Source organism: Passer domesticus, chromosome 1 (assembly GCF_036417665.1).
Source record: "Passer domesticus isolate bPasDom1 chromosome 1, bPasDom1.hap1, whole genome shotgun sequence".
Classification (NCBI taxonomy): domain Eukaryota; kingdom Metazoa; phylum Chordata; class Aves; order Passeriformes; family Passeridae; genus Passer; species Passer domesticus.
Window position 1 is genome coordinate 44,617,114 of NC_087474.1, and position 111,377 is coordinate 44,728,490.

The 111,377-nt window shown below is 42.5% G+C and overlaps 3 protein-coding genes across 3 annotated transcripts; 2 read left to right on the forward strand and 1 right to left on the reverse strand.

The window, feature by feature from the left end:
- Positions 1–32,787: 32,787 nt before the first annotated feature.
- On the reverse strand, positions 32,788–44,802 carry KIAA1143 (KIAA1143 ortholog). The gene is made up of 3 exons (XM_064417410.1): positions 44,642–44,802; positions 43,103–43,262; positions 32,788–35,181 (listed from the first exon to the last, which is right to left on the reverse strand). Exons 1-3 carry the CDS (start codon positions 44,747–44,749, stop codon positions 34,970–34,972), a joined length of 480 nt encoding a protein of 159 aa, XP_064273480.1. The 5' UTR covers positions 44,750–44,802; the 3' UTR covers positions 32,788–34,969.
- A 69-nt stretch (positions 44,803–44,871) lies between these two features.
- KIF15 (kinesin family member 15) lies at positions 44,872–77,954 on the forward strand. The gene is made up of 35 exons (XM_064417374.1): positions 44,872–44,963; positions 46,613–46,655; positions 47,811–47,994; positions 49,110–49,186; positions 50,296–50,333; positions 50,466–50,563; positions 50,935–51,114; positions 51,815–52,024; positions 52,123–52,248; positions 53,587–53,709; positions 54,394–54,517; positions 56,181–56,272; positions 57,088–57,297; positions 58,349–58,526; positions 58,941–59,082; positions 61,364–61,505; positions 61,807–61,995; positions 62,865–62,972; positions 63,765–63,870; positions 64,373–64,538; positions 65,386–65,536; positions 66,538–66,623; positions 67,006–67,081; positions 67,343–67,429; positions 68,368–68,472; positions 69,319–69,441; positions 70,869–71,015; positions 71,982–72,080; positions 72,249–72,413; positions 72,872–72,978; positions 74,849–74,921; positions 75,524–75,561; positions 76,399–76,564; positions 76,906–77,037; positions 77,298–77,954. Exons 1-35 carry the CDS (start codon positions 44,945–44,947, stop codon positions 77,376–77,378), a joined length of 4,191 nt encoding a protein of 1,396 aa, XP_064273444.1. The 5' UTR covers positions 44,872–44,944; the 3' UTR covers positions 77,379–77,954.
- A 6,174-nt stretch (positions 77,955–84,128) lies between these two features.
- On the forward strand, positions 84,129–111,127 carry TGM4 (transglutaminase 4). The gene is made up of 15 exons (XM_064417382.1): positions 84,129–84,263; positions 97,398–97,562; positions 100,996–101,175; positions 101,302–101,405; positions 101,726–101,855; positions 102,504–102,622; positions 103,902–104,009; positions 104,557–104,731; positions 105,240–105,378; positions 105,637–105,740; positions 106,932–107,183; positions 107,850–108,197; positions 109,521–109,690; positions 110,169–110,305; positions 110,790–111,127. Coding segments are annotated over exons 1-15 (2,274 nt in total). The 5' UTR covers positions 84,129–84,262; the 3' UTR covers positions 110,932–111,127.
- The last annotated feature ends 250 nt before the right edge of the window (positions 111,128–111,377 follow it).

The following is a 111,377-nucleotide window of genomic DNA, read 5'->3' on the forward strand; positions in this document are numbered from 1 at the left end:
GCTGCTGTGCTGTTTCCATGGAGGTTGAGATCATCAGCTTTTGCGCTATTTTGATGCCCATGCACGTTTTCAGCGACTTGAAGGCACACCTGAGAAACTATAATGACCCTCTCTTCAGAAAATATTTTGTAGCGCGGCACCTGTCCTACACCCTGCAAGGCCCACTGCAATGCTGAGTGTCAAATCAGTCACTGTCACAGTCAAACCAGTGGCAAGGTGAAGGGAGTTTAGCTAACAACTTAGCCTTTGTTAATATGCAAGCGCATAATGAATTTAGGAATGAACTTCTAAATCTGTATCCTTCCCACCTACTCTCGTTATCAGGAGAGTACAAAAGGCTCAAGATGCTAAAAAGCTGCTGTGGGCTGTCCCTTCTTCCCAGGTTTGTTTATTGTGTGCTTTAGGGAATGGTCAGCCTGCTGTCATGGCCACTGGCACCCCTGTCCTGCTCCGTTCAGCCCCCTCCGGAGCTCACTTCCCCCTCAATTTTGTCAGCATAACTGCACATGAAAGGGCTCTCTAACCCAACTGCTGAAGTGATGATAGCTACAAAAATAAACACAGTACTGGAAGTGTTGAGGCTGACCCAGATTACTGTGACAGAACTGGGTTAGGGAGCACCTCCAACCTGCAGTTATGGTGGCAGATACAAAGCAGAGATGATGTTTAGCAGGAAAGGAAAAGGACAGCTGGAACAGAGGAGTGCCCTGAAACCGGGTTCATCTGAGGCCAGAAAAGCACATTGACCCCGGCTTTAAGCAGTGCCTGCTGTCAAGAGAGCATCTCATTTCTTAGCTCTGTGAACACTTTCCTATGGTTCAAGCATTCAAGGAGACTTTTCAGTGATAATGGCAGCGAAGCTAAAACAAGCAACAAAGAGGAAGAGGGACAGTGAGAAGCTGGTTAGAAGTGAAGGTTGTCCTTGCTTTATTATGTACTCAAAAGACTCTTCTGAATTATTTACAAGTAAGAGAAAAGCCCTCTTCTTCTTCCAAAACTTTAGAAGGAGATGAGTTGTTCTTTTCAAACCAACAGAAGCTCCAGGCTAGTGATGAACTCTGCCATCTCAGCAAACACCTGCGAACTGGAGTCCATCTCTCACTCCACATTAGCATTTTCTCCTTTCCTTGCACTTTTTATAAGACCCACTTGAGTCAATGAATGTTAGACCACTTCACATCTCTGGGTCTGACTCTGGTCACGTGTTAGAATAGATTATTACAAAGATATGAACAATTATTACAAAGGAAAATAAGCTTTCAGTTTCTTGGAAACCCTTTTCTGTGACAGGTTGTAAATCAAATGGTATCAGAAGTAAATGCTTTTTTTACAGAAAGGGACCAAAGGACAAAGCCTCTGCACTTTCTAATTTGGGATAAGGCTGGGTGGAAGAACAGTAAAACTGGCCCTAGAAAGTAACCAGTCACCTAGCAAGGGGAAACTATATGTCTTTGTGGAGAGAGGGCATGTGTCAAATCCATCCTACAGGTCAAGCTTGGGAGAGAAAGAAAAAAATATGGAAGACAAGACAGAAAGACTTGCTCTATTTTTCAAGAGCATCGGGAGCTTTCCTTGAAGGGTGCCTCCTATGAGAGGAGTGTCCTGCTCAGCCCAATTTGAGGGAAGTCACCACAGGCAGGAAATGTGGTCAGGAAAAAATCTTCATCAGCACTGGAACACAATCAAAACATTATATTAAGGGGAAGGTATTTGCATTTGGTAAACAGGTTGTATTAATGTAGCAAAACCCTGCAATGTTCTGGACATCACCCACTGATGACTTCTCTGCTGTTTCTCATGAATAATGAGTACATATGGTCATACAAAGCACTCATTTAATAGCAACTTCAGACCAGTTTGAGGGTGTTGGTTTTGTAGTCAGCCCTGGAAAGACTGGGATTTCAGTCATATCATAACAGGGTCACTACTCTGTGACTGGTTAAAAGCACCTCTCATTCTTGGCAGTACTCCCTCAGGTCTTGACTTTATGATTCAGGTCATGAGAGCAAGGTAATCAGAGATATTAATAGCCATCACGTCCAGCTGGAAGATGGAAAGCTGACTGCACACACCAACATCTCCCTTGAGTGAGTTTTGTCTCTACGCTTGCTGAAAGGACTGAAGTGCAAGGGAGAGAACGTCATTCTCATTCCCAGTAATATTTTATTGATTTACTCCATATAATGCAATTCAATAACTCATCCCCCAAACAGATGAAACTCCAGCTCCCTATAAATAGGTATTAATCTCATGTAAATTACTGACAAGTCTTAATTAAGCAATAAGATGGAACAGCCCATATAGTCTGATTAACAGTACACCCAGGACACGCACCAGGGCACAGGGAGGCACAGGGCAAAATAAAGGGCTTCCAGTCCACTTGTGGCATGAAATCAATCAGCAGAGCAGTAAACCCAAACACATCCTCAGGGTATTGTCATAGGCAAGGGCTTGACTGTTGCTCCAGCATTGACCATGAAACTTCCAGGAGTTTAAAAGAAAACATGGCAGAAACTGAGTCTCTCCGATTCTACCAAAGCAGCAGACTATGTGATTGCATTGCTGTTTGTATCTTTCTTACCCATCCAAATAAAATATGTCAGTAATAGCAGGAGAAGCATGGGAGAAGGTGCAAGAAACTCACCAAGCAGAGAGATGCCTTTGCAAGTCCCTGGAATAGGCCATGCTCCTCAGTGCAAGCCAGAAACAATTCTGCACATTTTAGGGGGCATCGTTCTGATTTTGTTTATGGCACTGTAAATTAGGAGGGACTCTATGGAGGTCAACAGAACTAAAAGACTGTGAAATTGATGTGAGGGAAAGAAAGCAGGGAAAAAAGCTCCTTATGTTTCTCTCCCTGCACACTAGTGTCAGAGTCTGCTTCCTAGTTTATCAAAGCATGCTATAGCCCTTTCTATCTCCCACTAGAGAAGTAGACTATTAGCATACAGCTGCACCTCTTAGGAGAGCAAAACCAGAAAGAACCAGAGTTTTGGTGGAGTGGGGGTTTTCTGTTGTTTTGTGGGGATTTTTTCAAAACAGGCAATACAAAATACACAGAAGAGGGAGGTGTGACAAAGCCGGTTCTCAGCTACAGTAATTCAGTTCATTTAGTCTGTGGAATTACACTGGCTTACTGTAGATGATCAATTCACCTCAGTCTGCCCCCACTCCTCTCTCTCTGGGTCCAGAGAGGTTGAAAGCAAGCACTGAAGAGAAAACAGCACACAAGGCCAAAGAAACTCAAGTGGCAGACAACTTTGTGGAATGAGAATGAATCAGTATTTAACAGTGCAAAGACTACGTGCCAGAAAGGGGAAAAGGAGACAAAGGACATTCCAATAAAATTGGGAAAAGTTTCCAGTAAAAAAGGCATTGCATCTGAACGGTTCTGAATTGAAGGGGAAAACACAGGTTTAAGGAAGCAAATGAGGGGGTCCCATACTACTCTACATGCTGAGATTATGGGTTCATAATAATGTGAGCCCATTGATCACAGGTTCCCATTCCCTGCTTGCTCAGGATCTTCCTAGTCTCCTGCATGCTGGGGCTCTGCATGCCTCCATTCCTACTGTTGTCCCTCTGCCCCCCTCCACCACCACAGGGGCTGCCTGGAATCTCCTTTTGGCTTTTATTTCTTTCTTGCTATGTCCCTTCACCACTGATTTTGTGGGTTGTGCTTTATTATGCAGGAGGAAGGAAAGAACCATTGGCCATTGATTATTTTCACTAAGGACTTCAGCCCCAAGGATAACTATCCTTGCTGATTAAAGTCTTTGCTTATGGCTGCAGCCACAAATCACTTTCTAGCTTAACAGCACTCTTCCTATGTGCTCTGTTCACCCTTCTAAGCCAACTGAAGAAGTCCAGAGCAGGCAGGAAACTTTGACATTGAAAATCAAATCTTTTACAGGACTGTTATGAATAAAGCATTTGTTGAGAACAATTTCTGAGAATCAAACATGGTTGGTTATTACTTGGGGCAGCTGAAGGAACAACCAGGTCAGCTGTTCCATCGTAGCCTGCCTCAGAGAGCAGTGAGCTCTGGCTGAGGTGAGGTGAGCAGGCAGAAGTCAGCAACCTCTTCAGACACCTCCACCAAATCCAACAGGCAGCAGAAGTGAATGTGTCTTGGACATGTCAGGATGCCCTACTAATTTTTCTCCTAACTTCAGCACTTTGGGGGTTTTCACCCAAACACCAGAATAATTAGACCTATTTTTTTTCTTTCTCTATTTACTCTGCACTTCAGCCACCCTCCCTGCACACATGCACAGACACCCAACACCCCCACTCTCTATTGAGCTGCTGGCAGCCCAGCTACATCCAGGATAGCAAAGCCCTCTAGGACAGATGCGAGTAAAAGCAGCTGAAAGTGCTTTGGACAGTCCACCTTTTAGTCTGGTTCACTAATATAAATGAACTCTGTCACGAAAAAAAGTGTTTGTTTTTATGCTTCATGTTGGTTTAACTAGAACTACCATAAAAATATAGCTGAAATTGTCACAGCAGAATCACATCCTGACTGACAATGAAATACCAGCCAATGTCTCCAGCATAAATCTGGCATAAAGTACCAAGGTTTAATTTCCAGGGCAAAGGGAAGCAGGCAGACCTAGTAGGCAAGAATTTGAAGGAAAAGAAAGTCACCTTAAAGAGAAAACAATTTTATTACATAGATATGTATTCATGTACATTAGCAGATAGTGCTGCATCCCATTAGCAGGCACTCTCAAAACAGTAAGAATTTTTCTGTTTAAGGCCTCTGGATAAAGCTGCCAATTGTTGAATGGAAAAAGCTCCAATGAAAATATTTCATTTTGGCAGAGACAAGGCCACCTACAAGGCTTTCATTTCCCTTTTTTCTCCTTGTTCTCCCTCTTCCAACCCCCTTGCAGCCATTATTTTACTAGCAGCAGCTGTGATTGTCTGAGATATGCAGAGAAGCATAAGACCATCCAGTGCCTCATGCCAATGTTGTTAGTTCAGGAATATTACGGGATTATTTTTTAAGATGTTCCTCCTCCTATATGCAAGGCTGGAATTGAAAAAAAAAGGAACTTAAGAGGATTTTCATGCAGTGTGTTTGTTATTCATTTTGTTGTTGCCAGAGCATGTGGGATTTGTGTGCATTTAAGATATCAATTTAACTGTGTTCCCTTCATTTCATTACTTGTGTTTGCCAGCTGATGGGATGCCAAGGTGAAATAACTGAATCAAAGAAGATTTAAAGTAAATACCATTTAGAATTTGGGGCAAACAGTGTAATACTAGTGAGGCGGCTAGGGAAGGAGGAGAGGAGAGGAGAGGAGAGGAGAGGAGAGGAGAGGAGAGGAGAGGAGAGGAGAGGAGAGGAGAGGAGAGGAGAGGAGAGGAGAGGAGAGGAGAGGAGAGGAGAGGAGAGGAGAGGAGAGGAGAGGAGAGGAGAGGAGAGGAGAGGAGAGGAGAGGAGAGGAGAGGAGAGGAGAGGAGAGGAGAGGAGAGGAGAGGAGAGGAGAGGAGAGGAGAGGAGAGGAGAGTATAATGTGCTGTTTTAATAGAGGATGCCTCTACAAAAGACTAATGCTGGGAGAAAACAGCTGTCCTGACAAAAATCATCACAAATGTTGCCAGAGACTTCTGTCGTCATCAGTCTCTCCTTTCAGAGGACTGCTGCACTCAGGTTTTATTTGGTTACATTTTTTACTGTGTTCTGAAAAGCATTCCAATCATTAGTTTTTGTTAGGAGGATTACTAAAATAAACTACTGCATTGTAGATTTTTTTTTTGTTGTTGTTCTATTTGCTTTGTCTCTTTACCAGATAGGCCCTATCAGTGCATGACCTTGAAATTTTGCCTTTCATCCTCCCAGATTTTTTTCTTTACAGGTACAAGGAATGTAAAGACTAAAAAGTAGGTGTTTGGTGTATAAGCACTAGCTGCTTACTCTGTGCCCTTCCCTCCTTGTTTTGAAGAGCCCTAGTAAGACCATTTGTTATTCACAAGGGGCAGTCATGTGACATTACCTTCATTTTTCTAGCCAGATAGATAAAACCTACTATCACACACCTATCTAAAACTTCATTATTTGAAGAGAGTGCTCAGTAGTAAAAGTTTTGGGGAAAGGAATGAGATACCATGTACCAGAAAATATTGAAATAATTTGGATCTTGAAGAGCTGACTTCTAACAGGAATTGTCAGTAAGTGCATTTTAGGCACTTCAAGGCAACAGCCAATTATTTTCACTCTTTTAAATAATAAAGCAATATTTTGTCTGGGAAACACAATATTGTGGAGAATTCAGAAAGTTATCTCTTTATAGCTCCCTCCTTCCTCCATCCAGATTTTGGAAATGAGAATATTAACAGTGGCAAATTGGAAAAGATACAGCCCGGTGAAGGGGAAAAGCCATTGCTACTCCTTGCAAAAATCTTTTCTGAACAGTTTCAAAACTCATGGACCTGCCAAGACAGCCTCAATTTTAAAGGGAAAGGAACTGCAGCTTCTGGGGTCAGATAAAGGTCCTGTAAAGTACGAAGAGCTGAGCAACCATGCAAAGGCCTAATTTCAAAATGGCTCACTTGGTGCTCTCCAAACCTTTCTGCCTTGTGAGTTAATGCTCCCAATACTGGGTTTAGCCTTGAAACAGCACCAGAGAGCTGAGAGCAGGGAGGAGATGGATGCAGATCTCCCAAGTGCTGAGTTGGTGTCTCAATCACAAGTACCCCTTTGGGCGGCACGTGCCACCTGACAGTGGCAGCTGTCACCGTGCCAGCGTGCCACCGGCTGTGCCCAGCCTGCAGCTGTGCCAGTGTACCTGCCCCTCTGCCAGCAAGGGACACCACAGCAGGGAAAACGGGAGCAGCTGGGGCTTTGGCACATGGTGGGAGTCAAAGGACATCACCAGGATCCCCGGAGTGTTTGTGTGTTGGTTGCTAGCAAATGTTTGAGTCCCGGCAGTGACACAGGCACAGCTGCTGTCACCCACACTGCTCAGGGTAATGTAGGCCATGACACAACCACACTCTGCTCTTCTCTCAGGCTTCTTGCCACCGCTCTGGAGTCACAGACCAGGGGCACTGGACAACATGTTAGGAGACCTGGCTGCACGTGGTTTCAGACAGGTCATTCATTCCACTTCTGTGCTTCTATTGTTCAAACTTTCACAGCTTTAATAATTATTCGTACATTATCACTGAATCTTTTTGTTCTCCTGTTTACAGTACAGCTTACAAGGATGCTGTGTATTGCTCTCAAGTAGTTTCACTTTTTTAACCTCTACTGTTTACAAAAAGCCACTTAAAAGGCTGAAAATAAAATTTCTTTATTGATTTCTTTTCTTTTTCCATTTGGTGAACATTGATTTCTTTTCCTTCTGTTTTTAATGGAGCTTGAAATTAACATGAATCTGTTTGTTCAGATCCCTGTTTGAATTAGTACAGTTTTAGTAATAAAGTTAGGTAGCTGTTACCTTGGAAACAGAGCTCTCTTTTAGCAAACACTTTAACTAATATTAGGCACTACACAAACAGAAGTAGTAAAATCAAATTCCTCAGTAACAGATTGCTGAATGTTGGTATCAGTATTTACCTTCAGCCCAGAACATGACACCTGCCTGATGGTGATTGTATAAAGAAAGCATTAACTCAGGGGCTTTGGCTGTTTCACAATCTTCCAAGTTTTTGCAAGTGCTTCTTTTCCCTTCCCATCGACTAGTGCCACGTTGTCAGTCAGCATTAAGGATTCCCTGCTTCTCACTATCCCTTAATTGCCAAGCTAATCTGAACTACTTGGCTTAGCTGTGTGATCCTGTAAAGGTGCAGGCACACTGTGTGTACCTCTGATTCCACAGCAGTATAATATCCAAAGCACTGGGCACAATTGTCACGGCAAGACGGCCACAGGGAGCTGATGATTAGTTGCAGGGATATACTATGCTACTGCAAATACACAGGTTTGAACAGTAGCCCACATACTCAGAAATGTATTAGGTCTTATCTTCTGAAGAAGTGCAGGAGGGAGCCTCAAGACAAAGATACTGAAATGTATGTGACAGTTCAGAGAGCAGTGGCACAAACATAGAGGCAGAATACTCCCACAGCCAGAACCCAAAAGCAGTTGTCCATATAGAACAACTTCACTGGAAAAAGCAAGAGATGGAGCAGGCTGAACCAGCTGTGTTAAGCTTTATAGCCTGAAAATTGCTATTTACACCAATTAGACAACATTCCATTTTCTCAATTTCTCTAGTTTCCAGTAACATCCAGTTGGTACACTAGGATAGGACTACCCCTCTTCCTTCTCTGTCCCAAAAGAAAAATTATTTAACAAAGACTAAAAATCCTCTGGAAGAGCAGAATTGTTTCAACACCTCCTTCAGAGCTATGATTCATGTACATGTGACTTTCTTTGACCATGAGGCTAAAGGTGTCTCAGCAATGCTTGCTCAGATTCCAATTAAAAATAAATAAAAATAAAATGCTGAAGGAGAGATGACATGCTGTTCTGCTGAGGTTTGTTGTTTTATGATCTTTTCTGGCTTCCAGGATCACCTTCAAAAAATCCAAAACTTGTAGCTTTGCAAAAACACCAACTGGCAGGTTGCTTATTTAGCTCCGTGTATCTCTTGTGGACAGGCAGCAGAACAATGAAGAGGAAAAGATAGTGCTTAGTGTAACCTCAGCATTAACACATGCAGCATAATAGATGAGTAGCCACCACTACTCAATAGAAGCACAGAAGAGCAGTTCATGGAGCAAAGTAGAAATGATGTGTGTGCAGGATATAATTACAGCGGTAATGTAATAATATTCCATGTTGGATTATTAGGGGTCTATTCTGCCCTTGACATGCCTACATAACTCTCATTAATGGTAATTGAGGTTATGCATGTGAATCAGCAACTGAGCAAATCACTAAATTAATTACATGAAAAGTACCTGTTTCATTTTTTTAAACCTGCTGATATGTTTGGTTGGTGCAAATATCTATAATCCAGAAATGAACTGCCATAGCACGGAGGAGAAGGGATGTGGAAAATACTACCCAGATTTTTAAACTCCATTAAATAAAATTAAGTTTTGAAAAATAGGCAAGGGATAGTGGGAATATTAATTCATAGATAGGCCTTCCTGTACTTTCTTCAGAAACCCTGGCACTCTGAATAAACTAGGAGAGACTCTTGCTTTTCTGTAGCACCCATGCAGAGAACTGGAGCTTTGGTTATCTGCAGCTCTAGTAAACAAAGGTGTTAAACACTGGCTCTGCAGGCAAAGGCAGCAGCTTTTGTGAGTGCAGCCATAAGAGCAATGACAGGCTTGGATAAGGCACACAGCTACTTTTTTTTTTTTTTTTTTTTTTCTGCTTGGCAGTCACAACCCCCACTTTCTGTCCAGGAACGCTTTGATCAAACAGATGTGATGACAAGGATCTGTGTGATGACAAAGTCTTTGCATATGGTGGGAGAAGTTTGGGCTTGAAATTCAAAGCGGGTGTTTCACTGAAGGGTCTCATTCTGCCAACATTTATCCCAGAGTTTGAAGGGTGGAGATTGTTATACAAGAAACTGAATCAACCTTCTCTCATTCTTTCTTTGTTTCATTTTTGGTTTAAGCACTAAGGGCTCTTGCTATTTCAGTATTTCTGAGCTGCAAAAACTGGGTGCAAAGAACAGAAAGGGCTTCCTGGAGAAAACGGGGTGATGGGGAGTAGTAAATACCCTCCATCATCTGCATCTCTAGTATTGCCCCCTTCTGATGCTGCAATGGGAGCAGAGCTGGGTTGTGAGTCTTTTCCGCAGCAGGAACCCCCTGGAATCCCCTTCTCAGCTGGGCAGGATCTAGAAGGGATTCCCCCACCCATTTAGCAACCTGAGAAGGCCCAGATGGTCATAAAACTCTGCCACCTGTTTGTGGTCCCCCACTGGGAGGAGGCACAACAGCCCCACACTCAGACTTCCTGAAATAGAGCAATATACCCACGATACAACCAGCAGAGCCCCCCTTGCTCTAGATTAGAAGGGATGCCTGAGCTTTTAAACCTCTATTTCACATGAAGTAAACAGCCTCTCTGGTTTCATCTGGATCTCTCTGAAAGAGCAACTTCTGGAGTGGCTTTAGTTACTGGGAGCTCTGCTGTCTCCACAGCTAGTTTGGGGCCCAGCTCCCTGTGTCTACAGGGTGGCCCTGGAGCATGTTGGACGTGCTTAGCCTTGTAAAGAGGTCTGCCTTCAAAGAGTTACACTTTATAGGATCAGTGCCTGCCAGACAGGCAAAGAACTTAAATTTCACCTCAAGACAGTGTGGACACAGCTGCTGAAGTAAAGTGAAGCTAACCCTGGTCAGCTGCACAGCAGATGGGGTTGCCAGTTTAAATATCAGTAGCATTACTTTCTGTAATTCTTAACAGATATTTATGCTCTTTATTTGCAATAATATGCACTTAAGAGTATCTTGTCATCACTGGGAGTATAAAGAGGGCCAATCAGAGGAATATGCAAGGTGAGTAGTCACCCAAGGAGAAGCAGTCACCTTGGCAGAGAAAGCAGAGTAGTAAAATTCCAGCTTTAAGTGAGATCTCAGTGAGATCTCACCTTGGTGGCTGTGGCATCATCCCTGGCCTGCAGTGGTTCAGTGGCAAAGGCACAGCTGCTCCCACACATCCAATTCCTTGTGAGCTGTGAGGAGCAGTGATGGCTCTGCTGTCTTAGTGTCTGGCTTACTACTGCCTTGCTCACTCACAGGTGAAGACAGACAGCCTGTACAGAAATCATGCTTCCCAGCAGCAGGGAAATAAAGGTGGAACAGAAAAAAAGTGTCTAGAGACAAGATCATGTTTCTTCCTCTTCTCTCCCTGCTCTTTGGTATGTATCTCAATGTTGTCTGGGTGAAATGCCATCAGCAGGACTGTAGCAGCCAACTGTGGGGCTGGGAAAGATGTGCTCAATGCCTCAAAATGCTCAAGAGACATGGTGCTTAAAGAAAGTGCTCTGCTGAAGCAATTGGAGGTTGTCATGGAAAAAGGACTGGTCTTTGCCACAGAAAGCTAAAAAGCTAGCACCTAAAAAACTAATGAGAGTACAGAGAACAGATGCTAAAATACCAAGAAAAGATTTTTGATGCTTAACTTCAGACATCCATGTTTAATAATACAGATGTACTTATTTGCTTGAGAAACAAAATGGCTTGTTCATCTCTTGCTTTCGTTCAGTTAAGTCTACAGATATCTCCAAAAAGCATTCAAGGTTATGGGATTGATATTTTAAGAAGGAACCGGGGACATAGGACATGAAGGACCTTGTAGACATAGGACTGGCTTTTCACCTACGTCTACATTCCTAAGTGTTTGGCTCAAAATCTCAGTGTCTGCTCACTTCTATTTAAAAATACAATTACAAAACAAAGAGAAAATAGCATCTGAAAATGCTCATTGGCAGGTTTCATCATGTTTTTCTAAGGACAGCTATCTTACTGTTCTCACTTCAGAAAGGACTGGACTGGCACTCAAGAGAAGATGTGAGTAGTCAGGCAGTCACCAAATGGCAGATTCATTTAAATGAGCTGTTCCATATAATGTGCAAGTTTCGTCACCTGATGTGTGCATGGATCCTATTCCCATAAGAGGTCAGATTCAGAGATATGAGAAAATTTTATCACCTCCAGAATGATTTTATATCTCCAGCATGACTTTATGTCTCCAGCACGACTTTATGCCTCCAGCACATACTGCCTTTTTAAGACAGTGCCTATGCATCCAGGCTCAGTAAGTATACATGGTCTAATGATTAAATATCCAGATATCAAACATCCAGTACTTGGAAATTTTACTCTGCAATTCCACAAATATTGATTAATTGACCTGAGATCTTCTGCACTTTATAGCATATTAGAAATCACACCTTGCTAGGGCCACTGCTTCTGCATTACCAATTGCACTTCAGCCTAAATATTCAACTCCAGTTTGTTCTGCTTAATAAAATTCTGGGCACATCTGTGCCGGGAGATAAGTGATAAATAATGTGTACCGATAACAGGTCAAGGCACTGCAAACAGAGCCAGCCAAATCAAAGAGAATTTGCAAGATTCAGATATTGATGATACTCAAGTTTCAACAGTAGCACACAGAATCCTGCTATGCTCCCTCACACCCATGAGGTTGTTACGGATGCTACTGCTGAAGACAATGGAGACTTTTCATTTAAATAAGTTTCCAACTGTGTGTATTATAATTGCAAGATACAGCCTATAACCAGTACCCTACATCAGAAAGGAGTCTCTTTTCCACTATGGCTTTTCTTCTTTGAATTTTAAATGTCTCACTAAGTCCTTTTTAGGTGTTTTTACTGGGTGGTCCACAGACAGTCCCCCATACTCTTTGCAGTTAATCTCCCACCCATCCCTAACCAACATGAGGGGCCTGACTTTGCCTTACCCACCAGTTAGGTCACTAATCCTGGGTCGTGCTGGTCAGTGGCCAGAGCAGTGTGCAAGCCCCGGTGTGTCTCATCCCCATCCCCATCCTCACCCTGGGGCTCACCAGCCTTGAGGCCCTGACACCCTGGGCTCCATCTCCTCGTGGCACCAACCCATGGTGGCACCGTGCATGGCAAGAGCCAGCAAAAGTGGAACAGTGGGAACTGTGAGTGTAGGAGGTGTCCCCACAGGGCAGCCCTCAACAAGCAGCCACTGCTGATGACTTGGGACAAGACCTGAGGGAATGGCCTGAAGTTGTCAGAAGAGGTTTAGACTGGATATTACAAAAAAAGGTTCTTCACTCAGAGGGTGGTTGGGGGCTGGAACAGGGAAGTGGTCACAGCACCCAACCAGACAGAGTTCAGGAAACGTTTGGACAATGCTCTTGGGCACATGGTGTGATTCTCTGGGTGTCCTGTGCAGGGCCAAGAGTCGGACCCGGTGGTCCTTCCAACTCAGAATGTTCTGTGCTGCTGTGATTTTGTGAACCGGAGAACACAGCTTTTTCACCAGAGGAAAGCATTGCTCTAACTTGTCCCTTTCAGCACTTTGCTCCTCACTCATCCCAAATCAAGCACAAACCCGAGCAGCAGGTGTCACCTTAGATATGATGTGGGAGGGAAGGATAAAAAGGGAAGACAGGGGGGAAATAGAGAAACCCAAGCAGGATAACCCTGCCAACCGCAGCCCTGCGCCGTGCGCTGGCAGTGCGGGCAGGGCAGTGCGGGCAGGGCAGGGCAGTGCGGGGCAGGGCAGGGCAGGGCAGGGCAGTGCGGGGCAGGGCAGGGCAGGGCAGTGCGGGGCAGGGCAGGGCAGTGCGGGCAGGGCAGGCCCGGGCAGTGCGGGGCAGGGCAGTGCGGGGCAGGGCAGGGCAGGGCAGTGCGGGGCAGTGCGGGGCAGGGCAGGGCAGGGCAGGGCAGTGCGGGGCAGGGCAGGGCAGTGCGGGGCAGGGCAGGGCAGGGCAGGGCAGGGCAGTGCGGGGCAGGGCAGTGCGGGGCAGGGCAGGGCAGTGCGGGGCAGGGCAGTGCGGGGCAGGGCAGGGCAGGGCAGGGCAGTGCGGGGCAGTGCGGACAGGGCAGGGCAGTGCGGGCAGGGCAGGGCAGGGCAGTGCGGGCAGGGCAGGGCAGGCCCGGGCGGTGCGGGCAGGGCAGGGCAGGGCAGGGCAGGGCAGGGCAGGGCAGGCCCGGGCGGTGCGGGCAGGGCAGGGCAGTGCGGGGCAGGGCAGGGCAGTGCGGGCAGGGCAGGGCAGGGCAGGCCCGGGCGGGCAGGGCAGGCCCGGGCGGGGCGGGCAGGGCAGGCCCGGGCGGGCAGGGCAGGGCAGGGCAGGCCCGGGCGGTGCGGCGGCCGCGGTACCGCGGGCGGGCAGCGCCGCCGAGCGCTCCCGGCGCCGCCTGAGCCCCGCGGGACCGGCCCGGCCCCGCTGCCGAGCCTGAGGCGCGGCCGCCACCTGCTGCCGGCCGGAGGCAGCGCCGGGAAGGAGCGGCCCGGCCCGGCCCGGCCCGGCTGCGCGGCCTCCCACCTCGCCCGGGGAGGCACAGCCTTGGAGAACTCTCGGGAAGGGTTTGTAAAAAATCCGGCTCTGATGCTCTGTTAGCCCCCGATTCATTTCAGGCGTAAATGAAGGCAGAATCCGGCTATAAGGCGAGAGCAAACCTCCTGGGTGTCTCTGGGCAAGGAAATCCTGAAAAACCCCAAATGGCACCAACTGTTGGTCACGAGCATCTGGAACTGCCCAGTGGAATAGGCCAGGAACAGGGCAAACTCCACCACTTTTTTGCTATTCTTTCCCCTTTCCTTTGCTTTTTATGTGCTAATAATGCTCGTTCTGCAGAACAGATCCCAGGCTGAAGCAAGTAACACCACATCACTGTAATGTCCCATCACATGCTCTCTCTTAAACGCTGCCATTTGATGTCTCTGCCATTCATTCCCAAGGAGACATCAAGGCTCTTCAAGAAGGGAGTTCTTTCGTCTGTGTTGGTGGTAATAAATCGATGACAGACAAATAATTATCACCATTGCAGTCAAAGAGTAGACAGAGGCTGTTTATGAGTGAGTGATGAGCTGGAGTATGGAAAGAGCCAATACCAGGACAGAAGCTTCTCTCTCAGTCCTCCTCTGGTAACAAGATGTAAATGCTATTGCCCCTCACTGCTTTGTTCACAGGATACAGACCTGTGGGGTTTAGAAGAAAGAAATAAGGCTGGAGAGGATGCTTACTTGGTTAGAAAATATTTATTCCTCTGTACCAGTATTGATTACCTTTAGGTGTGAATAGCAATGGCATTCTTATCCTCCAAATGTTCATTCTAGTCAATAACAAAATTAATTTGTATACCAACAAATCCACAGCTATCCAGGAGGCAAATGAGCTCAGTAGATAATAGACAGGAGAGTTTTGGCAAAAGGGAGAGGGTAGAAAGAAGACTGCTCATAAGAATTATTGATAAAAGAATTATATGTTTAGAGAATCCAATTTTCTATCTTGAAGCACTTTATACACTCAGTCCTCAGCAATAACTGCAACCATTTCAATAATCACTGTTTGCTGAAGAAAATTGATTTTAAAATCTCCCTGATTCATTTACAAATTACTATTATATTTTTGTACTAAAGTTGCACCCCATTCTGTGGCTCAGATTAGGGCTCCACTAGGGTAGGTGCCATGCAGACTTGTGATGCAAGACTAAGAAAATGGCTTTCTAATCCTCACAGATCAACAAGATTCATGGGTATGTATTTGTGCATGTGGTACTGAATGACTGCACTAAAGTCAACACCTGAGACAGAAGCATTTATTTATTAGAACCTACAAAGGCTCTTAAGCACTGAAAGGTGCCTTTAAAAAGTTTGCATCCACACATAAAAGTCTCTGACTCACTCAAACCCCAAATTCAGCTGGTGTTGCAGCCATTGTGGAATCTCGCTAGAGGTGCAAAGGAGCTGGGGAAATTGATAGAGTGCAACTCACAGGCATGAGGGGCCTGTCTGTGCCAACCCAAAGGTGAGGGAGAAGAGGGCGACACAGGAAGTTTGCAGAGGTACAACACCTTAGACCGCTGAGTTTGAGAAGCAGTCTCACATTGCAAATGGTCACTCACACTGGATCTGCTCAGGAGGTGCAGTGAACAGCCCCCTTCACTCCTTCCAAGGCAGATATGCTGGATGATGTGTTAGCCTCTGTGCTGGGGCTGATGGAGGTAAGAAGAATTAAAGAGCAAACAGCCCAAGAAGTAAATGAAAAAATACTCTGGGGCATGTGCAATTCAAATACATTGCCACCAGAAAGTGCCAGTATGGAAAAATAAGACATTAGGAAGCACTCTTTCACAGGAAACATCTGATAGGAGCAGGAAATGATCACAGTTGCTGTGTCTAAATAACAAGATTTACCTTCCTTTCAATTTCAGTATTATCTAGTGGACAAAATGAAATTGCATTTCAGAAAAGAGAAAAGGAGTGTGTTGAGCAATGCAAAGCACAAAGCAGAAGCGAGTGATGTGGGGAAATCTGCCCTCAGACAAAAGCCTTTGACAAGGCAGTGCACCTTAAGTTGAAACTCTGGGGGCACATGGGTTCTGGAGTAGTGACTTGGAGGCTCACTTTACCCCCTCCCCTGCCCCCCATATTCAACCACAGCATAAGCTGGGGAATACACACACAGAATGCACATCATGGACAAGAAACACAGCCATGTGAGCTGGATGCACCAGAGTATCTGTGGTTTTTGTCCATGACCTCCAAAACATGTGAAGAAGAAGTCTCGTGCAAAAGAGATGAACAAACACAGAAAAAGTTACTCTGGACTTTGATCCAAAGCCCAGGGCAATCGACGTAAATCCTCTAGGGCAAACCACATGGAGTACCCACAGCTACAGTGCATATGAATGTCTCTAACAAGGAAATGGCAAAGATACATAGAATAATGGGTGTCTTAAAGCATCCTGACAAGCATTTCACCATTATGAAAAACAACTGATAGCATCTTTTTCCCTGAAGGATGCAGTAAAACAATTTAATGGTCAAATATCCAGTTATAGCACTACCAGATTTCATGGTATAAGCTGAATTTTTTTCACGTGTCAGCTTCTGGAAGCATTATGTGAGTGTGCAAAAAGCCCAGCTTTATTCTGGTTTTGGTTTTATTTTTACTTCAGTTTTTATTCTCCATGTAGCTGTAGAGAAAAACTCAAAAGTCATGAATGCTGAAAGGCCAAATTCAAACTCAAATATATAGTATATACATACATATATATATATATATACACACACACACACATGTATACATACTACTTCATGGTTTGACAGTGAAGATTTTAAAATCCAAGGGCTTGGCAACACTGTGATCATCAGTGGCCAGGCATGGCCTTTGGGGATAAAAACACATATGGTTATTTAGCTGACACTAAGGTACTACCAGTCACAAACATGACAGCAACAAATTCTTGGCTTCTAGAAACTGGCATGGTTCCACAGAGTTTCAGAGATCAGCAGCTGGGTCATGAACTAAATCCAGAAATCAGGGAAAATAGAAAATCCTGGGAATGCAGACTTTTCAGCTTGCTTCACACCCCTCCATCTTTTGTTAAGCATTTTTTTCTTTTTTGGCATTTGCACAGAAAACATGTCAGTGTGTCTTTTACAGCACTCCAAGGAAGAAAATTCAAGCTGCTCTGCCTGATATTAAAAGATGTGGCATTTGGTAATATTTGGATGCAATCCAACTGCTAAACTGCTGAACTGCAGTTTGTAATGCAAGCACATCTTGAAGGGAAAGCAGCAAAAGAGATGAAAATGAAATTTATCAACAGGAATAAAAGAACATGTGAGCAGAAAGCAGCAGGAGGGATATCCAGTGCCTGAGGATGGAAAGAAGGATAGCAAGCACATTAGCAGTGGCATTAGTTTATTTAAACACAGCCACATAATGAAACTGAGCATCAGTGTCATGATCAATAGGAGCAGAGGAATGAGCTTTGGAGTGAGTGAGTGGAAACATAGCAAGTAGCCAAGTGTGTCATGGCATGTGGAATGACAGTGACCCACCTGGAACTTGTTAGATGCCAAATAGCACTGCCTGCTACTTACTCAAGTGACAAAAAGGAAGTTGCAATATATGGGATTAATACACTTTACAAGTAACAAATTCTCATGCCATTAAAAAGATCATAGTCTGGTCACAAAAAATTCATAGCAGTGTAACCCATAAGTATTTAGCTGTTGAACAAGTCCATCTGCATTACATATATTCAAGTGTTAGTAATTAAAGGTGGGATATCAACCTTTAGCTGATACCTTTTACCAGATACTGTCAGTTTAAATCTGGCTCTCGCCATCACTATAACATGTTTTTGCTTTTGAAAGGAATGGTGAGGTCCTAGGAATATGACATCAGCCTTTCTAATAAGAGAACCATCGAAAGTAGAGCTGGAAGGGACCTTGCAAGGTCATCTAGTCCAGCCCTCTGCCCTAAGGCAGGATCAATTATACCCAAATCATTCCTGACAGAAGTTTGTCTAACCTGTTCTTAAAAATGTCTGGCAATGAAGATCCCACAACCTCCCCAGGCAATCTGTTTCAATATTTCACTACTGTTACAGATGGAAAGCCTGTCCTAATGTCTTCCTTAAATCTCCTTTGCTACAATTTAAATCCTTTCATTCTTTTTGTATTCCCAGAGGACACAGAGAACAATTTGCAACTTCCCTCTTTGCAGCAAGCTTTATATGTCTGAACATTGGTATCACATTCCTATTCCTTTCCCTGCAACTCCTTTCTCTAGTAGTACTACCCACTTCTTTCAGTGTTACAGTTCAGGTTTTCTAGACTCCTGATCAATACCAATGCTTTCTGTTGGAATTTCCAATTGGACTGCATCTTTCTTTTTTGAAGTATAGTGCACAAAAGTAGACACATCACTCCAGCTAAGGTCTGAAGCAGAGAATAATTGGGTAAGATTATTTCTTATTTCTTCTCCATGACGCACTAATTTTTAGAGCTGAAATTGCATTAGCTTTCCTCACACCATGGACTGTGTTCAGTGTTTAATTCACAGCAGTCACAAATCCCCTCCTGCAGAATAATGACCCCTGAGTAAGAAGCTCCCATTATTTATGTATATTTTTGGCTATAGAAATTCAGTGGCAAGATCCTGGAGTGTCCCACACTTAGCTACTTTGAATTTAAACCCACTCACCTCAGACTACCTTTTTCAGGTTTATTAAGGAGCTCACCGAAAGCAATGCAGTAATATCAGTAAATAATTTATTCCAAGTTGCCCATCCAGTCTAGAGGAATTCAGCAGTGGTTCCTCCTCTTACTACCATGTTTAGTATATTCAGTGTGAAATAATCTGAAGCACAGTGATGTCAGTTTAGAGGAGTTGGAGCAGCTTAAAATACAGAAAATTATACATGAAAATTATACCTCAGAGGGGTCCCAATTAGATTAAAGGTTTCCAACCTCCCTGTATTCTGATGACCATAATGCCCAGGGAGAGGAAAGCTCTTTAAATCACACCCAATAATACTCAAAATTAGGACAAAATGGGAATTGCATCCTATCAGCTCTTTAGTTACTTGTCCAGAAGGGAAGTTCAGTCTCTATTCATATCTGTAATGTATGGAATTATATTTGTCCTATTATATAATCTTGAAATGTGCTATAAGAAACCATCTAGTTTCTCTTTCTGCTGTACAGGCAAATCCTACTCTTTAGCAGCTGGAGTAATTTGCAGATACAGTGTGAAGAAGATAGAACAAGGTTCTTCAGTGAATGGGGCATAAACAACAACCCAAAAATACACTGTCGTAAGAAAAGGCTTAACTCTACAAATGCTGGACTGGTTTGTCACTTGAAGTAGAATTACAGGCTATCCATCCACTGTTTATAAGCATATGCAGCATTTAAATGAAATTTCAAAATTGCTCTAAATGTAACCTTCCTCTAATTTTGATTTTTACCAAGTATTTTAAGCAATTTGGAATGATGAAAAATTTACATTGGAATACTAAGCAGCTCAAAGGAACAAGTCTTCTAACTCCCATCAAACTCAGATGCAAAATTCCCACAGGTGCCTTTGAAAATCCCTATTTTCAATGTTGTTATCCATTGGATAAACAGCTCAAACATCACTGGCTTTTTGCACAAAGTTCATCTGCCTGAAATAATTTATGAAAATCATAAAATTGATTTAAGCTCTTCTCAGTGCTCCATAAATTTTATGTAGCCCTTAAATAATAAAGCTGCTGCTGCTGCTGCAGCACTCATCAGAACAATGCTTAATCTCTTCTCTCAAGATAGCTGGTATGTCAGAGGAGAAAAGAAGGGACTCAGGCAGCTGAATTGTTTGTTTCAATTTAACAGGGCAGAATAAAACAGCCTAGATGCCAGGAGTCCAGTTCCAGTGAGACTGTGTGCATGAAGGTTTTATTGCAAAAATAAGTTGTTCTAACCTTCCCCTGCCTTTCCTTGGTTTTAAACCAGAAAATAGCTTTCATTGATTTCACAGGGACTCTTTTTGCACACATCATCAGGTTTGTGATACTTGAGATGTTCCCTGCCTAATTTATAATCAGTGTGTTCTTGTTCTGATATACGACAATAAAATTCCATGTCTGCCCAATTACACATTGGTGTAAAAAAGCTGTGCAAACTTCACTTCATCTTTATCAGATAGTCTCTCTCAGCCCAAGGCTGTGTGAGAACAGGTCAGGTTTTTTCTTTTACTAGGGTTTCATGTAGGGTTTTTTCTTCTACTAAAATGAGAGCTTTTAGGACTGTTCAATTTCTTTTTTTTTTAATCTCTTACCTTCTTCAGCAAAGATTGAAAGCATTTTTGGAACTATATAAAACACAAGGTCAAAATAAAGTCCTAGCATAGAGTAACTGTGATTGAATCTACTTATTTACTCTTAAATTTGGCCCAGTAATATATTAAAAATGTAGACTGCTTTAATAAGATTTTGGTATGTGCTAGCAGACTCAGATTAACAGTATGCTGCTTTTTCTGGTTAAGTCTCATGTGGAGTAGCCCAATCTTCCAAGGCAGAGTGGTCTGGACTTTATTAGACTCACTCTTTTTGGTGTTTCATCCTGGGGGTCCAGAGTCAGCAGCTGCTGTAGTCTTTTCCTTCACACTGACTTTCCAGCTCCCTCCACTCTCCTGGTAACATTCCCTCGTCTGTCATTCAGACAGTCGTCATCTTAAGGGATGCATTTCAGCCTTTCTATACTCACGCTTTTCTCCCACGTAACCCTGTGAGTTTCATCCTTCCTCGTAGGCTGTTTTTGCTCAGAGGTATACAAACCATCTGTGCCTCTAATACAATGTTCTTAAATAGCCTCCAGGCAGATCTCTATGGTTTTTAAGTACTTCTCTTTGCCCTTCAGCCTGCTGTTAACCATTTTCCTCATAGTTTTATAATCTGCCCTTTTAAAGTTCGTTGTTAGTATGCTGTCCCTAAGGGAACAACTCTTTCATGATATCAAAACTAAAAGTGTGCAGTGATCACCGTTATCCTACAGAGGCTTGACAACACCTTCCTCTAATAACTTCTGCCTCTTACAAGGTAGCTCCCACTTGCCCACGGCCTCAACTAATCAGGCATGGCACTGAGGACTGCCACCAGAGTCAAGGAAAGGAATCCTTTGCCATATGGATTGGAATGGCACCAAAGCCACTTCTGATAAGAGGGAAAGAACTGCTTTACCAGCTGTTGCTTTACCTTCAACAGAAAATACACTAACAGTGAGGTAAATAACGGTAAAATTCAATCTTGTGTCATTTTCCTAGCTGGTCCCATTCATTTTCCCCAGGAGGAAGTTACTTCCCAGAGGCTGCCTCTGAGATTTTATAGGTTCTCAATATCTTGAGCAAGTCTTCAGGAGGTTGCAGTCACATATAACCCTGTGGTGTGTCTCCCCTGGTTTTAATGGCTATCTTTGTGACTGCTGCCTGTGAAATGCTCTCAAGGAAGTGGGGCAGAAGGGAAGGTCTACAACATGAAAAATGTCTTTGCAGATTGGTACCTTGCTCTAGGAATGGGAATAAAGGGATGATACTGAAGAGGCAGCTGATACACAAGCCCTTCTGTTTGCTGAATGCACAAAAGATTGATTTATGGCACCTTGCCACTGGACAGACCTACAGGTTATTAACCAGCCTCAATGGACAACAGTCTCCGTCTCTCTGGGGGTGCCTCCCAGTGAACCCCGACAAACAACGGGGCCCGAAGCGAACGACAGCGGGGGGACACTCTCTGGTGCCCCGAGGGTACCGAGGGCAGCCAGGCCAGTCACCTTTGCAGCAGAAGAGACACTGGAGACATCAGTAGAGGATAAAAGGCCGACTCTCAGCAGGGAGCCAGTCCAAGGTTTATTCAGAGCTCCCGAGGGAGCCCCTCACCTCAGTGATGTGCCTTGCTCAGAGTAAAACAAAAGGAATCTCAAGGTTACATTTAAAGGGGGGGAGGAAACCAAAGGTAGATACATTTGTTGACCAATAAGGATCCTTCAGGGGTGAAACCTTAGGGATGGACATTTGGGATAGCATATAAAATAATACTTGGGAGGCTGACCCCTGGCCTCGGACTAATCACTCGATGACTTTGACCGAAATTCTAGATAGAGGGGATGGGATGCTGCATGACTGACAGAGAGCCAGGGCGGGGATTTGGGGGATGATCTCAACAGAGGAGAATGATTACACAGGTAGAGGAAGGGGGTACAAAAAGGGGTACACCATTTGGGAAAATAAAGAAACCAAAACTATTACAAAGTATTACAAAGTATAAAAGCACACTACAACATCTCCCTCTTTTAGTTTCAATAAAAAAAGGAAGAGGCACCTTAAGTCTAAAAATTCAAAATTCAGCTTGGGCTGATCTCAAGCATCAGCAAACCAAGGCTGCATTGCAAAGTTTTCTGCTTCTTCCTCAGGAGCAGAGGGAACAGTCACCCGATTGATCTCTAAAGGAGAAGCAGCTTTGAATATCAGTTTGGTTCTGATGCTCTTGATGATCCCAAAGCTGATTAAAACAACAACAAAAAAAAAGCAAAACTAAAAGTACAGACTTTAGTATGGATTTGACCCAGCCAGAGAGTCCCCATCCTTGGAAAAGTCCATCCATCCAGTCTGCTGTTTCCTGCTTGATGTCATGGACCATCTGTTGCATCTTTCCAATGGTTTTGTGGACATCCTCAGCCTTGGATGACAGGTTCAGGTAGCAGAGACCCTCAAACTCCTCACATCGATGATTATGTAGTAGGAGAAGAAAATCAATTGTAGCGCGATTTTGTAGAGTGGCCTGCCTTGTTGTTTCCTCATCTGACAGGAGGTCAGAAAGCACAGATGATGAAATGTTGGCCTGTTTAGCAACCCAGCATTCTAGCTGTGATAATTCACCTAGAGCCTTGGCTGCAGACACCCATGGCAAAAACACGGTGATCCCTTTTGGTCTGGACCAATGTACGATTTCAGAATCACAATTTGGGTCTAAATCTCTTAAGTCTCCATTTTTGTGGGCCGAATTGTGGGTGTTGGTTATGGTTTCACCAGTCCACAATTTGGGTCTTGTTGGGCGTAAACAGGCTCAGCTTGCCAAGGGTACATGGACCTCCGGTTAGACGAGAGGGGATACGTGCCCATGCTCTGTCACCACAAATGAGAAAAAACCCTTTAGGGAGGGCACAGGGCTTATTGTCGGGGGTGGATGGCATTTCTACCTGGGAAATTTTCTTACACCAGTTTTTTGCTGTGTAGTTTTCTTTAAACTGTTTGATTTCCTGATACAAATTTACCTGGTTCCTTGGCACAAACATAAACTGAACACAAGAGAATGCTTTTGCAGAACCGAGGAGCTCAAATTCTTGGGGTTCTTTTTCTGCCATTGTCAGTGTGTGAACTAATTTTGCCCAAGGGGCTAACGGATTATATACTGGAAAAGGGGGAGTTACTGGTGGGGCCTCATTAGATAAAGAGGGGGTTGTTATTGCTGGTGGTAACTCAGAGGATTTAGAGGGAATCCCCACAAGGCCAGTAGACATCAGATCAGACACGGAGGAGATGGACAGGCAAATGTGATCTTGGTTGAGGACTTTGGCAAGAGTGGTCCGTACATTTGCCTGAGGCTGAGAAAGAATCCACATTTGACTGGGATGGATGGCTGACAACAGGAGAAGCAGAAGGACAGGGCTCATTCTGATGATATGGGGGCTGAGTTCAAATCAAAGGGAAACACTGAAAAAACTAAAGACAAAAAATGTTAGGAATAAGATTCAGGTAATAGCAACTTAACTTTTAAAAAGTCAGAGAACGCTTCCTCCTCCAGCAGGCATTGGCTAGCTGTGCCGCGGGTTTGTTTTTTGACACTCTCTGAATGAATGGCCTTACCCATTTTGAGGGGATCCATCTCAAGCCTGAGGGAGTGGATATGCATGCATATCCCCTGCCTCAGGTCACAAGCTCATGGGACCCCTCCATTTTCCAAGTCTCAGGGTCTTTAATAGGAACGGGTGGCCGGGCTTTCAGGTTGTACTGACTGTTCTCTTTAAAGTGCCTCATGATAGGTGGATTAAGGTTCTCATAAGTGCAATTTAGAAAGTTCAGTGTGAACAGAGCTTTGGACAACCGGACTTGAGGGGTCTCCACCTTCATAGACTCCTGTTGTTGGTGAAGGACTTTTTTTAGGCTCTGGTGGGCCCTCTCCACCACAGCTTGGCCTGTTGGGGAATAGGGGATGCCTGTCTTATGTTCCATTCCCCATTGCTGCTGGAAGTTCCGAAATTCTTTGGACTTGTATGCTGGGCCATTGTCTGTTTTGATGACCTTAGGGATTCCCAACGTGGAGAAGGCTTGCATGAGATGTTTTTTCATGTCTGAGACCTTCTCCCCTGTGTGGGCGGAAGCGTACATGGCACTCTGAGAAAGTATCCATGGAGACATGGACATATTTAGATTTGTCAAATGATGAGATGTGGGTTACATCTGTCTGCCACACCTCGCAGCTCTGAAAACCCCTAGGGTTTGCCCCTGTACTTAGGGAGGGTAGTGAACGGTGTTGACAAGAAGGGCATGTGGAAACAATGGCCCGGGCTTGTTTGCACGTTAGGCGGAATTGCCGAACCAAGTTGTGTGCATTTTGATGGAAAAGCTGGTGACTGATCTTTGCTTGTTGGAATACGTCTGGGAGCGGGGCTATCTCAACAGGTGCCACAAGGACATCAGCTCTACGATTACTTTCTGTGATGAACCCCGGCAGGTCTGTGTGTGACCTTACATGTATCACATAAAAGGGCTGTTCCCGGTGGGAGATTATTTTTATCCATTTTGAAAATAACTCATACAAAGGAATATTGGAAACTTCTTGCAATACAGCATTGTCTGCCCTGGACACTACACCTGCCACGTAAGCTGAATCAGTAACTAAGTTGAAAGGTTCTGAAAACCTCTTGAAGGCTCTGAAGACAGCGGCCAACTCAGCAATTTGAGGTGATCCCTCCACCTTGGCAATATCTGCCTCCCACTGCTGCGTTTTCGGATCTTTCCACGTCACCACTGACTTGTGGGACGCTCCAGATGCACCAGTGAAAACTGTCAGTGCCTTCAGAGGCAACCTGCTCTGAATACTTTCCAGTGATAAAGTAAATTGAACGTCCAAATTGAAAATTTTGTGGGCCGGTCAATGGATCGAAATTTGGCTTGTGTAGCTGTCCAGTGCAAATTGCAGGGCTTCATTCTCTTGGAGAAATTGTTCTAACATTACTTTAGTTAATTGGCCTGATTTCAATTGTAAGGAGATGTGGATGGAAGTCAAAGTCACATCCTACCAATTCCCTGATCTGAATCCTTTCCTTCCTGATTAGTTCTGCCACTAGCTCCTGTGGCCTTGTTATCCTTTTGGACCTGTTGTGACTGAGAAAGACCCATTCTATGATTAAGAGTGGGTCCTTCTTGTCCTGGCCACTTTTCCCTGCCTGGGCAGTTTCCCACTGAAAGATCATCCCATGAAGGTGTGGCAGCTTACCCAAGATGATGAACTTGAAGGGCAGGCCCTGCTGGCACCTGTGGGCCTGCCTGGCAGACATTGTCTCCCGGACTTTCTCCAGTGCAGTTCTCGCCTAAGAGAACTAAGGTCATCTCCCCTTTTAACAAATTGAAAAGGGGGGCTAGGTCCTCAGTGGGAATGCCTAGCCAAGGTCTCACCCAATTTAAAGACCCACACAGTTGATGGAGATCTGCTAAGGTTTTGATGTTATTCTTGATGGCTAATTTTTGCGGCACAATAGTCCGCTTTCCAATTTCAAGACCCAGGTACTTCCAAGGTGGCATCTTTTGAATTTTTTCTTCCTGGAGCTCAAACCCAGCAGCAACCAATGCATTGATTGTCAGGTCAAGTGTTTGAGTAAGCATGTCATCAGTTGGGGCACACACCAGGATGTCATCCATGTAGTGCAGGATGATAGAATCTCCTGCAGCTAACACGGACCGGGGATAGCAATGAAGAGACATACCTCTGGCAAATCCCTGGCCTGACTTTGAGTCCTTGTGGGAGTACCGTCCAGTGGTATCTCTTCATCGGGGCTTCTCGGTTAATGGTGGGAACCAAGAAGGCAAAACGCGGGGCATCGTCAGGATGCAGGGGAATGTGGAAAAAACAACCTTTTATATCAATCACGGCTAAAGACCAATTCTGTGAGAGCATTGTGGGTGATGGTAACCCTGGCTGAATCTTCAATAATGTTATTAATTTGACGGAGGTCATGGAGAAGTCACCACTTGTCTTGGTTAGGTTTTTTAATGACAAAGACAGGTGAATTCCATGGAGACATGGTCTCTGCGATGTGACCTTTTTTCAGCTGCTCGTTTACAAGCTCTTCCAGCGCCTTCAATTTTTCTTTGTTGAGTGGCCACTGCTCTACCCATACTGGAGAATCATTTTTCCAAGTAAGCTTCTGGGTGGGGCGCTGTTCAGTGGCTGCTGCCCAGAAAACCTGAGGGGTTTCTGGGATGTCAGTTGTGGTTCCCCGCTGCAGTAATAAATCTCTTCCCCAAAGCAGCTCTGCGTAATCTAAAACAAATGGGCATACTGAAGCTACTTTCCTATTTGGCCCTTCAATTTGGATAACACTTTTTGATTGTCTTGCTAATTGGATGCCTACTACACCCTGTATGTGTCCAGCTACATTCTGCAGTTCCCAATGTGACGGCCACTCCCTGGAGGGAATGATCGTAACATCTGCCCCGGTATCTAGAAGTCCTTGCATGGATTTGTGCTCTCCACCCCAGTGCAGCCCACATGATAACTGAGGTTTTTCTCTTCCCAGTACTTGAGTCCAACAGACCTGGGAATGGAGTTTATTTTTGAGAGTGTTTGCTTGCTCCTGGTCCCATGGAGGCTCAGGCACTGGGATGGCTTGGGCTATTATTTGGCCTTTGGGCAGGTACATGGGTAGGTGAGTACAGTGGAGCCAAATGACAAACTGTTCTAGGTCTGATGATATGAGACCTGGAATAACGTTAATTTCCTGGGGTGTGTGTTTTGAATCCCCAACTATGACATACTTACTGTTACAATTTCGGCAAAGCTGTGTCCAAGTACCTGGCTGTTCAGGGTTAACTACTGTAAAATGCCAGTTACTGTTCTTGAGATGGAGAGGCTCTGTCAGTACCAACCTGAAAGGGTTACAGGAAGAATTGGTGGTTAGAATTGGCACAGGATTATCATAGTGAAATGAATGTTTTGTCATGTCCAATGAAGTGTCTGATTTAGCACAGGTAGTTCTCTCAAATTGGTTTTTTGTTTCCCCCCTGTGCTGGAATTGAACCTACCCCATTTTTGTCATAGCGCTGGGATAATGAGCGCTCTTGATTCAGTTTTTTGGAAGGTTCTCTTTTGGGGAATTCTGATTTTTATGATGACTATATTTAAAATCAAAAAACTCCTTTTTCAGAGGGCAGTTGGGCATCCAATGCCCTAATCTCCCACAAAGATGGCAGGGATGGTTAGAGTTGAAGATTTTTCCCTGTTTCATTGTGACGCGTTGAAGCTGGCTGGTGGGTGCTGGATCAGATGGTTGGGGGACATCTGCAGCTGCAATCCTCCTCGTTGGTTTCGGTTTCTCATCTTGATCAGCAGAGGTGTTGGTAACTTTCATGGCACAGACTTCTAACACCTTGTAGTGTTGGTGTTGGATCGAGGGGCAGGCTCAGGATGGCAGCATTACACTTTTCATTGGCATTTTGCTTTGTAATCTCAGTGAGGACTTCCAGCCTTGCTCCTTCATTCTGAACTTGCAAGTCCACAGCTTTTCTCAGCCTTTCCACAAAACTCATGAAAGACTCAAATGGAGATTGTGTTATTTTCAAATAATTATCAATTGGAGCATCAGGACGCAACCGGAAGAAAGCCTTCTCAGCTGCTTTAACACTTTCTTTGAGAGCTTTCCTGGGAATGCTTTTTGCCTGACTTGCTCCATCACCCCACTCTCTTTTTCTACATAAATGGTCTAATGATATCAACTTTCCAAAAACATCAGTGGCAGTCTCATCACCCCATAAAATTGGCAAATTGGCTGTCACTTCTTTTTTTCCATGCCGCCTCCCACAAGAGGTACTCCTTTTGAGTTAGCAGGCAGGAAAAAAGCTGCTTAATGTCAGCAGGGGTTAAATCGGAAGGAGAAAAGGTAGATTTGAGAAGTCCTCTGAAATATTCACTGTCTCTACCAAATTCTTTCTGAGCCTTGACTAGCTCTTTGGTGGATTGAAAAGAGAACGGGGTCCAGTGCGGTTGAATTCCCCCATTCAGGTCTGACATGTATGTGCCCGGAGCTGCAGAGATGACAGCTGTTGTCTCCCGGCTCCGGCTTCCCGGCCCTTCTCCCTTCCCCTCCCTGCCCTGGGAGCTGGAGGGCGGGCTGTGGGAAGGACGGCTGGGCGGGGAATGGGAAGGACAAAGGGAGGGGACAGCTGATGGGCCAGCCCCTGAGGGGGTGGCGGGGCGTGGTGCCGGAGAAGGGGAGAGGGCGCTGGGAGGGGAGGTTTCAGGGGAGGGGGTTTCTGACCGGAAAGGGTTAGAGGGGAGAAAGGGATTGTGGGGAGAAGAATGAGAAAAAACTGGAAATACCGTGTGGTTTCCACTATCAGAAACTTGTGGGGGAGTCTCCGGAGGTGAAATGGGAGGCTCAAAATGAACTGAAGGTCTTTGGGACGGGGCATTGCAACCCGGGGTAGTGCGGGGGAGGGTAGAATCCTGGGGAGTTTGGCCAGAACTCTCCAGGCTGGGGGCTGGGAACTTCTGAGATAAGCTGGAAAGTGCAGCATTCCTCAGAGTGCCCTGTTTGGGGGCTGAGGGGGAGGAAGGAGGGGTAGCAGAGGAAGAAAATAGCTTGGTGGGGGGTAAATCAGGTTTTTGGGAAGAAGAGACATTGAGATTGCTTCCTGATGGCTGTTCCTGCATTTCTGATTTCGATTTTACAACATTTCTGATTTGCATAGCTAGAAAAGCAAATTTTTGCAAAGATTTATCACCAGACTTCCCTGCTTTCAGTAACTCATTGCCAATTTTGTCCCAAAATGCTAAAACACGGATATTTTCAGCTGATACATGAGGGAAGTGAAGAAACAGCCATCTAACAAATTGTTTCACCTCTCTTTTTGAAAATCCGACTCCTTCACCCTTAAGTAAATCTAACAAATTACAATAAAGGCCTTTGTGGGACACAGAAAGCCTGACACCCATTGTGGCTGTGATGTAAAGTTTTGACTCTCATAAACTTTCACCGACCCAGGTAAAGGGTGGGGGGAGAAAAGAAACAAAGGCCTGCAACTGGCAGCCTGCCAAAAATAGAGAAAAAACTCCCTGTCCCCAGTGAGGTATAAAAAATACAAGAAAAAGGCAAACTTACCAATCCAGCTGTAGAGCAGGAAAGAGGGGGGTCCTGGGACAGTGACCTCCACCTGAAATCGATTCCTGGGGTGCCAGGAGCTGCCGATCTCGTCCCCAGGAGTTCCACTCACTAAAACTGAGTGTGCCCTCACTGAGGTAGCTTGCCAGCCAAGGAGCTTTGCTGAACAGTCTGAAAGAATGTCCAAGCCCCGTCCGTGGGATCTGGAGATGCTCTCAGAGCCACACGTTGGGCGCCAAGCTGTCTCCATCTCTCTGGGTGCCTCCCAGTGAACCCCAGCCAGCCCTGGGTCGGCAGACAATGGGGAAGCAGCCCCGAAGCGACCGACAGCGGGGGGACACTCTCTGGTGCCCCGAGGGTACCGAGGGCAGCCAGGCCAGTCACCTTTGCAGCAGAAGAGACACTGGAGACAGCAGTAGAGGATAAAAGGCCGACTCTCAGCAGGGGGCCAGTCCAAGGTTTATTCGGAGCTCCCGAGGGAGCCCCTCACCTCAGTGATGCACCTTGCTCAGAGTAAAACAAAAGGAATCTCAAGGTTACATTTAAAGGGGGGAGGAAACCGAGGGTAGATACATGTGTTGACCAATAAGGACCCTTCAGGGATGAAACCTTAGGGATGGACATTTGGGATAGCGTATAAAATAATACTTGGGGGGCTGACCCCTGGCCTCGGACTAATCACTCGATGACTTTCACCAAGAGTTCTAGATAGAGGGGATGGGATGCTGAGTGACTGACAGAGAGCCAGGGTGGGGATTTGGGGATGATCTCAACAGAGGAGAATGATTACACAGGTAGAGGAAGGGGGTACAAAAAGGGGTACACCATTTGGGAAAATAAGGGGATACAAAACCAAAACTATTACAAAGTATAAAAGCACGCTACAACAGACAACACTTGCTGAGGCTGCACATCATACCTCTTTTGCTCCACAAAAGGTAATGACTCATCTGCAGGCAAGCCTGATGTCCTTGAGAAGGCAGCTGGCTCTGCACAGCCAAGTGAAGCATTATTTAGTTAATACACTACAGCATAAGGGAGACAATCAGCTGAAACAATGACATTGCTGCTTCCTGCTTCATTTTAAATCTGCAGCTTCCTAACAGGATTATATACTGAAGCACTGTAAAAAAGGACATTAAGTCCTGTGATGAAACTTTAAAATGTGTAATTAAAACCACTAAATACAGGCTTCTTGTGCTCAGTCTCTGCAAAACACAGCCTTTGATCCTCCAAATGATATTTCTGGGAAAAGTGCTGGACAAAAAACTATCAGAATATAATTCTGACTCATCCCTTCCTCTTTAGGCCAATGAGGTGAACTTTTTCAGTACAACAAATTTGCTTTCATTTCAGAAATACAATCAAAGGTATGAACTCATGGGCCACCTGCCCACACGTGCTTTTTCTTGTTTATTCTATCTATCAAGAATGCAGCATTCTTGATGATTCACCTTGATTTCTATCATTTAGAGAAAAATCCTGGTTCTTCAAAAGAAATTCAGGTGACAGAGCATCTCACCTCTCCTACTACATCCAAGAACCTCTGCAGTGTAAAAAGCCTCCATTATAAGCATCTGCTACTGCAATGCTACTACAGTTCACCAGATTTGTTGCACCTCACTGCTCAGCTAATACCATCAATAAATGTTTTTGTCTTAATGAACTGGGAAATTTTATTAATAGAAACAGTACAAGATTCCCATATGAGGTAATAGGCCACATCTGACCAAGATTCCTGTAATGGGTAACAAGCCTCAGCTATTCTCACCTTGCTTCTCCAGCACTGCTCTCACATTTAACTCGGCAAACTCCATGAAACGATAAAGGCATATACATTCTCTACTACAAGAGGGGAAAGGGACAGGAAAAGGGGGCAAGCAAGAGCAAAAGAAAACCCAGGAAAATTGTCTTTTCCTGTCCTAGCCTCATGTTCCATGTACCTAGCTTTGGCTTCCTTTATATGGAAGTTGTGATTATTATTTTCCCATGGCCCATTAGAAGAGGTGATTGCTCAAGAGTTTCACATTTCTTTCCTAAATGAACAAGTAATTGTTCTCTTTAACCACAGGTTTCATGGGAGTTGATAGTGTGTGTGATTTTCCTGGTGTGTCATGGTAAAAACACTGAATTTTCACATGACTACCTGATTAAAATGCTTTCGTGCATCACTCACACCTCTTAATAAATCTATTCCATTAGTTATTGTTGGGTGAACTGGGAGTGAAATACAATGAATACAAAGGCCTCCTCCTGGTCAGAGCACTACAAATCAGTTGGAATAAAGGAAAGAAACTGGGTTTCCGTATCCACCTTTTTTTCCCCTGCTATGTTGCCTAAACAACAACATACCTTTTAATGTATTATTTCCAAGCAAACCCAATCCATTTATTTGCATTCCAGACATCTGTCATGAGGCTGTAGAGCAAGAAGTATGATTAACCAGAAGTACCACACTCAATAAATAAAAGTACTGCACTCAATACTTTAAGTAACCCTCCCTTTACTGGACTGCAGTCTCCCAAGTCTTTCACTAAAAATGGTAAATTTTTGTCCATTTTGTTTTAATGCAATTACTGTCCAGAACCAAACAATATCTCAAACTTATTTTGAACAGGCCAGATCAACTGCATATTTGTGAGGGATTCTCTAATTTTAAGGTAAAACCAAATGCTCTCTGGTCCTTGGCAAGTATTTATCTTGATAGCCATGTCTCCTAAATTGCCTCACAGCTCAAGTTATGAACTTCCAGGTTGTGCAAGAAAAATGTATGCAAATACATTTCTGTACTGACAAATAGAACCAGAAAAGTTTAAGCAAGCAGCCAATGGTTAATTCATTCTTTCAGATGAGTCTCAGCAAGTCAAAGTATTTACTCCATTTTTGACATATGCCCAAATATTCCTTTTGTATGCTGGAATGCTACAAGATTACTCATGGGCATGTATGTATGTATTGGTATATATTTTTAATGGATTCAAACAAGTTTTAAGTATACAAAATCGATGGAAATACTAATTCCTGGGAGCTTTTGGCTCTGTACTTTTTCTTTAATTTTTTTTTCTTTTATATGTAGAGAATACAGACAAATTATGTATTTACAAATGTAGCATGTCCTCATGGGAAAAATCAGGTGGTCACACAGCACCTCTCTCACAATTCCAATATGAAAGCAGTGCAACAAGAATTTAATATCCATTTATAGGTCTGGTTTCAATTTTCTGAAAGGATAACAATCTATTGATTTTCAAAATCAGGGTAACATGTACTCACACAAACAGTGCAAAACAGTGTGCAGACTTGCATCTGATGTTATGCTGCAGGAAGCTGGTGTGTAGGGAGACAGGCAGGTACAGGAAGTTCCAATATCAGGAGGCAAAAAAACCCCTAATTTCATGTACTGAAATTTTTATTAAAATATCTTTGGACCACTTAAAAGAAAATATAATTTATTGTTTACCAGATGAACAAACTAAAGCCAGCTGTTTTACACAGCAACTTGAAATTTGCTCCTTGATGAAGCTTTACAGGCCAAATAATTTCAAATGTCCTGTCACTCAGCAGAACTGGTTTCATATAGTTACAGAATACACCATACTTCCAAATATTTTCAGTCACATGTGACATTCTTAGCACATTGTTCTCCCAAATCCCACCAGCTCTCAGTGTCACTTCTGTCCTGTTACAGAAAGATGCTGAAATGGGACACCTTCTTTCTATGCCCCATCTGCCCAAGATTGTTACTCTCCAAGACCTGTTGGTCAGAAGTAGAACCAGAGGGTCTTGCTCCAGGTTCATGGAGGCAGAAGATGCCAGATCCCTTTAAAATGAGACAACACTCACATAGGCCTCTTTCATTGCCACTAGCTACTGAGAAGTTGAGGCAGAGCAAGGCAGAAGCTCCCCTTTGTTTTGGTCTCTGGGCCAAGGAGGACTTTCTCTACAGACCTTTTTTCCTTGCTTTTTCATTGCTGCCACCCTGGATGGCCAGCCATGGCACCACAATGAGAAAAATTGAACAGCCCCTGCTCCATCCAGTCACTCCAGCCCCCCAGCAGAGCTCAGCTGCTGTGGGAGGGTGTGGAGCCTGAGCTGCCCCAGGCATCTGCCTGTCATCTTCTGCTGAGGAGGAGCCCAAGTCCCTTCATGAGTTCCAGCCACTGACCAGTTCCAGCCACCACTGTTGATGGAGCTGCTGCAGCTGCCGGAAGAGAGACCCTCTCCGGTGATATGGAGCAAGCAGATCAGCAGCATTTGACAGGTTTTGGAATCCAGGTTTCTTTTTGTTTTGTCCTTGTTCTTTGTTGGTTGTTGTTTGCAGAAGAGGAACTTTCATAATCACAGAGTTTCAGATGCTGTGGTGGTTTTCTTCCCTTTGTTCTCTCTCCAACACATGGTCAGGAGAAGGGGCTTCTCCACCAGCTTGTCTTTGTCCCCTGAACCACATGGTCTTCTATGGAGACCAACATTTCTGGGGAGGGGTTTCTCTGCCATCTTGTCTTCTGTGCTCCCAAGCAGTCCATAGGATTCAGCATCTTTCTATCTAGTGATGATTACTGTTATCCTGTCTGTTGCTGTTTCATTTTTTAGTAAACTTTTATTTTTTCACTTATATGTTCTTGCTTTCATCTCTGCTAATCGGTGAAAGGGAAGCAGTTAAAACTAAAAGGGGCAGTAACTAATTCCAGAGTGTCTGCCCCAGAAACTGTCTTAAACCAAGATACACACGGCTATAGTGTTCCTTGGCTTAAATTCCCTGTTTACAACTTCCCCCCTACTTGAAGAATACTAAATTAATGCTTTTCCACAGCTTAAAGATGAAATAGTTTTTTAAACAAGCTGTCTGATTATAAATAATTATGAACACGTAAGTAGTTAACTGGAACAAATATACTTTTAAAAAAACCCCAAAACACCATCAAACCACTGAGCCCATCAGTGTCAAAACCAAAGTGCACAATCTCCAATGGTTTAGGCTTCTTTTGCATTAGTTGATACCATCAACTAGAATCAATATCTTTATACCTTGCTATTACAACCAATTCAAATGAATTTGATGTTTCTTAGATTGCATTCACTAAAGATAGGATCAAGACTACATGAATTTAGCAAGTGCAGCCTCATTTACTGCAATGCTCTGCAAGAGCTAATCTTGCAAATCACAAATGCAAAGGTTGTGCAAACTTTTGTTAAGATGTGAGACAGAAAGTCTCTGTTTCACAGTAATGAAGTGTCTCTCTTTTGAATGTCAATAATAACAGGTAAAAACCACAACTGTCAACTAAGGCTATTTAATATAGAGGAAATACATTTTAGTAATGGAGGGCATCTTAAAATTGACTGAAAATTTGAAAGCTAAATATGTACAGGTATCATTTGCTACTCATTCGTGAACTAAAATGGCTTTTACATACGCGGTTAAATTCTCTTTTAAAATTAAGACTTGACATACAGTTCCAACTAACTGCAGACTTAGCTCATGCTAATTTTATACATTATTTTTCTAGTTGGACTATAACAAAGTAAAAGACTCAGACACCATGCTTCAATTCCTATGAAAGCCCTCAATCCAGGTCTCTAGACAAGCAAGTAAAGCATAAAAAAACTACAAGCCCTAATCATCATTTTCCTCATCATCAAATGAGAGAAGACTGCTGTTTTTTACTTGCTTAGCTGTACTCTCAGAAGTAGTTGCTTCTCTCTTAGTTTTCTTTGCTTCTTTCATCTTCTTACTTGAACTTACATTGAAGTCCAAACACTTCTCTGATGAACGTTTGGCTGGTTTCCTGAATTTAATTTTTCCATCAGCAGGTTCTGGTTCATCATCTGTAATAAAGAGAGTAAAGTCAGAACTCATCTGCATAGGTTCACAAACACATACAGACCTTGAACTAAAATCAGTAAGGCCTCTGACAGAATACAACAATCATGAAAATGTACTTTTTCGCCATAAACTCTGTATCAATGAATGTCCTTCATCTACATACAACTGCTCCATGTCAGCCAGCCCTTGAAGACAATCCTCCTGAAGTTCCTATTGGAAATGGGGTTTCACTAATCAGAGCTCTAACTTAGAAGAGATTATGAGCAGTATAGCTTTGCCCTCATATTCCATTCACATCTACTTACCAAAATGGAGAGAACAATTTCATAGGATCCTCTTACTCTGCCTCAGTATTTGTAAAATTCATGACATCAAATGCACTTATTTCAGAATTATGGCATCTCTTTAAATAACAAAATGACACATATACAAGAAAAACCTTTTTTTCCCTAATATATTCTGTCCTGCTGAGATAGCTGAAAAGATCACGTGGTAATAAACATCCCCTTTATTATCGTAATGGATGAAAGTTTCAGGGTTTCTTTGTATCTGCAAAATCACCCAACTATTCCAACTGACTAATTTTGCTCTAGTGCATGCAGAGGAGCAGACAACACTCTTGAAAACAGGAGAAGTCCCTTCCATGATTATCAGGCAGAGTGGGATAGCTACTGCATAAGTAATAGCATCAGGCAGTATTTCTGGAAGATAAAGTGTAATGTAAAGTCGTGAATCAGACACAAAGGTTCACGCTGCAGTAGTTTGCAATTTTTATAATCTATATGTGACAGAATGTTAAGGAGCCACAGGTTCTGTGCAAGATACTTTTCCTAAATTACTTTTGTGAAATTCATTACTCAATGGAAATGTGTTTGACAAGATTATGTGCTATTTAATTAAAACCAATAAATAACTTTTCTCTTTAGCACAAATTCTTTCCTCGGTATATCAGCACTACGGCAGAAGACTTAACATTTCACTGTTATCTACACAGCACTGGCTGAAACTCTCTTTGGTGCATTCTCAAAACAATACAACTAATAAATCTGGTATCTTAAGGGTTGTGTGGTATAAATGAAGACATCAACTTCAGCGGGAAATTTCAGTAAGAATGCCTTAAGTTTCAGAGACCCTCTTAAAGAAGAAACCTAGCTTGAAAAACTACGCACCAATTCTGCCAATGGCTTCTACAGAATGCATATTTCCAAAAGGTGCACATGGTGATGAGCAGGAGCACAAGTCCTGAGGGACATGGGGTTGTCCAGCCTGGAGAAAAGGAGCTCTGGGGGGACCTCATCTCTCTCTGCAACTGCCTAAAAGGAGATTGGTAGTGAGGTAGGCATCAGTCTCTTCTCCCAAGAAACAAGCAACAGGACAAGAAATGGCCACATGGGGAAGTTTAGAGTGCATACCAAGAAAAATTTCTTCACTGTGAGAGTGGTCAGGCACTACAACAAGTTGTCCAGGCAAGTAGTGGAAACAGCATCCCTTGCAGTGTTCAAAGAACACGTGGCACTTGGGGACACAGTTTAGTGGCAACAAAGCAGTGCAAGCTTAATAACTGGGGCTCCATGGATCCTAGAGATGTTTTCCAAACCAAACATTTCCTTGATTCTATGATTCTACACTAGTTTATGAGAAAATGCTACTATGCAGAAAATAACTAACCAGAATTGGGGAAAAATACTTCTTTCTTGGCACATTAGAAAAGCATTACAGTTACAAGGAATTAGCAGCAATAATAAACTGTAGATATGAAAAGCATAGTTCTCAATGGATCCATTGTGAACTCTGCACAGAGAGCTTAAGTGTTTAGATGCTGTACATGTAATACAGAAGTTTAGGAAGTGTCTACAGTAAATTTTGGGAGGGAAATAGAACTCCTGAAAGCATATCACACCTAATGAATCAGAATATACTATGCATCCTTTTTATCAGAAACTGGGCCTCCTTTTTGGGGTAAGAAGTGTTATAGCAAATTATTCCCCTTACGAATTGCATAGCCACAATGTTTATTTGGATATAGAGATCTTTTAATTTAAACAAGATCTGAGGCACAATCTAAGCCAAATTCTGAAAAAAAAAATCTATCTATACGGAGAACTTCCTTTATGTACAGACACAACTGCCTATGTGCTGTATACAGTACCCATAGTGCTGTGGAAATGACACAACCAGCTGCTGGATAAGCACAAGGAGCAAAAAAATCAATTGGATACTCTTTAACAAACGGATTACTGCATTTTCTTACAGTGGTAAATTTTAAAAACCTAACCCCTAAAAATACAGTTCAAAGCATATCAATAGAAGAAAACAGATAAACAGCTACGTAGCTGTAATCCATGGGGAAAAAAAAAAAGGGCATAAATTTTAATTTTACTCACAATTGGCCTGCTACCCACATTGTGAACTGCACAAAACAATTTCATTTTGCGAACCAGATGGAGAAACTGATAAGTATCTTCGCAATATGAATTTAAACATGTAATAAGCTAAGGGCACAAACAGCAAAGCTCAAAAATTCCACCAAAATGGCAACTGGTTCAGCTCTGACCTCCAGGGCTACAATACTATTCACAGGTCATTCTGTATCAAAGGAAATTATTTTAGCTCTTGGCCTGGTTAAACACTGTCAAAATTTCATGATATGCTCAAGGACATTCCTTTCAGCAGGAAGCCCAGGCCAGCCTCAGAGTGTGTGTTGGCAGTGCTTGACAAAGAATGAAGCAGATAAGGAAACACAGTAGGCCTAGCCTACATGGGGAGAGAGCGAGGACAGACCAGGCTTCTTGAAAAAAATTTGATGAGGCAGTTCAAGGAATTTGTGTTGATGTGTTAAGATTGTCTTTTTCAGCTGGTAAAATGACTTCACTTTATCCTTTGTAATTTCACCAGGTTCTCATGTGTCAGCTATCTTTTTTGCTTGCATCAAAGACCTACAAAAAAATGACTTGTATTAAGCAATGCAAAAAAATTACTAAAGAAACAATCTCAGTGTTGGTAGTTTTTAAAACAGAGTCCTAATAAAAGACTCTGTTAGTATTATGAGAGTGGGATTTCTGGTAAGCACACTGAAACACACTAAGTAAAATACATAAAAGCACTACAGGAGAAATAATAAAATCCACTTCTCAAAAATGAGTCAAAAACTACACTAGCAGTTCAAATTCCCACTGTTCTTAGTCACTGCTGCTTTTTACCTGGATCACAAACCACTGGTTGACCAACAAGAGCACAGTCAGATGTTGAGCTGAAAGCTCACTTCACAAGTGACATTAATTTAAGAAACTACAAAATCAGAAATTTCTTCTTTTCTTTTAATTGCAAGGTATATATTGAAAGTAGAAATGAAAGCCTAAAAATTAAATACTGCTCTTCAGTTTAGAGGGTGTTTTTATTTAGTAGTCATTTGTGTAGTTAGCAGCACCACTTTTCAGCAGTTTCTGTCCACATATGTCAATGAGGCAACAACTGGAAATACAAGTGCCACTGAACTGTCAGGAGCAACAGGAGAACAGTGGAACCCATACACGTCAGTTCAAAGATAGGAGGTTAGGAAAAGAATTACAATAAGCTGGCAAATTTCCTAATGGTTTCTAAGGTTAGAAGTTCAGGTCAGCCATTTCAGATGCTCCTTCCAATGCTTTCTGGCCATCCACTCTCTATCCATGCCTTTGGAAGCATTTACTCCAGGAATTCAGCACACTGGTGGTTTGAAGATAACAAGGTCACTCTTGCTCCAATAGTCAGTTTTGTTTATGAAAACCTTACTTAAATACTGCAAAGTTAGCTTTGATTTAGGTTCCTGCTAATTCACATATATGTAAAATATTTCATATTTCACAGAGCAGCATTACCTCTGTGAGATGTATCTGATATATCAGCTGCTTAAATCACAACAGCCTGTGCTTATTCAGGAATGGGTCCAATAGCCAAGACAGCAAGGACTGTATTCTCCTTGCCTCTTTGCTCTACTGTCCTTCCCCAGAACCCAGCATATAGAATGAAACAAGAAAAACATTATAAGGCTTTGAACAGAAAAGGATACCTTTTGCCAAATTTGGTCATCTGCATATGTCAAAGTGTCCCAGAGGCCATATGAAGTAGAAAAGCAGTAGAAAAAAAATCAATTTTATAGACTGCAACGAATGCTGAGATAAACTATCTTGCAGTAATTCACATATTTTTTGGTGCAAATTTAATTTTTCATAAGACCATTTTTCCTTGTCTCTGAACCAACTGGGACAATTTTTAAAATGATTCATAAAACATTAAGATAAATCACTGTTGATAAACAAACTACTTCTTTTTAAAAAGCCTCTGAGTCTCTGCTCCATGGAGAAAAATATTTCAATATAGAAGGGTATTTTCTCATATAAGAAAGATTTGGTCCTAAATAAAAAAGATTCCTGTGACTCTACTTGCAAAAGCCAACAGAAAAGCTAGGATTTGCTCTGCCTTAGGTAGCGACTAAGTGCAGCTAGGACATTAATCAGCTGGTTTAACCAAATTAATGCAAAAATTAATGCAAAAACGTTACTCATCTGTAAAAGAAAATGCAAGTCATAGGAACATCTGGTGTCTAAAATTAAAAATAAACAAAACCAAAATGAACAAAAGCTGTAGCCATGCCAAAATGGTTATAGAAGAAAACAAAGGAGAAAGTATGTAAATGAGATATGGAAAATTCTGGGGTAATATCACAATCCTAAACCTGAAGACAAGGTCCTTTAAATGAAGACAATCACTACAACATAAGAGAAAAAATGGAAGAACCTCAAAACTGAGTACTTCCCCAGCTCTGAAAAACTGTACCCACAACAGATAGTTAGTAGCACATTTCTTAGGATCTATCAAAGTGCCTCAGCATTGATGCATGCTTGAAAGGAAGATTATCAGTTGGGAAATCTACTTTCCTATTACCTTTTTAGCTTCATGTAATTTCACTAATGATCTGATTTGGGACTATATAATAAGGTCGAGTAGCTATTAAATTAATTTGACTTTCAACTCTGGAGTTAAAATCAAAGCAACATGAAATGCAACCAAGTCATACAGCACCGAACTTTCTTTATAATTCCCATTTTCAGAATTAACAGCCAAAAAAATAAAATAAATTCTCACATTACTCAATACTCTCTTTATTAGACTGTAAGAAAACAGCTGTCTAAATACCTGCCTCAGACTAGAAATAAAAATTTCAATGTAGAGGTCAAACTGACAGTGCAAAAATGGCCCAAAGTGCAAAAAAGCCTTCAGCAAGTCATAGCATAGTCACACTCACCTCCTTTCCTTGGAAATTTCGCACTGGGTTCTCTCCATAGCAGAGGAACACACTAGCGCTTATCCTGTTTATTCCCATAAGCCACAAAAAGGAAAAGAGCACGAAGACCTCATATTAACTGCAAAGGCAGATGAAGGAACAGTAACACAATAATGCAGAACAGAGGGCAGCAGTCCCCAACACTCCTGGTACCTACTTCTGTGGATTTTTTCCTCCAAATGCAAGCTATTACTGAAGGACTGAAGGGGTAATAAGCAGAGGTGACAAAGTTCTACAGGGACTCAATAGTGCCATCCTCACTACATACAATTAGGTCTTGGGAATGTCTTTTTCCACCAAGTAAGTTCAGTCACTCTATTCAAATACACTTCCATTTCACACTGTGTATTCAGCTTGGTAGCTCTTTTGGACTTTTTTCACAGCATGGACTCCACCTCAATAGATTCTCATGGACAACTACTTCTTTTTGCCTGGCCTTACAAAATCATTTTTCCTCCTACTGTGATCACTCAAAGTTCAAGTTGCTTGTATGAAAAGGAAGCCAATGCTCAGAAAGAACCATGATATTTCTTTCCAATAAGTTGAAACGTCTCCCAATACTAGGAGGGTGAAAGAAATTTTGTGATGACTTTAGAAACTGTGACACCAAGCATCTATATGCATTACACTTCAATAACAAGACACCAGGAAGTAAGCCCAAAGCTGAGCATGTATCTTCAGAGGGGTTCAAGTCACATACCTGCTTAGACCTAACAAATACATATCCACCTGCAGAAAATAGGATGTGGTTTATTTAGTTTCAAGCTAACCTACGTTACTAAAAATTAAGATTTCTCATCAATCTGCTTTTCAAAAAATATAAGATTCTCAACATATTTTCTCCCACTTCTGTTACTGACTTCTCCACTTATACCATTTGAATTTCAACACATACATCTGCACAGAGACAGCATGAACCTGAATTTTCAAATCCCTATGGCAGACAAAGAGACAAGCTAAGGATGTCATATTGACAGCCATGTGCTAGGCCTCACAGTATGCTCTAAATTCAACTGGCAGCTTTTGTAAATAGCCAAAATGGCTAACCACAGAAGATGTCCAGTTTCTATGATTCACCTTTCTATTTTATACTTTGGGTTCCAGCTCCTATATTCTTAATTGTCAAGACATTCCACTAGAGACAACAGTAGCTACATTCAATTTGTCAGGTCTTCTGTCAGCAAAAGATAAAGCTCCATTTCATCACACCCTGTGTGATGATTGAAGCTTCTGGACACTCAAAGCACTTATGTCAATCATACCTGAATGATAAATACTGAGAGAAATTCTTAACATAAAACTGTATCCATCAGCTGTAGTTTCTCATCCTTATTGTAAAACTGCAGCAGCTCCTCCCACACCACTTCCATCTTTCCATTCTGTGTAATTCTTTGTGGCAGAGTGTCCTAGGGTGACTTTAGGATGTTTGTATTCCCAATCCTCTGCTCTGTTTATGCTGGGTATTATATTCAGTACCTTCAAAACTGGTTCTGAGACCGAAGGCAAGGAGAAGAACAACAAAAAGGAGTTTGTTATCAGAAACTGCATCCCTTTTCCACCTCCTGCCCTGGATTGTTTTGTCTATGCACAGATGGAGCAGAACACAGCCCTCCTTTGCTTTTTAGTTAAGTTTAGCTAGCTGAGGCAGGGAAGTTTTCCCTGAACTGTCTTTTCTTTCCCTTTTCTTGGAACCGTTCGAACCTGCTCTGGACTGGGACCTGGGGAGCACCAAGAGCTCGCACTCTGTGGCCAGCCAGGGCCTCCTCTGGGCAGCAGCCTTTCCCAGCGCCGGAGGGACTGATAACAGAGTGACCACCCCGGGAGAGACATTCTGAATTTGCCATCTCTTCAGAGCAACGAATGAGTTTTGTCATCTGGTATTGTTCATTTTTTGTGCTGGGGAGTGCTTTGTTTGTTTAAATAGGGTTTTTTTCCCACTTCCCTCCAAGGAAATTTTTCCCGAACGTGGTTGCAGAGAGCGGCCACGTGAGTTCGCTTTCGGGGTGGGGGGCCCTTTTAGAGGTTTTCTCCCAAGTTTGCCTTAAACCAGAACACAGAGAAACATTTTTTTTCTGGATCTTGCTGGTTTTTGGCACTATTGTATCAGATAAGCGAACATGTTCCCAAGCCACATGTCTGCAATTCCTTCCACCAAAGCACAGACCTGAATCCCTCTGCCCTGACACTCTCTTTCATGAACTCATACAATTACCTTTTAAACATCCACTCCACTGTCAAATTCAGCTGAATTAGTCAATGAGTTAAAAAATGATCACAGGTGATGTCAAAAGACTGTACACTGGAATAATACAACAAAAAAATTTGTTTACGAAAATAGAAAAAAAATTAAAGGTGCATTTAGAGGGAGGATGGTGCAAAATCAAGAAGCACAGAACTACATAATTATAAAAAGCTAGACAGCCTGAATATGCTCTTAACAACTTGAGATTAGGAACCAGAAATGCAAATTATTTAGGTGAAAAATTCAGAACTAATCAAAGGTAGTATTAACCAGTAGAAAGCTGAGCACATATCAGACCTGCTTTTGTGGATTATTGCTTTGACTACACAAAGCAAGAAATTAGTAGCTTGAAATTCACCTGATTCTTTTGATTTTAAAGCCTCTTTGATTTGCTGCTTAATTTTCATTGCTTCTTCCGCAGTCAGGTCCCCTTTCTTCAGTGTCACCACTTGCGGCTGCTCATCTTCCTTGTCACTGCCGTTGTCACTGTCGTCATCGGCGAGTGGAAGCTGCTCTCTCTGGACAAGACAGAAATAAAAGCCATTCTGATCATCACTCCAGTTGTGGGCCAGTACTCCTTGGTTTCACTTTTGCAGAAGGGTTATTGAGGAGAGTTGGCACAGCTGCCAGTGCCAGGCCTTCCCAGCACATTATCCAAAGGACACTCCAATTGTGTCACTGAGACATGGCTTCCCATTGAAAACATTAGCATGGGAGTATGGGATTCTTCAATTAGAGACCAGAAGGAACTTGGAAAGCATGAAATTAATTCCTTTTCTTCACCATCTTGACTGTGCAGCACTATCTGCTATGCAACATTAAGAAAAGCTTTAAATGCAAGGGTCCAAACTTGAACCTTCTATGCTGTACTCAAAGCAGCACAAAGGGAAATGTGGGTCCATGGTGGCTGGGTTATTAAACCTGGCTAAACAAATCACTGTAAGCAGCACTGACACAAGATCATACTCCTGTTTCTGCTCTCTCAAACTTGTGCACTGGGACAGAAGAATCAATTTGGGTAATTTTTTATTTTTTTAAAAAAAGCCTTCTGGTATGGAAACCTCAGTGCAACAACCTGAAGTTTGGCAATATCAGAGGATCTGAAAACTTTATATTGTAAGGAAAAGTATAGACAGTATTAGTGTAATCTACTGAATATGCATGTATATATATATATATAATGGTAAGTTCATTTCTTAAGGTATCCTGTAAAAACCTATTTAGAGGGAAACACGTGCAAGATCACATTGGAAGCAGAAAAAAACTGTGCCTTAGAAAAGGCTGCCTTTTAACTCCCTGCTTTTCCAGCCATCACAACACAGTTCATGACACAGACCTACAGCAAGATGCTTGAGGTTGGGAGGGACCTTAAAGGTCATCCAGTTCCAGTTCCCTCGCCGTGGACATGGGCACCTCCCACTAGGCCAGGCTGCTCAGAGTCCCATCCAACCTGGCTCTGAACAATTCCAGACACGGGGCATCCCCTTAGGCAACCTGTCCCACCACCCTCACGCTTTCCACAAATCGAACCTAAATTCCTTCTCCATCATTCCGAACTCATGCTAACTCCTTTACAATAATCTGGTTTATCGTGCTTTTAGAACATTTTTTTCCACACCGCCCCCATCGCCCTGTGTTTTTAAAAGCCCGGCTCAAGCTCGGACATCACCCGGAGGCACGCAGGGGCTGAAGGGGCACCGCAAGGCCGCCACAGCAGCCTCGCAGTTGTGCTGATCCAACACAAAGCCAAACCAAGTCACACACACGACCTCAGTCAGGGTAACTACGGCTCCCCTCGCACTACAAACGCTGCTTCCCCACCGCCCACTGCGCCAGAAGGCAGCGGGCGGGGATGGGCGGGCGGCCATCGAGGCTCGCCCGCGGGCCAGGGCGTTACCTTGGTGTCCACCGTGGGGCCCTCCCGATACCCGACCCGCCGCTTGAAGCGGCTGAGGAAGGCGGGCTCGGCCGGCCGCACGTAGGACACCTGGTTCCTCTTGCTCATGGCCGCCGCCGCCGCCGCCGCGCGCTTCCGGGCGGGCGGCGCCGCGCGCGCTCCGTTCCGGAGCTCCCAGCCAATGGCGGCGCGCGCGCTGGCCGCGGGCAGGGGCGGGGCCGCACCGCTGAGCGCCAAATTCGAAGGGGCCGCCATTTTGGAGCGGCGGGCGGGCGGGCGGGAGTCGCCGGGCCTGGAGTGACCATGGCTCCCGGCGAGAGAGGTGAGTGGGAACGGCCGGGAAGGGGCCTGGGGATGTGCCCTCGGTGCGGGGAGCAGGGGAGGGAGCGGGGCACTGAGGGACGGCGCTGCCCGGCAGAGCCGCGCTGTCCCGCGCCCTGCAGAGGCATCTCCCGCGTGGGAGAGCCCGCGGGGCCGGGTGCGGAGGGGCTCGGTGTCCCGGGCGGACAGATGCTCCGGGGGGTGCCGTCCTGCCGTGCCCGCGGCAGGGCGCTGCCCCAGTGGTGTCGGCGTACCCGGGAGTCGGCCCTTTCCCAGAGTTACAGAGTAAGCTGAGTCCGAAGGGATTCGGGATCGTCGAGTCCAGCTCCTGGCCCTGCAGAGCACCGTCCCCAACAATCACACCATGTGCCCGAGAGCATTGCCCAGACGCTTCTTGAGCTCTGTCAGGCTCGGTGCTGTGACCACTTCCCTGGGGAGCCTGTTCCAGTGCCCAGCCGCCCTCTGAGTGAAGAGCCTTTTTCTGGTATCCAACCCAAACCTCCCCTGACACAATTTCAGGCTATTCCTAGGGCTGTGCAAGTACCTATCAGTCTGATTTCAGTTTTAACTGCACCCCTTTCCTTGATAACTTGTGCAACTGAAGAATAAATTGCATAATTAGAAGCTAAAATATTTCTCGGATGTTGAGTAAACGAAAACAGCAGGTAAAAAACTCGTGCAGCAGCAGGATATTTAGGTAGTATGAATGTCAAAGAGAAGGTAGGCATCTTTGCACATCATTGTTCATTCTGCTGTTAAAGGTGATCCTCTTACCTGTGTGCTTATAAAGATTTTTATAAACGCTTTATTATTGGAAAATCTTGAGTCATTGTCTTTCATTGTTTTGTTTCTTTTCTAAATACAATTTTGTTTGTTTTGTGTTGAGGACTCCCCATGTGTGGAGACATGAGTCTTGACTCCACATTTCTCAGAAGGCTGGTTTACTATATTATGATATATATTATATTAAAATACTACATAAAAACTATACTAAAAGTACAGAGAGAAAAGAATTATCAGAAGCTTTGAAAGAACAAGAATAAAATGCATAACAAAATTCCTCACTCTCAGAATCAGTGAGGTTGGAAAAGACCTCTGAGATCATGGAGTCCAACCTATGACTGACCAACACCTTGTCAACCAGGCCATGGCACTGAGCACCGTTCCAGACACCTCCAGGCATGGTGACTCCAGTACCTCCCTGGGCAGCCCAAAGTCTAATCAGCCTTTCAGTGAACACATTTCTCCTGATGTCCAACCTGAACCTCCTCTGGCACAGCTTGAGGCTGTGTCCTTTGTCCTGTCAACTGGGAGAAGAGTCTGACCCCAACCTCCTTGTTGTAGAGTGTAGATGAAGGTCTCCCAGAGCCTCCTTCTTGCCAGACTAAACAAATGGCACATTAATAAGTGTGCACACCTTCACATTAAAGGACTGGAGCTTTCTCTTCCTCTGCAACAAACTGAAATCTTTCTGCTAAAGGAAGATAATTGCCAAATATTTTAATGCAGTTTTGTTCATGCACAAAACACGTATTTATAAGGCTCTCCATTTATTTCCCTCTGTACTGCTTACAGTATTTTTTATTTAAGTCAGGAGTTTTGAGCGGTAATTTTATTTTCATTTTTGTGTGCCTCTCTTTTCTTTTATAGGAGATCTGCGTGACTCTTCAATATCTTTGCTGAACTCATCTAGGTAAAATAATATTGGCCAGTTCCCATATATTATTAATCACATTGCACAGAAACAAAACCTAGCATAACTTTGTGAGAGAAAGTTTTTTTCGTTCCATCTTTACCTGCCTAAGATTGCTGCCTTTCTCCCCTAATATCCTTAGAGGCTTAAAAAAAAAAAAAGTATTCATAATGAAACTGTTACGCCAACATGTTGAGTTCCTCTTGAAATGCGGCCATGCAATAAATTTTCATTTTTCCACTAATTCTGCAGCTGGACTCTAGAGTTTATATGAAGAAATATCCCACTGGGAACTTCAGTCTTGTGAGGAAGCCCTAAAGTAAAAACCAAAAAGCCCTCCTCCAAGTGTAAACCGTGCCACAACTCAGAATAATGAAAGCACATTTGGCAAATTAATGTGGTGTGTCTTAGGGAAAATGTTATACTGGATTTTTCTCAGTTGCTGCTTATGTTCTCAGCCCTTTCCTCTGCCACGACCCAGCTGCACATTTCATTCATGAGGACCCTTCCCCACTTTTAAAACTGTTCTCTCTTGTTACCAAAAGTAAATATAGCAGTTGCAACACCCTCCTGCTAAATCTTTTGGAACGAATGAAGTAAAGTAAATCCAAGTTTGCTAACACTTCATGTAAGAATTGAATTCTTTAATATTTTATGGGTGTATTGGTATTTATGGCAGAACTCTTCAGAGCCTTAACGTAAGTCATGCACAGTTACTTATTAAAGCTGATAAATGTGATGAAATTGGTTAGGGATGTTTTAGATGCAGGCACTTGCTATGCTTTATTTGATTCTTTGATCACGAATTGATTCTTTTTTCCCCTTCTTGTGAGCACCAGAGAAAAATGCTAACGACTTTTTTGCTGGACCATAGCATTATCTGATCCATTGGTCCATTAAAGCTTCCAGGAGTAAGAAGGGCATCCTGTGTTCACTGTGCAATGTGTTCTTCTAGAGCTAAAGCTAGGTGCTAGCAAATGTTCTTTGTTTTTCAAATCTGCCACTTTGTTACCTCTATTGAATTAATCTACAAGTAGTGTGATTTTCAGAGACACCTTTGTAAGAACTTCATATGCTTCATCTGATTGTTGCAATTTAATTTTATCAGGCAGCTGATCTATTTGGAAGCAATCTAATGCATAAACATTTATTTAGTGTTGAAGGTGATGCTATCAAGGTTTTCGTGCGGGTGCGTCCCCCTTCAGACAGCACTGCATTAACAGAGGGAGATCATGGCCTGTGTTTATCTGTGCTTTCATCCAACACCATCCGCCTGCACTCAAAGCCTGAGCCCAAGATCTTCACTTTTGATTGCGTTGCAAATATGGAAACAACGCAGGTAATCATTTCCAGAATCTCGTAACTACTGCTATTTTCACCCAAGTTTTGGCAACTACTGTGCTAAGCATTTCTGAAGATGTAGTGCATTAGGTCTAATTTTTTGCAGTGGTCAGATTGGAAATACATTGTTATAGTACAGAATGCTGCATTAGATTTTGCTCTCTAACAGTTTTGATGTGATTGTGGTTTTTTTAGCTGTTAATTTCTGTAATTGGAGTTTGAATTAAAATTGAACGTTTTGTTTGTAAACATTATGGTAACACCATGGAGAGAAAATAAATTGCCTATTGAGACAAATGTATAAAAATAACTGTCAGTCAGTAGCTGATATTAAGATGTGATTTCACAGAATCACAGAATATGCTGAGTTAGAAGGGACTCATCAAGTTCAACTCCTGGCCCTACACATTTGTATTTAAGGAACTTCAGAGTTTATATTCTATTTACTCTATTTCCTTCTTCTACTTTTGCCTTTTAAATGCTCACCTGGGACAAGTAATAGTGGAAAGAAAGTCCTTCCATTTACTTTCTGTAATATGGTGATTGACATTCTGAATGTAATTTTAATTCTGCTAGGACTCCCAATTCCATTTAAATTCTGTTAAAAAAACAAACAAAACAAAACCTCCCAAAAACCTCACCTGCTCTAGGCTGTTATTTGTAGCTAGGTTCTTGCAGATCTAAGAGAAAAATGTGAAGATAGGTGAGACTAAGTTGTGCAGCTCTGTTGAGTGTGCCATTGTGCAGTGGCAAATGTTGAAAGCTAGATTTTATAACTGTCATAGGCACCTGGCCTACTGATGGTATAAACAACGTAACAATCAAAACCACTGGATCAAAATTGTTATTATGTATTTGGAAGCTGTTACTATGATGCTGAATTTTATTATGTCTCTTTGAATTTATCAAGGAATACAATTTTTTCAGAGAATGATTTATGTCATAAAGACTTCAGATGTATCATTTTGCTGTGAGAATTCCAGGGATCATGGTACATGTCTAACCTTAAGAAATGCGTCTATGATATGCTATAAAGTTATGGCATAGGAAACACTGATACAACAGATACTTAAACAGGTAGTGCCAAGTGCTTTCTCTTTCCCTTATCCCCAGGAGTCTGTGTTCTCAAGTGTGGCTAAAAACATTGTTGAATCGTGTATGAATGGCTACAATGGAACCATCTTTGCATAGTAAGTGATTTCGTAGCAATTACAGTCATTTCATAGCAATGGAGACATTTAACCCCATCATAAGCAGCTGGGTTTTCAAGTGCCAGAGCCTGCCTGATTTTACAGTAAACTTTGAAAGTGCTTCCTTACTGCAGCACAGCATAAGCAATGTTCTTGCAGTATTGGATGGTACTCCTTGCCCCTCTTTTGGAGGAATCTGTATGTAGGTGTTACACTTTTAACACTTAAGGCTAGTAATGCTGATGTAAACTCATTTCAATCTTACTGTTCTTTGCTTAAAAAGTGGGAGCTTCATTGCACTGTTAAAGAGAAAGCTAGTGGTTTTCAAGTAAAATGGAATGAAAATTGTTTTAACTTGATATTTGGTCAGCTCAACTCTTCAGTGACTCTTGGCTGCCTGTGGGAAAACTCATGAATGATAATTTTAACTGTTAGAATATTTTTAAGGTAGAAATATATCCATGACTGATATAGAAATATATCCAGTAGTATGAATATAGTTATATTAACTTTTTGAAAACTGAGGAAGCACTTTGGTTAGAAAATGCTGACTTCATCAAAACTTTACTGGGGTGTTTTTTAGTGTAGCACAGCTTTTGCAAAACTATCAAGTCCACTTTGTTACAAGATACAAATGCGGAAAAATGAAATTGCCCTGAAGTTTCTTTAGCATGATTAATAACTACATTAGAAAAAAAAAAAAAAAACCTCTAAAAGAAAAAAAATACTTCAAAGTCAGATATATCCTTATATCTAAATATATCCTGAGTGACATAAAACTCTAAAGTTTGACCCAAAAATTAGTTTTATGTATATATTTGAAAACCTTCATTTTAATGCTGACTACCCTTTCCAAGAGAAATGAGGAAGGAAATGGTGGGTGGTAGGGGAGACAAAATGGGATTTATCTAATGGGATTTTTTTGGTAAAATTTGCTGGTTTGTTTTTACACCTTTTTAGCTGACTGATTTCTCAGCTTGCTTCTCTATCCTTATCTTCAGTTTAGAAAATTGTTGCTTGTTTTAAGCTTTGACTTCTCCTTAAAAGATGAAGATGAATGAAAATTCAGAATAAAGTTTAATCTCACTTTTTTTTTCTTTTTTTTTTAGTGGCCAGACTGGGTCAGGAAAAACCTTTACTATGATGGGTAAGTGCATGAGAGATTAATCGTTCAGTAGTTTCTTAATGGTTTTTTTTGTCTTGAAATGTATTCCTCATATCAACCGCTACTCTTGAATACTACTAATTAATTATTTTTTAATTTAAAAAATTTCTTTAGGACCATCTGATTCTGGTAATTTCACTCACAGCCTGAGAGGTGTAATTCCACGGAGCTTTGAATACTTATTTTTTCTAATTGAGCGGGAAAAGGAAAAGGTACATTTACTTTATAATTACTATTGCAGTAATGTCCACAGTAAACATTAGCCGGGGTTGGTAAACTGTGTGTGCAGCCATTAAGTTACCAAGATTATTGCCTCAAATGTATTAATGAGAAATGCTTGCATCTAGTCCTCTACCAAATTATAGTACAGTTTCTTCAGACACAAGTGTGCCTGTATTTTGAGTCTAGAAATGCATCTTGGTTTCCAGATGTTGGTTGTCACCTGGGCATCAGGAATGTATAGTGTGCAGAATATATATGCAATCTAATAGCTTTAGATACATGTGAAAAGAGACTTGCTGCCGTATAATGACAGACTGAATAAAACCAATCTGTTTATAGTGTAAATTACTGTGCTTTTCAGGCTGGCAGTGGAAAGAGTTTTCTCTGCAAATGCTCATTTATTGAAATCTACAATGAGCAGATATTTGACTTGCTAGATTCTGCTTCAGCTGGACTCTTTCTCAGAGAACACATCAAGAAGGGAGTCTTTGTTTGTGGTGCTGTTGAACAGGTGGTGTCATCTGCTGCTGAAGCATACCAGGTATTTTTTGGCACTTTTTAATGCTGGACTATTCATCTTAAATATTATGTGGGAAATATTCCTCTTGGATTAAAGCACATTTTTTTACTTATTTTTTGTCTGTAATGCTTTCTCCCCCTGCTATCTCCCTACTTCAAAACACAGTGTAAAAAAAGCTGGTTTAAGTCAATGCTTCCTGACTATCACATATCTGTAAGAAATCAAAAAAGTTTTAGAGTTTGGAATATCTGAATGGCAATTACAGTAATCTTTCCCCAATGCTTGCCCTACATATCTCTGAAATAGCCACAGAAAACTATACTTCCTGCTAAGTAGGCTCCATGTGTTCCAGAATTTCCAGGTTTATTTCTCCATGAATGGTAACACATACAGATAGTACTTGTGTGACTTCAATTTTTTTTTAAATTATTATTGTGTCTACTGTTAACATACCCCAGTATGGGGTATGTTATGCTTTCAAACAGCAGTGGCACTTTTGGAGAGAAGAAGTGAATATTATAACAAGTTCTCCTACTAAGCTTGACTGTAGCTGCATCTTTTTTGTTTTTAAAATACTTATCTTGGAAAACAGTAAAAAAAGTCCTTGTCCTTGCGATTTTTAGGAGCTGTTGCATGGAATTGTGCCTACGGCTGTTTCTGTCACCTGTATGTGAAGTACAGTCTGACACAGTTGAAATTGTGATGTCTTTTTCATGCTTAGGTATTAACTATGGGCTGGAGAAACCGTCGAGTAGCATCGACCTCCATGAACAGAGAATCCTCCAGATCCCACGCAGTTTTCACTATCACAGTGGAATCCATGGAGAAAAACAACGAGGTTGTTAACATTCGGACTTCTCTGCTCAACCTGGTTGACTTGGCAGGATCTGAGAGACAGAAAGACACCCATACAGAAGGACTGAGGTTAAAGGTTAGTTCTGCAGTATCTGTGGCATCTTTCTCCTTTCAGATGCAGCTCCCTGTTGCTTCCACCAAATCCATTCACTCTTGTTCCCTCCTCTTTTTTAGGAAGCAGGCAACATCAATCGATCACTAAGCTGCCTGGCCCAAGTAATCACAGCACTTGTTGATGTGGGCAATGGCAAACAGAGACACATTTGTTACCGGGATTCCAAGCTCACTTTTCTGCTACGGGTAATATATATCCTCTGGATTTTATCTGCTACCTGGGGTGTAGAAAAATACATCTCATTGGGCTTTTTAACTATTAAAAGCTGAACTAGTGCATTAAAGTTGTTTCAATACTGGGCAAGTGGAAAAAAGATTGAAAAGTATCTTTTTAGCCTAAACAGATTTCTGATCAATCTATTGCTGTTAACTGAAGACAAATCTATTTATTCTCATAAGCTAGTACTACATACATATTTGGAAGTTTTAATTTTAAAAAAACCCACTTTTTCGTCCTTATAATTTGGGAAATAATGTGTATCAAAGTGTAATATTTAGAGATGTGCTGAAACATTTGCTGTGATTTCCAGAATTAGCTTATGTGTACTTAGGGTTGGTCTGGTGTTAAAGATCGGTTAGATTTAGTCTCCTACCTGAGAGCTTATAGGTTCTCATGTGCTTTCAAAATGAGCACAAAACAAAGACCTAAGCAGTCAAAGATTTGTTGGATGTCAGCACTCACCAAAATTCTGTGAAGGGCACGTGATGGCTGTAGTATATTTTTGTATTATAATATAGTATTTGTATACATACAGTATTTGTATTACAAGACAGTATTGTGATCACAGCAAAATTTCTCAGTGTTCCATCCCAGTTCTGTGTAGATTGATGAAACTGAGGAATTATGTTCTTCTAATGCAACCCAAAATACAAAAAAAAAAGGTTTTTTGTGCTGTTACTTTAAGTGGTTATTCTTTTTGAGGTGCAGTAGCAAAGAAGCCCAGAAATATGAGCTTCACTACTACAGAGCAAGAATGCCATCAAGGCTTGTGGACTGTTCTGTAGTAGCAGACTTTTAGTCTTTAGATATAAATGCTGCCTTCTCTTGAGATTTGAGAGCTACTTGTTTAACAGCCCAGAAATGCTGTGCATGCAAAAGGGAGATGATCCTTTTATATCCTTGGTCAAGAATCTGTTGGTTTGTGATTTTGTTTGATAGTTGCAAGCAGAAGGAAGATGGGCTGGAACAATGAATTGATGATGTTGAAAGTAGTGTTACCATTAATCTGCTAATTACCAAAATGATTTTGCAGCTGTTTAGAATTTTTTCCTCTCCCTGTTGTTCGTGTGAATAAAGTATCTCTATTTGGGGCTTCAAAACCGAGACCACATTAAGTCTTTACTTAAGGTCACATCCTTTATACCCACATTTGAAATAAAATTGAGAAACTTATCTTCTATGTGGATATTTGTTAAACAAAATTATTTCTGCAATTTGTTCAAAATGATACACAGTATCTTTTAGGTGATGGCTTCCTATTGTCACCAAAAACATGCAAATAAAACTTCCATGTTTTTAAATAGGATTCTCTTGGTGGTAATGCAAAAACGTGTATAATTGCAAATGTTCACCCAGGATCCAAGTGTTTTGGTGAAACGCTGTCCACCCTTAATTTTGCTCAGAGAGCAAAGTTGATTAAAAACAAGGTAAGAAAGTTACTTAATGTCTTTATTGTAGCAACAGACACTTGTCATTTAACAACATATCTGCAAGCAAGGTAGCTTCCAGTGCTTTCATTAATTTAACTTAATTTGGCTTATTTGAAAACGTTAATTTGCTTTGTCGGGTTTTTTAAGACAAACTGTTTTTGAAAAGGGCTTGTTTGCCCTTGGTTAGGAATAAAGGACAACAGCTGGAGCCTAAGTAGTGGCTGCTAACAGTACATATTCATTGCTTGCTCCCAGAGCACTTCATTAGAAAAGTAAATCTATACTTAAAATGCAAATTGACCAAAAAAATGTTCTGATTCAATGTTGTTTCTGTTCACTTGTTCTATATTAATTCTAGTCCCAAAATGTAATTTTTCATGAGTGGGTATTTAAATGCATGCTGGCATTTAGCTGAAACAGTCTCTGATGTATACTGCTGTGTTGGTGAAAAAGGTCCAGACAAAATTTTGCAAAAACATTACATTTTCTAACATCTAATTCCATCTGAAATGCAACTTGCTGATTTCTCAGTGAATGGAACTTTGCTTTTTTGAGGAATTCTTCCTTTTCTATGATGGAAGGAGTTCTCAGTAATTTTACTGATTTGCATTCTTTGAGTTTTCTCTTATCATGTAATATTTATATTTATACCTTTTCCTAATTTTCTCCTATTTATAAAAGGCTGTAGTAAATGAAGATACACAAGGAAATGTGAGCCAGCTGCAAGCTGAGATCAAGAAGTTGAAAGAGGAGCTTGCTAAACTTACTTCAGTGTCATCTGCATGCAGTATTTCTGGATCACAAGGTAAGAGTTGGAGGTGAGGGAGAACTTGCTACTTCTGTAACCCAGGAGGTTGGGGACCTTCATTAAGTTTGGGAACAATTAATATTTTTGTAGGGACTGACATACAGGGGTCACATTTTGCTTATGGATCCGATTTCCTTTACTTATGTTTGCTACCTTGCAGAAATTATTAATGTGGCTTTATTTTCTTCCTCATAAGTTTGGATACTGGTCTATGACTTTATTATATGATACCTAGATATTTTTCCACTTCTTAAGATATATTCTGCCTAATCCTTTAAGTAAGCAAAAGTTTGCATGCGATTCGTTGTACATGTCAGAGGGAAGGCAAAATGTTGCTTTCTTTTAAGCTCAGGGCAGGATTTTCTTCCCATTTTTCTCATTTTTTGCCCCTTCCAGAAGAACCTAAGAGGGATGCTTATTTTCAACTGACATTTGATTTCAGTATAAGGTGGAAAGAGAGTTTTTAGGTAATCTTCCATAAGTTTCCCACTAGGCCATTTTATCTGCAATACAAATCTCAGCAGAGCTTCCCAGTATGTGTTTCTCACTGAAATGTGCTGCTTGATGATGTTTGATTGCAAAGTCTTAAACTTTGTCTTGTAACTCTTACTGGTTTTGTGAGTCAACTCTTTCTTGAACTTGCCAAGAAATAGTAGAAGGAGAAGTTATGACAGAAGTTAAGAAGCCTTGTCTAATATAAAGCATCTGGGCTTGAGTTTTCCTAAGGAAAAAGTATTTCTGCGTTAGGATATGTGTTCAACCAGTAAAACCAAATCAGAGATGAGGTAGGACACTGAATCATGGTTCATAAATATATGACTGTTGATAGAGGGCTCAATGTTTAGACCCTTGATAGAGTTCTGAGGGAAAACAAGTGATGATAGTTAAACACTCAGAAGGAGTTTTGAGAAGAACATAATATATCACAGCTGCATTTGTTCTGTGCAGTTAAATTATGTTTGCAATACTCAATCACAGAAATACAAAATCTGCTTTCTGTGTGCTTCAGAAACATGATGGCATTTTAAAATATATTAAATCATAATAATGTAGTTATCATGCACCTAGATACTATGGTGATTAGTGCTCCATAAATAAGTAGACTTGTATTAGAATATTCAAACATGCTATTTTGAATTAATTTCTAAGTGGATTATTAAACCCTCTTAATCCCTTGTGTGGACACTTTCCTTCCAGATTAAGCCACTAATTGTCCACATAATTCAGGCTTAGTTTCCTAAACTTCCTTCTCATAAACCAGTCAGTCCACTTTTAATATGTACAAAATGTACTAATAATGGCTCAGTGTTATCAAATTAATTTCAGAGGGATTTTGCATTTTACAATTATGCTTAGCTGAACAGACTGATTCTTTTACTTTAATAAAAGTCCAAAGTCCATTGCAAGGCTGTTTAATGCTTGAACAACTTTGTTAATTATACAGTTATGTAAATTAGCTCTGTTCTTTATCAGCACTTGCAGGTGACTCGGAATGATTTTCTAAAACAGTGTGCTCTGGGTATGGCACATGATCTTTGTGGAAGAATTACACTGTTTAAAGAATTTATTAAAATTTACACAATTGTCATGTTATAAATGTAGAAAAACCTAAGTGGTATTTTAATAAATACAGCATTTGTTTCTTTGACTTCCCCTACAGATGCTGTTGAAAAAGGGAAGAATAACATAAATTACATGAACCACTTTCTTGAAGCAATGTTGTTCTGGGAGAAATCAGAAGGTGAAAAGAAGGTAAGAAAACACTGATATTTTTAAGTGCATTCAGTGTACTTTCTGGTGAGAGACCAGTGAGCATAGTGAAGCTGACTCTCTTAATGATTTTTCTTGATTTTGAATAAAAATACTCTGTCCAAAGAAAACAAGGTTTGGTAACAAGGGAAATTAGTCAAATGATATTTAAGTTAACATCTATAGTGCTTAAGGACAATGGTAGTGGACTTGGCAGTGGTGGATTAATGGCTGGATCTGATGATCTTAAAAGTCTTTTCCAGCTGAAATAATTCTATATTTCTAGTCTGTTGTTCAAATTCTGACAAGCCACAGGATAGCTTTGATAGTATATTTAATTTTAAGGGGTGGGAGCTTTTATTGGGGTTTTAAATTTTTTTAAAAATTCAACAGAATAAGCTTCTGTTTTGCTGAATTTTGAGTGTTTTAATCAATGGTGTGTTTTTTGAAGCAAACGTCCTAGTCTTTCTCATTTTATTGTTCTTTGGTCATGGTATAGTACTGAAACAGCCAAAATGGATTTTTTTCCTAAAGAAAATTAACTGAAACAGGCACTCTAGTGATCTGCATCTGAGGTGCTTAGCAGAATACTTACTTTACTAGATCATATTGGAGTTTCTAAGTACAATTTTTGCAATATGTTGTGTAATTTTAGTTCTTGATGTGAGCTGTTGCTTTATACAAATCTGCTAAAAATGGTAGTCTGTGTATTCACAAAATTACTGTTAACTGAGATTTTGCATGATTTATCTGCCTGTGCATGTGTATGTAAGATATGCACCTTAAAAATTCACTAATCTATCTATGTACTTTCTAAGAATTTATTAGAAAAAGTGGCTCAGCTGGAAGAGCTGTGTGCCAAGAAGGAAAAATTTGTTCAGTCCAATAAAATGATAGTTAAATTCCGGGAACACCATATTGTTCGCTTGGAGAGGTTACATAAAGAAGCTGGTGGAATGTTATTGCCAAAAGAGCAAGATGATCTCCTCAGTGACTTGAGGGAGGAGGTGCAGATACTCAGAGAACAGGTAAAGTCTTTGTTTTTTCTTTTCTGGAACAGTTTTTTTTGGTGAGATAGCTCACATGTTGTAGTCCTGTGATGGGCGAGTAGGGGATTTTTAGGAAGGTCAAGCAGAAAAGCAGAGGATGGGTGGTGAGTTCCCTTATTAGAAGCATCTCAATCACATGGGGCTTCCCTATAGAAGAGACAATGGCTGGGTTTAGAGTTTGAGTTTCCCTAAGAGGAGAGTTTAGTGAGTGATGTTGTGGTGGGAACTTGCCACAGACCACCTGATCTGGGTTAGGCTGAGGATCAAGTTTCTTTTCAGCAACTCAAGGAAGTCTCCAAATCACATATCCTCATTCATATGGCAGAATTCAGCTCTATGGCATCAGTTGAAAGGGAAAGACAGCGGGATGGCAATAATGCCACGGGTTTCAAAAGATAATACACATGTCAGGTAGACATATAAAGGGGGATGTGGTCCTGGAGCTGTTTGAAGAACATCTTTGGGTTAATCAGGTGTCTGGTAGGTGTGGTATCATTTGTGAGGCAGTTTTGAAGAACAAGGAAACCCAAGAGAGAAGGCAAATTCTTGAAAAACAATTTCCTTCAAGCACAAGGAGAGAAAAGGAGTGAATGATAGAGTAGCATAAATCTGTAGCTCATAATTGAGCTTCAAAGGAAAGGGAGGAGGAAAAGACACAAAGTTCAGGGCAGTCCTTTGTTGACTACAGAAACATTCCTATGGCTTGCATGGAAGATGCCATTACTATGGCGTTGAGAAAGCCAAAGTTTGAAGTGAAAATGGAAAAGTATTGAGAGCAGCATAAAAGCATCCTGCTGCTTTAGTACCAGAGTAAACACATAAGATGTAAACTCACTGTCTTGAGAGTAGATTCCAAGGCAGTAAGAAAATTAACCAAAGAAAAACTAAGTACTTTTAACCACTGTGGGGAAGTCCTCTTTTCCTTTTCTGTAACAGCTTAATCCTTATTAAAGGTAGTAGAGTAACAGCTAGATAGCTATAGCCTTGTCTGGAAAATAAAAACTATTGAATAAAATATTGATTACCACAGATGGAACAACATCCACGAATTGCAAAGTACGCCATGGAGAACCATAATCTCAGAGAGGAAAATAAAAAACTTCGTTCTTTACAATCAGTTAAAAAGGCCCAAGAAATTGATGCTCAGACCATTGCAGAGCTAGAAAAAGTTTTTTTGCAAGCTTCAGCCACAGAGAAAAGTACTAAAGGTAAAAATAGGCTAATGTTTTCCAGATAAATGTGCTTATTGTGTTTCTGCTGTGTGCAGCATTGTTCAAAATGTCTTTCTTGATGTATTTTTGCCTTCCTCAAAGTGGTATCTGAAGACTGATAAAACAATTTCACTCTATTGTATTCATGTTGGCCTTCCAGCAATAGGGAATTTTGATTTGCATCTTGTGAAGCTCATATATAATCTCATTTTGTGCTCCTTTGTTACCATGAAGACTGCAGTAATACTAATTATTACTAGTTTTCATGTGGACTGTTGCCAGTACCTATTTTTGTCAATCTCAATTGCTGCTGTGCCGTTTAAAAGCTGACAAACACTTTCATTCTAGTAAAACTTTAGGTATTTGAGCTGCTGTGTGATTTCAGAGGGTCGGTCTCTGTTTGCTCTTTAGGTCACCGCTTACACTCCACCACCATGTCAGTGGAAGGCAACTCGCTGGCATCTGTCGAAAGGCTGAAAGCTCATCTGCTGCAGACCCAAGCTGAACTGGCAGCTTCAAAGCAAGAATATGAAGAATTTAAAGACCTAACCAAGTGAGACAAAATAGTATTGAAACATCTGTAATTAAATGGTTTTCAGTCATTATTCACATTGATTTTTGAAATACTCAGATCCTGGTTATACCGACTAGGCTTGTTCTTGGCATGTAAGAAAGGGCCAGCTTAAGAATAATGGCATGCACACAGAGGGTATGTTCCTGTTGAACTTGCTAATTCCCAGACTAGGGAACAGCCATCATTAAATCTGAAGGTATGTCTGCACTGCTGCAGGTTTCTTTGTCTTTTCCAAAGCCATTCTTGATATCAAGGTGCAGAAAAATGCTTCACACCATGCAGGAGATGGACATACCCTTTAATTCTGGTAGGCGCCTGCTTAACAGCACTGGGAGTGTTTGGCTTAGTTTCCATGCAGAGCAGATGTTTTCAGTAATTGAAATATTACAGGTGGAGGCACTGGCAGGAAGATGGGATACGGGAGATTGAGAGGGTATTTGGGGGTTTGGTTTTGTGTGACAGTTTTTAATATAATCACTTAAAGTCTGCAAGTTTGAGTCAACATAAATGTAGAATCCAAGCTCCCGAGAAAACTCTGGCTGACCTGTTGGTTAATTTATCTGAATTTCAAAGATTTTTAAGAAGGCAATAAAACTGTTGAGACCTTTTATGGGAACAAAGGTTTAATTCAAATCAGAGCCAAGACATGGTGTCAATAGTACATTTGTATCCATTATATCCATAAACATGAGGTAAGGCTCTATTTTGCCTTTATTAATGTAGTAAAGAATTTACTGTCATTGTTCTCCTAGAGGGCAGCACAAGATAATGGGAATGGTCTCACTAATCTCACTAAGTGTTGATATGCATGTGAATAATACATTACTTCACTTGATTAACCTCATTTCTGAAAAACTCAGATTTGTAACTGCAAATAGAAGAAAAATAACATTTCCACCAAATGAATGTAATGAAAACCTGGAAGGCAAAAGGGACCTGATTTTTTAAAAATTTATTTTAGTTGTACCTAACAATGTTGCTTTCTGTTGATTTCAGTGAAATTAAATTGCAATTCTAAAAGCATCAGGAACAATTTTGCCTCCCCACTCCTATTTTTACAAAGTAGCTTTTAATATCCTTTTTGCTCTTTTAGGCAATTGTAGAAATCTGTCATTTTTATTGTTAGATTTTGTGTAGCAAATCCTATGAACTTTATAAATAATAGTATTGTGATCTACTGAGGTTATCAATTCAGCAGTCCATCTATTGTTCCATATCATTAATTGCAGTAGTCTATATTTTTATCTATTGTTTATTTTTCTGCCCATTAAATAGATTTCTATTTTATGTATTCCATGTTTTATGACTGTCTTGCTTTCTTGTTAGTATGTATGCACTTTATTATCAATTACCAGCATTTTCTTGGTGGAGTGCAGTCAAACGGAAATGTTTTTTTAGCCTCTGGAGTCACTAATTTTCACTAAATTTAAACTTGTTTCCACTTTCAGAGTAACTGAAACTTTACATACAGGTAAATATATGCTGTAACTGAATAAAAGTAGAATAAAATATCAATTTCACAGAAACAATATATGCTAATTTTTGTCCAATTGCAGCCAGAACTTCTACTCTGTTCCCTAAGTTTTGCTGCAGATGCCAAGAGCATGAGGGAAAATGATTGCACTAAACTGCCAAGAGATTAAATAGTATGTTTCCATTTGTGTATAAACTTTGACCCTACCATTATGACAGTAATGGCAACTATCACAGTTACAGCATGTAGCTCTGCAAAATACCTGGGAAAATTATTCCTAAATTTCTGCTCAATTGTTGGATTTCAGCTAAAGTACTCTTAGAGGGCAAAATAATCTTAACAGAGCAGCACTTTGAAAAAAAAGTCTTTAAAGGATTTTCTTTAATCCTGGCAAGCTCCAGTTTAGACTTCTCATATAACTGGATAACATTTTTAAAGCTTAAAACCATATTGGTATGGGTGATATCACTTTCTCATAAAAGGAACTGCAGAGCTCTCAGCTTATTTCTTACTATGTAATGGATTTTTTTTCTGACATGTTTAGTTATCCATCTGCTTGCTTTATTATGCAGGCACAAATAAGCTGCTTAGCTTTTTAATTTTTTATACATTATTTTTAACTTTTTAATACAGCAATAGTGGCTTTCTTCTCAAAATAACGCGTTTTAATGTTTGGGTAAAAGTTCAGCTGCAGTTTGCTCATTGGCAGTACTGCAGTGTATCCTTACTGATAAGAAGGCATACTCATGGAGTAGTTTTGACAGTAGCAAAATACTTCCTAAACAGGAAAACACACATGGAACTGGAATCAGAGCTCCAGTCTCTTCAGAAAGCAAACCAACATCTTGAAAACATTCTGGAGGCCACCAAAGCACACAAGCGCCAAGAGGTCTCTCAGCTACATAAGCTACATAGAGAAAGCCTTAAGGTATGAGAATAAGTTTATTTAAGGCTGCACAATACTCCCAAGTTGTGCAAGAGTACAGACTGTCATTTGTGTGATCCCTTAGCCTAACTAGTTTTCTGGAATGTTCTCCATATAAACCAAATAGGCTACTTTTTGTTCTGGAGTATTAACTGAATGGCTGCTACTGTTATCAGATGCTAAATCTGAAGAAGTAATAGTAGTTTAATTATTCTGCTTTTAGAATTCAAAAATACAATACCAGACAAAGTTTTAATTTAATTTTACAGTTAAAATAAAGACTGCTTTGTAATCTTTGTAATAGAGCATAACCACTCCAACTAGAGCTTACCAGCTAAGGTCTCGCCTTGTGCCGCGAATAAGCCCAGATTATAATTTTGAAGATTTTCATCATTCTGAAGAGATGATGGAGGACATTCTGAAAGAGCCAGTTCCCGCAGAGATGAGTGAACAAGCATGTGAAGCTATTGCTGAGGAGCTCAAAGTAGCACAGGTGAATGTTCTGAATAAAAAGTGAAGTATATGTGCAACTTTATAATAAAGCAGACTTTGCCATGAAGTGAATGCACCAAGTGCATTTTGATTTGCATGGGAAACTGAAGCCCCTCATTAATACTAAACAGTTTTCTATACATCATCCTTGAAAAAGGATTTACAACAAAAATACTGAAAGTGATTTGAGGGTTGAATATCATAAGTAGTTTGTTGCAGGATGTTCATACTTTTTTTCTATTTACACCTGATAACTTGTCTCTGAGGACTCCTTTATAAGTTAACAGCTACAGTTGGAACGATACACAAGCTTAATATATAACACTGCATTATTTGAAGAAACCTGCCAAATAATGCTTGTCCACCATTATACATTGTCTTGTATCTTTTCTAGTGGGCAGGAAAGGTCTTTTGTCACATAGAAGAGCACTACAAATTTATCTGAACTACTCTAGAAGCTGGAGCTAACTTAAGTGTGTGTAAAACCATGGCACAACAGCAAAAGCCCCTCTTTGATGGTTACCATAGTGCAGAGATCCTATAAGGAGTTTAACTAGTGTATGTTTTTAATAACTTATTTTTGAAGCCTTATTTTTCCAAGATAAGCATGTGTCTGAAAGATAAGTGTTTATTTGATTCAGTCCTTGTATTCACTGATGGATCTTGTGTTTTGGCAGTTAAGTTAAAAATAGGGTATATCAACTACTTAAGATACTAGTTGATTTTTGAGTGTTCTGTGTTCTGTTGGTTCAGGTCATAAAAATAGAAACTTGTTGACTTTCTATATTTAATAAGCACAGACTGCCATATGGCATGTGAAAAAAAGGTGCAAGATGGGTGCTCTAATTTTGAATGTCTGTTGTGTCACAGGAGCAACTGAGCACTATGCAGACAAGGCTCGATGACGAGGAAAGCAAGAGTATGAAACTCCAGCAGCATATTAATAAGCTGGAGCATCACTCTGCACAAATACAGGAGGTGAGAGAACAGTGTAATACAGGACTCATGTAACTATCATACAGTCATGCTGCTGTGTTGTCTGGTGAGGTCTTGCAACATTACTTGCATATTGACATAGCATCATAACTTAGGGCTGTGCAGGAAGACAAGGATTTAAAGTCATGGAATAGTTTGGTTTGGTTTAAAGGTCATCTAACCCAACACCTCTGGATTTGGAGTGAGCAGAGAAGATTCATATAATATCAGATTATAGATAAGATTCATATAACACTGCAGTTTTGAGTTTGATTTTGTTGCTTTAAATCTTGTGAATCCAAGCCTGCTTGAGCTTAAATATAAGCAAATAAACACTGTTGTCATTGGGTTTAGCCAACTTCATGATTTCTGGAAAACAGCAATAGTAACAAGGAAATTTTAAACTTTGGAATGCTGAAAATACTCATCTCAGTTGGAACCACCTATGAAATATTTGCAAGTTTTGCTTAATTGCTAGGGTTGTTTTATCATAGAAAAGGAAATAAGGCCTGTATTCTTTCTGGATCAGTCTCACTTCTGATATCTATCATATCAGCTCCTAAGCTGTGGGTTCCTTTTAAATGAACTTTCTAGATAAGGTAATGTCTTCAGTTATATAAATTATTTTTTCCTTGGACTTTCAGGGATTTCGGAGTCACTAAATATTGAATTTAAAGAAGGTGTTTATAATCTGTTGATTAAACGCTTTAATACATCATTATATTATTGTTACAGTGTGTGGCCTACCCACTCCTATACTTCCTTCTATTTTAAAAATTTACTTTTCTTTCCAAGCTTCTTTCCTCTGAAAGGAATGACTGGAGTAAAGAGCGCCAGGAGCTCCTTGAACAGATAAAATCACTTGAAAAGCAGCTTCAGGAAAGTCAAAACAATGCTAATCGTAAGTCTTTGTAATACTAAAATTTCATAAAAAGTTTTAGGGTGTTTACTGTTTTAAATCAACAATAGCATGCGCTGAGAAACTTTTTGGGATGTTAGACATACTGGTTTGATTTTCTTTTTTTTTTATAAAGAAAACAATCTAATACTTGCATATCATCTTTGCACAGTATACAATAGTCAAAATGGTTCCATCTTTGAATGTGAAGGAGGTACAAGATACAGTATTTAAAATTAAAATATTAAATAAAAACAAAGGATTAAACCCCTATTGTCTATGAAAATTACAGTGATATTGTCTGGAATGCTTTTGATTCACCTTTAAAGTTGGTGTTTTGTTGACCTTTTCCATTCCTGAAGCCTTTTTGTGTGTGACTTTCGAGATTAATTCCACTGAAAATATGCAGAGCTTTGTGATCCCAGCAGGTTCTGTAGCATTCCATGTCCTGTACCTAGCACAGTTTTCCAAATAACACGTAAATTATTTTGGGTTTTTTTGACAGTATTAACAAGTGAAGTCCATGACTTGCGCATTGTCCTGCAGTCTGCTGACAAGGAGCTGTCTGATGTAAAATCGGAATATAATGCCTTTAGGGAAAAGCAAGAGAAAGAAATAAGTCAGCTTTCTGGTAGACATATGGATGTACAGTTCCAGCTGGACAGTGTCAGGTATGTTGGCAGTTTCTACAGTGCCTTGTCATCCCTTCTGGATGTATCCAGTGATTGAGTCATGCTTTCCTTTGTGCGAATTTACACTTCACATGTTTTCTTTAAAGTTGTTGTTTTGTGTTTGTCCTTTGCTTGTTTGCTTTTTTGTGGGGAGGGTATTTGGTTGTTTGGGTTGTTTGATTGGAGTTTTTTTGCTCTGTTTTTTTCATGCCTATTTCAGGCAACATGGTGGAATTATTAGAAAGAAAACAAAATGTGCCTGCCTTAACTCTGCTTTCCTATATAATTTTCTGATTAAATAGGATATATCTATAAAGTTGCTGCTCTCCAAAAGTTAAGTGGAAGTTTGTCAGTCTGGTCATGTGAAGCAGCTGACATAATGGTGCTGCTCTAAAAATTACAAGCAGAAAGAAATCATAAGAAATAACTGAACTTTCAGTATCAAAGCCAGAAAAGCTCATTGCCTTGTCCACAATAATTGTCATTATCATAAGGAGATCGTTATCAGTATGGTTTTTAATTACTAATGTGATTTAGTTATGTTGGATTTTGTTGCTGTTTTGTTTAGTTTGTTTTGCTGTGCTTTGGTTTTAGGTTTTGGGCTTGATTTTTGTTCCTGGAAAACTTCACTACATTTTGCATTATAGCAGGTCATGTCTTAGCTGAATGTCAATTTTTGAGTGAGGCATTGTAAGACTAGGAACCTGGAAGTGAAATTAAATGCTGTGGTTGTATTGGTGCATTCTTTGTCAGCAGAAATACTGTTTGGAGAATACAGTTGATTGGAGTATTTTTATAAGGACACAAACCCTTACTAGATTATTTGGTCTGGGTTTTTTTTATGTAGGCTAGAACATGAAAAGATTCTTGAAGAAAAGGCAAGCCTGCAGGATGACTACGACAATTTGCAGGAGGTAGCCAAGTTTGAGACGGACCAGCTGAAGCAACAACTTGAGGACCAGAAGCAAGAAGCAGAAGCAATGAAAACTGAGCTAAGTGTAAGACAGTCAAGGATTCTAAAGGACTGGATTATATAGAACCCAGATTGCCTAATTTCTATTATTTGCCTATTTCTATTACTGATAACATTTCACAGTAGTAATAGGTTTCTTAGCGATTTCATTTGGAAGATGTACCCAAATTCTTTTTCCAAACTTAGTGCAAGATTTTTGCAACCACAGGCTATCAGAGTAGCATCATGAATAGTAAGTTTTTAGGCTGAAGAAATTGCTCTGGAAATGCTGAGAGAGATGGGTTAATTACTAAACGAATAAGAAGCTTCTTTGGAAAAGAATCTTGACATTGAAATGCTGAGATGATCTTTTATCTTGGGACTAGCCAAGACTAGCCTAATTATTCTATCTTTACAAAGCAGTTTCTTAAAAATTTTCATAGTGGATGTGATCTTGTTAAAATGATCTATGGCTTGTGGTGGATCACTGTCCTGCAATTTAGTTGATGCTGTCCTTGAAAGCCTGTCAGACTGCAGTGACTGCGAAAGAGCAGCAAGGTTGCTCAAGGGATTTTGCAAATAATTTTGCCTGTGTTTCTGCAGGGTATGTGGTGCCTGCTTGGCAGGTTTGATATAAATTTTCCTTGTTAGTGTTTAAGAGAATGCTGACAGAGTGAATATTATTGGTTTAAATTCTGTATATTTCAGTATTTTGAACAAATACAGAATTTAAAAATACCCCCAAATTAATCTACAATTAAAAATTCTAATTTTTCCCTTCACTGCCTTGGATATTGAGGAGCATCATAGTTAAATGAAACTATAATGGCAGGTGAAAAGATCTGATTACTTAATATAAATAAGAGTTTAGTTTTTAACATCTTCAGGACAAACTAAAGATCTTCCAGTTTCCAATTAAGGTTTTCTGGGGTGGTTGAGTTTTTTCAATCATCTGAAGGATTTGTTTAGATTTTTATTTTGTTTTAGATTGCTATAAGAAGTTACAATATAAGGTCTCTAAAGCAAACATATATTTTGATATTCTAGAACCTTTTGCAGCTTCTGAAAACCGAAAAAGAACATAATGAAAAACTAACATTACAATTACAAGAAGACAAAGAAAACAATTCAAAGTAAGTTTTAATTAGCAGTGGGGTTTATTTTCATCTGACCTCATTGGTACTATATGTTGTATTCAGATGGGAGTCCCATTTGTAGAGGTGTTTTTCTCCAGGTGGGTTTTTTATTTCATCCAAATCAGAACAGCAATTCATTTTTATTTAAAGTAATTTCATTGTATAGTTTTTCATGTGAAAGATAAAATTCTAGCAGTGATAGCAGTGTAAGGCTAGTAACTAAAGTATTAGTCTTTTGTATAGCACTGAAAAGGAGATAACTGAAGAACTTAAAAAAATTAAGTGCAAATAAAATAAACTCATATCACTTCGTTCTTGTTAAAGTTCTCTTACATTTCTAGTGAGAAATGTAATCAAAACATGTTTTTATTTTTATCAGGGAGCTCTTGAAAGTACCTGAAAAAGGACAGGTGGAGAAACCATTTTCAGAATTGGTGACACAGTGTGAGCAGCAGGTACAACAGCAGATTTAAATTTGTGAATTGTGTGTTCATGGCTTTTCTTGGGCATTAATAACAATTTTATTGGTGTACTGACTGTTAGGTTGATTACCAGCAAAATAAATGTTGAGTGCTCAGGCTACATGTTCTTTTGTTAAGCTACTGGTTAATTTTTTAGCTAAGGTTAACAACTTACCTTCTTTTTCACGACTTGGTTCTTTAGAAAATACACCAAAGGTAGTGAAGACATTCCTTCACAAATATTATTTCCTTTAGGAAGCAAAACTGAGGACATTGGAACAGGAGCTGGCTGCTGCTGAAGAGACTATTGCTTCTTTGAAGAAGACAAATGATACAGATAAGGTTTGGGCTTATTTCTGTTACTGATACACAGTCCTGTGGGTAACTGTTCAGTAGTAGAGTGAAAGACCAGAGCGTTCCTTACCGCTGCTTAGTAATTTTGTGCTTTTAGGCAATCGTGGCTATATAGACAGGTAAAATAAATCCTGCTTTTTCCTAGCACAGAGTTTGTAGGGAGATAGGAAATTGGTATGCATTCAGAGAAAAGACAAGTTGACTGAAGGCTAAGCAAAAAAAAAAAAAGGTAAAACTGTCTACTGGACAAAACATTCAATGCCTAAACAATGCATAATTCCCCAGATGATTAATAAAGCCTTCCAGTCAGGGCTTTGTTGTAATGGGCAGATGGAAAGGGTAAGAAAGGTGTTGTAAGAATGTGACTGTGTGTCACATTGTCTTTATTAGTAAAATCAAAGCACTTCTTTATGTAAAGACTGTTGTAGTATGAAAGCTGATTCCCCTAGTGCAAGCATATGTGCTGTCTATAAAACAGGCATAAGAAATCACAGTGTGTTTACTGCCTGGCATGAGTAAGTGTTGCTTTTTCCATCATAAACCCAAAAACCTGACATGCATAGGGTCAGAATCACCTGGTATTGTCAGTGCAGTGGTGTTTCTTTAATATACCTTTTTCCATTAGAAACAAATGTACCCTTAAATTATAGTAGTTCTGTTCTCCTATTAGTAACCCATTACAGCCTAAGACTAAATCAGCAGGCCAGTCCTATCTTCTGAGGAACAATGCAGGTTATTTAGTTCTTTAAATGCTTAGAACAAAAGCCAGTGATTTAGCAACAAATTTTCCGGGTTTTTTTATATGTGCAGTTTGAGGACTCATTTTCACCTGATTGATTAAAGTTTGGGATGGACAAATTATATACCAAAAAAGTCCAGTTATACATTATATGGATTTTACCAAGATTTTTTTTTTTATGTTGCAGGAAGTTGTAACAGACTTGATGAGACAGATCCAGGAGCTGAGGTCTTCAATTAATCATAAAACTGAGTCTATAGATGGGCTGACAAGAGAGCTCGAGGATATAAATGTATGTTCTGTCATTTTGAAGGACATGGTATCGTTCTTTAGATATGGGATGCAATGCCATGTCTTACCACGGGTTTCAAACAGTATAACTTGCTACAGTATTTTAGAAGGAAACTTCTTTGTTTTGACATGTTGAAATCTTCTGAACATTTTATGCCTAAGGCTGTCTCAAAAAGTGAATCCTCTCCATGTGGTGGGTAAAAAGCTGTGTCTCTAAAGGGACCTATTCACATCCTGTAAACTCCACTCAGCTGACAGTCACATTTAGATTTTCTCAGAAATTGGCAATTTAAGACCTCAGCAATTGAAGCTGAATTGTAAATTCATTTTTGATGGAGTGAATTTTTATGTTGCTAGTATTACTATGTTCTGCATCTGAAAACAAGTATGAAGAACTAAAACTGTTTGAATAACTATGAATAAATATGATGCCTCTGCTTTATTAAAATAGGTCTGGTTTGAAAACTGCTAAGAGCAATCAGCAGAATGCTTTATATAATATATTATGTGTGAACTATGACTGCCAAAGGTTGTATAGAAGAAAAATGTTGATACAGATTTCTAAATATGGCTATCTTTTTAATAATGGTTTTAGAGGGTAATGTGTATTGTGGCAGCTAATTCATTTTAATAATCTTTTTATATCATTCTGACAACTAATCTCTATAAACAGTTTGTATTAATTTAGCAAGTAAAATATATCATTCTGGTTTTAGTCATTGATACTAATTTCTAAATGCAGTTGTCATCATAAGATTTGTGATGTACATTTATTTGTCTTCTATTTGCCAACTTTACCTGACAACATGTTTCTCTAAAATATTTCAAATTTGAATGCTTTTTGTAGTACAAGTATAATATTGTTCTGGCTGCAAAAGAAGAAAGCACGGGAATCATAGAGGATCAGGAAAAGAAGATTGAAGAACTGAAGGAAGCCTTGGAAGGAAGAGAAATCAGTGATAACATTGAGGTAAAAACATTAATGTTGGTGTATTATGATTATTTGTTCAACCAGACCAATTGGATGTAGTTTTGCTTAAAATGCTCATGTAAAACTTAACCTCATTTTAGTTCAAACTAAAGCAAGTTAAGCTGTTCGTAAAAGAATTTTTCATGAGATACCTGACAAATTCTGTTAAATTACCATGTTACTTGACATAAATATTTTATAAGCTACTTCATAAAAGCCTATGCTAAGAGCCTGGTTTAATTTTGTTAAGGCCACTAAGGAATCATCAGCTGAATTTAATGGCAGCTTTAGATGATGCAGCTGAGAATTAAAATAGTTAGAAGAATATATTATGTTCCACAGTGTGTCTTCCCCCACTGCACTATATTCAGTAATGTCTTTTCTTGGCTCATAATTTTAACTAAAAGCTCCACCTGCTGGAAACAGATCTAGGGCACACATTTAATTCAAATGTGGTTTTGCTTTTTAACATTGTATCTTTCTTTAGCTCTGTATTTTCTATTACTGCTGTCACCGTTATTTCATTGAACATGTCAAACAGTCACAAATACTAGCATCTCCTTACATGTACCTTCTACAAGATCATCTGATTAGATTTACTAGTCCAATCAGATAGTACCAATAAAGTCTTCCAGGGACATGTGTGTTTCTCAAATGACACTAAACATAAGGGAAATCTGTTTTAAAATAAACAGACTATGTTCATTAATAGTCATATCTAAAAGTGACATTCTGAAACCCAAAGCTGAGTTGTCTAGCAAATGGATCACTTTGGGGCTTTTGGCTTTTTTTAACTTAGTGCCACTTCCTGTTTCAGTGTTATCCTTGGGTATATCTGGCTCCCAATAAAATGATAGTGTTTCTCCTTTACTTTATACTTCAGTTACTAATTTCTTCATGCTTTCTTAACTGGACAAGAAGAACTAATCTGCATTTAAAATACTGGTGAAGTTTCTCCTTATGTGTTAACATATCTTATTTAGGTAGGATGCCCCATCAGATAGGGTGGGAGTATAGATCCTAAAATAAATCCAAAGGTATCTGTGGAATATCAGTGCACTAAAAAAAGCTGTAATCACTTCAGTGTGATTAAAATCTATACATTCTTTTCTGGTTTCTTTTAAAGTACATATTATATTTTAAAATAGTGATTAATTCCAAAGACCTTTCATTAGAATCTTAATTGTCACCATGCTGGGGAAAAGTTCTCATTTTTATTCTGTAACCAAGACCAAGGATATGCAAATATACAAAAATAAATTTACAGATGAATGCTTGCTACAATTCATGATGAAAAAGTAGAAGGAAAAGGGAGATCTCGCAGCTCTAAGCAATCTCGGCACCAATGACAAAACATCTTGAAACATCTGACTTGGAGCAATAATTTTAATATTTCTTTTTTTTACACATCCAACGACTTAAAACAGAGGGACCTTCTGTGTGAAGAATTGCGTCACACTGCTGAACAGCTGACCAGTCTGACAGAGGCCTCTAAGAAACACCATGCATTGCTCCAGTGTGCACAGGAGGACATAGCAAAGAAAGAAGCTGTAATCCAGGAACTCAGGGAACAGGTAAAACCAAGAAATATTCACAGTTAGCTCATTGAGAGGGAGCTGTGGTCAATTGTAGCTTCTGAAAAAGGTTTCACTTGTCATTTTAGAACATCTGGTACATAGTCCTCTTGGTGAAGAGAAATGCTCCTTCTTGTAAAAGGAAAGTAGTAGCTCAAAAACTTCTGAACAAAGATTAGGTAACTTAAAATGTTTTGGAACAGTTTTCTAGAGATCACAAAAATGTGTACTTTGATAGCAGAGTAAAATTATCAGTACCTGTAAGAGCAGAGCAACCTCAGGTTAGCAGCAGTGTAACCTAGGGGATTACCTTTTCCTCTGCTTAACACTTATCCACAAATGGTATCATTATGCAATACAGATAACTGTTGAGCTCTGTAAATTATGCAGTGGTTTGGAGCTGCTGCAGACTAAATAGCTATGTTAAACCTTTGTTCTAATTTTAGCTCTAGTTGTCACAACTATCACAGTGCTAAGTAATATATTTGTGTTGGCAAAGACTCTAATAAGTTATTTTTTGGAAGAGGAGTTCTTTTGTCAGGTTACCATATTCTCTTGGGGAAACTGATCAAATCTATATCACTAAAATCTTTGTATCAAGTCATGTTTTGACCAGTAATGTTTGTCAACCAAGATCATAATAGCTTTTTTCTGTGTTAGCACACCCTTTGAAAGGTAAATTGTGTTATCAAGGCAAGAAAATCAAATACTAACAAAAACAAAAATCAGATGAACTACAAAGTAGTTAGATGGATAGATGCTTTTTAAAAATGCTTGTTGCATACAACTATTGAAAGTTTAACAGTGATTGACTAAATACAGAAGAGTTATGTAAGTGAAGTCTTTGTTAATCTAAAATAACTTGTGGTGTACCTAAGATTCCTCAAAACATAGATCTGAGTGCTATTTTGTTTCCTATTTTATGTGTGTTATGAGCTACTTTAATTCTTCCTGTGTTTCTAATAGTTAGACAAAATGACAGAGGAACTGGAGAACAGGAAAAGTGAATATGAACTGAAAATGAAGCAAATAGATTGCTTTGTGGACTCATCTTCATTTCCTCAGGTATGGCATTTGAGAGAAACATCTTCACATAGTTTGTAATATCAATTATTGTCTGCCAGAAATTTATTAATTTATGTCTCCAATGAAATATTAAAATATGTAATTAATACATAGGTAAAACAGTCCTTTACTAATAATTTATCTGGTTTGGTTTTTTTCACTTGCCAGTATCCTAAAACTCCTCCTAATTTTGATGTGAATTTGGCCAAGCTTTTGGAAACTCATGAGCAAGAAATAGCTGATCGAAGGGCCTCTGCAATAAATCTGGAGCACCTTGTGCATGAACTGAATGAAGAACGAAGAGCAAAAAATGATGAAATTCTAAGGCTGAAGGTACTATGGGTACTCTGCTGGCAGCTTGTAAGGTCAAAATGAGACAGACTGCAGAGTTCAGGTTTTTTAGTGGGCTCTTCTTAGTAGTATGTCCTTAAAGCAGGAAGGCAGTTTTTGGTTTTCTCTCTGCCAAGGCTGGGAACAAGTGGTGACAATGCAATGTCTATAAATCTCATTTTCCCAAGGACTGTGCTGTTTTGTGTTCATGAATGTCAAATGGTAACATCATTTTTGCTGCTGAAACAGTTCTCAATATTTTCTGCTGAAACTATTCTCAATAAAGTTTCTAATGCAACTGTAGATGGAAGGGTGATGCAGATATTTGCCAGAGAACCATGGCTGTTTTCTGAGAAATATTTTTTGTCTTCTATTTTACTCAAAAACATGTTCAACTAGAAATGAAAACAGGAATTGCAATTTGGTCTTCAAATAAAATGTTTTGAATTTCACTTGCTTAGGAACAATTACATGAGTTGGAGAACTTGCGTCTGGAAATGCAGATATTGGTGGAGAACAACAGGAGTTTACAGAGCCTTGTAGAAGCTCAAAGACCAAGCAAGAACAGGTAAAGTAAAATAAAACACAAAAAAATCTCTTAACTTGAAATAATTAAGATAAAATTTACAGGTTTTGTTTGAAGTACAGTCTTACATTGTTTGCCTGTTTAGAGATTGACTCAAGCTTTTCTATGAAGATTATTTACTGGCTTGTAAACTTTATAACCCTGAAATCACCAGTTCTTAAATGCAACAAAGTTTTATAACAGGAATGGAAACAATGTAAAATCATTATCTGCATAGTAATTCCTGGGTATTATATATCACTGTGTCACTTGTGTAGTTATGGATCCAATAGGTAAGGAATGTCCAAATAAATGCAACAGAAGTTTCAATATAGATATAAATGGAATTTTAAAGCCTCCAGTGTACAATTAGCCTTTGGTCTATTAAAACCACAACTCCTGTCAACTAAAAGGAGCAGGGAATTCTTAGCGCTTATCCAAATTATATTCCGAAGTCCCGAGTCAGGAATCCAACAAGTGAGGAACATAAAAGTAATGCTTTTATTGTGGAAAAATTTGGTCTAGAAAACCTACATGAACTGTGAAAAGCAAAGCCACAGAATCCATTGTTTCATGGCAATGTAACCATGGTTGCATGACTGATTTCGGTTTCAATTCACAACACAATTTCAAATGTCTACTTTTGCAAACTTAAGCAGAAAGCCTTAGAAACTCCATCATTGTTCAGTAACCTACCTGATCTATTCACAAGATTAAGTTACTGAAAACGGTGGTTTTATTGTAATATGATGCAATTATAAAACTCTTAACCAATTAACTTTTTCCCATATGGCACACTACAAGTGAGTTATTTTAGTTGTATGTATTTTCTTATTTCTGTCCAATGTCATGTTGATTAAAAATGACCAAAATAAAAATTAGTGAAGTCTTTTGAATACAAGAAGCTTTTACCTTAACTTGGCAAGACCACTAAGCAGTGGTCTTGTAGCTAGTCTTTGTGCAGTCTCCATTCACATGAACACTGTGGAATAATAAAATATGCACTTCCATCTCAAAGGTGCTGATGTACTTTAACCCCAGCCAGCAGCCAAGCCCCACACAGCCACTCACTCCCCCAGCAGTGGGATCAGGGAGAGAATCAGAAGAGCAAAACCCAGAAAACTCCTGGGTTGAGATCAAGGCAGTTTAATAGCGAAAGCAAAAGCTGTCCATGCAAAGCAAATCGAGGGATTCACTCGCTGTTTCCCATGGGCAGGCAGGTGTTCAGCCAGCTCCAGGAGAGCAGGGCCCCATCACACACAACGGTGACTTGGGAAGACAAACACCATCACTCCAAACATCCCCTCTTCCTCCTTTTCCCCCCACTTCATTGTGCACTGAGCATGATGTCACATGGTCTGCAATGTCCCTTTGGTTGGTTTGGGTCTCCTGTCCTGGCTGTGTCTCCTCCCAGCCTCCCACGCAACCCCAGCTTCCCAGCCAGTGTGGCAGTATGGAAGGCAGGAAAAGCCTTGGCTGTGTGCAAGCCCTGCTCAGCAATAAGAAACAGATCTCTACATTATCAACCCTGTGTTCAGCACAAATCCAAAACACAGCCTCGTAATGGTCGCTGTGAAGATGATGAATTCTACCCCAGCCAAAACCAGCACAGCTGTCTAACAAGCATAAGTTGCATATCTATTACATTTGTAATTGTTTCCATTAAAACATTAGTTTCTTTATACTCTGATGAAAGAAAATGTGTTTAGAAGTTTAAACCCTTCCAGAGTTTTTTAATGATGTTCAGTATTTTGAGTATGAACATGTGTGAAAACAACTGCACATACTTACTGGTTTAATCTGGATAACATGTTTTTACAACTGGTTTCCTCCATTTGTGAGAAACTTTTTTTCTCATTCTTGAATTTGATAGTGATCAGAAGCATCCTGATGTTCAGTACCTTAAAGAGAAAGAGGAAGAGATTGCTGAAGAGCGACTTGCCAAGGTATGTTATCCTTCTCATGTCAGTTGCCGTTGACCTGCTGTGAAGTATTAATGTTGGTTTTTCTGTTGGTTTGCTTTGATTTTTTTTTTTGTCTTCAAAACAAACACCAATTTCTAGTGAATTCTAACAGGCACAGCCTGAGACTTGGCTCTTAGGATTTCTATATTGGCCTGACACCAGTGAACTGCGTGTCAGGTTGCACAATTAGGAAAAACAGATCCAGATTGCTAAATCTGACTCATCCCCAGGGTTGGAAAGTGAAGATTGTGTCACTTGCTAATGTCAGAGCTCTGTTAAAGGGAAGTTAATGTCACAGCAGAGGTTTCCATGGATGTCCCAGACAGAAGAAACCCATTAGAGCTGTGCTGTATGTGTGTGGGCAGAGAGACACTGCTGTGGGTCAGCTGTGCTGGCATGAAATGGGAAATAAGTGCCTACAGCAAAGAGATGAACTTAAAGCCAATATTAGAGATGTGAACTACTAGGTAGCAGGATGATCTGGAATGAGATATGTAGAATCAATTAAGTGACATATTTTTAAACATAAATATATGTGTATATTAAACGTTAAGGCTGCATCTAATGTTTTTGAACTTTTCCAGAATAAAGCAGTGGAAGAAATGCTGAAAATCAAAGCAGAGTAAGTCTAACTATTGTTCCTTGAACTGGAAACTAGTATTAAACTAATTAATAACAGAAAAAAAGATACATTTAAGCAATAGAAGTCCAAGACCTGAAATGACAAAAGGCATAATTTGGATGTATTTACACTTCTGCAAGATACCTTGAGTTCTTACTCTTTCTCATCAGTAGGTGGTAGTAGCACCTATTACTACATAGCATTATATCGGGTCAATACTTTAATGGGTAGAACCAGAAAAACTTAATTGGAAGGGATGTTTTTAATTGTTTAAAGTTATTTATATGCAGTGAATTGTAATCTCATTCCTTTTCAAATTGAATTGAAATACTGTTCATTTCTTTATTGATATTGCAAAGATTTTATAATTTTAAACATCATGTAATTATGTGGTTTTTATATTTGTTTCAATTTCTGTGGTTCAGCTTGAAAAATGAATTTTTTTTCAAAAAAGCCACAGACAAACAAGCATTTTATAAAGGGAACCTGTAGAGCACTGGGTTTAGCATTCCTTAGGTGAATTAATTCAAAGTGTTCTTGTAGATGAAGCTTCTGTTTTCAATCATGAGTGGAGTTGTATATCCTGGATTGCAAACACCACGGTTCCCAAAGAGAAGAGCAGCTCCAAAACACTGCCTAGTTGATAGTCTCAAATACAAGAACTGTGAAGCAGAATGAAATTTTTCCTTTCTTTAGCACTAAATTCTAAGGGAAATACAATATCTCAAAATAATGCTTTTAAAGGAGCCTCCCTCCATGTCCAAGACTGACTGAGGAATTCAGTTGTATGACGTTTTTGTTGGTTTTTAATGTTTTATGATTCTTTTATATTGGCAGATTAGAAGAGACCAAAAATATCCTCAGAATCCAAGAGAAAAGCTGTCGTGAAATGACTCTGGAGATGGAACGAACAAGGACTTTGGAGCTCAAAGCATTTAATGAGAAAGAAGAAATTAGATCAAAACTGGAGGAAGCATATGAAGAAAGAGACAGGACTGAAAAGGTTACATATACATAATTTTTGTCATCTTCACAGAAGAATCTTATTTAGCAGAAGTGGTTTGTTGTGCAGTTTGGCTTTATTTGTGATGTTCTGTGCACTAGTGAAAGTCTGGATACAGAAATGACTTAGTGGTACAGACCAAATGGTGCTCTTTTTTTGCCTTTTAGAGGGATCTAACATAGTGTCTAAGGAAACATAAGACAAACCTATTTGCAGAGTGAAGCAACTCTTGCATCATACTTTACAACAAACTTGAATGTTAGTATGTTAGCTCTAAGAAGGTATTGCTTCTGAAAAGAGAGGCTACTGCTAAGAGGTACACAATGTATTTATTATTACAGGAAATAAAATTGCTGAGGAAGCAAGTTCACTCGCTTGCTGAGGAGAATGGGAAATTACTTGGTCATCAAAACCTAAACCAGAAGATTCAGTATCTTGTGAAACTGAAGAAAGATTATGCTAAACTTACAGAGGTAAGTTTCAGAGTAGATTACAGATGGAGTAATGGCCTGACACAGCAAAGAACTAAGTAAGCTTTGAGCATGAAGACTCAAATTTCTGCTCTTCTGTTGGAGAGGAACAGAGATACCTTTGATCTCCATTTTACTTCTTCAAGTATATAGTGCATAAAACACTTGAACAACTGCAGATACTGCTTTTGTAAAAATACAAAAAAAAAGAAAATGATTTTTTTTTTTCCTTAATATATTCATGTTTTTTCTCTGTTTTACAGGAGACTGAAAAACTACGAGTTGAAAACACTTTTTTGAAAGAATCAAAAAAATGTGACGTTTGTAGACATAACCAGCGGTAGTGACAAATAAAACTGCAGAGCCATATTTTTACAGTGTACAGAATAAGCAAAAGTCAGTTGTCAACTTTGACTTTTGCTGTGGTTCTGGAATAATCAAGTATTCTAGTCTATAGATTTTTTGCTGGTAATAACTCTTAAGTGAAGATTGTTATTCCAGCTCTGTGGGCAGCTTTCAATGAAATTTTAACACCTTTTTGTAATTTTTTTAAAACCTGATTTTGTATAGATGCTGGGTAGATGCTTCCTTGAAACTTTTGTACCTTGAGAAGGAAAAGCTTTCTTCCTGGGAACACCTGGATTTTTGTCTCCTTTTGTACTTTTATTCAGGATCCTGCCACTTCTGAAATGCTACATTTTCCATCAGAGCCAAAATTAAAAAAGCACAATTTCTTTGTGTTTGTTTCTTTAGTTAAGCATAGAATGATTTTCCTGGGTTGCTTAAAAATAATTTTCATATTAAACTTTGGTCAATAAAGTATAAATGTGAATTTAGTAACAGGCTTGTAAATAGTACTATAAATACATTTTTTGTTTCTGTTTTTTCTTTATTTGAAAATAAAATGCTTTTCAAACATTTTTTTCTGTTAGTATAGACTTAAAGCTCTGTATTAGCACTGTAGGAAATTCTGAGGTTTTTGCAACCATTTTGTTGTCAAAGAAGTGAAAAATGTTAGCAAAGAAGATGTGAAAATATGCAGAACATTTTATAGGAGTACAGCATAAGTTCATTTAATCACACTTGAAGATTTATTGTAAATAACTGAAATGCTTATTAGTGGAACACAAAATGTTGATTTCTACAGCAATATCCAAGTAGAGGTTTTTTATTGCCTCTACTCCTATTGCTCTGTTTTCTGGCTAATTTATGCAATACTAGTTTTGACCACAACCACTGGGGCAAAAGGGAATAAAGAGGAAAGATGTGTCTGGTAAATGGTAGAATATATCTAATGATTTACTACATTATTTGGCTATGGGAAAGAAGAATTTCCACCACCTTACCTATTTTAAGCTGCAGATTTGTTTCCACTTGAAATGTGATGTGGAGAAATAAAAAGCTGACATTAAAGGTGTGAAAAGCTTGTTTTTAAAAGTTAAATCATAATAAAATGGTTATAACAATAGTAATATAATTAGAGTAATAAAATTTGAACAATTGAGATTACGACAATATGAGACAATAAAAACAAAGAGATATGGATGTCCGGGTACCTTTTTTCTGGGCAACACAAGCCAGAAAAAAGGACCCTTAAAAATAATCACCTTGTTGCATATTCATACACCTCATACATCATGCATAAATTCCATTCAAACACAGGACTTTGTCTGGTCATGGTCAGCTTCTTCCTCTGAATCCTAATGCCATCTGAGCAAGGCGGGAAGAAGTTAGTGTTCTGCTGATAAGGGAGCAATAAATCCTCTTTCTCTGAAAGATTTAGGTGTCCCGTGGCTGCTATCTGGTGCGAGTCCTTTCTTTTAAAAAAAATATCATACATAGCATACTTTAACATTACATAGCATATTTTAACATTGTTATAGCCTAAAACTATATTTAACACACTATTTAAGGAAATTAATACAGCATAACTTTCTAACATAACGCATTCAATATTCATTTTAATATTTGCAAAAAGCCAATGATAAAATATGCATTTTTCACAAAGGGAAGATGTGTTGGGGTGTGCATAGAGGTCAGGACTGGCACGGCTGAGGAGCAGACAGGCCAAGAGGCATTCATCAAGGATCCTTTTATTTGTGACAGCCATGTTCTAGTTTACGAGTATTTCTTTCCTGTCTGTTTGTGGACGATCTTCACGTTGGCACAGGTTTCTGCCCTTTTTCTGTGCTGTACATGGCCGTTGTCCCACAGCCCCGTGCTTCCCCGTTCGTGTCGATGAAGCCTTTGCCCAGCAGCGCGCTCTGCCCACGCGTCCTTCCCTGGCTGCCCGCCCGGGGCCCGCCCGCGCGGGGCGGCGCTGGCGCTGCGCGGGCCGGGCCGAGCCGAGCCGGGCCGGGCCGGGCCATGCGGGCGGGGGCCGGGGCGGCGGCGGCGGCGGCCGCGGGGGGCCTGGGGGCGGTGGCGGCCGCCGCGGCGAAGCTGGCGCTGGGCTCGGGCGGCGAGGCGGCCGGCGGCCCGGTAAGGAGGCAGCAGGCGGTGCTGGGCGCCGGGGCTTGCGGCGGTGGAGGGGAAGGAGCGCGCTGCTTCTTCCTCCGGCGCTCCCAGGAGCTGCCCTGGATTTGCAGGGAAGGGGGGCGGTCTCGGCGGGCGGAGCCGTGACTCAGCCCAGGGGAGCCCGGCCTTGCGGGGCTGGCTGAGGCGCGGTGCCGACGTAAACAGCGCGGGGAGCGCGGCGGGGCTGCCGCGTGTGGGGAGAGCGGGCGTGGGGCGGGAATGCCCCGAACCGAGCCCAGCTCTGGGAGCTCGTTTCCACGCCTTCCACGTCAGTGTTATTTTAAGCAGGATGTTAGTATGACTGAGCATCAAACGCTTGTTCTCAGCCCACTGTTTTGCTGATAGCAGCGCCCTTCTCCCTTTTATTCTATCTCTGCTCGGCCCTGAGCAGAGCAGAGAGGTGCAGCCCTTGATTTCCTCTCTGCTTCTCTTTGGGTGTTCGTTGGTGATGATCTTTATCTCGGTCGTGTTTCACAAACCTCCGTGTGCTTGGGGTTACACGGCGCTGCTGGCCCTTCACCTCAGTGTCCTTACCTCCAGGAGTGACCTCTGGCACAGGGGGAGATGGACACCGGGCTGGGTGTGAGTGGGGACAGGAGGAAGGCAGCATCCTAAAAGCACTAATTGTATCCCAAAAGCACTAAATGTATCCCAAAAGCACTTTGGGGAGATTAATTTAGGCATAGGTTGTTACTCACATGGCAAATGTAAAAAAGGGAGCCCATAAGGGAAACTAGATCTGAAACAAATCCAACCTTGCACAAGGGGGGAAAAAAAAAGAGTAATTGACCTGTGTGATTATTAGAGAGAGTTTAAAAGGCAAAAACTCAGTACCTGCCAAGCCTGTTGATCCCTTCTGAGATCTCAGAAATGAGAAATTAAAAAATCCTGATACTCTTCACTCTGCCCAAAAAACCCCAAATTATGCTCTGTACTCAGAGAATGGCAGAGCGTGGAATTACTGGAAATGCTGACAGCATCTTTTCTGAGTATTTTTCTGTGTTGAAATTTATAAAAATATTGCCCATTTGTTTGGGGGCGGGTGTGGGGGAAGGTTGGTACTTCTTTTTTTTTTTTTAATGTGCTATGACAAAGTATCATGTCATTGATGTGAATGTGTGAATGTTGCCAGAAGGTCAAGAGAGATTATCCCTCCCCTCTGCTCAGCCCCAGTGAGGCCCCACCTGGAGTTTTGGGTTGAGTTCTGAGCTCTCCACTGTGCAAAAAGAGATGGAGCTACTGGAGAGTCCAGCAAAGGCTCATAAAGATGATGAAGGGGTCAGAGCATCTTTTTTGTGAGGAGAGGCTGAAAGAGCTGGGACTGTTCCTCCTGGAGACGAGAAGGTTCAGGAGGATCTTTTCAATGTGTAGAATTGAATACCTGCAGGGAGGGTGCACAAAGGATGGAGCCAGGCTCATTCCAGTGGCGAATTCCAGTCCTTGTTATCCCAGTAACAAGACCAGAGGCAAAGGACACTTTTTTTGTACTGAAATGGGCAGTTCCCTCTGAACATCCAGAAACTGTGAGGGTGACCAGGCACTGGCCCAGGTTGCCCAGGGGTGTGGTAGAGCCTCCGTCCTTGGACATACTCATACACTGTCCGGACATGGACCTGAGCAATGTGCTGGAGTGATGAGGTTGGACCAGATGAACCCCGGAGATCCCTTTCAACCTCTGCCATGCTGTGTTTCTGTGACTGTTTCTTTTTTATGGGCAGATGGGTTTATTTTGGTTTTTAGGTCCACTCCAGGTGACAGTTATTAATTAAATTAATCAGCTTAACTGTAAAACTAGCCAAGTTTTATGTAAATGCCGTAATCTTCCAAGTAATTAAATTGCATGGGACTGTAGATACATAAGTATTTCAGTGCACTCATGTGGCAAAGGCATTTCTGCAGAGCAGCCACGAGGTGACAGAAATTCCAGGGTTTTTGTGTTGGGGGAAGAGCTATAGAAATAAGTGGAACAGCCGCCATCACTTGTGCAGTGCGGAGCACGGCAGCAAAAAGTGTATTGACACTTCTAAGAGCTGATGGTGCAGGGTAGCAGGATACTCATGGCACCACAGGGATGAATTTCCTGGCCACAAGGATGTGTTGTGGTGGCCCAGCCTGAGAGCAGACTGACCAGGAAGGGTCATTGCACTTGAACAAAAGTTATTCTTTGCTTTCTCCGCTCCCCTGCCAATCTTCATCTAAAATTACTTCTGCCACTTCAGGAGTGATTCTGGATTATCTGAAATGTACACTGAAATTAATCTTTGCTTAGAAAAGCAATCAGAACAGTAATCCTTGACTCATTGGGGTGGCTCAGCTGAGCCCTTAGCAGGGGAGGAATTTATCTCCCTCCTTCCTTGTGGGGAACACATGGGGATGTTCCTATCTCTCTGTCTGCGTACCATTGCGATGACCACTCTGCTGGCCTGGGCACAGAGAAACTTGACCTTTCTCTGATAAGCTTTCCTTCTAGGCATGTGCCACCTGCAGCTGGTTTCCCTGGCCCTGCATTAGGAGATCAGAAGAAGCCATGGGTTCTGGGTCACTTTTGAAGGCGGCATAGTTGCTGTGATGGTAGGAGCCAGCTTTGCTTCACCACCAATAGTCTCAGACTAGCTCAAGTCTGGCAAGATCTCTGGAGGTCTCTAGTCCAGCCTTTGTTACACATGATGTTCTCCAGTTAAGTTTTAAATACTTAGAAGGTCAGAGAACCCATGACCTCGGTTCCAATGCTTGATCACCTTTGCTTTCCCTCGTAATGGATGTCATTTGTTCCATACTTCACTTGTTGCCTCTTGTCATATCCTAATGGACCTTGGAGAAGAGCCTGGGCTCCATCCCTCTACCCCCTTGGGCTAATGGATGAAGGCAGTAAGAAGATTTCTTAAGGTTTTTTTTTACCTCAGCAGCATGGTGTCTTTCTGGTTCAGAAATACACTGGAGTTAGATGAAACACAGACAATTGTTTTGCCCTCTCATCCCTGCTCCCAAGTCTGCTTACTCACTAGAGGTGTGTGGATGTACATAGCTCCCTGAGGAAAGTAAAACTGCCAGGTCATACAGACAGAGAGTGAAACTGAGAGGCAAACCCCATCCTGTGGTGAGCCCTAACACAGCAGAAGTTTTCTTCCTCAGAGGAGCACTAGTAGCTGGACTGGTTGTCCCTCTTACCCATCCACACAGGGTTTGCCAGGGTGTCAGTGGGAAAACAAAGTGATTCACTGATGGGAATCATTCTGAATCTTTACTGTTGCCCTGATCAATTGCAAAAGTTGGTGACCTTTGCCACAAGTGGGGCAAAATAAGGCCACACACCTGCACCATCCCTCACTGGGGTGGGATTAGCCTCGGAGAGCTAGTGCCAGCCATCAAGCATGGATTTGCTTTGTGTTGTTTTCCTTTTAACTTTGTACTTGCCATATCACTCCCTTCAGAAAACTGTGGGCTTCCCCACTGCTTCCAATTAGTAAGTTCTTCTTCTGAGTGGGAGCCATTGGTGGATGCCATTGATTTGGGCAGCTGGCAGGAGGACACTGCAGCCATTCCCACAGGGCAGGTGCCACCTCTGAGCTGTACTTGTTGGTGGCATTTCTGCATTTCTGTCTGCCTCAAGATGGATCCCCCCAGGGGCTGAAAGTTGGCAGGCTACGAAGCTGTGATTGCTACGGGCATAGACTTGTCACTGTGAGAGTTGTGATCTGCCTCCCTGTGATCTCCCTTGGTGTCTTCACATCAACTACATGGTACCCAGGGGCTGGGGAGATGGTCTCAGCTGTCTAAACTAGGAAGGGGTGGGGGGCACTGTGAATGGTGCTGGATTTTCAGGTGCAACTGTGCCCTTTTTTCAGACTGAGGCAGTTACACATCTGGTCAGGTTGTCTAAGGAGGGAGATCTTTCTTGAGACCCTTGAATTCAGAATTGGTTTTATTGCTACTAAATACTAGAGCAGAGACCCCGTCAGTAAACTTCCCTACTCCAGTGAGTGTGCAAAACAAGGCACGAAGCCACTCAGCTCACTCTTTCCTCCCAGAGATCCTGCTCTACCCTCCCTGCAGTAGTAGGGCAGGCCAGGTCCTGGGAGCTGGTAAGGACCAGTGCTTTGGGACCACCCAGCTCTTAGCTCACATTCACAGTTGGGTTCTGGAGCACACACAGTGCCAGCGTGTACATCTCTGGTGTTTGTCAGACTGAATTTGACCCTTTTCCATACATCAAGTGATAAGTGAAAAGCATTTATCAGTGTTGTGTGTGGCATAACTTGGTGAACTGGAGAGCTTTCTGCAGGTTGGCTTCTGGCATGGCAGCTGCTGCACATTATCCCAGCACTTCTCAGGTTGTAATGTGAGGCTGGGCTTGCAGCAGGAATGGCAGGCTCACAGTCTGTCCAGAGCTGTTTCCTTGTTTCCATTTCCTTCTGTGATTTAATATATTCATCTTCATGAAATACTAGCTGCAATTCAGTTTTAAAAGCCCACACCATTAGGTTTGGCTCCAAAGTGTGCATGAATTATTGAAGTTGAATAAGTGGGGGATGAAAATATACAGAGTTTTCCATTTTGTCCTGCAGCTGCCAGTGTTGCTTCGCCTCAGCTGTGTTGGCCTGGTGTTTGTGTGCAATGCAGTGATGTGGATAGTCTTCACAAAAGCCTTACGACTCTCCTCCTCCTCAGCTGCTGCCTCTGTGACAACAACAGCCTCCAACTTCATCTCTTCAGTGAGTAGACCCCTTCCCCAGACACTGAAGCCTGAGGAGCCCAGCAAGGTGGGAATGCTCATGCTGGTTGTAACCCATCTTCCAGTGCAACCAGCATCGCTGGCCACAAAGGGAGTTACAGGCAGATGGGAAATGATTGTGTCAGGTCTCTGCTGCTCTGAGCTGCTCTGTTCATGGCACAGGTGGTGAAACTTTCCTTGGTAGTGCAGGAGGAAGGGTGGTGCTGTGTGCCTTGCAGCAGCAACACAGTTTACTGAATTTTTCTGATTGCCAGTGGAGCTGGAGCTGGGAGCTTTGCTTCATTTTGCTTTTCCTTTGAGCACCTCACTTGTGACAAGCCAGTCACCCTAGCTGGGTCTGAGGATGCATCACCTCTAGTGACAGCAAGAGAGTCTTCAACCCACAGGTTTTTTCCACTTGCTTTTTGCTCTTGACAGCAGTCCACCTTGTTTCTGTGCTCCAGCTGGCAGACAGCTCATGGTGGTGTCTAATAATCGACAATAATAATAAATGCCCAGTCAGTGGGAAATTTGGCTCCTGAGAAGTGCTGGGAAGGCAGCAAAGCACATGTGCATCTGTCAAATCCTGCTTAAGGACCACAGTATGGTTGTGCTTCCAGGCTGCTGGTGGAGTTGGTCATCTTCAGCATCATGTCCAGCAGCCATTCCTGTTGGTCATCCCAGTAGGAGTTTCCTCAACCAGGTGTTTTCCAGGGCTGTCTCTCCTGGAAGTCCTCACAGCTCTGGCAGCGCAGGAGGCCTTGGGGCAGCTCAGCCCAGCTAAGCTTTGTGTCTCTCTTTTCCTTCAGGCTATCCTGGGAAGGTTTCTCTTCGGGGAGACGTGGACACCTCTGTGGTGGGTCGGCCTTGCCATGACAGTCTGCGGGCTCACGCTGCTGCACACGGCTGCACCCCAGCTGGTGCCGGTCCCAGCGGAGAAGAAGGAATGATAGCTGCTGGAGGGGTCACGGTGCCATGCTGCCCCTCTCCAGCCTGTCTCATGACAGCATCCCCAGTCCCCACCAGCCTCTGAACACATTGGCCACCGAGCTAACCCCTGCTCACCGCTCATCTGCTGACTTGCAAAATCACACTGGTCACATCTTCCCTGGTGGTGGTATGGTGGCATGGTGGCAGTGACAGCTCGGAGGGAGCTGGTCAGCTCTGAGTCAGTATTGTGAAAATCAGGGCCAGAGGCTTATCAGCCACTCCTCCTCTTCACACCCTGTGGCTGTGAAGCTTTCCCAGTTTGGGGAATGCTGAAAGTAAACATGGTGGTTGTGGAAGGTGCTTGTGCATCAGTATTTTTCCATGAGAGGACCTATCCCAAAATAGAAGAGCAATCAGAATTAGATGCTCAAGGCAGCTGTTATTTCTGCTTTGCTGTTCCTGACTTTCTGTCTCTTGAAATGGTTCTATGCCCACTGCTACCCGTAAGGCTGTGGAGACTTTCATTAATTCCTTCAGCTTCCTGTGTCAGTCACATATACCTTTGAACTTGCCATTTGTATCTGATGTCTAGAATTTTCACTTACCCATTCCTGACATGTTAGTCACTGTAAGGTTGCTGCTCTTCCTTTAAACCCATACCCAGAATAGGGTTTTGGTCACCATTCCTGCTTTGTGTAGGTCAAACTAATTCTGGGACAGTTCGACAGGCAGCCTGCTTTCACTTGGAGGGTCCATGTTCCGTACATCCCTCATCCCCACTCGAGTTGACAATTGCTTTAATGTTTGGTAAAAGGGAGTTTCTCAAGCCATGTTTTTTCTACACCTCTGGATGATGCTTATTCCCATTGATGTGATGTGATCAACCAGATCTCTGGTATCTGCTAAATTTTGCATCAGTGATTACTCCATGTTCAGGTGTCAGTTTGGTGAATGTGTCACGAATCATCATTTGTAAGGTATCGGTTTAATTCCCGTGCCCACTTCTTTTTTTTCCTCCTTGGAAATTCTTCAGTTGGAATCCTAATTAAGAAACATAATGATGCCTATAAATGTATGCATCATGGTGGTGATACTGCTTGCTTGCTCTGGGCTTGCCAGGTTGCTTCTGTCATCTTGTAATGACAGAAGGTGAGTCACAGTTGTGGCATGTGCAGAAAACCAAAGGACACATTTCTGTGAGCATCTGTATCAGAACCTGCCAGGTCTGTCATGACTGCCAGATCTGTACTGTGTCAAGTGTAAAGTAGACTTGTGGATGGGAATGCCACTGGAGCTGGGTTTGTGCCTTCTTTGAAGCAGAAGAGTCACTGTCTCCCAGAAGAGGCCAAGAGCTGTTTGCTGTGTTCCCTGCCATTCCAGCTCACCACATCCTGCAGCCATGTCCCAAGAGGGGCAAAGCCTTTGCCTCTCCCCTCAGTGTGTTCTCAAGTCTTCCTGTCGAAGAGGGGAGCTGCGTATGTGGTGGGGGAGGGGGCAGAGTGCTCTGAGTGCCTTCCCTCCCAGCCACCGTGGGTCTTTGCACCTGGGGAGCTCTCTGGGTGGCAGCAGTGGCAGGGTGGGACACATCCAGTTGCCTGGGAAGCTGGGACTTGACACAGGGACCTAGTATCCCTTATAGGTCTGCAGACATGACAGCCAGGAGCCATGCATTTCTAAGTACATCAGGTCTCCTTAGATCTTCACAGATAATGGAAAATTAATGAAGCCTGATTTATTTGCCCTTGTTATTAACCCTCAGCCAGCTGTAAGCCATGGCTGCCTTCATGCAAACAGCAGTAGAAGGACCAGGAAGTCTGGTTAGTTTGGCTGTTGTCCCATTTCCTAATAAACCATTTGGAAAGCTTTTTAATCTGGACTATCTCAAAACTGACATTTCTTTATTACGGCCATTGCTGGAGGTCAAGGTTTAGGAGGTGTTTCTTTGGAAGTGGAACGTGTGCAGAAGGTGTGAGCAGCACTTTACTTGGTGGTGCTCACTTTAAGGCGGATGAGTATAAACCAGGGCTGTAAATTCTCTCATAAATACTTGAAGGTGGGAACGGATGTAAGTTTTTCACCAATTCCCATGGTAAGAAAAGATTGCGAGGCAGGGTTCATTTTATGGCAGAATCCCACCCCTCTTGTGTACACAAGAGTTTGGCCATTTCTGCCAGTGGGGCCAGGGCTGCAAGAAAAACTGTAATCACTGTGTGGCAAAGCAGTGTACTTCTGGCAAACCGTTCATATGGGATCATCCAAAATGTGGCTGAAAGTAATAAAAAAAACCAAACCAAAAAAAAACCCAAAAAAAAAAAACAAAAAAAAAAACCCCACAAAACAAAAACAAAAACAAAAAAAAAAACAGAGGGGGATTTCCAAATTAAAACTGTGTCCAAAGCTCAATGGCTGATTTTTTTTTTATTTTTAGATATTTTAGACCACACACACACAATAAAGCAATGTGAGAATAACAAATGAACTGTGTTTGACAAGTCAGTGATTCAGATGTGGTGGACCTTGTAAGGTGGCTGAAGATCATGGCCAACTCCAAGATGCTGGTTTACCAGAGTGGAAGGTGGGTTACCTTTATGTGGGAACTACAGCAGTGTGTATGCATGAAGTTTTTGCTCAGTCGAGGTGAGGTATTATTAGAGAAGAGTCTTGGGCACATGTTTCCAGTCAAATTCTAGCAAAATCTCACAGGAACACAGTGCTGTGTCTGCAGCACTGGTGGATAGGGGCAAAACCATGGATGTTCTCTGCCTGGGCTTGCTCAAAGCATTAGACACTGTCCTGCACAACATCCTTGTCTCTAGATTGGAGACATGGATTTGATCCCAGGCACACCTACAAGCTGGGCAGAGACATGACTGACAGCAGACTTGTGGCGAAGGACTACTGGGTGGTGGCTGACCAGAAACTCAACATGAGCCAGCAGTGTGGGCTCACAGCCCAGAAAGCCAAACAAATCCTGGGCTGCATCTGAAGCAGTGTGGCCAGCAGGTGGAGGGAGGTGATTCTGTCCCTCTGCTGTGGTGCTGCATCCAGCTCTGGTGCCCCTGATGTAGGAGAAACAGCTGGGGCAAGTCCAGGAGGTCACAAAATTGATAAGGAGACTGCAACATCTGCCTCAGGAAGACAGGCTGATAAAATTGGGGCTGTTCAGCCTGGAGAAGAGAAGGTTGTGTGGAGACCTCCTAGCAGCCTTCCAGTATCTGCTGAGGACCTACAGGGAAGCCAGAGAGGGACTCTTCATAGGAAACTGCAGTGATGGGACAAGGAGTAATGGGGACAAACTGTAAGAAGGAAAATTAAGGTTAGATAAAAGGAAAGAAATCCTACTGGAAGAGGTTGCTCAAAGAAGCTGTGGATGCCCCATCCCTGGCACTATTCAAGGCTGGGTTGGATGGAGCTCTGAGCAGCCTGGTCTAGTGGAAGGTGTCCCTGGTCCTGGCAGGGTGTTTGGAGCTAGATGATCTTTAAGGTCCCTTTCAACACAAACTGCTCTCTGATTCTCTCACCTCCCAAGTGCTCGTTGTAATGAGTCTTTCCTGCACCTAACTCTCATTCTCAAACACAACATTTTGTTTTTCAGCATCTTGTTCATCGTCAAGCATGGCCATACAATGTCATAGTTTTAAAGAGTAGAAGAAGCAGGTGCATGGTTAACAGGAAGGCTCACAGTGACACTCAGGAAGATTCAAATAAGAATATTTGAATTAATGGTGGGAAGCAGAAACAGAAAACCAGAAAAATGTTGTATAAACAACATCCAGGAGTATTGTATTCTAAGGTAAACAATGTCTCATATACCTTTACAAGGAACAAAGCCAAATGAAATTACAGTTTCAGTTGAACCATAAACCATAATTTGACTGATTAGATAAGGAAATATACATAAAAACTTCTAAATGTCCCTGTTGTCATTGACAAGGAGTCACTGAAAGTTTGTACAGCATCTCAGTCACAGGATATATTGAAATCACTTGAAGGATGGTATGTTTGCCGAGGTAATAATTATTTGAAGTAGATGTGATAAGTTTGGTAGATTGTTCTGCCAAGTTTGGTATATTCAAAATTTCCAAGAAATTTCACTCAGTGTCCTCTGCTGACCCTTCAGAGACCTTAAATTATCATATTGCAAGAGTGTCCCACATGCACACATAATTACACGATCTTGCAAGCAGTGGGGTGTTTTTGAAGAAGGAAGTCCTGTGACACAACTTGCCAGAAGAGTGGCTCTGACCTTGTCTGGCACAGAAAAAAACATGAAATTCTGAATAAATGGGTACTAATCCTGACATGTTCAGGGTGCTCTTCTGCAGAAGAGCAGCAGCAAATCTTCATTTTGGGGATCTGAGAGGTTCAAGGGGAAGTTGCAAAATATGGGCACTTGTCTACAGCAAGTGGTGTGTGCCTGCAGCTCACTTGGTCTGGTGAGAAAAGTCTGGGGTGAGCTCAGGTCAGTGGTAAAAGCCTTTCCAGGAGAACCAGGGCTTTGCCCCTAAAAATCAAGTGTGTGGAGTGTTGTACCACATGACTTTTTAATGGAAAGGATTGAAGAGGACAATATTCCTGAGAATGTTGTCCTTCCTGAGGACAGAACAAAGTACTTTAGACTGTAAAATAACACCTTCTTGCTTTAGGCAGATGGTTGCTGGGCTGTGTGTTTCAGTGTCCTTTCTAAGGCAACTCTCTTTCCAGGTATTTAACACCAAAAAAAAAAAAAAAAGGTCAGCAACTTGCTTGTAAAATCTGAGATGGGGTCCTGGGCCATGGGCAGGGAGGAGGGGGAAGACCTCTGGGTTGGACAGGGGCAGCCAGTCCCAGTGGGGCTCTCAGAGTCCTAACACAGTCAATGGTTCTGCCTGGAGTGTTTTTTCCAGTGCTGGACCCCCAAATTCAATAGGGGTGTAGGAAACTGGTCTGGCTCAAGGATTGCAAGATGGCATGGGCCTAGGAGGAGATGTGGGGTGGTTGAAGACAAGGAAGGCTCAGACTGACCTAGTTAGCCTTGGAAAGAAGTTCCAGAGGCAGCATAGAAATGGCCAGTACTAAACAAGGTAAAAGACACAGGTTGCCTCTTAGGACTTTCAAGCTGGCCATCAGGGGAAAAATGTCACTAGGAGGTTAGTTGCCTATACTATATACCAAGCAGCTGAGTCTCTGCCCATAGAGGTTTTCAAGACTCAGCTAGACAGAACTTCAAGTGACTCAATCTAGTGTTGGTGACCATCCTGTCTGGGCAGACAGATGGACTTCCTGTGACCCAGGGGCCAATTTCTTTATCACCACCATCTGTAATTGGAAACTGGTTTGACCTTCTGCCTCCATGTTTAGTAGTTCCCATTACATCCTGCTGTGCCTCAGAAAGGAGGTTCCCCCTTGAGGCACCATGCAGATCTAGGCTGCCGGAGGCTTGGACTCTGACCACAGAAATAATGGACACTTGCATGTGCATTCATAGCCCAAAAACAAATTTTCCAAAGGAGAAGGACTCCACGATAGCAAAGTGCTTTGTGAATCTGAGCTTTTGCTGGCTGAGGGGATAGCCAGGTGGGTGCAATGTCAGCGGTGGCTCCCAGGGCTGGGCAGGGCTGACCCAGCATGGGCTGCCCGGAGGGATGACTGGGAAGCCTGGACCTTGTGTTACTCCATCCCGTGGCTGCGTGCAGCACCACAGTGACCCATGGCCAGCAGCAGCACTTGGCATACACAGGAGACTGCCCTGGGAGCAGCAACCAGCCAGCCATGCAATTCACTCTCCAACCAAATTTTTCGGTTTCTGACTGTTTAATAACATTATTCATTGTTTCAATTTTCCCTTGAGGTTTAAGGAAGGGTGTCTGTGAGTGGCTGCACTAATTGCCAAAATTTCCTAAGGAGCTTCCTTCATGCCTTTGAAGTCCTGAGGGATTGCTGGGTTAAAGCCTGGGGAAGTCCTGGGTGGGGCCTCCCACTCCCATTTTGCTGGGGGGAGATGATGCACAACCTGCCTAGCCCCTGCACAGGTTTTGCAGAACACAGAGGCTCCACTGCACCCTGAGGGCATAAATCCATGACAATGGAAATAAGCGAGAGGGAAGGGCTGCAAGGAGTGGTAGTAGGTGGGGTGCTGTAGATGGTGCCACCACTTTTTGTACATTTTGAACCTGTTGCTCAGTCTCATTTTTCCCAGAGATCACTGTGAGCCCCTGTGAGCCTGTGAGAGTCCAAGCTGCCTGTGGGAGTCGGGGCTGGGGCTCGGCCGCATGAGCAACTCCAGGCCTCCCCTTGGCACAAGCAGAGCATCTCTGGTTTTGCAGTGAGAGGTGAGAGTTGGACAGCTCTGCTTGGCACTGGGACCTGCAGCACGCAATGTCTGAACAGCAGCCAGGGCTCTGACCCTAATTGCTTTCAGTAAATTAAGGCAACACTTAGGGAGAAATGAGCAGTGCCCCAGGGAAAGATGAGGCATTACAAATATATTTTCCAATGCCAGTTGACTGTTTCGTCATCCAGATCGGAGGTAAGTTAAGTGACTTTTTCCCTTCAGGACACTCCAGTGTTAGGCAATCACAAGCATGATTCTGCTAGGAACCAGTATTGCATGAAAATGCTTCCTAGAAAACCCGGGTAGTCATGGAGTGGAGCATCGCGAGCTGCTGTGAAGGACAATAGCGTGGATGCTGTGACAAAGGGTGGGTGGGAATACTGTGGCTTGGTTGCTTTTCCGGGCAAATAGCCACAGATCCCTTGGCTCAGTCAGTCCCGCCATATCCGGAGATGGTCACTTGATGCATGCATTCAGGGACAGGACAAAACCTTTGCACCTGCTGTGGTTTTGGTCTGCTCTGGTGCAGCACATGAGCCAGATCCCCAGCACTGTGCGGGACCATCTCCTCCTTGCAAACCTTGCTCTAGGAAGTTTCTCCCTTCCCACCACGTGACAGTTTCAGTTGCAATGCTGGCTGGCGGGAATGCAGCATGGCTCAGTGTGATCTGCAGTCTGTAGACCATGTACCTCTTGATGTATACAGACACACACCCACACAGACAGGTGGGAGAAGCTGCTACACCTCCCCTGCAGAATGAAATGTTACTCGAAGACACTGGCATGCAAGTTTCTGTTTTCTCACTTAGACATTTGCAACCAAACATATATCCTGTAGGTGGGAAGGCATTCTTTCAGTATTTTCCTTGTTCGCTGGAGCTGTTTTTAATACATGGATAAACTGTTTTATCCCTGATTCAATATTTGCGCTGTTGATTTCCTTGCCCTTACCATTTATTTTTTGCAGCCCTCTTTTGCTTTACTTTTCCTCGTACCTTTTCATATTGTTTGCTTTAGGTGTAGGCTGTGGGTATGTGTTCACACTGCAATCAGTCAGTGTGGTCATACATGGAAGCAAATTCATGGGTCAGTGGCAGTAGGGTGGATACAGCCCTGGAATAACTACACCCACCCACTTGTTGGACCCTTTCCAAACACACACTGTAGGTTATGGGATGGCATGGTGGGGGGGTCCTTCTCCCCGTTTCAGGTCTCTGGATGCAATGAAGGTGTGAGGAGGGAATTAACAGGCTAGGGCTATTCAGACTGCAAAAGAGACCATGGTGCTTTGTAATAGGGGCTGAGAAGACCCTAAGTTGCACGGAGAAAGTAAGCTGGAATAATGGAGAAAGTGCGCTGTTAATTGTCTCCTCTGCCACGAGGACGGGGGCCACAAGGGCAACCAGCAAGCGTCAAAGCCAAAGGAGCTTCCTCTTCTTGCAGTGTGTCATTTGGATGAGGAACTCCTGCCTGCAGTAAGCAGCAGAGGCTAGCTGGCTCATCAGGTTCAAAAAGTGGGGAAATATTTTTAAAAGAGCTCCTGCCTGGAAAAGGTGACACGATGGAGATCTTTCTTTGTAATTTATTGCACAAAATTCTATAGTATTTTGCCAAGAAGCAGAAGTACATCATGTTGAGTTGTTTTAGACTAATATGGAATATCTTGGCACTGGAACATGCGTATTTCAGTGTGTTTCCAGTACAGCAACAGTTGTACTAGAACTGAGGGTCAAGAAGTCATAGTACTGAAATTCCAGGTTCAGCCTTCACACGTTGTTGCTCCATATATCTAGACTGATATTGCAATTTTGCCTTTTGCACCTTAGCTAGGAAAGGGATCTTAAAACATATTTTAACATCATAGAATTTTGGCTTGCTCTTAAAGCAGCTCTCTCTTTTGTCAGTGGCCTGAAACCTCAGTTTTTGGGCCCACAGAACGTCTCTTTCAGGGCAGGGAGAGTGTTTTGCCTGAGTAGCTGTAAGTCTATGTTTGATACCTGTGGAGGAATGGTCGCTGTTTGATCTTTGTCTTTACCTTCTTCAGGAGCAGAGCCCTTGGGTGGTGCTGGGTTGGGCACAGGGTGATATCAGTTTTCATTCCTTCTGCAGGTAAATGCCCAAAGCCAATCACCTATATCCCTAACTTAGGTCCAAAAATCCTCGTTCAGTGTTCAGTTGGAAGGAAGGAATAGGGTTTCCATGGCTCTTGTAGGTCCCTTACAACTCAGGATAGTCTATGATTTCACGATGCTGTGAAACAGTGGAATTTCCATAATAATTATACTGGCATCAATCACTTCTCTGGTATTTGCCTGTGAGAAACTCATTACCAGGTACCTGGGGCCAGATGACTTGGAATCAGTTAAGATCTGGGCTTGGCCATCTTTCATCAACCCCTGACGTCCGAATGCCTACCACAAGCTGGCTCATGTCGGATTAGAAGTGAATCTGCCTGCTGGATACATGGGATGCCCTGTGGGCACAGACCACTCTCATGGTCCATGGTCAAAGTACCTGAGTGAGAAGTGATCAAATCAATGCTCCTTTCAGAGCAACAGCAGCACTGGCATGCCAGGATCACTGTGTGGCTGTGGTGTGTCTCAATACTAGGACATTCCTAAAGACTGAGGTACATCTTAATGAAATTGTGAGAGCAGCTCACCTCATATCCAGCTCAAATTAGATGGACCAGATCCTCAGCTGTTCTTCTGTGCTTTTTTTGTCTTTGACGCCCCCAAGATTTTTTACTTACTTATCACTCCCTAGGCTGTGATTCAGGCAGGACTCAACACCTACTGGGTGGTGCACGTGGGAGCAGTCCTGCTGTGGTCAGTGGAAGACATCTCCTGACCGTGGTGGCCCTCAGGAGCCAGACAGGGGCTGTGTCCATGTGTACCATGCCGGATGCACTGCTCACCCTCTGACACCTCACAGCAACCCCGTGGGAAGGCTGAGAGGATGAGTTCACCCTTCCAGAGCGCCGAAAAGTAAACCTTTTGATCTGTTATTTATTTTGAGTGTTACTCTGACTAGACATAGAAAAAAAACCCGACAAAACAAAATCAACTCAAAGCCTCAGGTGTTTATAAAAAAATGTAGCTCAGTAAACTGTTGTTATAAACGGCAGCTTCTCATGGGGTTGCAAATGAATGAAAATGTTAAGCTAAGGATTTGTCTTTCCTATTTGGCATCAATACCTGTGGTCATGCTCTGGAAGTTTGACTTGTTTTGTCATTTTTGATACACAAAATAAACAAAACCTGAGACAAAGGCCAAGCTTGCAAATAGGGGAGCAGCCACTGGGGAATTTTATTTTATTTGTTTGTATTTTATTACCTTCTTGTGCCAGCTAATAAGGTGACCTTGCAACAGACAGATGTAGATAAGGCTGACCGCCTCTGTTGTCCTATTTTGCAAGCTGGGAAGTTAGTTGCTGAAATTATTTGGAATAGGGAGATTGCCTATGGGAAAAAAAATCTCCTGCCACTGTTAATTAAAAGACTATAGTTTTATGAGACAGATTGAAGTGATTAACTGTTATAACTGTTTGGGGATAAAAAGATTAAATTTAAATGGGCTGGTATTTTTCATTGCTGCACCAAGAAGAAAAAAGCCATGGAGCTGAACCATAGCCAGCCACTCTGATCAGCAAAGACAGGAGGTTTACCTGTAAAAAGATAGAGATCACCTGCTGACAACGTGAAAAAACTTGAAACCACATCTTTTAAAAACATTCCTGTAGTTTAAGCTGAAATTCCTCTTCTCAGACCTTGCCAACAACTCTTGGAGAGTATTGGAGTTCATGGCCTTTCCTGGCAGGGCAGGCTTGTATGAGCCAGGGGCGGGAGGTTGTGTTGGGAGCGTGGTACCATGCGCCAAGTTTAGTTTTGTTGAATTGAGATACTACCAGTGTGTAGAGAAAGATAATGGGAACAGGCTAGACCAGCAGCTGCACAAAGCAAAAAGAGAACTGAAACCATGCCCCAGTGGCCAAACCTGCCCCCAAAAAAAGGTCAGCCACCTTCCAAGATCGAGGAAGTTCAAAGGCTGCAGGGCAGAGCCCACACCGGTGTAATTTTTACAATCTTTCCTTGAACTCTGAGGTTTAAAGTGAGTGTCAGGACAAGCACACTGTTGAAATTAAAATTTTGCAAAACTCCACAGGACTGGAAGTATGACTGTGCCTGGTAAATACATGCCTTGCTTCCCTTGCTCACCCTCCAGCACACATCTAGAACATTTTTTTCAGAAACAAAGTGTTACCAACATAAATCTGTTCCTGTTTGCAAAAATCTGTAATTTTGCTGTAGGACTATTGTGTCAACACAATTTAAGATGCCTCAAATCAAGCATAGAATGATGTATAAAACAGGTTGAGACTGGATTGGAGGCTACTGTCAGTGACTTCAGCTGATGTGGATTACTCTTGCTGCAGTTAAGTGGAAACCAGTAAGATACATCATAAATGGTCAGATTACATGCATTACTGCTTATGTTGTCGTACTGACATTCCGTGTATACTTCACTTCATCCCATACTGCTTCTAAACAAAAATGTCTTTCACCCTCTAGAAGGAAGGAAATGCAGAATAAAAGCGACACGTAAAGGTAAATCAGGGCTGTGGTGTTTTTGTCAATAGTGAAATACGTAGTTGCCAGCGCATTGTCTGGTGCTGAATGCTGCTGAGTGATGCTCCATCTGCTAAGAACATTGGTGGTTCAGATGTTCTTGTTCATCTTCAGATGTCCAGCAAGATTATGGATGTGTGCTGAACCCTCAGTGCCCTGTGGTGCCCTAGTCATGCTCTCAAGTGAGGACACCCAACATACACCTGCCAGCAAGCAGTGACATGCTCGGAGGGTGGGATCTGCTAACTCAGCTCCACGTTTGCACCAAGGGAAACAGCCCTCCTAAAAGGAAATGCCTGCTTACCTAAACCAGTGGAGACAAGTCAGTGCCTTTGAAGGCTTCCACAGGGAGATCCTCTTTAGGAAGAACCTACATTTAGATGGGGCAGCCTTGCAAACAGAGTTCTACACTGCTGAACCCAGGGCTGCTCCTGTTGAGGGAGGCATCGGGAGGCTGAGGCTGCTCCCACAGCTGAGCCACCTCTAAGTTTCTGGGTGCCTGGGGAAATTCGTATCTCTTTCTGGACACTGTGCTCATGTCACTGGTGGCCTGTCTACCACCAGCTCTCCTCTCTGTGGCTCATCTCTCCATCTTTGGTCGCCCTGAGGACCAGGGTGGCAGTGGAGCATGTGGGGTTCAACCATGTCCTTGGCAGAGACCTTTGGCAGAGCTGCCAGAAAAGAGCAGCCAGCAAACAGCTCCTGTTCCACCACATTTCTTTCTTCTCCTGGACATAGCATGATTCTCCTCTTTTCCACTCAGTGCTCCCACTGGGCTATCTCCCTTGAAGTCCACCTCATCCTGTGGGGAGGGAGCCAGTGCTAGGATCCTTCAGCTTTTCAACCCACATGTGTAAATGCCAGATTTTAGCCCATGGCTCCAAGTATTTCTGTCCCAAATGTGATGACAGAAACCTCATTAATTTATAAGAATGTTAGACTGGTTCTAATGGGGAACTCTCTTCTCCTAAGGATTAAATGTTTGTGTGCTTCCTTGTAAAGTTAGCCCTGGAATTGCAGTCCTAGTGACCTGGATATTAGGGCATAGGTGAATTCTTGTTACTCACCTGGCCCATGATTTTACTGTTTGTCAGTGAAGGGTCTGTCCACTTGTCATCTGATTATGCAAATTCACCTTCCATGTGAGTCGGGATTTAAGTTTCGCTGTTTTTCAGGGTCTGACTATGTGCAGAGGGAGTTGTAGTCTTTTTTTTTTTTTTTTTTCCACGGGAACTTCCTTTCTTGAAACACCACCCCTTGGCAGTGGACCTGCTGACACCTCAGAGCAAGACACAGATAAAAAGGGCAGCCTGTCTTCCTTCTCCACACTCAGAAGCAAGTGGCAGAGACTGCTCAGGAGTTTGGAAGCTGCTGGCATCGCAAGCATCTCGGGTAGAAACTCTGACAAGAACCATGTTCAGCAGCACTGGTAAGTTTTTAAAGCTTGACATATATTAGGTGTGAAGTCTGGCAAGTCTCCTGCAGGGAGGATGGCAGCTCCAGAGGTTCTCAGCCCTCTGATTGCCATGGGTGACACCTTGAGGAAAGAAGTTTTGATGCCAGCACTGCTCACAGGGGATCAGTTTGCTCTGGCTGTGCAAATTCTGCTTTTGACAGACTGGTAAACTAACTGCAAGACACAGCTCATTTTTCATCACTGTTCTTCAACCTGTAGACATCTGGTTCTCTCAGTGATAATGGAAAAGAAATGCAGCTCTTTTAAATTTGTTCCACATCAATGCTAAAATAATTTCTTTCTTTCAGGCTACTTTATCATGTAGATTATTGCTCTTTAGCAATGGCTGATAGCATCTCACAGAAGTTTCAAAATAACCAAAAGGAGGATTTATTTGGGCTTGAGCTCTGTCCCATGGCTGTCCTGCCTGCCCTGTTGTCAGGAGATCCTGCACCTGCCTAGAAAGGTGCCTGGGTCATTCCTGCAGCAGCTGCTGAACCAGCACCACTGGCCAACCCAGCCCTAGAATGCCCAAAACCCCTGGGGTTCGGGATGTAGCTGAGCAGATGCACATGTGGGCTGGGTGGTGCCCGCAGCAGAGCTGGGAGCAGGTCTCCATGGCTTTCAGGAGCAGAGGGGTGTTTTAGCACTGCTCTGAGTCCCTCAATTTCAAACCTCTGTACTCTGAGTGTGGATGAGCAGAAAATTTCCAGGAAATCTTGGACTGCAGCATCTTTGGGATGTGATCTCACATCTCTACGATGTTCATGAATGTTTGCCTGGAGGCTGGGCAAAAATCAGCAGTAAGTACAGGTATCCAAATTATGATCTCTCTTGAAAAACTACAGTTCTCATCCCAATTCCCTTCTGTCCTTCTGAGCAGCCCTTGTCCCCACTGAAGCCAGACGTACTATAAATACCCTGCTCCATATTGATAGTTTTTTTAACCCCATCACCTCCTCATCATAAGGGAAAAAAGGCCCCACCTTCTTACCAGTGACAAGGTCTCATATGCCCATCTTTTATCACTGCTCTCTTGAAGCTCTGAACATCTCTCCAGGCAGGCAGTGATGCAATGGGGCTTGTGGGTTAGCGTAGAAAGGATCTCTATAAAGGAACTAGGCAACAAAATACTGCCTTGACTTTTTTTATATTAAAATAGGAAAAGAAATCTGACAGGATTTGCGGTTTGGGTTTGCTTCTGGCCTGGCCCAGGAATGATCACAAACAGGACTGCCTTTAGCAGCCTGATCCTCTGTCCTGCACTTTCTATGTATACTCATCTCTTCTATAAATCATGAATTTCCGTGTTGGCACACCAAGGTGCCTGCAGGCAGCCAGACACAGGGTGTGTGGGGGCCCAGCTCCATGCCCAGGGCAGGAAGCAGGGCAGGAAGACAAAAGCAGCAAGTGCCCAGGAAAGACGAGCTGCAGCCAAGCCCCCTCGGATGTGGTGATGGGTGCGCCACTGGCTCGCTCTGAGGCATTCCTTGGCACAGGACACTGTGCCAGTCAGGTCACAGGATATCGCAGGTGTGTTTGCACAGGAATAAATGCAGCACAACTGACGGGCAGCGCTGAGTGGAGACAGGTCTTTGGCACAGTGCTCAGCATGGTCAGGCCATATTCCAGGGCAGCTGTTGTCAGTGAATCTTCCCTGTGCATCCTCAGCATCACTGGTGATGTCCAGAAATGGGATGGATATGCAGTCCCTAAGTTAAGAAATGCTGGATGGATGGATTTCCTTGGGCCCTTTTCTCACAGCTATCCTATGTGTTCAACTTTCATATCCCTGTGCATCCCTCTCCCAGGACCAAGGCTTTCTGGTGTCTTCTCAGCCCAGCACCAGGGTTTTCCATAAAGAACAAGGCTGAGCAGCTTTAGTGTTTGGAGATTTCTTAATGCTGAAGATGCACTTCCTTTTTGTCCTCAAGAGGGTTAAGCAGCTAGCTCCAGCTGAAATTTTTTGACACAAATGCACACACACCCCATTGCGCAAAATATCAGCCCAAGGCTGGCAACTGGCATGCAGCAAGCAAACAAAAAGCACTCAAATATTAAGTTGGTTAACAAAAAATGCCGGTCAATTTTAAGTCTATTTGTTGGGCCAATGATATCTGGTATGTAATTAAGATAAATATGGTTTCTGTATTTACTGAGAAGAAATAGACAGAGGTATGGTGGGGATCCATGGGGGGTCGGTTCTGTTTACTCAGGGCTGCAGTCTCTGCACTGCACAGGTTGCAGCAGGAAGCGTGCTGCTGATTTCAGCCTGCCCTGGGACTAGCCCTGCATGTGGCATCTCTCACGCCACACCAGCTACCAGATTCCAGCCTCTTCTGTGTTAGGGATGGCTCTTGTTGATACTCAAGTTAACATGGTTGCTAGGTACCATGAAAATCTGTCAAGACACTTGGTGAATTAATCTCTTCAACCATTATGCTTTTGACTTGCTAATATCAAAGTTACCGTAACCCGTTTTTGCCTCTCCCATGTCTTCATCTGAATCACTCATGAGAAAAGTGCTTATGAGGTATTGTTACTCCCTGCTGTTCACACGGAATTCATCCTCTGAGGATATTTAATGGGCAGGTACAAGACATAAATGCTCCCGAAGAAATACAGCTCAGCCACATTCCAGCATGCTCTGGCTTTTTCTGTCACAACTGGGCAGCCTGCCAAAGCCTGATGCAGTGACCCCCAAATCTCCATCATCATTCAAAGCTGAGGGCTTTCTTTTTGCTCAGGTGTATCATTGGGTTGTGCCTCTCGGAGCTCCACTCCTATGCCACAGCCCTGAACCACGAGCCACTAGCACAGAGATCCTGAGGCTTTTCCTGGCCCTGATCCCATCCAGAGCTGCAGGAGAGGAGGGAGTAATTTTAAATATTGTGTCTTAAAAATCAGCTGCTCTGTTGGGAGTGAATGGGAGCAAGGCACTTGTAAGGGATTCTTGCTGGGGAGTAAATCTCTGCTGAAGGCAAATGGGAAAAGCAGCCCCCCTGAAGGGGGGTAGTGCTCTGTGGTGAGTTTTCTACAGCAATCCATCCAGAGCGGGGACAAACTCCTGCCTTGCCCTCGAACTATGCAACCCTGAGCTGCTGTGGCATGATTCTGCCTCCTCCTCCTCCCTCCATGTCTGCCCAGGGGGTTCTGAGGTTCACCTCTGGATATTTTCTTTAAATTTTTAAATTTTTAAATGTTTAATTTTTTTAACTTTTAATTTTTTTTATTTTAAATTTTTTATTTATTTATTTTAAAAATTTATTTTATATTGTCTTTTGCTAGATCTCTTGTTACTTTTTGATGCCTCGCAGGGCTGTGTTAAGAAGAAGAAAGCTGTCTTTACTGAGAAAATGACCATCTCTTCTTTTTCCTTTCTCCTTTTCTCCCAATGTTTTTCCAGAGACCAGTCTGAAGGTCACTGGGGTTGACTTTCTGAAGAGCCAGAACACCCGGCAGCACCACACGGATGGGTACAACATCCAGAGCCTGGTGGTGCGGCGCGGGCAGCCCTTCCAGGTGCAGGTCAGCCTCAGCAGGGAGCTGCAGGCTGCCGACAAGCTGTCCCTGCGCTTCAGCATCGGTAAGCAGGAGCCCCTCTGTGGCCACCCGGCAAAGCCAGGGAGCATCCAGCTGCCTCTTCCTGGCACTGCACAGGCGTTGCAGAGCTGTGCAACCATCACACATATTGTCTTGGGTTTGTTTCTAGGTGAAAATCCAATGAAAAACAGGGGGAGCCTGCTGTCGCTGAAACCGGAGCGGGAGGATTTCAATGGGTGGAAAGTCTCTCTTGTCGAGAGGAAGGGCAACGAGGTAAAGCCTGTGGGCAAGGGACCCAATACCCAATACCAAGCCCATCAAAAGCTACACAGCAAAGCAGCCTCATACCCCCATCCTGCTTTCCCTTAGTTCTGTGATTTTAGATGGGGAGCAGCCTTGTCCTGCTTGGTTCATTGCTCCCCCCATGCACAGGCAGGCTTCACCCTATCCCATTGCCTTCCCCTCTTTCCCCACAGGGATCTCCATGGCCCCCAGCTTTGCCACTCGTGCCATCTCTGTGGCACCATGTTTGTGCCATGCATGTGGCCACGGTGGGGTGTCCCTCATGCCATCTCTCCTTGTTGTCCCCTCAGTGCCTGCTGTCTGTCACCAGCTCGCCCAATGCCCCTGTGGGAAAATACAACCTGCATGTGAAGACTGGCACTAACACTTACAAGCCTGAAAATGGTGTCATCTACCTTTTGTTCAATCCTTGGTGTGAAGGTGAGTGGTCCTGCAGCTGGGAGTGATAATTACTCCTACCGGGGATTGTACCAGATGGAATTTTTCCTCATATTTTCCCTGTTCTTTCTTACATACATTGCTTTCTCCCCATAAAACACTATAAGCAGGATCCTCATGGAGACAGTGGGAAGCTGGGCAATAACAATGAGCCACCTCCTAATTGGATATTCAACAGTGCCAGGACATAGAGGGACATCTATCTGTCACATCTGTGTGCGCCTCTGTATATCATCCCTCTGTTTCTCTGAGCCAGCCAAAGATTAAATGAGAGAACTGGGTTGGCTTAAGATCCAGAAAAAAGCAACCAGAATAAAAAAATTTGTGGCTGGTGGGCATCAGTTCCCCAGTTCTCTCTGCTGTATACCTAGTACTCTACAGTGTTCAGAAATGAGATTTTTGCAATAATAGAAGAGTGGTCATATAGCAATGGACCTACAGGGGGAAATTAAAGATTAGTCTTATTGGAAATTCTTTCATTATAGGAACAAAACAATGAGAATGCTGTATGGTCATCTGTTGGTGTCAATGTTACAGATCCTTGGTTACCCCAGTTTAGCTTTCCATGGAAAATTTCATATAGGGTGTGCAAACCACCTGATCTCTGAGGGTTTGGGATTTTTTCTGCAGATGATGTTGTCTACATGGCCAATGAGGCAGAGAAGGAGGAATACGTGCTCAACGACACCGGCTACATCTATGTTGGGTCTGCGTACAGCATCTACGACAGGCCCTGGAATTTCGGGCAGGTAAAACACAGCTGTCTTGTCAGCCCTCTTACCCTTCCTCATCCCTTCAGCATGAAGCCCATGAGTATCTCAGAGTGCTGGAATTACCCTGCCAGCTTCACTGGGAGTAACCTATGTGCCTAAGTATGTTCCCCATCCACAGCTGGAGAATGGGGTTTAGTGGCACATGCATAGTCAGATGATTGGGCCCCCCTGGTAAAGGATGTGGAAACTGGGGACAGGGTATTTCTGATTGAAATAATTCCCATAAGGGAATTCCTGCTCTCATGCAACTGTGGGTGCTGTTAGTCAGCTAATGAGACATGGAGAGGGCTGATGGGGAAAAAATCTGATTTACATGTTGCATCATAGTCAGGAATAAAAAGGGTAAAATTACTGGCAGAGGTTATCACCTTTCAAGTGGTGCCTTCACTGACAGCTGTGTGCAGGACACAATCAGCCACTCTCTCAGGAAGGGTGTTCCTGCATGCTGCCTCTGAGATAACTCCAGAGGAGCGGAATGTCAAATTGGCTTGGGCTAGAGATAAGAGGTGGATGCCAGAGCAGATTTATTTGCACCATGTACAAAGCACACAGGTGCCAAGCATGGTATACTGCACCCTATCTAGACAGAACTCCCCAGCAAAAAACGTTCAAATCTGGGTTTTATTTTGTTTTGTTTTGTTTTATAAGTCTACAATTTTTGCAGGATATCTGCAGAATATGTATCTGCAGGACACACATAGCCCGACAAAGGTGCTCACACTGATGCCTTTACATGAAAGGGGCCAAAGGGCATCATCTGAAGGGCTGTTGCTATCCTAATATTTATCCTGCTGTTAAGCAATGAGAATTGATATTGATATTCTGACAAGCTTCATTGGATCATATGTTTGACGTCTTTCTGAACTGGACCTCAGGGAGCTTTATCAGCAATTGCTAATTATGAATCTTTGTTGTAATAATTAGCATTTACGTACCTTTCTTTTTTCCAAGGTTCATTTTGTACCTATGTCAATAGACTAAATATCAGTAGAGGTCTTAAATTTTCATTACTCTTGTGAGTAATTTGCAGAGTTGCAGGGAGATGACGTTGGTGACTTTTGTGCTGGGTCAGGTTCCAACTGTGTTTGCAAGGCACTCAAGACAAGCTTTTGTCTTTCAAGGCTGGGTTTCATTTTGAGCCCTTGTTTGGAGAGAACAGCTTTGGGAAGGCCCACCGCCTTGGAAATCCAATATCACAAGCAAATTCTGCTTTAGAGCAGCATATAAAAATGTCTCGGTTTTCTCTCCAAAATAGTTTGAGGAATTCGTCTTGGATGCCTGCATGTATCTGCTGGACAAAAGCAAGCTCAGTCTGGCTGAGAGAAGGGATCCTGCACATGTGTCCAGAGCCATGTCTGCTTTGGTAAGCCTCTCTCAGTGAAGTGCTTTGCCACTGCATATCTTCCCTCATCCTTTCTTGCTCTTCTTACCCTGGGACCATGAGCACCATTTCAGGAGGCATCTGAAAGGGATTCCTTTGGGAAAGTGCAAGCAAAGAGACAGAGGCATTTTTGGGTAGAGGGAAGAGGCAAACAAAAATATAGCATGTTCCCATCTCCAAAGCTTGCTGCTGCCCCAGTGGCCATCCTTTCTCATCAGTTGTGTTGGTGGGACCAACACAAGGGGTTGTGTTTTGGGTGGGTAGCTACTCTCTGTGGTGGGACCCTTTCGGAGCCCTGTGGTTTAAGACACAAGATGCAGAGTTAATTTTTACTGGCCTGAGCAGAGTTGTCACCTCCCTCTAGATATCCAGGTGGAGGCTTTCTAACTAGGGAAGCTCCCCAGCCAGGACCAGCAGCCTTGATGCATCCTACATGGCTGTGGAGCACCTGGGAAACCAGAGCCCCTGGGGTTTAAGCCTCATTCAGCCTCATCCCTTTATTTTTCTCTCTCTGTGTGTGTGGCCACAGGTTAATGCCAACGATGAGAGCGGAGTCCTGCTGGGGAACTGGTCAGGGAATTACATCAGTGGAACATCCCCTATGGATTGGATTGGGAGTGTCACGATTTTGCAGAAGTACTACAAAACCAAGAAGCCGGTCCGCTATGGCCAGTGCTGGGTCTTCGCAGGAGTCCTCAACACAGGTGAACAGTGCAGAGTGACCTGCCTCCCTTCTCTGACACCCCAGTTACTGTGCTAGTAAGCCAAATTACTGTGCCTCTGAACAGCAGAGGTGGCAGGATCTGTCTGTAAGGAGAGGCTGAGGGAGCCAGGACTGCTCAGCCAGAAGAGAAGGCTTTGGGGGTCTGACCCTTGTGTGTAAATACCTGACAGGAAGGAGTGGGGCACAGACAGGCTCTTCTCTGTGATGCCAAACAACAAGAGCACAGGTAATAGGCACAGCCTGAAACATAGGAGGTTCTGTCTGAACCTGGGAAAACAGCTTTTTTCACTGTGAGGGTGACCAAGCACTGGCACAGGGTGCCTACAGAGGTTATGAAATCTACATCCTCGGAGATGTTCAAAATCCATCTGGACACAGTCCTGAGCATCTGCTCTAGAGGAGCCTGGGAGGGCAGAGGGGTCAGATGAGAGGATGCCCCCCAGCCTGAGGGATTTTGTGACCCTGTGTTTTGTCTGTCTGTGCTGCAGTCATGCGTTGCCTGGGAGTGCCATGCCGCTGTGTGAGTACCTTCGACTCGGCCCACGATACGGAGGACAACCTGAGAGTTGACGTTTACCTGAATGAAAAAGGAGAAAAGCTGAATTCGCTGTCCTTGGACTCTGTCTGGTACTGCCAAATGGGGCTAATGCTTCCTATGCCCTGTGCTGCCTTGCAGTGCCCCATTTCCCAGCCCCAGCAATTCCTTTGAGAATTTCACACTGCTTGGGGTTTGTTGCCTGGGAGAGAGAGAGAAAGCCAGGGGTTTCACAGGGTTACCTGCAAGTACCCATTAAATCTGCCCTTACTGAAGGATTAAGGGAGGAGATTGTGACTCTTCAGGCTGTAACAACTCACTCCTTTTCTTTCCAACCCAAATGCACACAGGAACTTCCACGTGTGGAATGATGCCTGGATGAAGAGAACAGACATACCAAATGGGTTTAGTGGCTGGCAGGCAATTGATGCAACCCCTCAGGAGCAAAGTCAAGGTAGGATTTGCCTAGAAAGTGGTACTCCCCACACACAGCTTCATGCACTGGGGCAGTGACACTCTAAAGCAGCAGGTCTCACTCCTGGCACCTCAGCCCAGGATGGAAAGATCAGCATTTCTTGGCAGGCAGAAAACCAACCGTGTGGGAACATGAATGTTGTTTCAGAGGTTAGAGGATATCTAAGTCATTGGGTTCATGAGCCTGTTCATTGGTGGATGAGAGGAGTGTCCACCAAAATTGGTGACTACACTCCATGCACGGGTTCGGGGAATTTGAAAGCGGAAAAAAACCAAAAGGTTAATCCTCAGGGAAGTGCAGAAAGTGGAGTATTTCCTAGAAATCAAACACATTTGTCTGGATGCAGCTGACTTCATAACTTGATACTGAAATTGGCTAAGGAAGAGACTTTCTAACACAATTTTGAAGCATTAGAAAGCAGGTATTCGTTATTGCAGCACGCTGAACACCCGGAGGGTATTTCCTCTGATTGGGTGTATCATGAATTTTACAACAAGCTATTTATTCCATCATGATCATACATATTCATTAGAGTGTCCCTTCTGGCTAACACATAAACATCACTTCTTCCAGAACTAATTTGTTTGCATCTGCCTCTTACTGGAAGGCCTTTTATGGTTCTGGGGGCTCATCTGAAGGGGTCCCTGGTGGTCACACTCACTGAGTACTCCCAGTGTTACAGGTGACCTTGCCTAGAACTTCTCTTAGGGCACATGCTCTTGTTTCTTGTCACATAACATTGCCACAAAAGCCACTGTATTCCTTGTTATCTGTTTATCCACTGGTTCCAGCTATGTTTAGCATCCTGTGCACCGACTTTTACATTCTTTTATCTACTTCTTTAAAACACATTGCCCGTGTTTGGACAAGGCATCATTATATTCCATTCCTTCTATCAAACCAAGCTGCAGCTTTCTAACCTTAAATTTATCTAAGTGAGGGGAAACATGCAAAAGCTCCTACCATACCTTGGTCATCTATAAGAAATTCCCAAGCAGCTGTGGGATAAATGAGAGGATTTGGAGCTCATTACTGAGTTGGAGGGCTGTTTACTGCAGTGTCAACTGCCATGGCCACAGATTCCTGCTTGAGTGTTGCCTGGGTGTGTAGCAAAAACCGGAGTCACTGTTGGTGTTTGGAAAACCATCTGGTGTTGGATGCCCTTTCTAGGTCGCTTCCAGTGTGGCCCGTGCCCGGTGAAGGCTGTCCGGGAAGGAGATGTGTACTTGCCCTACGACGCCAAGTTCGTGTACGCGGAAGTGAACGCGGACAGAGTCTACTGGCTCGTCAAGAAGGTGAACGGCAAGGAGAAATACTTCAAGGTCGGCACAGAGACCCAAGCCATCGGCAAGAACATCAGCACAAAGGCCGTGGGGCAGAACAGGCGGGAAGACATCACCCGGGAGTACAAGTACCCCGAAGGTAACTGCCCCCATCCTCCAAGAGGAGACCCCGACCATGCAGGTCACCCCACAGCACAGTGATGTTTCCAGGAGGAAAATGCAGGAGTAGCTGCAGTGGCAAACTCAGCCTAAGGCCTGGAAACCCTCGGGAGGCAGCACTGCTCCCGGGCATCCACATGCCCGCAGTGACACCTATAGGCTGCTCCTCAGGGACACGAGCAATCTTCCAGACAGTGAAAGAAATGGGCTGAGTGATCGACCTAGTCATCACACTGACCTTTGCTTTATTTTTTCATTTCTACATTTCTTCATTTCACCTTTCCGTTCCCCAAATCATTTTGGAAAAAAAAAAAAAACAAAAAACAACCACATTTCCTTCCCAGAGTTCTCAAGATCCAGCTATGTTGTCCTAGATTGTTAAAACTTTCTCAGTGAGGAGGGCAAAAATATCAGGCTGAAATATTTAAGAGTATCCATCCTCTAAATTGTCTCTTCCAGGAAATTCTTCCAGGCCAGAATGCTACAGCTAGATTTGGTGGTAGCATAAACCAAGAAGTTGTCCTAAGCAGAGGCTGGAGGTGCTCTGACATCCCCTCTGCTTATCAGCAAAAGCATAAATAAAGGGAAGATAGCTCTGGGTGAGGAGACTGAGATACAGCTGTCACCCATATTTCTCTTCCTCCAGGCTCCAAAGAGGAAAGGATGTCCATGCAAAGAGCGTGCAGCTTCATACACCCTTCAGGATTGGTGCCTCGCTCAGGCTATGCTTCAACTATGCAGTCAGTAGGGGCCAACACCCAGCCTTTGGTCCTGAAGGAGCCAGTCACCAAGACTGGGCTCCACCTGGAGATATCCAATACAGAACCTTTGCATCCTGGCAATCCCCTTGAAATGGCCATCACAGTGAAGATCTCTGCTCCTGGGAACTGGACCGTTGACCTTACTGGCTCCTGCCAGCTGCAGTACTATACTGGAAACGTTCAGGCCAATCTTGGAACTATCAAGGAGACCATCACTCTTGAAGGCCCATCTGGTAAGCACAGAAAGCTTGCTGTGTTCTGTTTTTATTTACTGTGGCAATCTGGCATTCATACTGGCTCCACTATAGATCAGCGTATGGCTCTGTACTCTGTGAAGAGCAGAAATTGCCTGCCTCAAACCTACCTCCCTCTTCACTGCATTTGGAAATCTCAGTTACAGACTGGGATCCCTCTGTAGCAGAGACCAAAACATGAAGGCCCTGCTGCAGCTTCAAGGAGGTGATTAGGAATACATCAGTGTGGGCAGACAGAGGTCTTCATGGTGTGAGCGAGATGTGCTGAAGCATCTCCCTCTGTCCTCACTGAACATCAAAGATGCCACCACAGGCTTTGTATGCATCCATGTGGATCAGAAACCTCACAGGATTTAAATGGCTGGAAATTTCAGCCTTTTTTTGTTTTTCTGTTTGCTCTAATTTGGGTGGTGGTGATGCTGATGAGTGTTATTTTCTGAATTCTTTCCCAAGCAAATTCCCACTCCACAAATGCCTGCTTGGCTGATCCCAGGAGCTGTTTGTTGCTGTGCTCTGCACATCTTTGAGCAACCTGGGTTGTATTTTTGATCCCAAGCAATGCAACTGAAATTTACTAAACAAGAGATTAACGAGTGATAAATAATTAACAACCCTTGCTGATTCCTAGCATGAATCACTCACAAAAAAAAAAAAATCTTTGCTGTTGATGAGTGCTGAGTGTTTTCACTAATATACTGTTGCTGTCAAAATGCAGAAGGGCAGGATACAAAGGTAGCCTCATATGTACATGCCTACGTATATACATACATATATACACTTAGGGAAAAGGACAAGCATTTTTTGTTTTATTCCCAGAAGCCAGGAAGCTTTGCAGCTAAAGCAATGCTCAAGCACCAGCACTGCTGACTTTGTGGCTTTTCTGAGCCACTGGAAGGTTGTCCAAGCAATCAAACATAAAATCTGAAGTGAAAGGAAAGCCTGCAATTTTATAGCAGGCAGAGAAACCCTTGGGGGTGCAGACTTAGATGTACCCCACCACCTGCCCCTCTGCCTCCTCCTGAGTGCTGGGGCAGCCCGGGATGAGGGCTGCTGAGGTGCTGGATGTGAGCCCAAGCCAGTGCTTGTGTGAGCAGGGCGATGGTGGGACTCAGGCAGCCTTCCCAGGGGCTGCCCGTGCCAGGTACCACCCACTCAGCCAGGGACTGGGCCTGAAGGGAAAGCAGGATGGTCTCAGCAAACATGGCTCATGCCCCACCCTGGGACTCCAGCCACCAGAGCCGACTTTGCCACCCAATTCCTGGGCATGGGATGAAACATCAAGCTGTGTTTTCTTTCCTGCAGAGATGCAGATCCCCCTGAAAATAGCACCTGATGCATACATGAAGACACTGTCCTCTGTGGAAGATGAAGTGCTCATCCTTGTCACTGCCATTGCCGAGGTCAAGGAAACAAATGACAAACTCACCAAGGAGACCTCAATGAGATTCGAGTATCCCCCCATCACTGTCCAGGTGAGGCAACTGCCAGCTGGGCTCCGGGAGGACAAGGGTTAAAGCTCTGCTCTCTGCAGCACCACGGTGGTGCTAGCATTCCCAGGGGGATCTCCCAAACAGCTGCCTCCTGGGATGCTCAGTTCTTGGCCTCTTATTTGGCTATCCAACATTCATTTGAAGGTTGAAAGCAGCCGTGAAATGAAAGTTTTATTGCTGCCCCATCTAAAAGGGGAAGGCAGGGGCTGCCGGAGGGAAGGGGATGGGAGAGGGCAGTTTGTACAGGGCCCATCTCCAAGCCCACAGCTCTTCCTCCTGAAGCAAAAATGTGTTGAGAAACCATCTGGGAAAACACAGTACTTGGGGTGGGTGGAAAGTGAATGGGGGGGGTGTCCCCCACCATGCTGGTGGTGAGCAAACCTGCAGCAACCTCTGGCATCTTTATTACCTCTCTAATCCCCAGTCTTTGGGTTTGTTTCTCTCTTTCCTCCTCTGCCAGATGCCAGAAACAGCCAGACTCTACAATGACTTCAAGTGTGCATTCATCTTCAAGAACAAGCTGAATGTGGCCCTGGAAAACTGCAAGCTGCTAGTGGAGGGCTTGGGCATATTCAAGATGACAACATTTGAGCTGGGGTAAGGAGATGAGCCAAGGAAATGACCATGTCAGAACTCTGCTCTGGTTTGGGTTTTTTTTAAATATCCTTGAAGAAGTGGCTATGGGATTTGCAGTAAGAGGGACCTTTGCCAGCTGTGTTTGAAACAGCACCACATTTGGCCAGAAAGAGCCACACAGCAGTTGACAGGCTCAGGGCAGACGGGCATGACAGGGACTCCCCCCACGCTCCTGCTGTGCTGCCCAACAAATGTGAGCACAGCTGCTTCATTCAGAGCTGAACTTGGTGTTTCAGCAGTACAGGGAACTCTGGGGAAGGTCCCCAGGATCACTGGGACCACCAGGCAGTACCACCATGCCAGTTCCCATTTGCTGCAAATTGGTCACGGGGGAAGGGGAACACCCACCCTAAACACATGCAGTGACTGTTTTTTTAAATTATCCAAAAGTGGCAAATAGCCCTAATTCATGCTGGCACTATTTTGGTTTTTCCTTTGTCCTCAGGGACATAATGCCTGGCAGGATCACCAAGTCTGAAGTAATATGCACTCCGACAAGACTAGGAGATAAGAAAATGGTAGCCAAGCTGATCTCAAACCAGATCAAAGGGATCTCTACGGAGAAGGGCATCTTCATCACCGAGTAGGATCGGTGCCTTGTCAGCGTGTAAACGCTGCCCTTGCTACATGTATCGCATCACTGGGCACTTCTTGCCTTCTTGATTGCTGCACCGTACTTCTAAAGAGCAAAAATGCCATAAAGCTAAGGGAATTAAATTGCCTTAAGGGCACAGTTGCATTGATTGCAGTTAATTGTGATTCAATAAAGATGGTGAAAATGGACTGTGTGTTTTGGTTTGATGATATTGTCACATTGGGATGGCTCTGGACCCACAAGGGGATGTTCCCATCTCAAACCAGGGACTGGAGCTTGTGTTGGTACCAGCTGCAGCCAGAGATGGGTGTGAGCCTGGGAGGGGCAGCACTGCTGTGGTCCTACACGGAAGGACACACAGGGACCTCACTGCACCAAGGGCTCCTGTGCAGCTCAACGAACGTTTCAAGCAAATCCCTCCTGGGCAATTCCCTCTTC

Coding starts and splice junctions, on each gene's coding strand:
- KIAA1143 (XM_064417410.1), bottom strand. CDS start 44,749: ATGAGCAAGAGGAACCAGGTGTCCTACGTGCGGCCGGCCGAGCCCGCC. Junction 43,263..44,641: donor GCCCCACGGTGGACACCAAG/GTAACGCCCTGG, acceptor TGTCTTGTCCAG/AGAGAGCAGCTTCCACTCGC. Junction 35,182..43,102: donor TTTAAAATCAAAAGAATCAG/GTGAATTTCAAG, acceptor TCTTTATTACAG/ATGATGAACCAGAACCTGCT.
- KIF15 (XM_064417374.1), top strand. Junction 71,016..71,981: donor TCCAGGAACTCAGGGAACAG/GTAAAACCAAGA, acceptor TGTTTCTAATAG/TTAGACAAAATGACAGAGGA. Junction 72,979..74,848: donor CAAAGACCAAGCAAGAACAG/GTAAAGTAAAAT, acceptor TGAATTTGATAG/TGATCAGAAGCATCCTGATG.
- TGM4 (XM_064417382.1), top strand. Junction 101,176..101,301: donor GTCCCTGCGCTTCAGCATCG/GTAAGCAGGAGC, acceptor GTTTGTTTCTAG/GTGAAAATCCAATGAAAAAC. Junction 102,623..103,901: donor GGCCCTGGAATTTCGGGCAG/GTAAAACACAGC, acceptor TCTCCAAAATAG/TTTGAGGAATTCGTCTTGGA.